The sequence below is a fragment of the Tursiops truncatus genome, chromosome 13 (genome assembly GCF_011762595.2).
Source record: "Tursiops truncatus isolate mTurTru1 chromosome 13, mTurTru1.mat.Y, whole genome shotgun sequence".
Taxonomy (NCBI): domain Eukaryota; kingdom Metazoa; phylum Chordata; class Mammalia; order Artiodactyla; family Delphinidae; genus Tursiops; species Tursiops truncatus.
Genome location: NC_047046.1, coordinates 75,437,523 through 75,581,701, shown reverse-complemented (window position 1 = coordinate 75,581,701; position 144,179 = coordinate 75,437,523). Strand labels below are relative to the sequence as shown.

Sequence of the window (144,179 nt, the reverse complement as noted above, 5' to 3'; positions counted from 1 at the left end):
TTTCTAAGAATCCAGTGTCAAATCTGAAGTCAGGAAGATTTACCCCTATATTTCCTTCTAAGAATTTTATAATTTTAGTTTCTAAATTTAGGCCTTTGATCTATTTTTATTTTTTAAAATAAATTTACTTATTTATTTTTGTCTGCGTTGGGTCTTAGTTGTTGCACGCGGGCTTTCTCTAGTTGCGGCGAGCGGGGGCTACTCTTCTTGCGGTGGGCGGGCTTCCCATTGCGGTGGCTTCTCCTGTTGCGGAGCACGGGCTCTAGGGTGCGCGGGCTTCAGTAGTTGTGGCTCACGGGCTCTAGATCACAGGCTCAGTAGTTGTGGCGTCTGGGCTTAGTCGCTCTGCAGCACGTGAGATCTTCCCAGACCAGGGCTCGAACCCGTGTCCCCTGCATTGGCAGGCGGATTCTTAACCACTGTGCCACCAGGGAATCCCTGATCTATTTTTTAGTTAATTTTTGTATATGCTATAAAATAGAGGTCCAGCTCATTCTTTTGCTTGTGGATATCCAGCTGTCCCAATACCATTTGTTGAAAGACTGTTCTTTCCCCATTTTATTGTCTTGACATCCTTGTCAATTAACTGTAGATCTATGGGTTTATTCCTGGACTCTCATTTCTATTTCATTGATCTATACGTCTTATCATTTTTAATTGGTGTGGATAAATATGCATAAGAATGCCTTGCACTGAGTCATGGTAATGTATCAATAAATTCTGGCTGAAGATCAGATACGTAGCACTTGGTAAATTTGATAAAATAGTAGAGCTGTACATGCCCACTACTGTTTGGGAATAATTCAGTTTCAATTTATAGAATTGCATCATGTATTTTAGGGCTGGAGAGAAACTTGATGGGTCCTCTATTGAACGTAAATAAGAATGCATTGCAGTAAGGTGCTCATTCAAAAATCAAATAATGATGTGAATAAGGTTGATCATCTCTATTGGAGGAAGAAAATGCTACACATTAAACACATTACTCATTACATATTTATTTAACCATCTTGGACTTTATTAATAAAATGCTTTGTAGCAAAAAAAAAAAAAAGAGTAGAGCTGTCAACATTAAGCATAAATACTGCAAACACGTATACTGAGACAGCAATTTAGGGACCTTTGCAAGAGCCTGAAATAAATGTATAAAGAGACAACCTGAGGAGCCTTACTTGGAAGGCCTGGCCTAGAAGCAATGGTGTTTATCTTGGTGGTTGAACTTGTTCTACAAATTCAAGCAAACATCTTACGGAAGGGCACATCCGTCAAGGACACTGCAAACAACTCGGAACACAGTGCTCCGTATGCTGAAACCAGGAAGGAGTTATGATGCATTTGCTGGCAGCTATTTTAAATCACCCCCTCTTTTCAGTTTGGTAACATGATTTGCTTTTCTCTCTCTTTAGATGAAGTGGTGAAGCTTTCTAGGAGTGAATTTAGTTTAAATAAATTCAATGAAATGGTCTAAATAAATTGTTTACTATTTAAATTTTAACTAAATTAACAATTAATTATTAATTATATTTTAATTTTATTACCATGTATGCATATTATTTATATAATTATAATATATTATATTTACAGGTAACATTAATATTTTTTGTTAATCACAGTTATTAGTACTATTTAATTAATTAAAATGCTTAATTCTTTAACTCAACAATTTATTAGGTGTTTACTTGGTGTAGCAGGCTAGATGAGGACATTTGTTCGTTCACTGAACAAACATTGTCTGAGCACACACACGCCCTGGGCACGGGGGTGGGACAGGAACAGACCCTGCTTTCCTGAAGCTGCTGTAGGTAGCAGAGGTCACAAAATGTTTCCAGGGCTCCACCTGCCCTGGCTACTGCCTCTGTCCTCGTCCCAGGGCGCTGACCTCACCACTTACTCAAGCCCACAAGTGCACCTCCCCCTTAGCCTCTCAGCTTAGCCAAGACATATAGGAGTTTTTCATATGAAATCTTACTTGGATGCTAAGGGAAATCCCAAAAGAACAAGAACAAAAGAAACAACCAAAGCAGAGAAAAAGACATGGATCACTTATCTTGCGGGAAAAAGAGTTCTTCATTTCAGTCTTACCGAGAGAATCTTTCCCCAAACCCCAGTTTTCCACACACCATCCCCAATACCCCTAGCAAACTCCTTCCCTGGCTACCAGACTCTTAGAAGGCTCTCCAAGGGAGGGATAGGACATTTTCTGGGACCCAACAGGCTGCTCTAGATAGGTTTCAGAACCTTCAAACTATCTCTAGGGGTAATTAACTTAGGAATAAACTCCCCTCCAGCCCTAGGTTCACCCCTAAACTTTGCAGGGGTGCAGGGGAAAGGTACAAAGGGAGGCCCGCATGCCATAGGTCTATAAATCCAGATATAAATCAAGCTAACAAACTGTTAAATGGTATTCATATGCTCCTTCCTTGACAAATATAACTTCGCAATGACATGGCAAACATGTTCCAATTTAGAATCCCCTGCCTCTGCCTGGGGCCTACCCTGTCACTCGTCTCGTCTTACACCAGGAAGGACCTTTCATGTATGTGGGTGGACACTCCAGCCAACATGTCCAAGTTCTGCATTAATTGCTTACAACTGCATTTGAATCTATGATTATCTCAATAAAACTTTTAATTAAAAGAAAGAGAGTGTGTGTGAGTGTGTGTGTGTGCGTGTATGTTTGCAGCATGGCCCATATACTCAAACTAGATGTGCCCCTGTGCTGGGCTGTCTGCTCTCAAGAGCCCCCTCTGGTCACTTTCAACCTGGCCCCTCCTCAGAGGACAAGAAGCCCACAGGCTACGGGGTCTTGCCTAGGGCTGCTGGGTGCTTCCCCTTCCAAACCAAGGCCTTGGAATTCCCTGAGGAAACAGCCTCCAGCCCACTTCCGGGGGCCTGCGTGGCCTTTCCCTTTTGCCGTCCTCCTGAGCGAATTGTCCTGCACTGCCGGTGTGTTTGCACTTCTAGGCCCAAGGGTAGCCTGAGGGGTGGCTGTTTGTGGAGCGTATGAACAAAGCTTCATTTGGAAAATGAAGGCTTAGAATGTTGGTAACCACTCATGGCCGTGACCAGTGAGGAGAAGGGGAGACAGGCACATGGTTTCTTTCCCTTTAAGATTCTGGAAAGGAAAGTGAGAAGACAAAGCCAACCTTAACACACACTCTCTGACCTCTAGTGAGTGGGACATGGTTCATAAAACACAGAGACAAAGATCAACTGTTCTGCTCCAATCAACCACAAACTATTGTGACATCCAGCAAAATGTCAGGCACCAATGCAAAGAGTAAAATACTGAAACCTGAAATTGAACAAGGGATGCTTCATTATTTCAACCTTCAAATCACAAGCTGATTGTACTCCTCTGGAAAGAAGGGCTGTTGATTTTGGCATCCAACGCCCAACAGTTCAAAGCACAGTAAACTTTTCTACGTCTTTCTGGCCCCGCCAGGACATTTGACCAGGAGGCCCACAGTGGAGAGCTGTTTCTTATGTTAAATCCTGTCAGACACGAGGATTTCCTGGAGCATACAACAACCCCATTCTCTGAGGAAAACGCAAATCTGAGACCTGACTGTCGTGGCACAGAAGGAAGTAGGACATACGGGAGAGCTGATCTCGGAGTACAGTTTAGAAGTTTCTGGAGGTTTAATATTAGTAACGGAATCATCTGTCAATCACCAAGTGCCGAATGTTTTAGAGTTTGGAGCATTCCTTTTTCTATTCCAGACTAATTATACTTCACAGTGGAGTTTTGGAATTACCATCTTAGGTATTTATACACTGCCTCATTCCCCTCCCAAAAGGATTCGAGACAGCTTATCTCCCTTTAAGATTAATGTGTTTGCATCCTAGAACTCTACAAAATGCATTTGGTTTTATATTAGTCAGCCAGAAATTCTCTTGGGAAATTGTCAGAGAAAATAAATAACGGCACGGGGAAAGGCAGAGTTAAAGCAGAGGACACTTGGGTATGAGTGTACTGGAAACATGTTTCTGCTGTGTCTGTTCTGGGGGAAAGGGCAGCACACTTCAAAAACTAATTTCTAGGGGATCGTTCTGGAGAACACAGCCTGACACACAGACAGTGCTCAATAAATATTTGTTGAATGGAGCAGAGTCTCCCAATCAGCGTGCTACAGCCTGTGGAAGGGATGGGGTGGCTGGTGCCCTCTGCCACAAAGATTACAATTTCCTATGTGAGCCATGCTGGAAATCCATCACCTGGTCCAGCCCCGTCATACTCTCCTCGCTCTGATAGTACCATGCGCTCCTCCAGGGCAGGGAAGAGAGCTCGTCTGTATTTATGTCTTAAGAACAAGGCATCATGCCTGGCATCTGGTAGGTACTAAATAAACGTTGAGCAGAATTTGCAAGCATGCTTTTTATAACTTCCTCCAAGTCATCTATTAGAATGTTGAGCAGTAAAAGATCAAGAACAGAACTATTGATCCTCCAGGTGCCAGGCTGACAATAATTTATTAATCCATACTGGAGGGAGGTGAGGTCTAAAAAGGAGGAGACTTTGTTGGGACATGACGGTTTTGTTCAAACACTAGAACAGCTGTCCCAGGGGCAAGCTGGGCACAAATGAGTGAAAACTAGAAAAAAAGTAAAGTTCTCCCAAGAAGAGTATTGGGGGTAAGTCCTGGGGAAAGGGGCATTCTCATAACTGCTGGAATTAGGGTAGATGTTCAGTTTTTCTGGGACAGAATTTGGTGATTTACATGAAAAGCCTTAAATATGTACCAAACCTTTGACCCAGGCATTTCACTTCTAAACTTTGATCGCTGAAATGAAATCAATTTCACAAAGATATATGTACAAGGATGTTTGATGGTGTATTGGTTATAATGGTGAAACATTTAGAATAATGTAAACTTTCAACAACAAGACCTTAAATAACTCATTGAATATAGTCAGTGCATGTAATATTACACAGCTATTAAAATGATGATGGAGAGGGAATTCCCTGGTGGTCCAGTGGTTAGGACTCGGCGCTCTCAACGCCAGGGGCCTGGGTTTGATCCCTGGTTGGGGGACGAAGATCCTGCAAGCTGTGGGCGTGACCAAGAAAAAAAAAATGGTGATGGAGAGTCATACTTATTTGAATGAAAATGCATTTGTACGATATGGTTAAGTAAAAAAAAAAGTGAGATACAAATGGTGCCATTTTGGTTTGATAGAAATATATATATATTATATACATTATATACATTATATATATATTATATACATTATATATATATTATATACATTATATATATATTATATACATTATATATATTATATACATTATATATTATATACATTATATATATTATATACATTATATATTATATACATTATATACATTATATATACATTATATATATAATATATATGTGGGAAAGAGAGAGTGAGAGAGAGAGAGAGAGAAATTCTTGAAGAATACATATCAAAACGCTTCTGGTGATTCTCTCTCTGGGTATCAGGAATACAACTAATTTAATATTTTCATTTTTATCTGTTGTTTCTCAACTTCTAACTACACATATGTAATACTGTAGTAATAATAATAATAATAAAAGTTAGGACTGATGAAAATGTGTCCCTGCTGTTCATTAAATTGGTGCGCTTTCTGCTATCCAAAGCACCCAGCTAGGGCTGAAATGGTTACCTGGCTGGATGTTCTGGGAGGGAAGCTGGAACAGAAGAGGCTAAAACCACTTCTAGCTGTCTATACGCTGATCCCATGAAGGAAGACGGTGACATTGGAAAATGTGCCTAAGTCCCTGGCACGCTTTGTCAGGCAAATGGGGTTTTTCAGGACTAGTATTTTAAAATTTTTGGCAAGGCTGTTTTGTTTTTGATGATGAGAATGTCCTTTAAAATCAGAAGTTATATTCTTAGTATTTGCCTCTTTCTATGCCTTCTTAATGAGCAACAACATGAGAATTGGAATCTTCTCACTTTGTTCCCTGCTTTGGTACATAATGCCCTATACAGATACTTGTGTCTGGACCTGGAAACAGAGATAACATTTGCCTCTCATCCCACAGGGTACACGGTAAGCTCCGTGAGGCCAGGGATTTTGCTCGTTTTGTTTCAGAGCCCAGAAGGGTACCTGGCACACAGAAGGCACTAGGTAAATATCTTTCGAATGAGTCAGTGAACGTCGGCAGAATGAAATAGGCAACCTGGAAGAAGCTGGTCTGCAAATACATGCTTTTGCTGTATTCACTTTACTTAAGTTTAAAAACATGAGTTTGTAAACAGAATTCCAAAAACTCATTTTTTGAATGTAATTAATTTTTCAAATTACTAACATTCTTTAAAAAGCAGGTATGATCATCATACAGCCATCTATTAAAAAATGAGAACTACAGGTTGTGTTCTAGATAACCACGTTCAATAGAACTTGCTGTTACAAAAGAAATATTCTGCATCTGCGTTCTCCAGTATGGTAGCCACTAGCCATATGAGGTCTTGAGCACTTGAAATGTGGCTGGTTGAGAATGAGGAGGTAAATTTTACATTTTATTTAAATCTAATTAATTTACTTTTAACTTTGAATAGCCACAGACGGTTGGTAGCTGCGATATTGGGCAGTACAGTTCAAGACTGAACTTCTCATCCTAGTGTACGCGACATGGTAAATACCACATGTTTGCCAAGACACTGTGTATAAACATGATTGGGTCTTGCACTGAAAGAAGAGGATGGAAATAACCCCAGGAAACCAGTATGCATGACAGTAGAGTATTTTTCATAAATTTAAAAAACATCTCGACCACACAGCCTTCCTAATCTCCAGTGGTCCTGCCACCTTCTCGACATGCCACAGATTTATTTTTTACTTTATCCAAGATAAGGTTTAGAAGAGTTACAAAATCCAGAGCAAAGATCTGTGCAGTGCACACTGTCAGCATTAGAATGAAAAGTGCAATTTGTATGAAAAGTCTTATTTTTACTCTAGATTAGTGGATGATTCCACAATACTGCTTTGGTAACGTTAGTGATAAAGGTTTTTGCGTGTTTGCTTTCACTTAAAAATCCCCACATTACCTTCAAAGCAGATAACAGCATTGAGGAATTAAATGAATGTAGAACTCAGGCAACCAATCAGAAGAACCCCCCCCCCCCCACTGCCTTCCTCAGAAACCTTCATAAAACATTCATGCAAAGTGTTCTCCTTTAAATTAACTATTTATCTTAATTCTTCACCTTCTTGATGTATGACTGTCCTATGGCCTTTCTTAGTGATTTAGATATTACTGTAGGTCAAAGAACAGAAGGCAATTTCAGAGAAAAGCAAAAATGGAGGAAGAACACAAAGTGAATATATTTTTGTGGAATTAAACTGAAAAAAATTGTCATAACTTTATGATGAATTATAACCAGTGGTTAAATGAGTGCAATCACTTCATTATCACTAAGCCGCTATAACAAAAATACCATAGACTGGGTGGCTTATGAACAGCAGAAATTTATTTCTACAGTTCTAGAAGCTGGGAAGTCCGAGTTCAAGACCCTGTCAGATTCAGTGTTTGATGAGAGCCTCGTACACAGACTTTTTACCATGTCCTCAGGTGGCAGAAGGGGTGAGGGAACTCTCTGGGGTCTCTTTTATCAGAGCACTAATCCCATTCATGAGGACAGGATCACCTATCAAATCACCTCCCAAGGTCCCCCTCCTAATACCATCACACTGGGGATTAGGCTCCAGTGTTTGAATTGCAGAGGGGGGGGGAACACATGCACTTTGAATGGATATTCTGTCCACACCCTTGCATAATTTTATAACATCATGCATTGACTATTTTGAAAATATTGGTTCCCTGAGTTGTGGACTTCTTCCAAATGTTGACCCATTTCATTACACAATATCAAAAAACCACATTCATTATTATCCACAACAAACTCATCTGAAAAGTCTTTAAGTATTGGGATGCTGTCAAGCTTATGATGCCTGATACGAGATTTTTAAAAATCGAACTTTTGCTTAAAAGCTCAAAGAAACAAATATTATCGGTTGCTTTTCCTTGGTGTGACAAGCTCACTTGGTGCATTTCCAAGAAAATGCCCACCATGCAGTCAAGTCTGAATAACCCGAGTTGCCAGCTGTTCTTTCAAGTAAAAAGGATATGCCATGAAGAAAGCAGTTGGTGCAGCTCACCACTTAAATGGTGGTACAAGTACTTTTTCTGGAGATAACCATGATGGTTGGATACACAGCAGAGTGCTTTATGCATACTTTCTATTCCATCTTCTGTGACTTTCAAAGTGGGCGCCTGTACCCTATAGATGCACAAGGAACCCTACTGGGGTCCTGGAAGGAAATAACAGAACTTCTACTTATATATATTTTTAATCTCATCCTTTTGTCATTTCTACTTTTGTGTATGGTTTATAACATACCATACAGGAGCTTATGTTTATAATTCATTTATAAATAAATAAATGCACACTGGGGTGCATGCTCCAATTTTTTATTGGTGGAGCAGGCAAGCAAGAAAGTTTGGGGACAGCATTATGAACAGCCAGGGTAAAAACACCTCACTGAAACAGGCTGGATGGAATCCTGTGGATGTCAGAACACAAGCAGCAGGTCACTTTGCCTTTCCTGGCCGGGAAGAGCATGAAGTAGGTGGTGTAGTGTGAGAACTTCGCCCATCCGCCCTTAGGGCCTGTGCTGCCTTCCCTGTGGAGTGAGTGATGGAAAGTCCCTCCTTGGGAGCTACTGTCAGGTCTCCTGGACTGTCTGTCGCATTGAAGGACTTCCTGGTGCTTCACTTGAATGTCCACCTGAAGTCACTGCCCTCCACTGTAGCTTTCAGGGCTGTACCTGCCCTGCTGTTTCCACTGCTCGGGCCCTTGAACCTTCTGCCCTCCCCACCTTCCAACACCACCCCACTGAGCCTGGCCCTGAAGCAGTGACATCTGGTTGCAGTCACAGAACAAAGGCTTCCCAGAGCCTGCGGGATCTTGTGGCTTCCGGTCCCACAGGGCCTCACCCGCTGGTACCCTTGGGGGCTTGTGGGGAGACTGTGGAGTGCCCCAGGGCTGACCACATAGCTCAGCCCCACCGGCTGTGCGGCCACTTGGCACAGGCAAAGCGTCTCGACCTTCCGCAGTCTCTAGCCAGCATCCCTAACCCCTACTTATGCCCCCAAGTGTGGGCTGTTGGCCCCAATGGACAGACTGCTTGTTGTGTTCAGGCTCACCCATTGCCTCTGACAACTGACTTTTAAAAATTACTGAAGCTTACTGACTCTTTCCCTGAGACTTGTCACCAGGTTGCCTTAAACACCAGTGCAAAGAATCCCTCTCAAGATGGACCCCCCTCAGGTACAGTGGGGCGACTAGAACTCTACATCTCACTCTGAGGGTGGATGATATAGTTGGTCAAGGCCTTAAATGCTTTCCAGGAAATTCTTTCTAGTATTCATTTCATTTCATTCCCTTTCCCTCACAATGAGCTGTTAATGATTCCAGTTGTGCAAGAATGTGATTACCTTTTCAAGATAAGAAGAGCTTTTCTGTTCTCTAATCTTTCTCAGGTAATATACGTCTGTATTTTCTTCCCTGGCTCCATCTCCTGGCCCAGACAAAGGCCTTACACAGGTGTTTACATTTCATTCTACGACACTGGTTTTAGCCTCCCCATGGGGTTAGGGACCTGATAGGAAGGAACAGTGTATTGAGTAGCTTTCGCTTGCTTTTCATCTTAGTTCTTAAAAATGCTTCACCTTGACAATGATGCAGTTAGTGAATTGTTTATATGGGAGTGTGTCCTGTTGTTCTCCTGAAAGACACATGACTGGAATCCCTCTAGCCTTCCAAGCTTTCTTTTTCTCTTCTCTCTTTATGGCTAGAGGGGAGGTTTCCCTCTCAGGCATTCTGACTCATTCTGTTGTGCCTCTCCCTAAGAGCCTGAAGCATGTTTATTGGAGGGTGTGGGACACAACTGCATATTCTGTTTCATATCTCAGCAACGCCAGCAAGACTTTCTACCCGCGTTACCACTCCTTCCAAATCTTTCTCTTTACCTGCTTTCTAGATCCCCAATAAAAATCCAATGGATGCAATAAAAGGTTATATTTATCTGTATCTACAAAAGGTAGAGTGTTATAATAAAAGGTGAAAAACAGAAGCCTTGAAGACACAGAGATTTTAAAGGTATATGAAATAATAAAATAAAAATAAATTCACCATCAAATACTAGAAACCCATACATGGTTGAAGAAAAAACAAGAGCAGGGCATGAGGCTTATATTGTAATATTCAACTTTTTTCTCATGAGGCTCTTGTTTCACTGTGTTCGATTTTGGTTACTCAGGGATAAAACCCAGGTTTTGTTTATCTCTGTGTCTCCAGTACCCAGCACTGTGCTTAGAAAACAGTGGATGCTCAATTAAGGTTTATTAATGGGAAGAAGAAAAGAAAGTGTTTCTGAGAGAAGAATGGAGAAAGCCTATTGAGAGAGAAAATCGGAGTCTAGCACATTAACGAAAAGAAACTCAGTGACTTTCTGCACCACAGAAAAGGTTATTTTATGCAGCTACAGTGCCATGCTTTCCCTCCAGCTTATTGGAAATGCACCAAGGATTACCTACCAAACTGAGAGGGGAGGGGTGACAGAGTGGGGAATGGCATCAGACTCACTGCAGTTCGTGAATTTCAGAATTAAATTAATCGCCAAGTGTAAAATGGCTTTGAATTCACCAGGAATCATTTGGGGATATTTTGAAAAGTTAGGATGAGCAGAAGAGTCAGCCCCAAATAGTAGGTAATTTAATGGTCTTTAATAGGAGCTGGAGGAAAGAGAACTTTTACCATCATCACCATCATGATTACTGTCCTCCACACCATCATTAAACAAGCAGAAAACAATGTCACTGTTAGTACACAGGCAAACATCCTCATTAGGAGATGCATTTCAGAGTTAGACGCCCTTTTCCTCACTACGTTCAAGAGGCAAATGAGGTAGAGAGGTAATGAGATGTAGCTTAGTGCTTGTTTTATACTGTGATTTTAGGAGAGTCATTACTGAGAACCTCCACTGATATAAGATTCCCCAAGGGGTTATTATGCTGTTAATATGGAAGGAGATGGAATTCAGGATTTTTATATCTTCTGAAACAGACGGTTATAATTTAAACTTCATGAAATACCGGAAAGAGGAAATGCAATCAAAACCCTTAAAGTCCTAGTTTCTTATTTTCCAGGCCAAAGCCTGCTGTATAGTTGTATAAATAGTTCTGAGACTCTCTTCTATTTTTCTTCCTTCCTGAAGATAATCCACAATGTGTCTGCCTGGACACATCTAATGGTTAGGCAGATGGCATTCCAACATCCCTTTTCTAAAAGTCTGAGCTCTTGTCAGATACATTGGGATGATCTTGAGCTGGTGAAGCAGAAGCAGCATTAAGTGTAGAAGCTTTGGAATGAAAGGAAGGGAAAAGCATAAAAGAATGCCTTGGGAGGGATATTTCCTTTAAAAGGCAGAAAGAACATTTAAGGGTGAGATGAGTAAAACCCCATACGTATTAAATCTGTCATGATCCTTATGACGCAGTGTTGCCCTGAGCCAGTCTCAACATTATCAACATATCTTAACAGCAGTGTAAATGCTATATTAGGGTTTATAAATATTTCACAATCAGGCTTGTTAACTGCATGACTTTCCTAACTGAAGTCAAACAAGTTTGAAAGCAAATTATAATGGTTTAAGCAAAGCTAATGAGCCTTCCCTTTAGGAACAGCCAGATGCTATTCCAGGAGACCCCAAACCTCACTTCAGACTCATGATTTAAGGTGGGAAATTAACCCAGAGCTTTAGTATTTTTTTTATAAAGCATTTTATTTTATTTTTTAAATTTTATTTATTTATTTTTGTTTGTGTTGGGTCTTCATTTCTGTGCGAGGGCTTTCTCTAGTTGCGGTGAGCGGGGGCCACTCTTCATCACGGTGCGTGGGCCTCTCATTATTGTGGCCTCTCTTGTTGCGGAGCACAGGCTCCAGACGCGCAGGCTCAATAGTTGTGGCTCACGGGCCTAGTTGCTCCGTGGCATGTGGGATCTTCCCAGACCAGGGTTCGAACCTGTGTCCCCTGCATTAGCAGGCAGATTCTCAACCACTGGGCCACCAGGGAAGCCCGAGCTTTAGTATTTTAATTTACGGCTCTACTGTCTGTTAAAACACACCCTTCTTATAACCACTTTTTATTCATATCCTCCCAGAGACAGTACAAAATAAGCTATAGACTGATCACTTAGAGGTTAGTGAATCACTCAGTACTTCAGGTTTGGTCCCGAGTATAAGTTTTTTAAGTGTATACTTCAATGATTTTAGTACATTCACAGATTTGTGCAACCAAACTCTTTTTTTATGTCCGAATAATATTCCATTGCGTGGCTATACCACATTTTGTTTATCCATTCACTCACTGGCAGACATTTGGGTGTTTCTGCCTATTGTAAATACTGTTGCTATGAACACTCATGTACAAATAGTTGTTTTCAGTTCTTTTGAGTATATACTTAAGAGTGGAATTGCTGGATCATATGGTAATTCTATGTTTACATTTTAGAGGAACTGTCAAACTGTTTTTCACAGTGGCTGTACCATCTTACACTTCTACCAGCAATGTACAGGGGTCTCAATTTCTTCTTATCCTAACCAACACTTGTTATTTTCTGGTTCTACTTTTGTTTTGCTTTATTTATAATGGCCATCGTAGTTTGGTATGAAGTGGTATCTCACTGTGGTTTTGATTTGCATTTCTATAATGACTAATGATGTTGAGCATATTTTAAGGTGCTTTTTGTCTGTATATCTTCTTTGGAGACATGTCTATTCAAGTCTTTGGCCATTTTTAGATTGGGTTGTTTGTCTTTTAGTTGTTAGACTTCTTTAAATATTCTATAGTTGTTAGAGTTCTTTAAATATTCTAAACACTTATGGAATACACTACAAATATTTTCTCCCATTAGCACAGATTACTATTATCTGGGATGAAAAGGAGACACTGCTAAAGATCTTACAGACTTGAAAAAGCTACTATAGGGACTTCCCTGGTGGTCCAGTGGCTAGGACTCCGCGCTCCCAATGCAGGGGGCCGGGGTTTGGTTCCTGGTCCGGGAGCTGGATCCCACATGCCGCAGCTGAAGGATCCTGCATGCTGCAGTGAGGATCCTGTGAGTCGCAACGGAGGCCCAGCACAGCCAAATAAATAAATATTAAAAAAAAGAGATATTATAATTCTAAGATAATATGTGTGCACTAAAAGACATGTTCCAGAATGGTCATAGTAGCATTTTTCATAATGGCCATAAATTGGAAACAATCCCAAATACCCATCAACAGTAAGAGGGACAGTTCTATACTCATGTAACAGAACATTGTGATGTCCGTGACAATGAGCTATTGCACCCAAAGTAACACTGACATATCTCACAAGCATAATACTGAGCCAAAGAAGCCAGATAGTAAAAAGTATTTATGGTACCATCTCAGTTAATTTACATGTAAATGTAATACCAGGTTCAAAAACAAACAGGCAAAACTAATCCATTATGTAGAAGCTAGGTTAGTAATTATTTTTTGAGGTGTCATTACTGGGTGGAGGATAGGAAACGAACTGGGAGATTTGGGGGTACTAAGAATGCCCTATTTCCTGTCCTGGGTAGCGGTTCCACTAATGTGTTTACTTTGTGAAAACTCGTCAAGTTGTGCATTTATGACCTGTTCACTTTTCCATATGTTATGCTACCATAAAAAAAATATTCAAACAAACAAATCTTCACTTTAGCCCTCTGTACATGGGCTCCCGGGACCTGAGTTCTGGGCAAATTAGCTGTTACCTAACTTGAATCTCTCTTCATCTGTTTCCACTTTATTTTCCTTTTGCCCTGAGCAGCTGACAGACAGACAGTCCAGCTCTCACTTCAGAATGCGTGGAAGCTTCTCGTTCCCACTATGTCTCCGGCTCTTTCTGTCTCTGTCTCTTCGGAAACTCCCAATCTGCTTCTGTCTCCTCCTTTGCCCTCTCTACTTCCTGCTCTTCTGCTCATGCCCTGCTCTCCCCTGCCTTTTTGTCTCCATCCTGCTCCCCTTTCTTTCTCTTCTTTCCCCATTTCTCTTCTCTTCTTCACTCTCTTCATAAATGACGTATGTGCAGGGCAGGGGAGGAAGTCTGCTGCTTTCACTGCAGAAAAATTTACTCTATACTCTTCTGTTTAAAAGCAGTTAAGTTGAGACTTCCCTGGTGGTTCAGTGATTAAGAATCCGCCTGCCAATGCAGGGGACAGGGGTTCAAATCCTGGTCCAGGAAGATCCCACATGCCACGGAGCAACTAAGTCTGTGTGCCACAACTACTGAGCCTGTGCTCTAGAGCCCACGAGCCACAATTATTGAGCCTGTGTGCCACAACTACCGAAGCCCGTATGACTAGAGCCTGTGCTCCGCAACAAGAGAAGCCACCGCAATGAGAAGCCCGCGCACCGTAATGAAGAGTAGCCCCTGCTTGCCTCAACTAGAAAAGCCCACCAGCACCAACGAAGACCCAACGAGGCCAAAAAAAAAATAAATTAAATAAATTTATTTTTTTTAAAAAGCCAAATTAAAAAAAAAAAGCAGGTAAGTTGAAAGTACTCATTCCCTAAGAAACACTCTGGCATTTAGGTTGTTCCATTTTAACTTTCCAAGTTGAATGCTGCTAAAATACAAATTGTAAGAAAATGCCCCGCATATTAACAATGATTGCCTCTGGGTGGCAAGATTATAGGTGTTTTTTATTTTCCATATATATATTTCATATAAATATATTTCTGATTTTTAAAAATTTCTACGTTCTTTCTAAATATTTTCATTAAGATGTAACAAATTGCCATGTTTGTTATTAATTCTTTTAGGCTTTACATTTTTTTAATTTTGGAAATTAAATCTTTTAGAAAAAATAAAATTCTTAGCCAGTTCTAGTGTTCCTCTTTGGTGCTATGGAACATTCTAGACAGAGAAAACAGCTTGCACCAAATCATGAAGATGGGGAAATAGGAGATATGTACAGGGAAAAGCAAATGACTTTCTTTGAAGAAAAGCAAGACTAAGGAGGTGTGTCAGATGACCTATGAGTCTGGACTTAATTTCACATCCATGGGGTGCTGGTGTCTTAGCAGCACCACGACAAGATGAGGATACTTAAAAGATTACTCTGCAGCGATGCGTCGAAAGGACTGAAAGGGAGATTTCCTGGTGGTCTGGGGTGTGGGTACTGAGTTCAGGATCCACTGGAATGAGGCTGATCTCATGATTCTCCTGCTTAAAACTCTTTTGTGGCTTCCCACTGCCCACGGGATCAAGTCCAAATGCTTCAGGTGGTGTAAAAGCCCTGCACGTTTTGGCTCCTACCTGCTCCTCTCACTGGCTGTCCGGTATCTCTGCGCTCTGGCCATGTGAGCTGTCCCACATTTCCGCTTTCACATCTGCTGCTCCCCCTTCTCTCAGCACGTGGCCCAGGCCACGCCTGCTCATCATTCAGATCGCAGCTTCATTGACCCTCCCACGGAAACTGTCTCTGAACCTCCGATGGGTTTAGGTCCTCCTGTTATACGCTCCCAGAGCACCCTACAGCTCTCCTGCGCGCACTTGTCATTATTCACATATTTGTAATGGTTTCCTGACGGCCTGTAACCCTAGGAGGGCAGGAACATGGGGGCTGGGGGGTCCTCCCTTAACGTGTTCTAGGCGCAAATGCATAGCCATAGGCCTTCAGTAAATGTTGACCAGTGAACATGGAGAACGGTGATGAGTCTTCTGTTAGGATGATGGCAATGGAAATGTCAAGGGCAGGAGGGGAAATACGAATTTATAAGTCCATGCTTGCCCCTCTCCAGACCGAACGCTCTAGAATAGGGAGTCAGCAAACTGTAGACAGGACCGAATCAGGGGTGCTGCCTGTTTCTGTAAACGCAGTTTTGTGGGAACAGAGCCACGCTCGTTCATGTAGGTGTTGTGTACATCTGCTCTCCCACTAACCAGAGGTGGGTAGTTGCCTGTACGGCTTAAAATATTGATTATCTGGCCCTATGCCAAAAAAGCTTGCCAACCCCTGCTCTAGAAGAAAGGTTGCATACAGGTTCACCATAATAATAACAGTGGTTATCTTTAATCCTGGGCCAGGATTACAGATGAGCTTTATAGTCTTCATAATTTTCTGCATTATTCATATTTTCTACAAAGAACATATATTATTTTTATAATCGGTAAAACAATAAAAGTTATTAAAAACCAGATTGAGTATCCCACTAATTATTTTTAATTTTTAATTCCTACATGTTTTATACATCTTTCAGGGAAAAACTTTGCTAATCAGAGCAATTTTCCTTGCTGGCTTTGGAGAACATAGGAAGATAGCCCTAAGAGCTAGAGGAAATCTCTGTTACCCTCATTTCCTGCAGCAGTGGGCCAATGTCTTTCTGCTATTTTGAGCCTAGCTTTTGATTCTGAGTTCAGAGAATCCAGCTGAACATTTCTGTGAAACTTGGATTCCAGTAAATGTATACCTGTCACATACTGTACATGTCCATGGTCGGTATCTTGATGAGAACACTGGTTACTCTCTGGCAATATTCTGATTGGAACTTATTTTGTATATTTTAGTAACAATTATTAAGTAAAACTGCAAAACATAGACACAACTCTTAAGAGTGATTGCAGTTTTTTAAAAGTGCTAGCAAATGACTTTAATTAAAACAGAAAACGAATAACCCAGATCTTTAAACGTCTGGTGAAAAAACAAGGTCCAATTTCCCATTTATATAGATACCGCTCTCCTTCCTTTCCTTCCAAGAAGTCTCAAAATGATTGACGTAAGTGATTATTATGGAAATTTTCTGCTTATAATTTTCCATTAGATGTAAGCTCTATGAGAACAGGAACATTATTGTCTGTATTGTTCACAACTGTGTTCTGGTGTGTAGAACCATAAGAAGCACATAGAAAGTGCTCAATAATAAACATTTCTTGAAGAAATAACTATAAAAGAAGTAGATAAGAAAAAAATGGGTTCCCAAGGAAAGTGGTCTTTTGCAAAAGTTTTGTTAATTATAAGAATGATGCACCCACAACATTGTAAAGCAACTATACTCCAATAAATAAAATAAAATAATCTCCAAAAAACAGAATGACACGCACTTTAAAAACACCTAGAAAGGGACTTCCCTGGTGGCACTGTGGTTAAGAATCCGTCTGCCAATGCAGGGGACATGGGTTCCATCCCTGGTCCGGGAAGATCCCACATGCCGTGGAGCAACTAAGCCCGTGCGCCACAACTACTGAGCCTACATTCTAGAGCCTGTGAGCCACAACTATGGAGCCCGCGTGCCACAACTACTGAAGCCCGTGTGCCTACCCCGTGCTCTGCAACAAGCCATCGCAATGAGAAGCCCGGACACCGCAATGAAAAGTAGTCCCTGCTCACCGCAACTAGAGAAAGCCCGCATGCAGCAACGAAGACCCAACACAGCCAAAAATAAATAAAAAATAAACTAAATTCATAAAAAACAAACAAAAAAGACACTTAAAAAATTAAGTAGAAAAAAGGACAAAACTCAACTCTGTTCTCTCAGATTTAAAGCTATCGTTTTGTTGCATTGCTTTTATTTCTTTTCCATATGTATAAATTTTAATGTAATGTTAACCATGTTTTTATGTATCTATATCTATATTGTCTTCCCTTTAAAGTTAATCTTACACTATAAGAATTCTCCATGTAATTTCAAGGTCTTTATAAACATTCATTTTAATGATTATATAATAAATTGAGTGGAATTGCATCCTTTACTTAATAATTTCCAGTTTCTTTTATTTTGCAACTATAAACAATGATGCAATACCTTTGTACATTTAGCCATTTTTCATAGAAAGCACACGACAGTGGTATATCAGCCCAGAGTGTCTTGGTTATGCTCAGTAACAAAAACCCCCCAGATCTCTGTGCTTACAACAACAGTGGTCTATTTCTTGCTCACGCTATATGTCCACTGCAAAAATCAGAAAAATTTTAAATTATAAAAATTCAGTTCCCTTCAATTCAATTCAACAAATATTTGTTGAGTGCCTGTTTTTATAAGGCCCACTGCTGGCTCTGAACATAGTTGAAAAGATTTTCTGATGAGTCACAGGTAAATGAAAGCTGGGAACTCTATTTTCATAACATGTTGTACAATAGCAGAAAACAAAAATCAATGAAGGCAAAAGATCATTTTGCTAGTCTAGTCATTTGTATGCCATGTCTGTATTGTTTTAGATGTGAGTCTCTTTTTCTGTCTGCCTCCTAAAAACCCTCCTTTGTGTGTAAAGGTCAGCCTGGTATGTCCTTATGCCAGTGATATAGCTTGAGCAGACTCAACGCCAGCCACTAGGATCACCAGCCTTGGGTTTTGCAACACCCTCGTGCCCCCATGACCTCAAAAGCTGTTGTGAAATTTTCCAAACGAAACACATTTTAATTTACCAAAAATAATAAAATAATATTGAAAAGACCCTTTAGACCAATAATCCTAATTGTAGAAATTTTCCTAAGGAAATATTCCACCAAAGGAAAAAATGATACACACGTTAAGATCCTGATTGCAGATATTTATAACAGCAAATAATGGCAGGTAAATTATGGCATATTTACTAGATTGAATATCATGAATCAGTAAACATTCATAAGCATGAAATTTATACAGATGCTTATGATTTAAGGTAAAAATGGGAAATTTGTGATTTATGCTTACAATTTAAGGTAAAAATGGGAGAAAGACAATAAAATTCCATCTATGTTGTACAGTTATGTATAAAATAGAAATACATTAAAAAAAGACTAGTAGGAAATATGGCAAATGAAATGGTTGGTTTGTTAGGTCATGGGAATTTTGTATTATTTTTAAAGATTAAATATTTCGGTTATGGTTATTTTTAATATTTGACACAATAAAGCATTTTTAACAAATACATAAAATCCATTCCTGGGAGGGACCCTGTATCAAATTAATGTTTTTAAAAATTGGAAATAAAGCCTTAGGGAGATAACTAATATTGTGCTGTGATGTTGGTTTGCTAGCTCTTCTGGAAGCATCTTATCAATTCCTCCTTTTTCTGATATGTTCTTATTTTTCATTACTCAGGAATTGAATGATTTAGATAAAACTTTTTGGAAATAGGGCTGTTTGGAGACAGAACACCCTTTGAGAACTAATGTCTTGCTATCACTTTCCAAAACTCAGGAAGTGAATAGAGTTGAATACTGAGGGATGCTTCTATATGAAATACATGGACCTACGTAACATAAGACATTTTCCAGAACCGAGTATACCTAAGTCTTTCCTTTTGCTTTGGACTGGACACACAGCAGACACCCAACAAATTGCTGACAGAATGCAAAGGAGAAGAAATTCTATCACGCACCCCAAACCTGAGGGATAGAGGGAGGGAGGGAGGGACTGTCTTACAGGGCAGCAGGCATCCCAAAGTGGGAGGCAGGAAGGCCGATGGGGAGGCGTAGGAGTCCCATGGAGAGCACAGCTCATCATGCCATCTCCACACAGATCTTTTGGAGAAACCAGTGAGCAAAAGCGGCCCCAGCGTTGATGGAGGTGACATGCAATGTTCTGGGGCCTGTCCACCCATTTTGACACCCCGTTGACAAAAGGTGGAAGAAGTTGGCCAATGAAAGTTAGCAAAGAGCGGCTGGATTCGTGTAACTCATGTCAGCCTATTAGATTCTTTATTGGAAGCTCTCCCGGGCCTGGACGCTGAAGGGACAGACTCCTGGAACCACTATTTATCCTTGAATCAAAAACCCTTTGGAAACACTCTTGTGCTTTGCCATTTGAATCCATAATGCACCAACAAGGCTGGAGACGTTTGCTTTCAGTAGCTTTAACGACTCCCCTTGCTGTTGGTTGGTTAGTTATGGGGGTTTTAGGTTTGCCTGGAGCAGATCCAATCTCCTCACTTGGTAAGCTGGCAACTTATCATAGCAGCAGGAGCCTTCCACGTAATACCGGTGGCATCAGTCTCTGCAGCCAGTGGCTGCTTTGCCACAATGTCATCTTGGCTGTGCTCCTGAAGACAGTGTGGTGGCTCTTGACAGTGGCATCTGTTGAGCTGCTTCCCTGTGCTGAGCCTGAGCGGTGCAAGGACCAGCATGGGTTTGTCGGGGACCAGGACAAGCCTCAAAGAGACAGCGTATTCTCAGGGTAGTGATATGTGATATACTTGCATGGAGCGACCGTGGTGTGATCGTTCAGGCCGAGCTGCCTTGGGAAGGTGCTGGAGCAGGGGCCCGGCCAATCTGGAGAGCCCAACTGGCTGACCTGGCCCTGTCTCCTATGCTTTTTGCCCTACTTTGTTGCAAATTTAGCTGAACTATGTCTATCCCTTGGGTCACTGTGAAGTTTCAATTCCCTTTGCAAAATATTCTGAGGTCCTCATTAGAGATGAGAAGAGTATTTGTTAAATATAGGTAATGAATTAGACTTGGGCCTTCTCTTCTGGGTAGCTAGCAGGTAATTTATTCTCTTTTCACACTGCAGTGAAGTCCTGAAATGCTGACAGCTGCAGAACGACCAACTCACCTGCATCCCGTTTTCAGTTTGTTTCTTTGGACCCTTGAAGAGGAAGCTTGAAAACGAAAAACAGACAAAGGAACCCCAAAACTTTGTTATTTAAATTATCTGATGTTTCCTTCGCCAAAGATTTAAAAGATGCAAAGATTTCAGAAAACTGTGGGAATGAGCCTTCCGCTGCCAAGTTTCAGGAAGGAGAGAACACTCTTTCTGAGTGGTTTTCAATTGTCTGCTGTGATAAATGATTCATTTCCCCATTACATTACATTAAAGGGATTAAAAATGACACTACCCTCCTTTGCATCCAATTTTTATGAGTCACTTGTATGATGGTGTGTCGTGAGTAATAAAGATGGACCAGACAGTTAAATAAACTATGCCCCTGCAGAAGGCTGGACGTGTGGTGTAGAACTTGCAATATACTTTTACAATGAATCCAAGTTCACTTTCAAGTAACACTATACCACTTCACAGGTATTACGAGTACCTTATAAGAACAAAATAATCCTAATTCTTTCCTCCTGTCCCTTGTATCATTGGTGTCATTCATTCCACTTATATAATATGTATATAAATATATATATATATACACATGCACACAAACATATATAATTGAATACATTGTTGCTATTATTTTTTTGAACAAAATGTTAACTGTTAGAGCAATTAAAAATAAGAAGAATAAACGTTTATGTTATCTTCACTTATTCTTCCTTCAATGTTGATGTTTGTCCTTTCTTTATGCAGATCCAAGTTTCTGACCTGGATTATTTTCCCTCTCTCTAAAGAACTTCTTTCAACATTTCTTGCACAGTAGGTTTACTAGGAACAAATTCTCAGTTTTTGTTTGCCTGAGAAGGTATTTGTTTCTCCTTCATTTTTTTTTAAAATAAATTTATTTATTTTTGGCTGTGTTGGGTCTTTCTTGCTGCACGCGGGCTTTCTCTAGTGTGGTGCGCGGGCTTCTCATTGCGGTGGCTTCTCTTGTTGCGGAGCACGGGCTCTAGGCGTGCAGGCTTCAGTAGTTGTGGCACAAAGGCTCCATAGTTGTGGCTCACAGGCTCTAGAATGTAGGCTCAGTAGTTGTGGCGCATGGGCTTGTGGGACCTCCCCGGACCAGGGCTCGAACCCGTGTCCCCCGCATTGGCAGGCGGATTCTTAACCACTGCGCCACCAGGGAAGTCCGGGAATTTTTCCTTAATTTCTGACTTTCTGTAATTTGAAAATGATATGCCTAGATGTAGTTTGGGGGTGGCATTTACCCTCCTTGGTTTTCTGACCTTCCTAAATCTATGGTTTGGTGTCTGATATTAATTTGAGGAAACAATGTCAATATATTTGGTAAAGAAAGTCGTTGTTTCAAATATTTCTCCTCTACCTTTTTTCCTCCCCTTCTGATATTCTCATTATGTTATACCTTTTGTAGTTGTCCTACAGTCTTGAATATTGTTTTTTTTTAAAAGTCTTTGTTCTCTTTGCAGTTTTAGAGGATTCTATTGACATATCCTCCAGCTCAGAGATTCTTTCCTCAGCCATATCCAGTTTACTAATAAGATCACCAAAAGCATTCATTTCTGTTAGTGATTTTTTAATCTCTAGCATTTCTTTTTGGTTCTTTCTTAGGATTTCCATCTCTCTGTGGACATTGCCCACCTGCTCTTATGTGCTGTCCACTTTATCCGCTAGAACCTTAGCACATTCATCACAGCTGTTTACAATTTCCAGTCTGATTATCCCAACATACCTATCATGTCTGGTTCTGATACTTGTTCTGTCTCTTCAAATGGTGTGGGTTTTTTTTTTTTTTTTTTTTTTTTTTTTTGCCTTTTGGCATACCTTACAATTTTTTCTTGATAGCCAGACATGATATACTGGGTCAAAGGAATTGATGTAAACAGGCCTTTGGTTTTTTTTGGGGTCGCACTGCACAGCTTGTGGGATCTTAGTCCCTCAACCCAGGATGGAACCTGGGGCCCCAGCAGTGAGAGCGATGAGTCCTAACCACTGGCCGCCATGGAAGTCCCCGAACAGGCCTTTCGTAATGTGGTGGTGAGGTGCAGGGGGAGGGGAGGCTATGGTCAATGGTCCTACAATTAGATCTCAGTCTTCAGGGGCCTGTGCCTCTGGACTGTGAACTTCACAAGGGTATCTCACTTTTTTTTCTCCCCCCTTAAGTGGGATAGGATGACTAGAGTGGCCTGGAGTTGGGTATTTCCCTTCCCCAGGTCAGTTGGTTAGACTCTGGTTAACTAGTTTCCCCTGAAGGCAGAAGCTCTGTTAAGAACAGAACGCTCTGGTGTGTTTTAGAATGGTCCCTTTTTCCCTCCCCGGGGCTGGAAGCAGGAGGAAGCTGATTAAGCTCCTGGAGGTAAAACTCACCGTATTTTGGGGACCCCCCCAGCTGCCCCAACCATGAATGGATCTCTCTGGAGTTTATACTCTCAAAGTTGTCCACACTGACTCTCCAGCATCTTTTCAAATACAGTTCAGGCTTCCCTACAAGGGCAAGGAAGGGATATTAAGGTCTCTGCTTACAGCCTGGAACAAGGAGACCCAGAAGAGAATTGTGGAAGAGCATTCTCTAACCCACCTCGTTTACCTGTTTCTCAATCCAATGTGCTTTTCTTTTAATAACTTTTCCCCTAATTTTTAAAGTAATACATAGGCATTGTATAAAACTTCGGCAAAACCATTACAGTATATTTTTAAATTTCTATGATCCCTTTCTTTACCCAGAGATCACTACGGCTAACAGTCCTATATATTTTATTTCTGATTTTCTCCTATGTATCTGCGTAGACAGATGGTAGACAAATGTATAGAATAGAGTTGATATTGTAGTTATAGTTTCATATCCTGCTTCTTCCAATTAAACTGTTGTTATATCTCCTGTCACTCTTATGCATATCATATTCAATGGCTGCTTAATTGTACATTACTTGGATTTTCTATAATTTTATTAACTGGCCCTTGTTTGGGAACTTTAGGTTTGTTTTGTAATTTGGGGGCACAAATATTTGATAACATTTGACTGTTTCCTTTGGTTAGTGTTCTAAAATTGGAATTGCTGGGTTAAAGGGCATGGGCATTTGAAAGGATTTGATAAAGAGCAATTCACTTCCAGAGAGTTTGTACTTGTGTCCTTTCCACATCCTAGTGTTGTCTTACCCTTAAGTTACAACTGCCCAACCTATGGATGGACTCGTCATGGAGAAAGAGGCCATTGTCCTGATATGGACGGGCTATGGAACTTTCCCATCTTTTTTTTTTTTTTTTTTTTGCGGTACGCGGGCCTCTCACTGCTGTGGCCTCTCCCGTTGCAGAGCACAGGCTCCGGACGCGCAGGCTCAGCGGCCATGGCTCACGGGCCCAGCCGCTCCGCAGCATGTGGGATCTTCCCGGACCGGGGCACGAACCCGTGTCCCCTGCATCGGCAGGCGGACTCCCAACCACTGCGCCACCAGGGAAGCCCCCCATCATTTTTGTTACAGGACAATGATGTCGATAAGCCCGCAACAGCAGCCTACCTCCTCTTTTATTCAAATGCTTTGTTTCTTCCACTGCTGCTGGAGAAGGCTAGTGAGCACAAGACCAAGAACTCAGAAAGAAGAAAACATTGCCAGAAATCAGTTACCTATTTTTTTTCTCCAAAACAAATCCAATCCATAACAGGAAAGAGATGGAAAGGAGAAGATGAAATGAACCAAAGTGATTGTTAGCTGCTCACATTTCCTCTCAACAAATCATGTAATTTAAGCTGCAGGAGGCAGATTTCATATCAATAGAATCATTAGTTCATGAAACAGGAAACGGGGTGATGTTGGTGGAAATGTTGGCCAAATTAATCCCGAGGCAACTTCTAGAAAAATCACTGTTTGCAAAACCTGTAGCTGCCCCTGAGTGACCTGAGAAACCCTCTCTGGCTGACCCCTTCTTCCTAATCCCTTTGTTTCATTGTTTTTACTATAAAATATTTCAGATATGTGAAAAAGGTGAACCCACAACCCAGCTTGTTCAACATAAAAGCCTTCTGCTCATTACTATACCTCCTCTTTCCACCTTCACACCCCTGTACCCAGAAATAACAATTATTCATAATTTAGTGTCCATCATGCCCATGTATCTTATACTTTACTCTGCACGTTTGTATCCCTAAACAAAATGTAGCATTTCTTCCCTTTTTTTTTTAACTTTTACAAGGATACTGAATGCTTCTTTCTGTATCTTGTTTTGTTCCACATACTGTCCGTGAAACTTATTCATGTTGAACACGTAGCTCAAGTTCATTGATTTTTGCTGCTGTTAATACTCCTTTGTATGTATATACCATTCATCCACTCTCTAAGGATGAATATTTAGGTGGTTTCTAGTTTATCATCATTAAAAACAACGATGCTACATATATTCTTGCGCAAGTTCCTTTGGGTTTCTATACAGCTGCGGTCAAAAGGTCTGCACAGCATTAACTTTTCTAATTACTGCCCATTTGCTGTTCAAGAGAGCTGTATCTTCTAGTTCCCCTTGCCCCACACCTCATCAGCTCAGTAGTACCAGACTTAGTTTTGTTAATCTGATGGGTTTTAATATGCATGTCCCTAATTACTAATTTTACTATCTTTGCATGTGTTTATTGGCCATTGGTGCTGCTTCTATGAACCCCTTCCTGTTCGTATCATTTGCTCACTTTAATTTTTAGGTTGTTTGCCCCATTCTTGAATGGCCAAATCTAGACAGAACGAACATGGTCAATCCTGAAATGGAGGAAGAGAGGCACCATTGGAAAGAGAGGCTGGTTTGTCTTGATGGTGGTAACAGGCCATTCTTCAGCCCTCAGCAGATGGAACTACAATACTACTCCACCCCTCCGGGTGGTGCGGAGCCTGGAGGAACCCCCCAAATCATTGTATTCCAGGAATAACTCCACAGAACCAAGTCAGTCTAGCTCCCCCAATGAATCAGTTCAGGGCTCTTTACTACAAACATCAGAAACCAGCTCTAGCTAATGTAATCCCAAATGGAATTTATTAAAAGGATGCCGACATCTTTCAGAAGGTTAGAGAACCAGGCCTGGACAATGGCTTCTGAAACAGGAAAGATGCCCCAAAACATTTCCCAGAACTGGCCTGGTAGAGATACCACCCTCAACTCAGACACTGGATACTGCATGGACTTTGGCGTTGGGGACCATACTATGACTTAGACAAGAGTGGTTGACTGTTGTAATGAGAACAGAAGGCTGGTTTAAGTGGGTTTAGCAGAAAATGGGAAGAAAGGAGGTGAAGGGCAAGCAGAGTAGTGAGACTGTGGCTGGAAGGGGACATGGGGTCAGGAGGGTTTTTTAAAAGAGGAAATATGAGAGCACATTTGTATACTCGTGGGAAGGACCCAGTGCTCAAAAGAGAGCAGAGACTCATGGAAGCAAAGATTTGAGTAGATAGGAGAGGATGGGATACCTTGTATGGGGAGGAAGGACAGGTCATCAGAGTAATGGAAGGAAACTGAAGCAAGAGGGGACCAATGCAGGCAGCCTAATAGATTAGGGGAGGCGGACACAGAAGGAATCAGAAACGAACTTCTGTTTTCTAGGTGGAGCAGTAAGACCAATTGCCGATAATTAAAAGGGGGAGCAGAATATTGAAGGCTTGGGAACAGGAGAGAAACAGGTAATGTTAATCAAATTTCAAAGGTTTTGGTTTTTTATTCCTGATTTTTTCATATTCTATGATAAAAATCAAATGAAATACATCCCTTTAAATGGTTCACCAATGAATAAAAATTACGTATCAGGTTTCACCTTTGGAATGAGCTGCTGGTCTACAAGAACAGTTTCTCTATCAAAGAACGTCGTCAAGTTCTGGAGAACCTCTCACAAACCACAATCTATTTACTTTTCTCCAGAAAGGAAAATGATGGGATAGTTAACCTCTGGTTGTTCTAAGCTTAAAGTCCAAATTGTAATATTTATTCTGACTAATCTTGTGAGAACGAGGAGGGTATCTTTCAGAGCAAAGGGAAAACTGACCAATTACAATGCACCGAGACAAGTGCTGCACTGAAGAGAAAAAGAAGCCAGTTTTGCTCTTCTAGAACTGGAATAGTCTTCTCCTAGTGGGAGAATCCGAACAATCTTCCATGGGTGTTAAACAGCACCGACGATTCTGTCTGCCACAGAGCCTGTGATGCTAGGCACCGTGGGCGTTTCAAAACGAATGTTTTGAAACTTGCCGCCCACACTGGCCACCTCTCTGCACCCTCTGAATTTCAACACTGGGCTAGTGGAGCAATGTCAATATTCCCCTGGCAGAAACTCCTTCCCAGAGGCTAGAGGATGAAGCAGCTCTCCTCGTAGCAGGGTCCCTGCATTGTGATTTGATGGTGTGGGGCAGACTTGCAAATTAATTTGATTTGAAATTTTATTTTCAGCACAGAATTTTGCCAAGCCATGCATTCTCTCTACTGGTCCTTTCCCCAGTGTCATGTCTCTGATGCTGCTTGCTTGCGAGCACCAACAAGAGTATGGATTTGACCGTCAATGGTCTGTTCCGTTTCGTTTAAAATGATTATCGACTCTCCCCTCCGCCCAGCCTGGTTTCTTTCAGAGCTGATCTAATTTCTTGAGCGATCTGTGCCTGTAGACTCGTGTTAATTTGTTAATTGAGTTAGATTGCTGCCAGACATCCGAGGACCTTCGCTTGGGTTTATCCTGTGTCTAACTGTGAAACGCTGACTGTAATGAAGCTGTACTGGTTGGGAGAAAATGAGGGCTGATGAATTAAAGCCAGAAATGTGACATTGATGAGCCTCGATCATTCCGGGTGGTGAGGGGGGAGGGGGGGGAGCGGGGAGGGGATGCACGTGGGTCTCAGAACTGCAGAGCTCATGGAGCAGGCCTGGGATGGGGGAGACTGGTGGCTTCTAAACAGTGTCTCCTTCTGGAAGCTTTGACAGTTTGACACAGAGCAGACAACACTGGGCTGAGAGGCGTGACTCAGCACTCTAGCTCCACTCCTGGGAGACACTCTCCTTTCCCCAGGACGGCAGTTTAAATGCTATTTTATTCTCCGTGACTCAGCTGACACAACCTCTTTGGATAAGTTCCACTGTATGTTTTGTGGGCCAGAGCTCTTAATCTAAATGCAAAGGCCCTATCGGCCGAGCAGATGGACGGAGCAGCTGCCACTTCCCAGGGAAGCCAGGAGATCCCCCTGGGCCAGGGGGTAGGGGTTTCCTGCGAGGATACCACGTGTGAAGTCTTCGGGGAGGCAAGGCATTCTGAGGATGTGAGTTACCACGGCAAAGCTCACCAAGGCTTCCCTGATTTGATATAAATAACTCTGCACTGGCAGCCAGTGGGAGGAGAGCCAAGTAGTAATGAATACTAGGACAAACAAACAGGCCTCCGGGATGCAGGCCCAGCCACTCCAAACCACGGCTGGCAGCAGGCTCGGAGGTGGCGGGTGAGACTGTACCAACCATATTGCATTAATCCTTGTGAGTGAAGGGAGGAAGCTCTTTAGAATAATTCAAGCTCAAACAATTAGGGAAGGCCATGCCACATGGAACTAGAGCACTGACATAAAGGAGCACAACTGAAGCATGCTGATTTGCCCGGTTTGATGTTTAACGTTAGCCGACACACCAGGAGTTATAAATGGGACACTTCCTATTTATGAAGCACTGTGTTGAGAGGTAACCAAGAGGCGTGAGACAGTCTCAGCACCACCCCAACTAGAGCTTAGAATTCAATGGAAGTGCCTGGGAGAAGGACAAACGAGATGTAGTCTAGCAGTATTGTATCCTATCCAACACCTAACTCCTGTACACAACAGAGTTTTTATTGCATTGTGGGGCTCATGTTAAGGGGGAATAAAAGTGAGACGAACCTGGAGTGGGAACACTGGGGAACAAGCCAATAAGGAAGGCAGAGTTGTCTTGAGCTCGGCCACCAGGGTTAGCCCCGTCATGATCAGGCTAAGCTAAGGCCGCAGTGAAAGGGGATGGGGGGGAAGGGAAACGGAGATTCGAGTTAGTTTGGGATGCTTGAGTCCCCTCTGGATAAAAGCATCCCCATCTTAGGCCCTCGGGAGTCCCCCAGATTAAGATCAACCAATGAGCTCAGAATCAACCAACATGAAAAATACAAGCAAACAGGCCACCATGCGTGAGAATCAGCAGAAACTATGAACCACAGAATCAAACTCCCTTCCTTCAGGTTAATGAATTAATCGGACACAAAAATATAAAATAACGATGTATCGACGTCTAAAGGTGGAACAAAGGAATCACAAAATAAGTAAGCAATAAGAGACTATAAAATGACCAGGAAGATTATGGGAAAAAAAGTAAATTTGAAAATTGAAAAAATATAAACGTTAACAAAACACACCTCAATTGAGTAGGTAAAAGAGAAAATGAGTATAGCTGAAGAGATTATTTTTATTTAATCCTTGAATATTTATTGAATCTTTACCACAAGTCAATTACTGTTCTAGGCCAGGGGAGTATAGCAGTGAACAAAACAGACAAAAGTCCTTGCCCACACACAGGTCACAAAATAGATAACACATAAAATACACAGCATAATACTTTGAAAACCATAAATCAGGGGAAAAGGATAGAGGACGCCAGGTGTGAGTAGAGCTGTATTTTAAATAGGAAGGACAGAAAAGTCCCCGCCAAGAAATTGACATTTGTGTAAAGATTTGAAAGAGATGAAGGAACAGCCCATGAAAATACTGGGGTGGGGGAGAGGCATTTCAGGCCAAAGAACAGTGAGTATCGTGGCCCAGAGGTAGGGGTGGGGATGCACTGGATAAATCTGACCTCCTGGAAAAGAGGTCTGTATGGGTGGAAAGACGGGGCGGGGGTCCAAGAGGTAGCAGGGGGCGGGTCCTGGGGCCTTGCAGCATAGCAAGGGATGATGCCAGGTGGCAATCACACCTTAAATGTCCATATGCAGTCAGTGCTCATGAATTTAAATTTGAATTTAACTGTAAAATGCAGCTCGCAAGTGACCCTCAAGCTCCTTCCATCCCGGCTTGTCTGGCATTCCTTCTCTTGCATCTGGAATCCTCTCCTTCCCCTAGTCCTTCGTCTTTGATGTTTTCCCCGACTTTTTCTGTCTGATTTATTTGCACCCCCGTCCCTGTTTCTATCTCAGTCTGTACTTAAAGAACGGCCATTATATCATGTTTACTGTTTTCTGCCTTCAACCAGGAGCTCCTTAAGGATGAGGATGAACCACGGCCGTCAAAGGCAATGCTCAGTATATTGAAATGTGCTCTACAAAATCCCAGATTATTGCAGGAAAGGGCTAAATGGTGACTGTTTGCAATAAGATTCTGTTACCAGATTTGGTTTGCCTCTAATTTAAGTGTACTGTTGAATGTGCAATCAAGATTTTAGTAATTATGTACAAATAGTTCTTGTTATAAATCAAGGTTGTTATTACTGTCTTAAGCTCTGGCTTTGGTAACAAGTCTTTTCTTGGAGACCGTGCTGTTCTCCCTGCGTCAGCTGCTTCCCTCGACTCCCAGGACCATTCTCCTAGAAAGCTGCACGTTGAGGTCAGCTGGTTATACAGGGCAGATACTACTTTCCCAGCACAGTCGGAGTAAATCTTAAGCAGCTCCCTCACCAAGGAGAGAATCAGGCCTCTAGTGCTGAAGGCCGGGATGTTTTGTCCAGGCCACCATGACCTCCTGCACAAAGCTCTCCAAGCAATGATTGCGATCTAAGTTCATTCAACTTGAAGAAAGCTCTGGAACACAAGCCGCAGGGCAGAGCTGTGCCATCTTGATGGAAGGGGACCGGCTTTTTGTGCCCCTGCCACTGTGCCCTGGCAGTTCATCGGGCTGCTGCTGGCAAGGGCAGCATGATCCTGGGAGTAGGGGGTAGCCTCTGAGGCAAGGCGGCTCCCGGCTGCCCTGAGCAGCTGGGGGACAGGTGCGCGGACCAGGTAAAGAACACCTGGGTGGGCATCCACAGCCACCAACGCACACTTTCAGAAGATTCAAGATTCTAGATGGCTTCATCAACAAAGGTGAAGAAAGCACAAAAACCTATATATTTTTCCTTCTTTTCCCATGAGGAACTAAGCTTAGTAGCAAACCAGGAGGAAGGGGTTCTGTAAGGAGTGTTGTCCTGACAACATATACTTTTCCATCTTCACCAAGGGACCCTGTCTCTGCATTCTCCAGCATCTCTCTGCCAGAGTCTCCGCAGCCCCCCACTGGGCTAGGACAGACAGGTCTCTATTATTTTTTAGTCCCCATTATCAGCCCCATTTCCAGCCATGGCAATTTAAATTCCCTAAACCTGTACCAGCTGGGCAAGAAGACCCAGATGTGGTCATGACCAAGAGCAACTCCAGAGTAGGAAACCTTACATCAGAGGCCAGCGCCCCCAGAGGACGATCAATTCCTTCATTTTTTAATCAGAGAGAGCTGTGGTTTAAACCAACAGCTGAATTGACATCAACCACACACACAGGCTTTGATTTGACTTATAATCGAAAGGGAACAATACTGCTCACCTCTCCACTTTCTCTTGACATTGCATCTGCTATTATTGTCCACAAAGCCTTCGTTTTCAGCCCAGCAGAGACATTATAAAAGGGCTTCAAACTACTCTTTAAATAACAAACCAGTGTGTCTGAAGCTCTATTGTCTGCCTCCCTTCTTGTTCCAGGCACATTCATGTACTTCCCTGGTTCCTTGTGAGCTGGACCCAGGGAAACCCCACTGGGTTTGCCTCTCTTCTACAAAACACACCCAGTTCTCACCTAGGTCACACAGAGAAACCTGTATGTTCCCCTCCATTGTGGCCTTTGGTTCAAAATAAATTAAAAACCCCAAACAAAAATTCTAATAAGAGATGAAAACAAAAACCTAATGTATCAAAAGGACTAGTCATTTACCCACTGGAGGTATGAATAGCTCAGGCCTTGCTCTGCATCAAGGCGCTGAATAGAAAAACGCATATGTTAAATATATATTTAAGTCTTACCTCAGACAGATGACTAATGGGTGTTATGCTGTGTTGTGTTTTTTTGTTCAACCCACAGAGATAATTATTTACTCAATAAAATTTAAACAGTTATCATAGCATAATTGGAAGCCGAGGGTAGCATTTTTCTCTTCCCTCCCCTTCCCAGCTGCAGTTGACAGAATCATGCCATAGACAACATGATTATTAGTTTGCTGCTCTAGTTTTGTGAGAGTTTATGAAGAGGAAATCCACAGGCCTCATCTTCTTTCACAGCCCTGCTGAAGCTGTCCTTGCAAATTCTTTCCTGACCTGAACTGTCACCCCTTATTTCTAACTGATTTGTTTTCTCCACTCCTCAGGAAGGTGGCTGTTCAGGCTTAATATTTAGGAGGGGGCGGCCAGCCAGCTATACAGTTCTTTTCTTTCTCATGTATGAGCTTTCCAGGGCTAGGAAGGTTTTGAACCATCCAAGAGAACCACTGGGCCTCTATCCAGTGGTCTGAGGGTAACCTGGATACTTAAAGGGTCTCAAGATCAGGAAATATTAGGAATAGCTGGCACCTGGGGACTCACAGGACGGCTTGCCCATCCAGCAGGCGAGCTAACCAGAGCCCAAGGGAGGGATGTTTCTGCAGCTGACAGCTAGTTAGTAGTTAATAGCTAGTTAGTAGGAGAGCCGGTCAAGATTCAGACTAGGTCATGGTCACTCCCCCATGGGGCTCCTGTCCCCTCCCCCCACCCTATACGATGGCAGTTTCCTGGGCAGCTCTGGGAGTCTCTCTTGACTTTTTGGGAGGTACCATCCTTCTGGAGTGACTGAATTTCCACACTGCATCCTGGGCAATATGAAACCCAGGGTGGGGCAAATTAACCTCTATTTGGAATGTAACCAATAAATCACTCCAGTTCATCAAAATATGGTTCAGAAATTATGAAAATAAAGGACTTCCCTGGTGGCACAGTGGTTAAGAATCCACCTGCCAATGCAGGGGACACGGGTTCGAGCCCTGGTCCAGGATGATCCCACATGCCACAGAGCAACTAAGCCCGTTTACCACAACTACTGAGCCTGTGCCCTAGAGCCCGTGAGCCACAACTACTGAGCCTACATGCCACAACTACTGAAGCCCGCATGCCTAGAGCCTGTGCTCCGCAACAGAGGGAAGCCACTGCGATGAGAAGCCCGCGCACCAGAACAAAGGGTAGTCCCTGCTCGCCTCAACTAGAGAAAGCCCACGTGCAGCAATGAAGACCCAAGGCAGCCAAAAATAAATTAATTCATTAATTAAAAAATAAAGAAATCATGAAAATAAAGCATATGTTTGGTGCATATCTTGAGAATACACAATGGTCCTTCCTGAACCCACTTTAGCAGGTGGCAATAATCCAGCCATTTTCTGTGCTTTCCTGGAGCTCTTCTGTTAGTGGGATGGGCAGTGGATCCTACTAGAAAGGAGGTGCAAGCAGCCCCAAGATTTCAATCTGTCTTCCGTCTGGCGTGATATCACCTGCTGCCTTTCCTGGAAAGGCCAGAGGCCTCACTGCCTTCTCTTCCCACTCAGTCAGGCCTTCCTCTACCTGCACATCACGGCTACAGAGTTCGAATGGCTGCCATGCCAGCCTGCAGAAAGTCCTCAGCTCACCAGTGCCTCTGAGTCATCCTTACAGAGGCACTAGGAGCAAATAGGCAGATGAGCAGATATAGGTGGGCTTTGTTCCAGGGAAGAAGGTGGATGAAAATGCAGCAACCCAAGGACACAGAGACTCTGCTGGCAGATGTCCTGTCCTCCTTTTCATGTGCTTCTGTTGATCCCTCCATTCCTGATGTCTTCAGACACCAGCCCCGCCTGGCTGGGAGCACAGGACACCAGGTGACTGTCCTGTCTAGAATCTACCAGTACTCTGAAAATGGCCTCTCTCCCATCCACCAGAGGGGAATAAACAGTGCCATGGAGATGTAGATCATCATTCATGGGGACACTGCTTTATTGGAAAAGGTATTTTTCTTTTCCAAAGGGGATGAAGGAGTATTGGCCAACTGGTTATTTGAGCTTATGGAAACATACAGCATAAGTCGCTAATGTTTTCCGATTATTTTCAGTGATAATTGTAAATTAAGGAAAAGGCAAGACGGCTTGAGGATTTTTCCCCCTAAAGATAAAATATTGGTTGCACCCAGGAGCTCTCAAAAAATAGTAAGAAATGTTACCTTGAAAAATATATCAAACAAGAGAAAGAAAAATACCTTTGTGTTGCCTTCTGAGCTATTAATTGTTATAGCAGTTTTCTCGGACAAAATGCTCTGATTAACTGTATCCTCACAACCAATGACCATACACGTGAAATAGAGCACCTGGTGATAAAGCCTGTTAAAGATCTGTTTAGGCAAGGTATAAGATATTAAGCCCCACTTCCCCACGGTCCTTCTCACTGCAACCACTGCTTACAAGAAGGATCCTACGTTTTTGGTTTTTTTTTTTTTGCGGTACGCGGGCCTCTCACTGTTGTGGCCTCTCCTGTTGTGGAGTACAGGCTCCCGATGCGCAGGCTCAGCGGCCATGGCTCACGGGCCCAGCCGCTCTGCGGCATGTGGGATCTTCCCAGACCGGGGCACGAACCCGCATCCCCTGCATCGGCAGATGGACTCTCAACCACTGTGCCACCAGGGAAGCCCAAGGAGCCTATGTTTTTACGTTTCTATGACACTATTTCCAGCACCCAGTAGCCCACGGTTGCCCCCATCTTTCTCAAGTCATTGGCCGAGCTCCTAAAGCTGCTGTGGGCCTTCAGCTTACATCCAGCCTCCCTGATGCTTTAGAGCAGGCCGCTTAGGGGATGGGCTATAGCTCTGGAAGGCTACAGCGAAACGGCTAGGTGCTGGCACCCACAGCTGCTTCGTGAGCAGAACTGTGCCCCAGTCTGTAATCTCAGGATATTTATACCTACTGTCTTGGTTTGGATTTCCTCTTTCCCAAGAGCAGAGCCCGAGTAAAGAATTGGGAGCAGATAGAGCATTTGGAAAACGTAATCACTTCCTAAGGCTGCTGAAACAAATTAGTACAAACTGGGTGGCTTAAAATAACACAAATGTATTTTCTCACAGTTTTAGAGGCCAGAAGTCCAAACTCAAGATGTTTGCAGGGCCACGCTCCCTCTGAAGGTTCTAAGGGAAAATACTTCCTTGCCTCTTCCAGGCTCCCAGCAGTTGCTCACAACCCTTGGCATTCCCTGGCTTGTAACCGCATCACGTGGCCTTGCGCTGTGTTTCTCTTATAAGGACACACTCGTTGGATTTAGGGCCCACCTGAACCCAATCATCTCCATCCTTACCTTAATTACATTCTGAGGTTCTGGGGGAATGTGAAATTTCAACCCAGCACAGGGCTCAAGGATCCTTAACTCTGGAATTACCTAATGTTGACAGTGAGACTAAGCTGAACGGGTAGGGAGAGAGGATGTCGTGGAAGGGGGGATACATAGCTGGTACCTCCCTCACCGCTTACTCCTATGGCTGAAATTTTCCCATGAACAATTTCTAAGCAACTTGACTCAGTATTCAAGATGCAGTCCTCTGAGAAATGGCAAATACCTCTGAGAAATAATTTCTCAAGCTACTCTTCTCAAAGGGATGGGGCAATTAGAATCATGTGACAGGGAGTCTTATCTGGCCCGGGGCCTGGGGTGGGAGGAAGGAGTACCTTGCAAATTAATCATTTCCATAGTGAAATGCTGGCACTCCTGCAAATTTTTTCCACATCTCAGGTGTGTAACTTCTGTTTCAAACCATGATTATGCCCTTCCTTGCAATCCGTTGACTCCAGCACTTGTCTGGGGCCTGGGAGGAGGTGTGAGTGGGAAAAGCGAAGGTAAGGTAGACTAGGGAGTAGCCGCCTGAAAGGGCCAACCATCCACACTTCACTCATTTCATATTTCCTAGAATAATAAACCTAAAATTTGTAGCAGGGATGGCAAATTCAGTTGAAATGTGGCGAGAAAACGTGTGACTGAGCAGAGTGCTGTGTTCGGAAAGATTCTGAGGCTGCATCTGTGTGCTAAGTGGGAAGAGAGTCACGATAAAGTCACCATCTGCCACAAACATCCCCAGGGACTCTCGGGGCACGTGCCGCAAATCTGTCATCCCGGGTGTATAGCTTTGTTTGGACCATTTCCTAAATATGTTGTTGCCATACATAGGTAACAGATTTTTATGTCCTGATATAAAAACATACAAAGTCATAGAAACAAGTTATTTCTATGCTATCACTACTTTTTCTTATTTCTAAAGACATCTTGATACTCAATGTACAAGTTGATTTTTGAATCGTAAATTCTTAGAGGCAAGGCACTGTGTCTGTTTATACTCTCCAGCTGAGTGCATGCTAGGTATCACGTGTGACCAGGATTACTGGGCTTAGGCCAGGCCTGAGCTAAGCTCGTTGAAGTGGGGGTGGATGAATGAATAAGAAATTGGGGATGGGAGGGTTTTAGTCCCAGTTCTGTCCCTAAGGGCAGCTGCATGCACCCCCATGGGTAATTTCAACCCTTGGCATCTCAGTTTCCCCATCTCTAAAATGCAAATAAACCCCTATCTTCCGACAAGGGTTGGTGTGAGGCATATATGGAGCAGTCGTGTAGCCTAGAACAGAGTGGGAGTTATCTTTTAGAAATCATTCCTGCACAACCTGAGGGCAGTGCCGTGACAAATAAGAATGTTTGCATGAGGAGGGCACTGCCCAGGAAATCCGGCTCTGATTGTTCAAGAGAGACATCTGGAAGTCTCCAGGGCCCAACCGTTCTGAGGATGCCAAACAAGGAAATGCAATAATCTGAAAAGTCAGCAGTGCCCCCGGGACGGGGAACACTCCGAGAGAGACGGTGCCGGGAGCTGACCTTTCCCCACATGGGCACCGTCTGCAGGCGCCCTGGACAGGCGGCCAAGGTCATCTGACCTCACGGCCAGCCCCAGAGGACACTATCAGGGGCTTTAGAAATTACTCAGTTAAACGTCTGCATGTGAGGAAGAAGTAGAAAAAGTCGTTTTTGCCAGGTTCCCAAATGAGTGGCTAAAAGGGGACAAGAACCTTACTTTCCAGATGCCAGGAAAAAAGAGAATGTCCAGGGAGCTGGAGGGAAAGCCCATCTTCCCTGTGAAGAGCTGGCTTTGGGAGATGAGCCTTGAGACGAGAGGGTTGCCAGCTGGACTTTGATACCCATGGGTTCCTTCCCAGGGAAAGGGTGGTAGCTTGAGCAGGAAAAAATCCACGTGTGAGGGCTTCCCTGGTGGCGCAGTGGTAGCGAGTCCGCCTGCTGATGCAGTGGACGCGGGTTCGTGCCCCGGTCCGGGAAGATCCCACATGCCGCGGAGCAGCTGGGCCCGTGAGCCATGGCCGCTGAGCCTGAGCGTCCAGAGCCTGTGCTCCGCAATGGGAGAGGCCACAACAGTGAGAGGCCCGTGTACCGCAAAAAAAAAAAAAAAAAAAAAAATCCACGTGTGGGATTTCCGTTGTTTAAATCTGTTGAATCCTGTGCAATGAAACTAGCTTGACGGTAAGAAGTCATGGGGTTGTGGGAGCAGAAGGGGTTGGTCCTGAGATCCAAACCCCAGGGGTGAGGCCACTGAATTTTCTGGTGAAAGGTAGGCAAGTGGGAAGAGCCTGCCTGGTGCAGGGGGAAGGGGACGGAGCACTGTCTGTAGAACAGGGGTTCCCAACCCCCAGGCCGTGGACCAGTATCAGCCCTTGGCCTGTTAGGAACCGGCCATGCAACAGGAGGCGAGGGTGGTTGAGCGAGCAGAGCTTCATCTGCTGTTCCCCATCGCTCCCCATCACTCCCATTCCGCCTGAACCATCCCCCAGCCCCCATGGAAAAACTGTCTTCCATGAAACCGGTCTCTCGTGCCAAAAAGGTTGGGGACCCCTGCTGTAGAGAATTTTAAAACGCTAGTAAAACCATCTAAAAGTTGGTCTGCCTTTCATTACCACCATGCACTGGCAATTCTAAATGTTAATGATACAGATTCCTCCCCAAATCATCTTTTGTTGGTCTATGTTCTAAACAACCGTGGTTACTGTGGAGTTTAATATTATATACTTAAGCCTCAATTAGCACATTTGTGTTGTTTATCCTTTAATAATTATTCCACGTGGAAGTTAATTTGGCTGTCACCTGGAGAGGACTCAGCTACATGAGTTTGTTCCCAAACAGGGCATGAGACGTTAACAGTGGGGGTGATGGTAGACAGAGGTGCGAACTTGAGTGGCTTTAATTCTGCTGTTCTATGTAAGCATACAAAAATATTTGCAAACTGTCAGAATCCACTTTGAACAAGGTACACAATGCTTCAAAATTGTTCCTGGAAGATCAGTGTGAAGAAACTGGAAAGAGGCTGCTACTTCTGCCAAAAAAAAAAAGGTGAAGAAATGGACAGTTATATAGAAAACTATATATGTAGTTTATACAGAAAAGAAAATCAAATTCAAAGAAAATCATAAAGAAGAAATGTTAGGAGAAATGACTGAAGATGTCAATCTTACATTTGCCAGATGAAAGGGCAGCATTTGAAGCCCGAGTCACTGTGGGCAGAAACTGGACAAGTACTTGGTGGTTCAAATAAGTCGTTTGCCGTCATTCTGACACTTTCCCTGATTTTTGCAGAAGAGAAACTTGAGAACCAAATACAACAGAAATTTGTGATGTTTCCTGGTGATGGGTTTTAGTGAAAAACTTTCAACTGCAGAGACCTTTGAAAGCTGCTAGAATCGATCCTGAAGAAGGAGGTTGTATCGTCAATTCTGGAATTTGCTGTGACATGAGATTGAGCTGGGTCTTTGTCAAAATTATCTTTATGCTTCAGACTTTCCCCAACTACTTATATGTCCCTTGTTACAGGTGAGAGAAAACTTCAGGAATTAAAATGAGTGAAAAATATTCCTCAATCAACTATGAACTAGATTGACAAGTCTGGCTATGTTGTGTACTGAATGTGAATATTCATGATTAATTTTGATGAAATCGTTGACAAATCTGCGGAAGTCTCAAAAACAAAAACTGTAACGTTCTGTTTGTTACCAGCATGGAGGCAAAGGGTTTTTCACCTTTTCTTTGAAAAAAAAAAAAAAGGGATTTCCCTGGTGGTCCAGTGGTTGAGACTTCGCCTTCCAATGCAGGGGGTGCGGCTTCAACCCCCTGGTTGGGGAGCTATATGCCTCGTGGCCAAAAAACCAAAACATAAAACAGAAGCAATGTTGTACAAATTCAATAAAGACTTTAAAAAATGGTCCCCATCAAAAAGAAAAAAAATCTTCAAAAAAATCTTAAAAAAAAAAGAGACTAATTTTAAAGTATTTACTTTTTCCCCTTTGGGGGTAATGTACTATTTATTTACTTATTTATTCATTTATTTATTTAACTACCATGATTATTTATGTGAAGTTTAACAAAAGAAAAATGTCATTGCCTGCATTTCTTTCCCTGCTGTTATAGATACTTTAATTTCATGATTATTACTAAAACTAACTTTGTTGTATGATAGGGGAGTTGTTAAAAAGAATCCACTCCAGGTGTGAAATACATGCGGTCCACCACTGGCGCAAGCATAACATTCTAGGAGTTTCTGCCCATTAAATGTGACATTCACTTGTACCAAGAGAATAATAATAATATACAATTTTGTAACAACAATAGCACATTTCTATGGTTACCTTTTATCACACAGCAGATATTTGCCATCTGCTTCTCTTCTGGGCTGTCTAAAGGAAAAGTCTGCTGAATCCTGTTGGATGCAGGTGCCTTGATTCTGGGGGAAATGTCAGCTTCCACTCTGAGGTTCTCTTATTTCAAACCAAGACCAGCCCAAGGTAGGACTGTGAAATCTGGGTGGTTTATCTCTGGCCCTGCAGCCTGCCTTCTGTTCTCTCCTGTCTCAGGAATTTAATTCCTCTGCCTCGCATGCTTTCTTCACCTGCCTTCTCAAATCCTCACCTACTGAAGGCCGTGTGATGGATACAGTGGAGAAAGTGAGGGTCTTAAGGGATAAAATAGACCTAGTTTGTTGTTTTTTAAAATTTTTATTGCAGTATTGTTGATTTACAATGTTGTATTAGTTTCAGGGGTACAGCAAAGTGAATCAGTTATACATATACATATATCCACTACTTTTTTAGATTCTTTTCCCATATGGGCCATTAAAGAGTATTGAATAGAGTTCCCTGTTCTAGACAGTAGGTTCTTATTAGTTATCTATTTTATATCTACTAGTGTGTCGACCTAGTTTTTGATATTTTCATAAACAAATCAATGTAAGGACTGAAGTGTAACTTAATAAAGTTAATTTGTTTATTTTTTATTAAAAAAAAAACCTAGTTTTGATATCCTGGCTCTGTCCCTTACTGGCTGTATGACCTTGGGCAATTCATTCTCTGAGCCACGATTTTTTTTAATCTGTAAAAAATTTTAGGCACCAAGGCAACATGGAGTTGGGAGGAATTTTAGGGGCAACCAGTAGCTTCTTTTGAGAGACCTGCTCTGCACTGTCTTAGAGAAGTTAACAACTGGAATACGGCTTTGGCCCTCTCACTAGGGACCACCTGAAGCTCTCATTGGAAGGCTGAGGTGGATTAGTAACCCCTGCTGTGGAAAAGGAAGCAGAGAATGCGGGCACATGGAGCTCCATGCTTGCCATTCCTGTCCTTGCTTCTCAGCTGTCAAAGCCAAGCATGTGTCCTTCATCCTAAGGCTACGCTTTCCTGACGGGCTCAACATGGCAGGGGACTAAAATCTGGAGATTTAAGCAAGCACAAGTATACATTTGGCTTGTTTGAATTCAGGTGGCGTTTTCCTTGAGCTGGTCTCATCATTGCAGAGGCGGGGCCAGGTCAAATCTTAAAGAGCCGCTTGGCAACTCTAAGGATTGGCAAAGAGGAAAGAAATTGGTAAACAGTGTTTTTAAAATATGCTAAATGCCAAGCACGTGTGTTTCATTTCTAATGTTTATTTATGGATATTTGCTGCTATTTTCCAGGAATTCTAGTAGCAATTATCCAACTAGTCCAAACCTCCACCTGTTACTGGGGAAGGGCTTCTGAAATACATTCGCGCTTCCAACAGCCTACGTAGAGTGAAGGGCAGACATGTCCTTCGGGGGTGATTTCAGGGACACCAGAAGGTCCCTGTCTTCCAGAACACTCCTACCACCTTCCTGGTGGTGAATAAATGAGGAAAACCTCATCTAGTGAGGAGCAGTGTACAAATGTCCATTGACATAAGGTTACTGACAATCAGTTTTTTTCCTGAGACCAAGTGTTAATAGAGGAGAAAAGGGAAGGGGATGGGGGCCTGCAATTTCAATGAGAGAGTAAAGAAGGGGTACATAAAAAGAAATTGAAGGTACCCAGTATCAGATTTGTCTATTTCACCATGTCCCTGGGATGGTACAGATTGAGCATTTGCCATGAGCCTCCAGTGCTCAGATGATTCTAAGGAAGTCAGCACACCTGCTTTGTCTTTTTGGCTCTGTCCCCAGAGCCATTCTGCTGGCAAATTGGAAGGCAACAGGGAGCCCCCTGTGTCCCTCTCCACTGTTCATAAACCAACAACCAACATTGAAGCTGGTGAAGGTGGGGATGACAGAATTTGCTCTAGTTGTAAGTAGGGCAAAAATTTGTACCGGAGTATTGGCGGCTTTGCTTTGGTGATTGGTGTGTACTGATTATGTCAACCTCTTGTGTTTATAAAGCCTCCAAACTTCTCAGAAGAGCAGCAGGGAGAGAAGGAGCGAGTTATTTCTTGAGGACCTGCTAGGGAGTTTCATGTTTTACTTCCTGGCCTCATCACAGCACCACAAGAAAAGAACTATTTTTGGCAACTCACAGCCTCGGAAATTGGGGATCGGAAGGATGTCAGAAAGCTGGTGTCCGACAGAACCTCTGTCGCTTAGGAAACGCAAACTCTTCTATAGTCGATACAAGGGGAAGCCTCTTTCAAGGTACACGGTGGTGTTAGCCAGAGAACTCAGAGTTTTTTGCTTTGTTTGGTTTTGTTAAACTTTTTAGTCCTTTTTATTTTTAGCCTGACCCCATCTGACTTCCATGTTTAAATACTTCGGATGCAAGAAATTGGCTCAGATCCAACCGGAAATGCACTTAATCCCGTCACATGAAAACATCCCAGCTTTCTCAGTTGGTCCCTCTCTGAACGATCCAGAGGGTGTTAATGGGCACAAAGGGTTCTCGCCGGCTCGCCAACACCAGGGGGCATCCACCCATGAGATGCTGACATTAGCCTTCTCTGCCCACCCAACCACTTCCACCGGGCACCAGGCTAAGCCGGATGGAGAATCACCTCCTATGTTAGCCCCGCAGCCCCATTCACTTGTTTCCACCTGCCCTTATGCTTTGGTTGTGTGTTGATCCGGAGCCCTTCAAGGGACGGAGGTAGAAGGAACTTGATCACAGAGGAGGCTATCAATGAGGGAAGCAGTCAGAGGTTCTGTCTAATCCGAAGATTAAGGGTAAGTAACGTCGTCTTCTACATCTGTCAGAGCAATTTAGGACTGCCTTCTGGACGTCCTCATTCATTCCGGGATTGCTTCCATTACCTGCCGACACCGAGAGGGAAGCACCAGGATCCTGGGCCCAACCTTCAATGGAGCGCCACCTAGCGGAATTGCTTTCAAATACCAGCAGTATGCTGCCAAGGGAGTCCCTTTTGTGTAAGGGGCTTGGCGTTTGCTTATTTCAGGCGCTGTGTCAGCAGGATGATTGGGCACTTCCTAAATCCAAATAAGCTGAATTAACATATTATGGATTTAAACAAGTTGGACGTTAATTGAGCGAGGCTCTTCACAGCCTAGTAGCTTGAGTTCCATTTACCCTTGACTAGGGGAGCAGAGTGGACCTGTTTACACTGGGATGGAGTCCCAGGCAGCTGGGAAAGTAGCAGGGAAGGAGAGGAGAGAACAAGGCGATGTCCTGGAAATTTTCGTAAAAGATCAGGCATGGGAAGATTAAGTGAGCATTATCCTCATGAAAACAGAAGCAGACAGGTGACCCGGCATCCCAGGCTGCAGAAGCTGGCTCTCAGCCATCAAGAGAGGAAAATCCCTGTCTCTTCCCCACACAGGTGGGCTGGCGTTGTTCAAAGATCCTAAATGTTTAGATTCTTTGCACATCACCTGTTGCTTAATGTGGTCTGAACACAAATGATTTCAATCCTCTCATCTCTCTTGTTTAGCGGCAGCTCACTATACTTTTATAAGGTTACAATTTCAGCGGGGAGGGGCTTCCCTGGTGGCGCAGTGGTTAAGAATCCACCTGCCAATGCAGGGGACACGGTTCGATCCCTGGTCTGGGAAGGTCCCACATGCCGTAGAGCAACTAGGCCCGGGTGCCACAACTACTGAACCTGGGCTCTAGAGCCCACAAGCCACAACTACTGAGCCCACGTGCCACATCTACTGAAGCCCTCATGCCTAGAGCCTGTGCTCCGCAACAAGAGAAGCCACCGCAATGAGAAGCTTGCACACTGCAACAAAGAGTAGCCCCTGATCGCCGCAACTAGAGAAAGCCCTCACGCAGCAACAAAAACCCAACACAGCCATAATTAAATAAATTAATTAATTAAAAAAAAAAGAATTTCAGGGGATTAAAAACTGTTCAGATAAACACCCACCACCCAGCTACTCTGGAACTTCTCTCTGCTAGAAGTAGTGTATTCATTTCCTAGGGCTGCCTTAATAAAGTACCATGAACTGGTGGCTTGAAACAACAGAAATGTATTCTCTCCCAATTCTGGAGACTCCAAGTCCAAGATCAAGGTGTCAGCAGGGCCGTGCTCTCTCTGAAGGTGCTAGGGGAGGATACTTGCCTTCTTCCCAGCTTCTGGTGTTGCCAACCATCCCTGTCGTTCCTTAGCTTGTAGACACATCACTCCAGTCTCTCCCTCAGCATCACACGGTGCTCACGCTGTGTCCTCATGTCGTCTTCCCTCTGTGCTCACTGGTGTCTTCACATGGCATTCTGCTCTGTGTGGTCTCTTCTGCTCTCCTGAGGACACCAGTCCTATTGGATTTGGGGCTCACCCTCCTCCAGTGTGACCTCATCTTAACTCACTCTTGATTACATCTGCAAAATCCTATTTCCAGATAAGGTTACATTCACAGGCACGGGGGTTAGGACTTCAACATATCTTTTTAGGGGTACATTTAACCCACAAGAAATAGGAAGGGACAATGGCAGGCAGAAAACCACAAGACCAACGCCAGTTACAAGGGTGAGAGAGAGGTGATGGACACAGGGACACCTCAGTGCTGCTGGTGGTTCTTTCCCTGAATTCCCACATTCTCATCCATCCAGACCTCTGTAATATGAGGCTATGTTTGCAACATCAGATAAGACCACGATATGCACTATTATTTTGATAGGATTAGAAATATATATTTTTAAAATTTTTTTGGCCGTGCTGTGCGGCATGCAGGATCTTAGTTCCCCGACCAGGGATCAAACCTATGCTCCCTGCGGTGGAAGCAGAGTCTTAACCATTGGACCACCAGGGAAGTCCCAGAAATATATTTTAAAGACATGCTGTTTCCTTAGAAAGGAAATAAGCGTCCACTATTTATTGGGAACACCCTTCCAGTTTATATCTGTCACTAGCTTACTGCCCTTCATTTTAAGTGGGTGTAAAAAAAATAAATATGACCCATTTAACACAATCTGTGCATTTCCATTGAAATGGAGAGTCAATGTGAAATATGTAGAAACTTTCCTCTCAGTCTTTTTATCTAGGATTCCTTCTTATTTAATACATTATCTATTTGACAGGTAATTCAATAGATCCTACTGCACAAAAGCATATAGCACTCATTACTTACATTTTTTACAGTCCGTATTGCCTTGTTACTGATAACACATGCAAGTATGCAACACTTAAGTGTTAGGGAAATACTTTATCTCTCCTTTCAAACAGACATAATAATGATACCTGTCACTGACTGACTGTCTTCTATGCTCCAGACGCTGTGCTGATTGGTTTATATACATTATTTTGTTTAATTCTTAAACTAATCATGCTGTCGGTGTTGTCATTCCCATTTTACAGATGAAGAAGCTGAGACTTGAGTAACTAAGATCTTGCCCCAAATCACATAGCTCTTTAGTGGTGAAGCTGGAATTCAGATTCAAATTTATGATTCCAAAGCTCATATGGACTACCTTTATATTTTTCACAGTAATCCTGGTGGATTTTCCTTGACTAATCTAGTTTTTTTTTCCCTCTCCCCAGCATTTGACTCACAAGAAAAGCAGCCCCAGTTTAGGTGCGTACACTGACACCTAATGGTCTAAACCCATCTCAACATTCCCACATTTTACTTTTGACCGCTAGGTGGAGACATGCCTATTTTCTCTCCTCCGAAAGATCTTGAACTCTTGACCCAATCCCTCAGTGAACACATCTCCCCACTTTGGGTGCTAGAAATCCAAATGGCTATAGAACCAGAACCAGACTACTAATGAGTCAAAACACACAAAACTGGGCCTATGGAGTACCTTGTTCACCACAGTGTTTCTCTAAACTTTATTAAAAGTGAAAATAAAATTCCACAGTGATGCCACGTGGAATTGACATCAGCAATCCATTTATGTACAATAGACACTATAAGCTTGGAAACTACGTGAATGTGTTTTTGATCCATAAAGAGCTACATCAATGTAAAAATTGTAATAATAAAAATTATATATCTAATGAAGCTGAAGATGTGACGGGCAACTTTAAATAGCCTTGGTAGCTTTTTATAAAATTACATCTAATCTTTATGGACCTGGAGTAGATGGTAGATGGAGTGTAGTCTCTCTGTGGGTGTGTGATTGACCTCACTGGACAATGTGCCAGGCGCTGGGCAAGGTACAGTGTATACACTGATGACCAAATGGCATAACCCCATGGCCTGTGCCATGGTAGGTGCAACATAGATGAAATCTGCCCTCGGAGTTGTGTGTGTGTGTGTATGAGTGTATATATATGTGTATGAGTGTGTATATGTGTGTATGTATATGTATGTGTGTGCATGTGTGTATGGAGTTGAACCTCATTATTCGTGGATTCTGTACAGTCATCCCTCAGTATCTGCTAAGGGATTGGTTACAGGACCCCGTGGATTTACCAAAATGTATGGATGTTCAAGTCCTTTATATGAAATGGTGGAGTACAGTTTGCCCTCCTTATCCTCACAGGTTCTGCATCTATGGATTCAACCCACTGCAGATCAGAATCAGACGATATGAAGGACTGACTGTATCTGCAAACTGGCACCCTCACTAAAATTTATTTGTAAACTCCAAATCAATAGTTGCGGTTATTTGCCCAGATGTGCAGAGTGGTCAAAAAATTGCATCACTTGATGTGACACCTTCCCAGCTGAGGGGAAACAAGACAATGGCTCTGCCTTCTTGTTTCCGCTCTCACACTGTAAACAAGTGTCCTTTTCACCATCTATTTAGTGTCACATGTTTTACACCTTTGTGCTTTTTGTGGATTTCACGGTTTAAAATGCCCCCCAGTGTAGTGCTGGAGTACGCTGTTGCGTGTTCCTCTCAGTGCAAGAAGGCTGTGATGTGCCTTAAGGAGAAAATACGTGTGCTGGGTAAGCTTCCTTCAGGCACGAGTTACAGCGCTGCTGTTGTGAGTTCAATGTAATTAATTAACAACATATATTAAGTAAGGTGTCTTTAAACAGAAACACACATAAAGCAATGTATTGACCCATTGATGAAAGAAAACGTGGCCAAAGGCTTGAAGGAAACTCAGCCCGTATTTTCCCTAGGACCAATGGTTCAGGTTTCACCAATTCACATTCATGGTGACTTTAGAGACCAAAACTACTGTGAATAAGAAGAATTGTATATATCCATCACACACACACATATAGTTATATGGAGTATTCATAGAATTCCACATGATGAGGGGTGGCGTCTACAGAAATCAGCATGGCTGCTCAGCCAGCCCTCAGATGGGAGGGGAACATATTGATTAAGGTAATTAAACTAGAAGAAAAAAAAGTTATTAGATTTGGAGAGGACTTCTGATTTGTAAACCAAATAGCCTAATATCTGTATCTTTCATTTAAGGCAGGAAGGTATAAACAAGAAGAAAGACTCACGGGGGTCCCTACAAATGAACACAGGGATAGAGGGGCTGGGGAGAGCTGACTTGCTGATCCCATGATGGGACGAAGAAAGAGCAGATCCAGATTTAATCTCGTCACAATAGGTTCCCAGGATGACTATTATAGATGTTAAAGCATTCTTATGATTTTTCTGTTATTTTTAATCCCCTCCTCTGACTGTTTTCCTGCCCTTACGGGCGCTAAATTGCATTGGATGGCTTCAAAAATATTTTCTAAGCCTATTTAGAGTTGGAGGGGAGCAAGAAAGATGTACAGCTGGGCTCCTTCTTTCAGTGCCCAAGTGGGAGAAGGAAGCCTGGGAAAAACGGGCTGGTGTCAGCTAAGAAGGAGAGCAGCCCTAGGACCCACTGAAAAGAGAAACAAGGGGGCATCCCCACCACAGAAATTATTCTAAGACAGCGCCCACAGGCAAATAGTCCTCGGGTGACTTCCCTCTGGCCAGCCACCCAAGAGGAGCCTGGACCTTTAAGAACCAAGTCAGGAAGTTCTAAAGACTCCAGCGATCACGGCTGGTGAAAAATACTGTGGCCAATCCTGAGGGCTTTGTTGACCAATCAGAGCCAAGGAACAAGGAAGACCACTCCCCCGCTTGAGGGACAGTGTAAATACCTGGCGAAGGAATACAGAACTACTCAGAACTTCAACTCAACTACTCAATAGTGCTTTTGTTTCTGTATCATGGAAAATGATCTTTCTACTGGGAAGTGCAAAATAAAAATAAGCTTCAAGATGTGAAACCCAGAGAGGGAGGGGCCCTCCAGCTTTAACATCTTGAGTTCATGAGACCGTGAGAGCAGACTGGCCACCAAGCTCAGATGAGCCATGTTCGGGGGTGCTGGAAGTGAGTGCAGGGTGGTGTCTGAAGAACCAGATGGATGAGAGAGAAAAGACAAATCCCAATGACAAGTACGATGTCATCATTTAAGAAAAAGGGGAAAGGTGGAATCTGGGAAGGATAGACAAGGAAGTGTTCATTCCAGGCTAAAGATTAGAGTCTATCATTAAGTGGTCAGTTTTCAGCTCTAGGCATGGTCAAACTAACCACAGTTTCCCGTTTCATAGGATTACTAGTAGATTAGCAAATCAGGGCAGTCACAGAGCTCAGGTGTGTGGATTTTGGCAAAGGTTCTCACGGTACCATGTAAACAGGATGGAGAACTGTGAACTGTATAATGTCACATCACAACCATGGGCTGGACGATCACCTGACCCAGAGCATACGCCTTCTGACAGCAAAGGCCCCTCCCAATTCCAAAACACAGGAAAATCAATGGGATGCCAATTTTGAGCAGAGTTGAGAACTTACTATACATTTCTACTACTGCTCTTGATACTGGGAATATGAAGAGGCACTCTTTCCCTAAGTGAGCTTGTTTCTCAAAAGGTTAAACCCAGTAATTTCACTAAGTGTCCACTCAGAAACTGGCACATGAACATTCTTAACAACTTTATATGTAGCCAAAAAGTGGAAACAACCTAAATGTTCATCAGCTGTTAAGTTAATAAACAAAATGTGGTATAGCCACATTTAAGATTTGCACATTTCATTGTATACAAATGTCACCTCAATAAAAGAACAGCAAACAACTACAAAAATATGGCATATCCATCAGTGGAATATTATTTGCCCCCCCAGAAAAGAATGAAGTACTGCTACATACTACAACACTGATGAACCTTGAAAATATGCTACGTGAAAGAAGACAGTCACAAAAGACCACATATTGTGTGACTTCATTTTCATTTCCTTGTCTGAAATATCCATAAAAGGCAAATCTGTAGGGACATAAAATTAGTGGTTGCCTAGGGCTGGGGAGTGGGTTGGAGGAAAATGAGTTTCTCCTCATTTTGTGATGATGAAAACGTTCTAAAATCAATGTGGTGATGATTGCACAACTCTGTGAATGCGCAGACACACACAAAACACCTGAACTGTACACTTCAAATGGGTGCATTATATGGTATGTGAATTTTAACTCAATAAAGCTGTGTCTAAGAAAGAGTAAACTCTATCAGCAGAAATATATGTAAACAATTACCATACATTCTGAACGGTCCCATGTCAGAGGTTCTTCTAACTTATGTGTTTACCTGTCAGTCTGTCAGACCACATGGTAAATTCCTCTAGGGAAGGAACCAGGCATTAGCCATCTTCATGTGCCCAGCTTCTAGCACAGTTCTGCGCCATAGAAGATCATCACTGAATGTTGAATGCTCGGTAAATTGGTAGCATGCTAACTGGCAACTTGGTAAAATTAAGTGCAAGAGAAACAAATCCTCAGCGAGTGCTCCTTTGTAAACATGTGATATTGACCCTTTCTGTAAAGTCAGTCCCCCACTTAAAAGATCCACGGTATAGCACTGAGTGCCAAATTGATCAAAAATAACCAAAGAGAAAGGGAAAGGCAAATCTATATTTCTGCAAGCATTTATACAGTATTGAAATCCAAACAGGTAATATAGATAATATTCTGTGAATATTCCTTCTGGGGTTCTTTTGCATACACAGGATGAGACGGAGCTTTTAAGAGTAAGAATTTCATAAAGTTTTGACTGAAAGCACCATGTTGTTTACCCGGTTAATCCTTCAGTATCAACCATTGTTTTCTTTATTGTGCCAAGAACTTCTAACTCCAGAGCAGGTTCAATCTTCTCAAAAAGTGCCCATGGATTATTTGATGGGTATAAATGCCTCCAAAGATATCCAACGGCACATGCTGCTCAAAAGAGCCCTTTGAGGCTTCTTATTCCGTGCATTTTGGCCATTCCTTTTGTATAAACTCCCCGTGGCTGAGCTACTCTGAATGAGAGCTTGGCGATTCAAGCCCAGCTATAGGAAAAACTTCTTTATTCAATACCATATAATGTAGCCAAATTTTTCTACTTTGACAACCTCAAAGGTGTTACTGTCCAAAAGGAGTCCTGCTTCTTTGGAATTAAATTCTTAGTATACAGATCACAGAAAAAGAAATACAAACTCAGCTTCACTGATAGATTATTTTGCCCCTCCCTTTGGCAAAAATCCAAAAGGGGAGAACATACTCATTGCTGGTGGAAATGCTAAGGGATGCAGTTCCTATAGATGAGGATTTGGCAATAGCTGGCAAACCTACATGCATTTACCTTTTGACTTAGCAATCCTACTTGTAGGAATCTATTCCAAAGATCTGCTCTCAAAAATAAGAAATGCATATGCACAAGACTTTTCACTATAACATGATTTGTAAAAGCAAAAGACTGGAAATAGCCCAAATGTCCATCAATAGGGAAACAGTTGAGTAAACTAAAGCACATCACATATTAGAATACTGTGTAGCTATAAAAGAATGAAGCAGTTCTCTATGTACTGAAAAGGACTGGGAGGTATTTTTCGGTGCAGCTGAGGTGCAGCAAATGTATGTAGTAGGTTACATTTTCTCTAAGAGGCCAAAGAATGAAAAAATATACACTCATATATATTCAGATACATGTTTTCTTATATAAAAAAATTGAAGGCAAATCAAAACCCCCCAAAATATATTATTATAGAGAAAGGGAAGCAAGAGTGGGAACAGGAATGATAACTAGACTTTTCTAAAGATACCTTGTTTTAGGGTTATGACCTTTAACTGTGTATATATTTAACAATTTAAAAGCAAAATTAAATCAAAATGGGGAAAAAGCTTAAAAAAACTCAAAAGCAAAGGGAAACAACTGAACCTAACTGTACATTGACCTGATAATTTAATCACACAGAAAGTCATTATTGCAAATGACTTTAAAACACTAATTATTATATTATGATATATATATATATATACACACAAACATATGTATACATATATATACACATACATATATATGATCTCTTAAATATCAACAAACAAAAACCGGAAAAAAAAACCCGCAAAGAAATTTTATTTTCAGTAACCATATTGTTGGTAATGATGTGGTATTGTTATTTTGAACTAATATTTTGAACATATTTGTAGGCTAAAACAAATAAGGAATTAAGTTAATGGTATTAGGAAGCAAGATTTTCAGTATAAAAGAATGTGAAAAATCAAAGCAAAAATTCTGTAATCCTAATTCTGAATGGCAAATACCAGTATGAACTCAGAATGTACAGTATCTTTTTAAAAGTTGTTTCCTAGGGGCTCCCCTGGTGGCGCAGTGGTTAAGAATCTGCCTGCCAATGCAGGGGACACGGGTTCAAGCCCTGATCCGGGAAGATCCCACATGCCACAGAGCAACTAAGCCCATGCACCACAACTACTGAGCCTGCGTTCTGGAGCCCACGAGCCACAACTGCTGAAGCCTGCATGCCACAAATACTGAAGCCCACGCGCCCTAGAGCCCATGCTCCACAACAAGAGAAGCCACCACAATGAGAAGCCCGCGCACCGCAACAAATAGTAGCTCCCACTCGACGCAGCTAAAGAAAGCCCACGTGCAGCAACAAAGACCTAATGCAGCCAAAAATAAATTAAAAAAAAATGTTTCCTAGATATTCCATTAAAAAGGTCTAAAAACAATGACCAACCCAGTAACTGTGAGTATTCCTAGTGCTAAATGTGGGTCTCTAAATACTATTTCCCAATTAAAAGAAGCAAGTTCCTTGGGGAATGGTGGATTCCAGTTCAGAGTCAGGGGATGCATAAGCCACGCTGGAAGATCTTCTTATACAAGAAATCAAGGAAGCTATCAAAGACTACCGAGTTTTGCCTGAAGGGCACAGAAACTAGTTTGAAGTGGTTCCCACTGGCCAAAGATAGGAAAACTTGAGCATCAAAAAGAATAATAACTAATAAAATGAAACACATACATTATGTTAAAATCCATGAGTTCATAAAAAGCTTCTATCGGTCGCTTTAGAAGATTGCTAGGGCACCACTCATTTTTCTGAAAACTGGTAAATAAGGGGAGAGAATCAAGTGTGTATCTTATCTTTTCTGTATAAGTGATACCTTAAGGTAACCAAATATTTGCTAAGGGCAAGTTACTCTTTAAAGAAGAATTCCAGCCAATATTTCAAAAATTTTATAAAGGTATTTTGTATCTTACAAAAAATACAGAGAACAGAGAAACATGTTAAATGACACCGAGGATATAGTCAGAAAAATTCAGAATGTAGGAGAATCTATAGGACAAATGACGCAGTGTATTTAAATAAATAGATGGCAAGACGATTTTCCCTCTTTTTTTTTTTTGAGAGGGAAGAGGAAGAGAGAGACTAAAATCTCCATAAAAGACATACTAACCCAATGCAACGTATGAGTCTTGTTTGGGTCTTGGATTGTACAAACTGTTAAAAGCTCATAAGAGAACTGGAGACATTTGATGATATTAAGGAATTATTATTTTTATATGGGATAATATTATGGTATGTTTAAAACAGTCTTATCTTGGACTTCCCTGGTGGTACAGTGGTTAGGAATCCGCCTGCCAATGCAGGGGACACGGGTTCGAGCCTTGGTCCAGGAAGATCCCACATGCCATGGAGCGACTAAGCCCATGCGCCACAACTGCTGAAGCCCGCGTGCCTAGAGTCCATGCTCTGCAACAAGAGAAGCCACCGCCATGAGAAGCATGCACACCGCCATGAAGAGTAGCCCCCGCTCAATGCAACTAGAGAAAGCCCGCGTGCAGCAACGAAGACCCATTGCAGCCAAAAATAAATAAATTAATTTAAAAAAATAGTCTTATCTTCAGAGATGCAAACTGGTGTATTTTTCAGATGAAATATTTGTCTGGAATTTACTTTAAAATAATGCATTGAGGATGGGGGAAAGTGGGTTGAAGTGTAAAACAAACAAGATTGGCCACATGTAGTTGGTTATTGAACTTGTTTGATAGCTACATAGACCTTCATTATATTATTCTTACTCCTTTTCTATGTTTGAAGAGGTCCTGAATAAATTCATACTTGTCACGAACACTAGCTTTCCTCTTTCATGATTCCCGGTAATTTTCCAAGTGTTGGTTACAGAACCGTCTGGCCCAAAAGATGGGGCCAGACATTTCTTTCCTTTTCCATCTGTGTCCCTTCATAGGAAGCCTTCCTCACTGGGCTCCTGAGAGGGTCCCGGCTCTCTCTGCTCCCTTTTCTCCTTCCTTTGCCGCCCCTTCCCCAGGATCCCGGCATCATCCCAGCAGCAGCCCACAGGGTCATGGGGGCCATTCATCCTGCTCTGTCCAGGAAGGCAGAGCTCCATCCCACCCTGCTGCCCTGCTCAGCATAAGTCCTAAGACTTTCTGGGTTTCTCAGAGCAAGACGTGAAGAAGACAAACCCTTCTTGTTAAGATTGACCACTAAATATATATTATCATATTTAACATGTCTGCCTAGCTCAGCTGTCTTTCCAAAACCTTCTCCTCACTGGGATAGGAGCAGAAGGAAGGCAGGCTGTAAGGGGGAGAGAAAATCCCATTCTTCCACAGATAATCAATTGAATATATAAATAATTTAATGAAGGCATGAATAAACGATTGATCCAATGTCTTTAACCTCCTACTACCTCATATGTCATAAAAGATTGGAAACTTTGGCCCAAAGAATTTGCCTTTACTACAGCAGTCAACCAGCACCACCCATGTCTGCCCGCTTCTCTCTGTCCAGTATGTACTACGTTTTTGCCTTAACTTTGGCTTCTCAATATACTGAATATACTGAAAGATAAGTCTGACTACTAGAGCAGTCTGTCTTCCCATTTGGAACCCTGGAAAATATGAAATTCCAAAACTGTCAAGTTGGAAGGTTATTTTGTAATCGATGTTCCAGCCATCTCACTATATTTTCTCAGCTGTAATTGTCAAGGGCTCCACATTGCTTCTGCCAAAATATTTTTATTACTACACCAGCCATATTTCTGAATTTCAATTTAAATTCATACAGTATGCTAGCACTTCCTGCATACGATGATAGGTACTAACTATTAGCCCGGCTAGCATGGGCTGTGATGTCAAACCCCTGCCAGGAGTATTCTCCTGTAATCTTTCAGGGAAATTCTAGGTGTCTGAGCATAACTTTTAAAGAGTTACCTCTTCAGGAAAAAGACTCCCAGAAATATCCTTAATGGGGATCCTCGGGGAATTGCCTGGGCAGTAATGATGCCGCTATTTGACTAACAAAAATACATTTCAAGGAGGATTTAATTGAATAGTTAAAAGTAGTGTTTTAGGAGAACAGGTTTTGCCCCCCTGAAAATCACTTGGAGAAGGCAATTTCTATAGTCTGAGATGCTTTCATAGGAGTCCTCCAGCATAGGTAGAAAAGGGAAAGAAATCCTCACTGTGATCCCCTTCTAGTAGGACTATGGATTTTTCACTCTAGACTGAAATCTTCAATGGGCATGGCTTCATTAACTACCAATTTATTTGAATATCCAGCTATGAAGACATTGAAATCAGTTATGTTGGCTGTAGCGATCACGGTGCGTCTAGTCAACACTGGCATATTATGATTACTTGTAACGCTTGCTGTCACAACTCCTTTATCATAAATGATACCCTCATTAATAACCAAATTCATATCCATGTCTGCCTAATGGCCAGCAGAAGTCGCCAGTACCCACACCTCGAGCTAATGCATCTCTCTAATGGCTCTCTTTAGTTTTTGTACATTTTTCTCCAAATTTTGACAATTTTTCATTCATCACTGTGACTGAGAAAGGAAATGTTATGCATAAAATATAACATCAGCAAAAATGTCAGAAATGCCAGCACTTAAGAAATGAAGCATGATGGTCTACGTCGTTATGACAAATGTTATCACAGGCTCACAAACTTCTGACAAGAGCAGATTCAGAGATGGTTTGTATGACATCAACAGGATTTCATCTCTAAAGGATCAAGAAGGAGGTCAGATCAGCTAGGGGACCTGTGGAAAATCAGAAATACTATCAAAGACGGAGGTACAAGCATCTAGATCAGAGCTGTCCTGCAGAACTTTGAGATGATGGAAATGTTCCGAACCTGTGTTGTCGAATATGGTAGCCACCAGCCACATATGGTTGTTGAGCACTTGAAATGTGGCTAGTGCCACCGAGTAAATGAATTTTAAATTTGATTTAATTTTAAATCATTTAGATGTAAATGGCCACAGCCCAGATTTAGATTATTAAGTCCTCATCAGGGAAAGGTGTGCACATTTGGTCTGAGAGAATGAGGGTCACACAACACCTCTGGAAACCTAACCATTTATATATGGTTAAAGCAGGCATGATGTAGCCTAATTTGCGTATATGCCGGAAACTATCTTACCTGATCCGTCTCAGAGTTATACAGGCTACAGTACACAGTGCACTCAGCATCCTCAGATTCAGGCTAGCACAGCCTGGTCCAGGGATGTTTCTGAACTCAGTGCTGAGGACTAGAACAAGGGTCAGCTCCAGACATCTCTAAGGAGTCGCCCTGGGGAGTAAAAGGGCTCATCCCACCCCCTGGCTATGGGAGCCAGAAATGGACACCCATGGAGGAGCTCCCAGGTTGGCATTAGAATGTGGACATCTTAGGAGACCATTACTCAGCTGACCAAGGGGTTGAGGGGGCTGAGGAAGTGAGGAACCACCAGCGTGACCCCCGAGAGAGGGGTTAGATTTTCCAAGCCCAAGTAGGGTGCACTTCTCCCCCCACCCCCTTCCTAGACAGCACCCAGTGGGATATTCCAGTGGGATAACCAGAAGGCCAGTCCCTAAACCACGAGACTAAAGACATCTGTGTGCAAGCTCCGCTCAGTAAGAACGCGGCAGCCCACGTTTGAGGGCCACAGGAGCTGGGACAGTAAGCCTGTGAGGACCCAGAGCACCGTCAAGGATGGACGAGAAACCAAAGGCCTCTCCCCACATTTTCTGGACAGACTCACAGTCCCCCAGGTAGGCAGAGAGGCAGCCCATAACCTGGCTGGTAGTGAATTTCTCACTACCCTTGTCAAGTGGAGGCTCAGGGTCACGTTTAATTTGATTTAGAAAAAAATGTAGTAATAGGACATGTTTTGCTCCTGAATGTGGAACCAATTCACACCTGCTTGGAGACGGGGCATGGTTGCTTCTAAAGCAAACGCCCTGACGGGTCAGCCTTCCTACGTTATGATTACCTGCTCCCAGAGGCCTGCATTTTACAAAATGAATTTTCTTATCTCCAAGGCTTGAGGTCCTTTTCTAGCTTACAGGGGAAAAAATCCAAAAAGCAACACGCAGAGACATGCTTTGTGGTTTGGCCACTTTAATCTCAGTACCAAGTGGGCCAGACCAGAGCTCCCAGGCTCCTGTAACAAGAACCCTCTGTCGTTCCCCCAGTTTAATTGCCCTCCTGAGAAAGAGGAGGTGTACCTTCAGGTTCAGGTTCAGGCCTGACCAGTCTTGGACTCCACAGACTGCCGCCACCCAGCGACGGAGGAACGAGAGCTGCAAATACAGTAGCAGAAGGAGCAAAGTCTCACCACCCCGCTGGGAACTGTTTAGCTGAGAGGACAGAGGAAGCAAATCCAACAGGGACCTGGACCAGCTCACTTATAAGCGAGAATGGAAATTTTGTTATTTAAGACCTGAGGTGACTCTCCATTAGAAGGGCAGTGGCATCGTTCATTTCCGTGGGAAAATAAATTCCCTCCTGCTCAGTCCACGTAGAGGGATGGGCAGTGGGGGGTGGAGAGCCAGGGAGACTGAAGCGTCTCAGCCTCACCTGTTGGTCGTCACCCGGAGAGGATGGCCTTGCGCTTAGAGGGGCACACGGGTACCTTGGGCTGTGCCGAGGCAGGCCAGGGGCTGAGGAGGGGACTGCACTGCTCTCAGAAATAACAGAACTGAGACGGAGGCTAGGGGCGAAGCAAGTCCAGAACTGGAAAAGCACAGCCTTGGGAAAGACTTGGCTGGGAGTGGGAGTGGCCACGGACATGACAAGAAAGATAACAGAGGCTGCAGAGAAGTCCGTGCCGCGAGAAATCCCCAGCATTGGAGGCCCGGATAACATTCCTTTACGTTATTTGTACTTCTGCAGGGGCTGATAATACTGAATATTTATTGGGCACATAGGCTGTGCCAGGCACCCTACGTGGTTCACCTCATTTATTTCTCACAAGAGCCAGTATGAAGTGGGTTCTGTTAATATGCTTGTTTTGGGGGTGACAGTGCAAGTGCAAAAGGGTTAAGTGACTTTCTCAGGATCACAAAGCCTTTAGGTGATGGTGCCAGGACCCCAAGTCTAAGCCCAGGGCCCCGTCCACCCTCCTGCCCACCCAATGACATGTCAGCAGGTCCGCTGTGCCGGTGCGCGCCACACACACACGTGCGCCATTGGGGAGAGGGCTGGGCAATAAAAGCCCGCTGGGCTCTTGCCTAGGGTGGTGCAGCAGAGACATGAGAAGAGCTCTGGCAGGCGGCCAGATTAGCATGAACCAGCCTGGACGCAGAGGGCCAGGAGACCTCTTGAGATCGGGGATTCACAGAAATGCTGGGAAATGTCCACGGGACACAGCTTGGAGCTTGGGTTCCACGTATTTCCCTGAGGGACTTCTAGACTCTGTTTTGCTCAACTAGATAAAATAAAGTTATCAGAATATTTTTCAGCTCTTACCAGATGTTTCAAAAGATTTATAAGTGGCATCATATTGCATTTTTGTGTGTCTTGCTTTTTTTCAATCTTTTAATGCAGTTCATCCATATTATTATTATTATTTATTTATTTATTTTTTTGCGGTACGTGGGTCTCTCACCGCTGCGGCCTCTCCTGCCGCGGAGCACAGGCTCCGGACGCGCAGGCCCAGCGGCCACGGCCCACGGGCCCAGCCGCTCCGCAGCACGCGGGATCCTCTCGGACCGGGGCATGAACCCGTGTCCCCCGCATCGGCAGGCGGACTCCCAACCACTGCGCCACCAGGGAAGCCCCATATTATTATTATTTTTAAAAAGTTTCTTTGGTGAATAGTTGATTTACAATGTTGTGTTAGTTTCAGAGGTACAGCAAAGTGAATCAGTTATACATATATGTATATCAACTCTTTTTTAGATTCTTTTCCTATATAGCCCATTATAGAATACTGAGTAGAGTTCCCTGTACTACACAGTAGGTCCCTATTATCTATTCTTTATATAGTACATCCATATTATTGTATGAATTTTATATTCATTCTCACTGTCACACAGTATCCCACTGAAGGACTATGCCAGAACTTATCTATTCTATTGTTGATGGACATTTGGGTTGTTTCCACTTTGGGGCTATTTTGAGGAATGACGCTCCGACCCTCTTTGTTCGTGTGTCCCGTTGCATGTCTGCAAAGGTTTCTCTAGGATGTACAGCTGGTAGTGAATTCTGGGTCATGGGGGATGCATACCTTGAGCTTTGTCGTAACACCAGACTGTTCCCCTTGGTGGCGGTTCCTGACTCTCATTCCCACCAGCAGTGTAAAAAGTGCCTGTGTCTTTGTTTCCTCATCAACCATTGTTATTGTTAGAAATGCTCAAAATTTGCCAATCTGTTGGGTATGTAATGATCTCTCATTGTAGCTTTACTCTGCATTTTCTTGATGAAAAATGACATTGGGTAGCTTTTCACACGTTTATCAACTATTTGGATTTTCTCTTTTGGGAAATACCTGTCTAAGTCTTACGTTTATTTTTTAAATGTTTGTTTTCTTATTGCCAGGAATCCTTTACATATTCTGAATACTAGTCCTTTGTAAGTTACACATATTTCAAATATTTTTTCCCACTCTGGTTTTCATTTGTGTTCTTTACGATGTCTTTTTTTTTTTAATTTTTTTAAAAAATTATTTATTTATTTATTTATTCTTGACTGCGTTGGGTCTTTGTTGCTGCGCACGGGCTTTCTCTAGTTGGGGCGAATGAGGGCTACTCTTCGTTGCGGTGCGTAGGCTTCTCATTGCGGTGGCTTCTCTTGTTGCAGAGCACGGGCTCTAGGCACGCGGGCTTCAGTAGCTGTGGCACGTGGGCTCTAGAGTGCAGGCTCAGCAGTTGTGGTGCACGGGCTAGTTGCTCTGCGGCATGTGGGATCTTCCTGGACCAGAGCTCAAACCCGTGTCCCCTGCACTGGCAGGCAGATTCTTAACTACTGTGCCACCAGGGAAGCCCCTATGATGTCTTTTGATGAAGAGAAATTCTTTGTGTAGTTGAATTTACCAGCTTTTTTTTTTTTTAAATGATTAGTGCCTTTTGTGTCTTCTTTTAGAAATCCTTCCTTAAAGACATGACAATACAGTCATCCCTCAGAATCCCTGGGGGACTGGTTCCAGGACCCCCAGAGATACCAAAATCCTTGGATTCTCAAGTCCTTCATATAAAATGGCATAGTATTTGCATGTAACCAACACATATTTTCCTGTATAGTTCAAATCATCTCTAGATTACTTACGATACCTAATACAATGTAAATGCTATGTAAATAGTTGCTGGTGCATAGCAAATTCTGTGGTGACTTTTTTTTTTTTTTTTAGCCACGCAAAGCAACTTATGAGATCTTAGTTCCCCGCCCAGGGATCAAATCCAGGCCCTCGGCAGTGAGAGCACGGAGTCCTAACCACTGGACTGCCAGGGAATTCCCAGCAAATTCAAGTTTTGCTTTTGGGAACTTTCTGGAATATTTTCCCCTGAATAGTTTCCATCTGAGGTTGACTGACTCCGTGGATACAGAACCCATAGATTTGGAGGGCTGTTTATTCTGCTTTATTAACATTTTAAAGTGTTATCATCTCAAACATTTTAAACCCAGCCCCACCTGCACCCTTTCTTTCAGAGGCTCCCGGTGCCTGAGCATTTCTGGGATTCTCAAACACCAACAGACCTGCTTCTTGGTTTCACCCTCTACCAGTGAAGGTTTCAACTTTTTCTGATCTGCTCTCAGTCAACTGCCATCTGCATCCAGCCATATGCTTTTCAGCTTCCAAATGTTGGCGCTTTCATCTGTTTTCCCTGTTATCTTTGTCCGTGTGTGTGTGTATGTGTGTGTACACTTTTATTGTCACATTGGTGGGTTTCAGTGGGGAGAGGCAATAAATACAAGTTCAAATATCTGTGTTTAAATGGAAGTCACAGCAGTATTGTTTATGATGGCAAGAACAATTGGAAGCAACCTAAACATCCACCCACAGGGGTAAAGCAGAGTAGGTCCACACAATGGAATACCACACAGATGTACAACATTGTGTTACACAGAGGCAGGCTAGTGTGGCGGCTAAGAACAAGATTCTGACACTCACCAGCTGTGTAACTTCAGGTGAGTTACTTTACCTCCCCACCCAGTTTCCCCATCTATAAAATGGGATGATAGTTCCTACCTTGTAGAGCTGTTGTGAGAATTAACAGTAAAGAATATGTAAAGAAAGATGAGCAATTGCAGGTACATAGTTAGGAGTACATAAGAGTGTTATTAATAAAAGAATGAAGTGCATTTATACATGAAGATATGGCTTTCTCTCCAAGGTGTATTATTAGTTTAAAAAGGTGAAAAACACCTTTTTATGCATAAGAAAGGTGAAAAACACCTTTCTTATGCATAAAAGAAAAAAAAACATATAAAAACACTATGAGGGACTATGATCATGGGAATTTCCTGGTGGTCCAGTGATTAGGACTCTGTGCTTTCACAGTCAAGGGCCAGGGTTCAATCCTTGGTCAGGAACTAAGATCCCGCAAGCCTCGAGGGCATGGCCAAAAAAGAGGAAAAAATAAAAACTCTAAAATAAACCCCACTATGATCACACTTTTAAAAAAGGACAAGTATACACACATATATACACAGAGCATTTCTGAAAGGGTACTCAAGAAACTGTAAAAATGGTTATTTTGGGGTAGAAGGTAGAAGGGACTTTGAATTTAATGTCTTTTGGCATTCTTTGATTTTTTTTATTATGTGTGCTTAGTACTGTTATAATTAAAAACAAGGAAATTAAAAAATATATATATATAATTGTTGAAGCTGGGGTTTGTTACATTTACATTTCTACTTTTGTGTATTTTGAAATCTTTCAGAATAAATTTTTTTTATAAATTAAAGCAAGCAAATCATCATCTTTGTCAGATATTCTCCAAAATCCAATGTTGAATAATTGGATGGTACGTAATAATTCCTTAAAGAAAGCTTGCATGGGGCCAGTCCCATTGAGGCAGACAGAAGCCAAACTGCAGAGGACCAGTTGTTCTACGAGAACACCACCGAGGTCTTATATTATTGTAGGAATTTTTTTTTTAATTCAGAAAAATTTCCAGGCCCTAAAATCCTTGTGTTCAATTTCAGGAGCCAATAAAAACTGCCTTTTTAGGGGACTGCTGGCTTTCTGGATAGCTAATTACAGGCAGAATGACCTTCCATCTGAGTGAAAACAGAGATTAACTTCTCAACTCCCTTAGAGGGTAATCAACCCTACCATCTACCTACTTGGTTTCCAAATTATATGCATCTACCCTCATGCAGCAATACAGGAGACAAGCACTCTAGATTCTCACCAATAGGTTCAATTTAAACTAGCATTCACTCAGCTCATATCACTGGATTGGTAATGTGATAAACAGAGCTAGAGCTGATTGTCTATACAGCTTGTACATTCCATTTATTCCTTTAAGTATTCTGAGTTTTATCCTTCGATCAGATTAGAACACCAGAAGCCTCGATATTTGAAGTATATTAGATTAGCCCATCAGAAGATTATCCTTAATTGCCTTAGCTTTTATCTGATGTTGCTATAGGAAATGGTCATATGAAATTTGCTTCTGCAGTTGCTATAAAATGTTCTTCACTACACCACCTATATAAAGCCAACTGGAAAGTCTGTTTCAGAAACTGGGGCCAAGAAAATTTTCCCAGAACACCACAGAACTGAAGGGATTTCTTTCAGTAATGAAAATCACAGAATTTAAGCATTTCCCTCATTTTCTCAAGCTATTGGGAAGCTGAGAAATGCATCCACAGCCCAGCAACTCTGTTCACCAGAATAGTTGGTGTGCTTACATCCTCTTTATTCCTTAATCTGTATTTTCTATCTCATTACATTTTGTGTATGTCTGTTACTGTCTCTTTGAATCCGTTTTTCACTTAGTTGATCCTTTTCAAAAGTCTAGTAGATTATAGCCTGAAGAGGTACACACTTCCTGGGGCGATCAGGGTCAGGATCCTTTTCTTCTGGCAGCATCACCAGGAATGGTTTCATGAACACATGGCATTTGAACCAAGTCTTTGAGCACAGGTAGGGTTGACAAACATTGGGAAGAATGTTACTGGCAGAAGAAGGTATGCATAAAAGAGTGATGGAAAGAATGCACAGGCCATTTTGGGGGGATAATACGATTCGTTTGGGCCAAGACATGAGGGGTAAGAAGAGACGAAGGGAAGCCAAGCTGGAGAGACGGGGAGGCTCAGGTCAGAAGGAAGCCTCATGCCAGGCTGATGAATTCAGCACTAGAGCACAAGAGAAGGATTTTTTTTTCCAGAATAGGGAAAACGACAGTATATTTTTAGGCAGAGGAGAGAAACTATCAAGACATAGAGTTTAAAGACAAAGATCAGACAGTACGACTGCTATAGCAAGGTCCAAAGTGATGTAGCAGGAAATGCAATTTAAAGCACTAACCAAGGACTTAACCTTGGAAAGACCAAGGAAGAAGAGAAAGGCATCAAGCACACAGTCACAGAGGCCAGGCTCTCCCCCAACTCTGCTGCTGTGTATGCTTAAATCATGCTTTTCTTTAGAGGTACCTTCGTAAACATTAATCAAGCAATATCACACACTTAAGAATAGCACTAAAATGGATTCTTGCCCAAGAGTTGATGAGGAGAGGCTTTTTGTTTTAACAAAAGACTTCTAGCCGATAACTTTAGAGGGGATAATAGAATTTAATAATCGCCATTTTGCCACTTTGAAATAATAGAACTAAGCGGCACTCACTGGTGGATGCTGCAACCAGCAGGTGAGCCTTTGAGGGCAGGAGATGACACTTCTAGGAAAGAACGTCGTAAAGATAAAGGCTTTCTAAAAAACAAAACCACTGATTCGAAAAGATACATGCACCTCAATGTTCATAGCAGCATTATTTACAATTGCCAAGATATGGAAGCAACTTAAGTGTCCATGAACAGATGTATGGATAAAGAAGATGTGGATATATAGATATATATATATATATATATATATATATATATATATATATATATATATATATACAGTGGAATACTACTCAGCCATAAAAAAGAATGAAATTTTGCCATTTGCAGCAACATGGATGGTCTTGGAGGGCATTATTCTAAGTGAAGTGAGTCAGAGAAAGACAAATACTGTATGATATCACTTATATGTGGAATCTAAAAGATACAACAAATATAACAAAAAAGAAGCAAACTCACAGATATAGAGAACAAACTAGTGGTTACCAGTGGGAAGAGGAAAGGGGGAAGAGGCAATACATGGGTGGGGAAGTAAGAGGTACAAACTATTAGGTATAAAATAAGCTACAAGGATATGTTGTACAACACGAGGAATATAGCCAATATTTTATAATAACTATAAATGGAGTATAACCTTTAAGAATTGTGAATCACTATATTGTACACCTGTAACTTATATGATATTGTACGTCAACTATACTTCAATAAAAAAATAATAAATACAAAAGAAAAAAATGACCACAGACTACTTAGAGTTGCCTTATACAGATTCCTCTTTCTCTGAGGTATTTACCTCCTTTAGAATATTTGTTGCTGACTAGAATGAAAAGACAATAAAACATTCCCATTAAAAAAAAATAAGAGTCTTTCTAATGGAGCGATCATCAGACCAGCTGAATCTACTGCTCCATCTAGAACACAGGCATCAGAAGAACGTGACTGTCAGACACAACATATCTCATGACAAGATGCAATAAGTAGGACATGCCACCACCCAGGCATTGCCTAAAATAATTAAACCTGAATCTAATCGTGACGCTAGTTGTAAATATTATTTTACAGGAGAAACAGTAGGAGGAACTAGTTAAATGACAGCCCGAGGAAGGAATCAGATAAGCCCAGGATGTACAACATTCTACAGGCTAAACGACTCATTTCCAAACAAATCAATGGCACTATTTTAAAAAAAAGTCTATAATAGGATAAATAGAATAAAAAGGACTTGAGACATAATAATCAAATGCAATATATGGAAAGAACTGGTGGCTTCTGGTCAACGACCTCCTCTGAGCTTATTAGGCCGGCTCAGGAGTTCCATGTCCTCCTAGAACTCCAGGGGTGCTGGGCCTGGCCACCCAGACTGGGGGCAGGGGGCCACTGCAGGCCTGGGAGCTGGTACCAGGAAAGGCTCAGCCACACCACTGGCTCCTGAGTTCGCCGGTGAAGGACCCTGGCTGTTCGTCCACCTCACACACCCAGTGCTCGGTCCCCCATGCACCCCGAATCCTCAGCGCTCGGCACTTGGGGCCTCTCTCCGCTCTTCTTGTGCTTTCGGCCACACTGCTGTGGGATCTTAGTTCCCCCACCAGGCATTGAAGGGAAGCGTGGAGTCTTAATCACTGGACTGCCAGGAAATTCCCTCTCTCTGCTCTTTTGAAACCACTGATTATGTCACACTTTGAATAATTAGTAAAATTAGTTTGCAGTAATTATATCATTTCTCTTCTCATCTCCTTTAACATGGTATAAACATTTATGCAAATTGAGAATATCTTTAATAATAAAATATTTATATAACATCTGCTATGAAAAAAAAAATCAACTGAATTAAGATTTTCCAAGGTCAACTATTTTAAATCCTGAGACTTCCAGAACTCTGAGGCCCCTTCTGGGAAGTGATTTATTTGGGAGGCAATGGGGGGGCGGAGAGGAAGAGGGCTGTCCACGGCTAATGACAAACATTTGGAGTAGAGGTGAATTCCCATTTGCATGGGTTACAAATCAAGGATAAGTTAAGATCAGGACAGAACCACCCAGGGGTTAATTATGTAGAGGGATCTGTTTAGTCCTGGGTGGGCTTCTACATTCTTTGGAGCCATGCAGTCCACAGTGGTAAGACAGGAGGCAGGGGGCTTCCCTGGTGGCGCAGTGGTTGGGAGTCCGCCTGCCGATGCGGGGGATGCGGGTTCGTGCCCCGGTCCGGGAAGATCCCACATGCAGCGGAGCGGCTGGGCCCGTGAGCCATGGCCGCTGGGCCTGCGCGTCCGGAGCCTGTGCTCCGCAATGGGAGAGGGCACAATGGTGAGAGGCCCGCGTACCGCAAAAAAAAAAAAAAAAAAAAAAAAAGACAGGAGGCAGGAACCTCCCACTCCTCAAATAAGGTCACATTTATAGGTGCCAGGTGGTAGGACTTCAACATATTTGGGGGGAACCCAATTCAACTTACAACACCCCCATGGGCCTCCTATATGGGAAAAGCCTTTTTCTATAGTTTCTGAGGACAGGGATCCCTGAGTGAGAGACCTGGGGCCCCATCTAAGACTGGATCCTGAAGTCCTTGATATCCTGGGGGGAAAAGTGACCCCCAAATTCCAAAGCTTCAATGGTTCTCCATTGTGCTGACTCCCTGCTAGAGGCTAGAAGTCATCTTTGGAGGCAGATGATTCTTTTGCTTCGGGAAAAATACACTGATTGTGGAAAGTAGAGCAAATATCCTGTTCTGAAATAGTAGCTCAAGATAAAAGGACCTCTAGGTAATATAAAAATCTGTCACCACTACTCTGCAGATTGTTTCTGGGGGCAGCAGTTGAGCCTGGGTTCTGGGTAGGGCAAAGATGGTTTCAAGAGCATTCCTTTGCTTGGGGTGGAGGTGGGAGAAGTGGAAGGGGTGGGTGGTGGGAATTACAGGCCATGCAAAATGGAGCCAGGCTGAAGGCTAAGGAGGACGTCACCTTGAAGAGGCAGTAGTGTGTGTGCCGGAGCCGGCTGTGTGGACTTGCAGTAGATGATTGTAAGCTTCTCAGGAATTTTGTAAGCTGATTGATAAACATGACCTTCATTAAAAATTAAATTATGTAAATGTGTAACTAAATAAATTATATTAGAAACAAAGTTAATAAATACTCGAGCTCATCACTTCATAATTATTTTACTACTTTTTCTATTATCTGTATTCTTGAAGTCTAATGTGTCAGTTGGTGGAAATAATGTATCAGGTTATATAGGGTGTGCTACCATACATCTCTTCTCAACTTCCATTCAATGACATCACAGTTGACAGCTTGAAATTGGCCATGGTGGGATGTACACCATGGGAAGTGCAAAGATGAGAAATCAGCCCCCTCCACCCAGTTGTTAACTATCTACCAGCACTCCACTGATGGGGAACACTGTGAGGCGACCGAACTACTGGCTCTGGGAGTTGTTTGGTTTCCAAGGCTGACTGTCTTTTCTGTGCTGGAAAAGGGGAATAAAGGAGCAGGCTAGTGTCTACACACAGGACAAATCAATATGGCAGAGCCCAGCTGCCTGAGCAAGCAGGTGACAAGGTGGAAAGAGGTGACGTGTAGGTGGAGACAGCCCAGCCCAGAGAGCTGACACCTCTAAGGATTTATAGACTGTGTAAGCTCGGTGTTAGCAACAGAGTACTAGTGGCTCACCTCCATTCTGAGATCCCCAAAATAAAAAGGTATACGTTCACATATTCCTTGCAGATTCTCAGAAACACTCTCAGAGGGGAACCTGAGGAAGGATTGGGTTTCCAGTCATCCCACAGGCAGGGGCTCCAACTGTTCTCTTCGGAGAGACTGAGAAGCTCTCAGCTTCAGAAAGTTAATAGCAGTCTTTCCTATAGGATTTCTCAGGACCTTCAATGATCTAATGTGCCCCAGGACTCTCCCAGGGGGTCCCGTATGCAGCATTTCCCAAAGTTATTTTTCCACAAAATCGCTCATGGGCTAGGACTCCACAAAAACAAACTTTGCAAAGCTCTAAACTAGGCACGTGGGGATCATGGAAATCCAACTCGGCGTTTTCCAGCCCAATCATAGTTCTGTGATCCTTAAAGAGGGAAATGCTTATTATTTTCACACATGTGATGGAGCTCTCCCTTGCAGCCCATCCTTCTCACTCCACCACCCAAAATACACAACGGGAAAAAATGTTTTTACAGTGAAGAGTGACCTGCAGACTACTGGCATCTCCATTATGGCCTGAAAGCATCATTGAGAGCCAGGGTTGCTATATTTAGCAAACAGAAATGGAGGATGCCTAGTTACATTTGCATTTCGGATAAACACGGAATAATTTTTAGAATCTTCACGCTTCATGCAATATTTGGGACATCCAAATACTGAAAATGTATTTGTTTATCTGAAAAGTTAACTGGGCATCCTGCATATTCCTGGGACACCAAGTGAAGGCAGGTTTTTGAAGGGATGCTGTCAGGTCTTCGGGGAGGCAGTTGTGGGGTGGTGGGAAACGAACAAGTTCTAGAGTCGGATTTGGTGGGACTGAGTTTTGTCACTTAATTAGCAACATGAGCAAGTTAACTAACCCCGCTGAGACTCAATTTCTCCAGCTATATGTAGTTATGGGAGACAACACTTCCCTCGTGAGCGGTTGATAGAATTAAATTTGAAAATTCATGAAACAGACTCTAGCACAAATTAGCACATAGTAGTTGCTTAATCAACGTTAGTGCCAACCTCTCCTCACATCTCCCTCTCTTATTTGGGATCAATCACTGAGGAAACAATTTTGCTGGAATTCTGAAGGATATGGTGAGCACTCTAGCCACTTGTGAAACTTCCATCTTCTCCCTTTCAGCTTCTGTGGGGCTTCAGTAGTTCACAGGCAGAACCTGACTGACAATTCGCGGGTCAGCCCTTCAGGCCTGAAGAGAACGGGCCCATCTGGAGGCCGTTCTGGCGAGACTAAACCAGGAGCCCCTTGCCTACCTAGTAATTCAAACACTCGACAGTTCTACCAGTGACAATTAGTTAAAATCGTCACAGAAGGCTCCATGTTTTATTTGTAAAGTGCTGATTTTACAAATAATGCTCGCTTGGCTTGTGACTTGCTGCCAAGGGGGAAGGGAGAGTCCCACCCAGGTGGCTCTCCACGTGCTTCCCTGTCACCCTGTGGCCGACGCAACGGCACATTACTCTCAATCTCCCTGGGTAACCAAAAACTGCCCAATCCATGCTCCAAAGATGGTGACTACTTCAAGCTGTGAGTCTCTGTCTTAATATTGGTTTACATAATTATTTTGATTACCAAGTGTTGATTCTCTAATTATGTTCCCTTTGCACTAATGCTGATTATTTAAAATTTGTTTGTAGTATGCCTGGATTGACTAGGAAAAAATCAGTTGGGCTATGAGGGGAATTAGAGGCAAATTGGGGACAACTCAGTATGTATTCCAAATTGGTTGTGCAGAATTCTGGAAGCAGATAATCCACATGTATCATATAGACAGCTAGCTTAAAAAAAAAAAAAAAAGCCATTTCCTACAAGAGAAATGAGAACAGTCCAAGGTTACCAATGTTCTTGTTATGGTTTCAGTTTTCCCCAGAGCACAGGAATCTTCACATTCTTTTCAAAACAGCATTAAGGAAGTTGAAAGCTTCCTTTTAATGAAAGTATAACCTCATTCTGAATGTTTAAAAATACCCCTTGGGGGCTTCCCTGGTGGCGCAGTGGTTGAGAGTCCGCCTGCCGATGCAGGGGACACGGGTTTGTGCCCCGGTCTGGGAAGATCCCACGTGCCACGGAGCGGCTAGGCCCGTGAGCCATGGCCGCTGAGCCTGCGCGTCCGGAGCCTGTGCTCTGCTACGGGAGAGGCCACAACAGTGAGAGGCCCGTGTACCGCAAAAAAAAAAATACCCCTTGAACACAGGAGCAATTGCTAGACTACTTACTGCATGGGTATCAAGGATGTTGGTTGCAAAAGTTTTAATTACATAATAAGAGGGAAAAAGCCATAATTTAAGAGTGCAATTACCCAGAATAATTTAACTCATTATTAACTTCTGCGGATAGATCTAAAGTCCTCAGAAGCCTTGCTTTTAGGAAACAAAACAATACAAAGTCCGCTCATCATTAGTAAATATTTGAAACTGTGTTTAGAGCCAGGTTGTGGACAATACCAAGTGCTGGCGAGGAGGGAGGGTGGGTAACTGACTCTCATACATTGCCATATTGCAAACACACACTTACCAGAGAGTCCAACGATCCCACTCCTAGCTATTTACTCAAGAGAAATGAAAACTATATCCACACAAAATCCTGGATGTGAAGATTCATAGCAGCTTTATTCACAATTACCCCAAACTGAAAATAACCCAAATGTCACTCAACTGGTGAATGGATAAACAAACTATATCCAGGCAAAAGAATATTACTCAGCAATAAAAAGGAACAAACTACTGATACGTGCAAAAACGAACACTGTGCTAAGAGCCCAGACTCAAATAGCTGCACACTGTATGGTTCCATCCACGGTGGAAAAGGCAAAGCTCTAGGGACACAGGACGGATCTGCAGGTGGCAGGGGCTGGTGGGAGGTGGGCAGTTTTCTACAAAGGAGCAAGGGGGGACTTTTGCAAAGATGGAAATGCTGTCTTGATTATGGTGGTGGTTACATGACGACACGCATGTGTTAGAATTCACAGAACCGCAGTCCTAGAAAAGGTGAATTTTACTGCAGGTCCTAAATGATACTGACTCAATAAAACTGATTTAAAAACCAGTCATTTTGTGACTTCCTAAGTATCATGCTGATGCTGAATAAGCTTTCATGAACACTCTTGATGCAAACAAGTGTGGGGAAGGTGGGCAGGTCCTCTGTTCTTCAAATAACTAGCCCCGATGTTCTGCTATAGCTGCTTTGTTCCATCTGACCAGGAGACAGATGCACAGGTTGACAGGGCCCTGACTGACTGAAGTGCTCTTGGAGAACAGAGGCCACCATCTGCCCCTCCTGGAAGATGTCCTCTATCCCGTGGACATCTGCTCACCATCCGCACCATCCACGGATGCTCAGATATGAAGCGTCAGATAACTGCTGAGTTTGTATTTGCTCGACTTTAAAGATCTCTCAACCATGCCATGGGGGCTGTTTCATTATTTATCATAAATGCTGTAATGAATATACAGTCACTGACACAGATGTATAGGGCCCTGCAGCATTCACCCAGTGAATACAATCACAGACAAGTGCCCATGAGCTGCCGTCAGTGGGGCTGCTCATCCTTCTGACGTTGCGCGTCTACACTCGCTCTAGGTGCGAAAAAAGGAAAACCAACATCATCTTATTCACAGAAAGGAATCCCTTTGGGGACATAGGGCCAACAGACTGTATGCTTAGAATATAAAGTGTCTAATGCAAAGTTTTAGGGCTCACTAATGAATTTGGGAAACTAAGTCTGATTATAATAAGAGGGTTTGGGGTTTTAAAAAAATATTCGCATCATTGATTTATTCCACCCGCATCAGTTCTACTCTAGTGTACATAACTTTGCTATAGCCCAAAACAGAACACTTTAGAGGAAGCAAAACAGAGTGGATATAAATATGACCACAATCCACAAAGTCATTGTAATAGTGGGCAGGAACGCAAACCTTGGGGCTTGGGTGTAAAACCCACACACTAGTTTTTTGAGCTTGCGGAAGTTCATTAATTTCACTGACCCTATTCTCTCTACTGTAAAGATAACAATAGTCACTTTGGATTTGCTGTGATGATTAAATGGGATTATATATATATATATATATATATATATATATATATATATATGTATGTATATAACTTCGCAGGTGGCTTCAACAAATGGTAGTTATTTGCCCAGATGTTACCTATAACCCACGTGAGGTGAGGCTCTCTCTTTACTGTGGGTCAAACCCACATTCTTGTCTTCCGGTAAGAGGACTGTCAGTGATCACTGCTGTTGCCCCTCCCCTGGTGGCCGCCACAAGTGGATTTATTTACAGCAGGAATTGACTCTCAAGAGCAGAGTCCGCTGTCAGTGTGAGAGGCCGGGGCTTAGTGACAAATAACAGCTCAGCATTGGGCAAGGATTCTGGTCAGAGCTTAGGGCCCCTGGCTCTGCTGTCACACTGCACCTCAGTCCTGACATGTGAACTCTCGCGGCGCCTAAGGTTTGTTTCTTTTATCACTGGGAATTATTTTTTCCCCAGATTTATTGACTGACATATAACATTGCGTTAAGTTTAACATATACAACGTCATGATTTGATACACATGTATACTGTGAAATGATTACCACAGTAAACTTAGTCAACACCTCCATCACCTCACATAATTTTCTGTGATGAGAACATTTAAGATCTACTCTCCCAGCAACTTTCAAGTATTTAATAGAGTATTGCTAACTAGAGTCAGCATGCTGCACATTAGATCTCCGGAAGTTACTCCTCTTATAACTGGGATTTTGTAACTTTGACCAGCATCTCCCCATTTCCCCACCTCCAGCCCCCCGGCAGCTACTTCTCGTCTCCGTATCTGTGAGTTTGGCTTTTTTAGATTCCACATGCAAGTGACATCACACAGGATTTGTCTTTCTCCGTCTGACTTCTTTCCCTTAGCATACTGCCCTCGAGGTCCATCCATGTTGTTGCAAATGGCAGAATTTCCTTCTTCTTTTATGGCTGAGTAATACATTGTCAGGAATTACTGCTCTATCCCCACCTTACCTTCAGAAGCATAGCCAGCTCTGGCTTAATAAAAATGCTTATTTTAAAAAGGAAGGCACTCGAAGAACTCTTTTCTAAATAGTCCCACTTTCCCACCAACGTCTTCAGAGCAGAACCTTAAATTGTGTCTTCCAACTAGAAAGGTGTATCTTTTCTTGAGTCATTATTGATAGAACAGAAATTGGAAGAGAATGAAAGTCCTATAATGATCTTGTCCTCACTGTGTTTGCTCATGTTATCAGACCTCAGCAGTCAGGGCTACACATGGCTCAGGGGTCCAGCATCCTCCATCTTCCTCTGGACACACTTCTGCCCACACGCCTGACTGTCCCGTAAAACGAGTGCCTTGTTTTATGTTAGTGGCCCTCCTTGGCCACTGATTGGACTGATCCATGTGACCTATGAATGGTATTCTGGTTGGAAAGTTGTGTTGAGATACCTAGAGTGTTATCTCATGGAATCTGGAACTGTCTTATGTATAAACTGGGTATAGTTTATATCTATAAGGTTTATCTATACTCATATACACATACACACAACTACATCTGGCCAGTGGATAGTGGACACTGGAAATGAAAGGATTTGGGCGCTGAAGATTTGGGAAGAGAGCAGCTATTACCTGCACCACGCATAGCAAAGCTACAAGGGAGACAGAGAGAAACTGAGTCTGAGGGGGAACGTGAGGGGGCAAGAACAGAGGGGCTATCTCTGGAGCTGCCTCCTTCCTGCCCTTCCAACATCTAAGGTTCGTCTTTGAAATCCCTCCCTGAATTGACCTGATTTCACCACAGTGGGTTCCTTTGTGCAAGCTTGACTTTGAGGCAGTCAGAAATAGTTGTTGGTTTCCACTACCACCGAGCAGACTTTAAGGGTTTAAACAACCATTTAAAACACAATGCTGGGCTTCCCTGGTTGCGCAGCTGTTAAGAATCCGCCTGCCAATGCAGGGTACACGGGTTCGAGCCCTGGCCCGGGAAGATCCCACATGCCGCGCAGCAACTAAACTCATGCGCCACAACTACCGAGCCTGCGCTCTAGAGCCCGTGTGCCACAACTACTGAAGCCTGTGCGCCTAGAGCCCATGCTCCGCAACAAGAGAAGCCACTGCAATGAGAAGCCCGTGCACCGCAACGAAGAGTAGCCCCTGCGCGCCCCAACTAGAGAAAGCCCGCACGCAGCAACGAAGACCCAAAACAGCCAAAAATAAACTAATTAATTAATTTAAAAAAATAAATAAAACACAACGCTATGGATCCATACACGCAGCCAGAGGTTGAAATGGCGAGATTCGAGTCCAAACCCCACCTCTGTGACTGAGGGGTCCTTTCCTAAGGAAGGTGGGATCTGGACTTTGGCTTGACATGAAAGCAATATGCTCACTGGTGCAAGAGGAATAAACGGGTAATTTCCAAGAAAAAGTCACATTCTTAGAGAGTGATGGGTAGAAGGTTTAGCTTCAGCAAGAAGACCTCAGCACAGCACCCTCTGCAGCCCGAAGTCCCGGGGTCGAGGAGGGAAATGGAGGACCTGGCAGAGGGGACCAGAGCAGGGATTGGACACAGGACATGAGGAATCTGGGCAGGGGAGGCTCTGAGGGCCCAGGAGGCAGGGAGGGACAGAAGAGGCGTTGAGGGAACAATAAGGAATGTGGGAGCCACATGGAAGGATGGAAAAGGGGAAGCGGACCAAGTGCCTGGGGGAAGAGTCAGAGAGTCAGAGAATGGCTTGAGCAACAGGAAAAGAGGGAGAAAGCGACACAGAATTAGGGGACAGAGAAGAGATCAGGGAAGTTGGAAAGGAAGAGTGCAGGAGGATGGCGGGGGGCACAGACACACAGAGAGACAAGACTCCCTGGTTCTGACACATTCTCATCGGTGACCCCCGCTCCATGGCATGGCCTCTCCCCATCTAGATTGTCCTTGTTTTCTGATTGGTTAAAAAAAGAGCTACTAATACCATCCCAGTCTATCTCAGAGGGAAGTCATCCTACCCCTTCGCACATGCTATTTTCTCTGACTGCACCATTCTGCAGCGTGTGCACTGGGAGACCAGTGCAGCTGGAATGGAGGAGGGCGGTGTGGGATGAACCTGGAGGGCCGGGGGCTGTGGAGTCCATGTGAAAGGTTCTGATCTCTTTGGGGTAGTTGTGGTCAAATTCATAAAGTCCTGATTCCTCTTTTCCATTATCTGTCCATCTCTGGCATGCCTGCTTCACCAGCTGCAAGCATAAACACAGCTGCACCTCTTTTCTCTTCCCTATTAATTGCTGGAGCCCCCATGTGTCAAACAGCTCACAGGTAGAGCCTCTCCATCCGGGCATCCAAGAACCCCAAGGTCTTACTCGGTCCAAAGGGGAACTGGTCTCCTTCCAAATACCCCAGAGAAGATGAGAAAAGCTAGTGAGCTCAGGTGTGGTCTGTCACGGCCTCTGGTCACCGTCGAGCACTGCCCCACACTTATAGATACTTGTGTGCTGTTGAGGGGAGGAGAGCCTCCAGGGATAATGTTGGACTTACCTCGCTCACGCTCAGCCACTGTCCCCAGAGCTGAGTGGGACGTGGCTGGGCCTGCAGGAGTGTCCACCTGTCAGCCCCAGCTGTTCAGCACCAGCCCAATACTCCTCAGAGCCCTTGGTGTCCTTTCTCCCAGGGGACCCCACATGGATGCTCCTAGCCCTTCCCAGAGCTCCTGAGTGTGGAACGTCTCCATGCAGCCCGGCCTTACTCCCCTCCCCTCCACTAGTTCTGCAGACCAAGGGCAACTGTGGAGCATTTCTGTCAGGGCACAACGGATCCCATCACACTCCAGCCAACAGATACCAACTGGCCTTAACTTCATAAGACCAAACAACCTTGCCCATGATAACAAAGTCTATCCCATGGCTACCAGCTCCCTCTATTTCCAGACATAGGTGACGGTGGCATTTGGAGTTTGTTTTCATGGTTTCCCTCTCCCAGCACCTCATTATTATAATATTATTAATATATAAAATGACGAAATCAGAAAATATCAGTAGAAAAACATTCCACGTTTCCAACCAAATAAAGACATTTATACCAGCATGTAAAACACAAAACTCACAGTTTCCATGGGTGAATGTGCTCCCTAGAAGCGTGACTGATGTAGTCCATAAAGCCTTATAGGACATAGCAGCCCACAGAGCAAGCGACGGCTCTGGGCCCTGCCACTGCGAGTCCCACTGTGAAGAGAGGTTTTATTGTAGAAACATTTACTCTGAAAAAATGTTACTGCTATACATATCCTGAACCTTAATTTTTTAATAAAATGAAAAATTGCGACATCTTTACTTTTTTACTAACGGTATTAAATATACTTTCAGAATGCTCTAAAAGCTTTAAATACGTATTTTTCCATGGTTTCTTTGTCATTGAAATAAAAGGCCCTAAAAACCTATATATTCTCATATTCAGAATATATAAAGAACTTTCAAAACACAATAAGAAAATAACCAAACCAATTAAAATATAGGCAAAAGATTCAAACACACACTTCACCAAATAAGAGATAAAGATGGCCAAATAAACATATGAAAAGATGCTCAGTTAAAGTCACAATGACATCTATTAGAACGGCTAAAATTAAAATAAATCAACAACTGATGCTACCGAGTGCTGCTAAGGATATGGAGCAACTGGAACTCTCCTTCACTGCTGATGAAATGAAGGGAATGTAAAATGGTACAGCCACTTTGGAAAATAATTTCAGTTTCTTATAGAGTTAAATACATATTTACCATATGATCCCACAATTCCACACCTGGGTATTTACCCAAGAGAAATGAAAACACATGTCCACACAAATTGTTATAGCAGCTTTATTTGTAATTGCCTCAAGCCGGAAAGAATCCAAGTGTGGGTGAATAAGCGGTGGTACACCCATACAACAGAATACTACTCAGCAATAAAAATGAACTAACTGCTGATGTACCCAATAGCTTGGATGGATCTCAAGGGTATTATGCTATAATATTTAAAGAGTCTAAATTATAAATACAGCTATTTCTATACTAAAAGGTTTTTAGAGAAATTTTCACTATAAACAGTGATATCAAGTCATAATGTAGGCTGAAAAGGTTAAGGAATTCTTTTAAATTAAATAAAGTTATGAAGGAAGGAATAACCCATTTCATTATATTAATTCAGCTCCATAGCAGGAGCTGCCATGGGAGCATTGGTCCAGGGTTTCCAGAACATGTGGCTCCCCTGCACTTCTGAGCTTGGCTTCAGTGATACCACCTTACATGCTTGTGCCCACTGCTGACCCCACCCCTGCTCAATTTCAGATACCCACCTATTTTTTTTTAAATAAATTTATTTATTTATTTATTTTTGGCTGCATTGGGTCTTTGTTGCTGCACGTGGGCTTTGTCTAGTTGTGGCGAGTGGGGGCTACTCTTCGTTGTGGGGCGCGGGCTTCTCACTGCAGTGGCTTCTCTTGTTGCGGAGCATGGGCTCTAGGTGCACAGGCTTCAATAGTTGTGGCACGCGGGCTCAGTAGTTGTGGCATGTAGGCTCAGTAGTTGTGGCTCGTGAGCTGTAGAGCACAGGCTCAGTAGTTGTGGCGCACAGGCTTAGCTGCACTGCGGCATGTGGGATCTTCCCAGACCAGGGCTCGGACCCGTGTCCCCTGCATTGGCAGGCAGATTCTTAACCACTGTGCTAGCAGGGAAATCCTACCCACCTATTTTTGGAAAGGCTTTAGTAGTTGCAAAGTAGTCTCTTCACCAGCATAGCCCTGGGGAGTCAGGAATTCCATAGATAACCCATCCTTATGCCCTGGAGCACAGCAATATCCACAGTCTTCCCCAGAAATCTAGGACGTCCCAGACTCCCTGGGACTCTGCAGCTATCTTCATCTCCTTTCTCAAGGATGCTCGGGGCCCAAGCATCAAAAGCACATTAAATAAAAATGATGACTCACCAACCGAATGTTTAGGACTTTGATTTACCCTTTCGCACAAAAGGTTAGGCAACTCATGCCCAGAGCACCCCAGGGCTCCCCAAAGCAGATGGCCAAGGAGAGTCATGTGCCATCAGAGACGGTCAAAGGGCAAACATGTCAAAATTATGCCTCTTCCACCAAAGACAGTACTTCTGCTCAAGCTCACCCTTTTGCCCAGTACCCAACCATAAAGAGTTTGTTTGTTGAATCAGCCTAAAGGGTGAACATGACATCGTTTATCTGTTTATGTAGCAGGTTCTTCTACCCAAAGTATCTCACCAGTTTTCTTGATTTTACAAATCGTCACTTTTCCATGATCTGTGCCAATGGAATGCAGTAGTACCATAGACCCAGTTCCCTCATCATGGATGTTTGGCTTTGGAAGGAACCTCAGTACTCATTTGTAGGAACTGACTGTACTCTGCATCAAAGGCATCTGGTCACCAGAGAAGGAAGCACTTACTGGGGGCTGGGAAACGTTCCTCTCCTGCTCCCAGCTGCACTCTCCCCAGCACCATTTGATTATGAACAATGTTCCTGTGATGGAGATGGCAAAAGGGCCCCATTCTCCCCTCCTTGTATCTACCACTCTCTCAGTGTCACCCTGCAACTCTGTGTACTCACCCCTTCAATCTGGCTACCCTGTGTCTTACTTTGGCCAACAGAATGTGGCAGAAATGACAGCACACCAGTTCAAGCCTAGGTCTCAAAAAGCCTGATATGGTTTTGTTTGCTCTCAGAACCCAGGCACCACCATGAGAAGAAGGCCAGGGCAGCCTGCTGGGAGGATGAGGGACCGCGTGGACAGGGTTCAGTCCAGCCAGCCTTCCCCGAGCCAGTCAGCTTGCAGACTGCACGCAGGTCAGCAAGCCCAGCTGGGCTCCTCCAGGCCTAATGAACCAACCAAGCTGAGCCAACCCACAGGGCTGGGAGCTAAATCAATGGTGATTGTTTTAAACCACTGAGTTTTGGGGTAGCTTGTTACACAGCAAGAGCCCTCTTTTCCTTTGCCATAGGAAGGTTCCAATACCTCACATTCAAACTACTCTTTGTGCTTGCAGGCAGAGAGAAGAAATTAATTCTTCCTACTTCTGACAGCTGAATTAGGTGTGGGTAGAAAACACTAGACTCCGTTTCGATTTCAACTCTTTCACTGCCTAGCCAACCTACATTTTAAAGAATTTTACTTATGAGATCAATGGTAGATATATTATTAAAAAAAGGCACTTTCTGTCCCAACTCTTGTTGAGGTTTCCACCAGTGACACCATATAACCAACATTTGATACCACAGTACATCATAGAGATCAGAAAGAAGTCAGATCATTATTTCACAAAAAGCTTTGTTTAAACAAGCCGTGAAAAAATTTTTTTATCATCAAATATGTTTAATAATCTCTTTATCACATTCCCCAGTTTTTCATTATTGTCTTCATTTCATTCTGTTTACATTTGTCATATACATCTCTATAATACACAGACACAGACCTATATTTGCTATATACCTCCTATCATTTAATTGTTTTTGGATCAATATAGAATTAGTAGGGATCAGCATGGGAAAGAATACTACCTTTTTCTGAAAGTAGATTCTTATGTATTTATTTAGCACTTTTTATTTAAGGATCTCAAAATACTTTAACATTCACTGTAGCATCCTTATGTTATCTCTAGTTTGGGAAAATGTCAAAAATTAGTGCCTTTTTATAGGAAAGAAAAGGAAAGTATTAGTGAGATGATGACAGTCACAGTAGAAACTTGGGTCTTTAGCTCAGCCTTCTCCTTTGTGAACTATACTTTGTTTAATATGTCAAAAGGTTTAACGGCTTCTTCCATTTTTATAACATCTCTCTTTGGATGGATGTGAACTAAAAGGGCAGCACAGACAGTAAATTCCCACCAACGGATCATCCTGGCAACACAGTTATTTCCTGCAGTTTTTCTTGTCAGCTAAGAAGCCCCATAAATTATAGAACCACCTCTGCTTCTCCATTAAAAGTCATAATTGATGGCTACTATTCTAGCATTTCCAAGAGACCTGCAACCGACAGGGAGAAACCAGTGATCAACGATCATTCATTCCCTTCAGCTGGGCATTTGTGGCCATTAAAGTCTGGACAGTGACTGCTATCACCACTCTTAAAACCAACCAGATCTGCAAAATTAATTTTAATGTGCTTAGATATTTTAACTTTAGTATTTGAGGAGAACAAATGCTCACTGGCCACAACAGATGAAACATCCTAGGTAATTCCTTTCACTCTGACTCACATTGTATGTTTCCTCACAAGAGCACTGATGCTAAGAGAAAAGCACCTCTATGATAAGTTTTCTTAAGTTCACAATATAAGGATTTGGGTTTTTAATGTAAACGCATGGAAAATAATAAGAATGTTTTCCACTTCTACAAGGCTAAATTACAGATACACGATTTTTTAGGAAGAAAATGGTGCCTACTGCCTAAACACATTTATGCTATTCTTGTTTAGAAAGAAAACAAATGCACAACTTTATTCTTCCTTTCTTGAACTTTCCTGGCACCTTCCTTTCACCGTGTGTGCAGGCCATCCCATGACCTACTCATTTTCCACACCTTTTCCAGGGACACATCAAGAATAAGAATGCCAAGTGCAGCAACTTGGATTTTTGAGATTTAGTTTCCCAAGTACCTGAGTGACTCTGCTGGGAAGGGTACTACATTCACCCGGGGGAAATGAACCATTTTGAGATGGAGTAAAGGAGGCAGACACGAATTGCAGCCTAGTGCTGCCTAGAAATTGACACAAACTTAAAAAACATTCAGGGTGAAAATGGGATTTCCCCTTTTCCTTCCTTTAGAAAACTGAGAACTCAGAAAAGTTTTCGAAAGCTAAAAGTCCCTCCTCTTGTTCTCTGAGCCTCCCCCCAGGCTTCACATTTCTAGCCTTCTTCCAAAAGTGCTTAGTACAGACTCCTCACCTCTCCCCGCCCCCGCCATCACCAAAACACAGTCATCTACTTGTGAGAAGGGACCAAAAGAAAACATATAAAGAAGACCGTCACCCTTACGAGACCTTTCAAGAAAATCGTGAAATAGTAAAAAGAAAAAAGGGCGGACAATATCAAGAGAAACGTTATGAGAGACAGTGAAATACAAATATCAAACATGGAGGACGGGGTGGGGGAAGGGATACAGATCCAAATAGAACAGGACGGCCATAAAAACAGATGTCGTAAAGAGACAAACTACTGACGAACTAATAATGGGAGGTGGAAGTGGAAGAAGAAAAACTAGAAGGAGGTAAAAAGTGGAGTAACAGAAGAGAGCAACGTGTACCTGTGCAATTAGTAGACACGTGACCGTGGATGGAAGTGAGTAGTAATAACAAATGTACTTCTGTTTGCTTGTTTGTTTTTAAAGTCGCCGATTCTAGTTAGAACAAGATGGATAAAGAACGTCCGGTCATTTGACGCAGGTGTACCAAACGGAGGGGCTCAACGGCACACCTCTGGGGCCACGGCCCCGCCCCATCCCAGGCCCCGCCCTCAGTCCCGCCCAGGCACGGGTGCGCGGCGGCGTCGTCAGCTGGGGACGCGGCTCCCGATGTGCGCGGCGCGGAGGGCGGGCTGGAAGGCCCGCAGCTCCGCGCCCGCCCGGCTGCAACCGCAGCGGGTTCTCGGCTGCTCAGCGCCGCGTCTCGGGCGCGCCGGCCTCGGCCTCCCCCTGCTCCTGCACCGGCCGCGAGGCCTTGTCGGGCCCGGGGGCGCCTCGCTCCTGCAGCCCCGGGCCCACCTCGAGGCCGGCGCACGTGTCCGGGAAGCGCGGCCCGAGGCCGGCGAACGAGTCGCAGCACGGCGGGCTCTCCTCCTGCACCGGGCGGCCCACCGGCTCCCCCGCGCAGCCGCCCGGCCCTGCCGGACCCTCCTGCGAGTTCTGACTGACGTAGACCACGATGATGTCGCCCTTGAAATTCATCACCTGCCCGCTGGAAATAAACGTGGAGTTACTGTTTCCAGTCACATTTCCTACAAGGGGAGAGGAAGAGAGAACACGCAGAGGGTGAGTCATCAGTTCTGGGCGAGAACTTGGTCTTGTGAGAGGAAAGTTTCCCAATGCATGGAGGGGCGCTGGCGCCCCGGCCCTCTCACGGGCGGCCCTTCCTCACCCACCCATCCCCTAAAATGCATGGGGCACTCCCCGTGGTTCCTTCCTTTGCCGTCTCACCGGGCCTGACTGAGGTGGAGGAAGGAAAAAGGGAGGGAGAGAGAAAGAAGACGAGGGAAGAGAAGCAAGACAGTGGGCCATCCTCAGGTTTTGTCGTTGGCCACAATGACCTCGGGGGACACTGGCAGGAGAGCCCGCCCGCATCGCAGAATCACGGCCGGGATTCAGATGTTGCAAAAGGGTGTGCGCACGTGATGGATAACGCAGCAAACACAGCCAGTGGTTCGGCAATGGTCAAATGCATCAGGAAGGGAAGCAAAGGCTGGAGCGAAGGTTGCGGCCTGTTAGGACCCTGGAGCCCACCGCAGCCCAGCCTCCTCTCTGACCAGACTCTTTCACATCTTTTCACCCTCCCTGGAGAGGTCCCTAAGCTCAGCCCTGGTGGGCCATGGGGCCACCCGGGCTCAGTATTTAGCAGAAATTAATTTCCTTAACATTTTTTCAAACTCCTAGAAAAAAGAGAGATTCACAAGACTAAAATGGAGAAAAGCCAACCAACCAAACAAAAACAATCTTACAAATCACTCTTTCCTTCAATCCTGGGAGGTGTTTTGTCCTCAGGGGGTTCTGTCATCACTTTTTGTGGGTGACTGGATTTAGCCAGTCTTTAATTAGTGGGCCTTTTGAAAAACAAACAAAGTTCAACAAATGTTAGGAAACCTACTACCTCTTATTCTCCTATGTCAAAGACTGATGCTCTACAAATGACCCAGGTGAAAATAAATGCCACAAACCAAGCAGATGCAGAAATGCCCCAACACTCAGCATCACCAGCAGAATCTTTCAGTCTGACCAGGGAAGGTGAACATAAAAACAGTGCCTCACTATTAACCTCATCTTTTTTTTTTTTTCTTCTCTGTTGTGACAAAGCTTAATAATAACTTACACAAATAAAATCGTTTCTGTCATTACTCTCCATGAAGAGATTTCTCCCAAATGTGGAAGGCATATTTTGGATGGTCTCACTGAAATACCAACAGCATACAGGAAATACCAGGAGCCTTCCCTGCACCCACAGGGTACCTTCAGAGATCCTGAGACAAGCACAGTGGCCCATTACAGGGATTTCAATGAAAATAGAGATTTCAAATATGAGCAACAAGTTGAAAGTCACAAGGGAGGATTTGTGACTCACACTCCTTCTCCCGTTGGCAGTTGTATTGGGGGTGTTCCTAGATGGGTGGTGGCAGGGATTTATTTGCCTATTAATTCCCCCAAGCGACTTGGGCAAGTACAGCTAGTATTCCATTCACTAACTAGTCAGATTGACCCATGTTCTCCATTCCCTCTAAAATACACAGACATGATCCCACAATCCCATTCCTGGGCATATATCCAGAGAAAACTATGGTTGGAAAGGATACATGCACCCCAATGTTCATTGCAGTGCTGTTTACAAGAGCCAAGACATGGAAACAACCTAAATGTCCATCAACAGATGAATGGATAAAGAAAATCCATTGTGGTACATATATACAATGGAATATTACTCAGCCATTAAAAAGAATGAAATAATGCCATTTGCAGCAACATGGATGGACCTAGAGATTATCATACTAAGTGAAGTTAAATGAACTTGTTTACAAAACAGAAATAGACTCATAGACTTAGAAAACAAACTTAAGGTTACCAAAGGGGAAAGGTGGAGAGGGGGATAAATTGGGGGTTTGGGATTGACATATACACACTACTATATTTAAAATAGATAGCCAACAGAGACCTGTATAGCATATGTAACTCTACTCAACGTTCGCAATAACCTAAATTGGGAAAGAATTTGAAAAAGAATAGATACATGTATATGTATAACTGAATCACTTTGCTGTACACCTGAAACTAACACAACATTGTGAATCAACTATCCTCCAATATAAAATAAAAATTTTTAAAAAACATAGGTGTTCATAACATCGAGCATACTCTATGCTACAGGTCTACTCTCTATTATGCCTATGTCTTTCTGCTCTCACCAGTTACCAAGTTAGTTCTTAAGTCTGTTTTTAACTAGTTGAACCTATTAGGAAATCTAATGAAATACAAGTGTACCTTGTCTTCTTGCTCTTGGGTTTATTGTGCTTTGAAAATACTGCGTTTTTTACAAGTTGAAGGTCTGTGGCAACCCTGCATTGTCAGATGATGGTTAGCATTTTTGGCAATAAAGTTGTTTGTTTTTTTTTTTGCGGTATGCGGGCCTCTCCCGTTGCGGAGCACAGGCTCCGGATGCGCAGGCTCAGCGGCCATGGCTCACGGGCCCAGCCGCTCTGCAGCACGTGGGATCTTCCCGGACCGGGGCACGAACCCGTGTCCCCTGCATCGGCAGGCGGACTCTCAACCACTGCGCCACCAGGGAAGCCCGGCAATAAAGTATTTTTAAACTGAGTATGTACATCATTTTTTTAGACATGCCATTGCACACTTAATAGACTACAGTATAGTGTAAACATAACTTTATGTGCACTGGGAAACCAAAAAAATTCGTGTGACTCACTTTATTGTGGTGTTTGCTTTATTGCGGTGGTCTGGAACTGAACCTGCAGTATCTCCAAGGTCTGTCTGTATGTAAAGTTGCGAAATGTAAGTAAGTGTGAAAAAAAGGCAAATGTTTCTAAGAAAACTGAATGCTTTGCAAGGACCCAAATAAATGTGAGCCACTAAACGCAAAACAAAAGACATCAGCAAGCTGCTGGACTGGTGTGTGGTGGCATGGACAAGGCAGCTGTTAAAAGAAAAAGTGAAAAAGACTTTAAAAATGCAGAAGGAGTTTGCATTCAGACTTGCTATGCCTGGAAGTTAAGATGGTGTGGTTAACGTGAAAAAGGCTCAGGAAACTATATGCAGCCAACACATATGTCCCTATACTAAAAAATCAATGTGTGAATGCAAGTTATATGTTTTAAGTTTCAAAAGATGTTGAAGAGGTGAACTTGTAAATGACTTTTTCAAGTAACTCAACAACTGCTAACTGAGAGCTGATATAAGGTCTCTACTGTAGCAGCAGCAGCATGAATGAGCGTAATAACTAACACAGGAGAAGTCTTCCTAGTTGAGGGATCACTAGTTAACAGAAAAAGTCAAAGTGAGAAATCAAAAATAATATGTGTGTACCATAAACCATATTCCAATTTAAAATGTACTGTTTAAAAATAAAAAATAAAAAAATACCATGGTTATTTAATAAGAGCAGCAAATTTAAGTTGCTTTAAAGTATGATTTTTTTTCTTGGTATAATTCCTTTAGCTTTTTATTATTACAACATTGAAGAACAACATGGTTCTGTTGTTTCTCAGTATCTTGTAAACCTACACACAGGGCAGTGCTAGCCACTGCGTGATTGATTTATGGTCTTGAATTTAATATCTTTTTTGTCCTCTTCATATGGATTTATCTATTTATGTCATGGTATATATAATTTCTCCATCATTTAAAATTTTATTTTCCAACAAATCATCATCATGACTCCATTGTTGTTTACCTTCCTCATCAGAATCTTCAGTTTGTCTGAACTCAGATAAAAACCCATTTTTTTTTAAACCATTATCTTACACATCAAGATTTTGTGTTAAACTTTTCTTCTTAAGAATTTCATTCCAGGGGACTTCCCTGGCAGTCCAGTGGTTAAGACTCCACGCTTCCAACATAAGGGGCATGGGTTTGATCCCTGGTCAGGGAACTAAGATCCCACATGCCATGCAGCCAAAAAACCAAAAAAAAAAAATGAAATTTCATTCCATGCCTTTACCTCATGGTCAACAATATATTTCTGATATATTCTATAGGATCGATATCCTTATTTTCTATTTTTTTTCCAAAATGGAACTCAAACCCTTTTTCCTAAGAAATATATTTAAACATTTCATAATTCTTCGATCCACAGACTGGATCAAGAGTATTATTCTTGCGGGGGGCACAGTAGGGAGGGGAGGACCAAAAAAAGGCCTTTCAACTCCTGACAAATAGGATGTAAAGAAAAGCTACCTAGAAAGAGTATGAGATTCTCAATTTTATTCTTCATGTGTTTCTTCATCGAAAGTACAATTAATGACAAAAACTACCTTCGATCAAGTCCAAGTCTGTTCCATTCACACTGACTTTTATGAGAGTAGTAAACTGGTACAGACAAAACTTTAAAAAGCTCTACTTATTTGCCAGTAACAGTAAGTGACAGCAGAGCCATCTTCAGGGGCATGTGACTTGTGCAGTCGCACAGGGCCCGTGCTTGTTTAACGTTCTGTTGTCATCATCTTGAAATTCTTACTAATTTTTGCACAAGGAGCTTCATATATTCACTTTTCACTGGGCTCTGGAAACTTTGTAGCAGATGGCAGACAGCTATAAGGAGTGCTGCTCTGTTTCCCCCTCCCCCCCTCACTGATACTCTAATTTAATGCTACTCTTTTTGGAGGTAACATCTTATAAGTTGGACATGTTTCAATATTGCAGACACACTTGCCAATCTAATTTTCTCTACTGATAAAGAACTCAATGTTCGGTAAAACTCTGAGTTGCAGAGGCTACCCACCGGTGCTCCTAAAACGTGGACTCTATGATATGTTTCCCTGGTGTTCAAGCCACTTGCCACCTGCTATAAAACTTTCAACACCCACTTTCTGATAGAGAACTGAGGCTTGTCCCTTTGAGAAAAGGTCTGCTGACTGTATCAGTTATACCTGTCAGGCTTTGCCTCCGATCTCGTTTTGGTTTCTTTAAAGTGAAATGAGAACCAAGCCAGCTGCCAAGCAGTCTAAGTGCAGAATCCTTCTAGAGTTTTATTGCCTCAACCTTTCATCACCTCACCCTCTCAACTTCAACAGCAAAAAGATTTTAGCAGCTCATTCTCTGAATCTTCCTGAAGCACTTAATAGTTTCATAGAAATAATTCTCCTGCTTATCAACTTCATTTTTTCTTTTTTAACCAGTTAATGCAACAGTTAAAGTTTTAAATTACAACAGGATCAGCTCACACTCATAAGACTGGGCAGATCTATGGATTTTAGTAAGCGCGGCCATTCTCTGGGCGGGAGCAGAAGGTCCGGGGTGTCCTAGAGTGACCCATTAGTTGTGAGTAACAGTGTGCTGTCGGCTTCCGTCAGGTCACTCTGCAGAGGTTAGGGGGATGTGGGCTAATCTAGTGAAGCTAGATTAAGATTAAGCTAGATCACTATTATAATACTAATAGTGATGGAACACCTCAAATCCAGAATTTACCGCGTGCTCCCTCTGTGCCAGGCTGGCTGCATTATAAACACCAGCTCGCAGTTCCTCCGCATGTGAGCATTCCAGGCTTACTTCTTTTTCCCCCTCTACTGACTGACATGGCTTCAGGGATGAAAACTGTCCAGGCTTCTTTCTCCAGCCTCATCACAATACAGACTCACCTGCAAGTAACCTACTAACATCCATGGCATCCTAGTCTCACCTGTCTCAACTTCAATAGCAAAGAGGTTTCAGCAGCTTAGAGTGGTGTTTCACTCTCTGAAGAGCATGACTGGTGACTAAAAGGGTGGTGGTTTCAGTGGCTGCCTGAGTACAGGAGGGACAGAAATGGGGTTGGGACAGAGGAGAGTGCAGGACCCTGAAAGCTCTGGTCCTGCCCTGGCTCGGCTTCCACTAGCTGTGGAGTTGGGACAAACTACCTAACAACTCGGTCTGCTCTTTATGAAATGAGCATCAATTTTCAAGCCCAGCTAGCCTGGCAGCGTGCAGCCGCCCAGAGCAGGCATATGATAAATGAATGCATAAATGAATGTGTGAATAGCCAGCAGGATGGCATAGGGTCAAACGAGACAGTGGATTTGAAAATGCTTGGGAAATAGCACAGAATTTCTCACAGGTGCAATGCTGGCATTATTACTCCCAGAATGTAATGTTTGTGCTCATGCAACTCCCCAGGAAACGAGATTTAGGAAACGTACTGAGCGGTCATGTTATCTTTCCATCCCTGTCTTGTTGAAGGACTTCAAAATACCTTGAAGACTGAAAGGGCACTTACCTCTAGCAATCTAACCAACTTTTATTTTCTTTGCTGAAATAATCCATCATTCTGACTGTCTCTGGTTTGCACACTCATCTATGTAATTCTACACAAATCCCCCACCATCTCATTTCTCATCGTGCAAGTCAGCAGCTAGTTGAATGTAGCACTAGAGTAGGTCAAGGTTTTGAATGAGCTGGTAATATCCTTACCCTGTATTACGCCTCAGTCCTGAACTGTCCTTGTTTACAAACAATCGTTCCTTGAAATCAGCTTTCTGCCTTTCAGAGGGTTTTACACGGTTGTGTGAACGGACCTGAGAGGGCAAGGCCCTGGGATGGCAAGTCAAAAGGACCCCATGTCAGCAAGGTGGGTGCTGCGGGCCCCCTCATCAGCATGGTTGCCGGGTTTCCGCAGTTGGTACATGCCCGGAAGGGGTAGCCCTCTCCGCTGAGAGCCAAGGAAACCTCAGGACGTTCTGATGTCAGGGGAGACCTTCTCCCTTGCTGGTGGCTGGTTATGGGGGGAATGTGGAAAGGGAGGGATGGGGTGCATGAGGCTTGTCCAAGATGCCTTAAGAAGGCTCAAGGCTTTCATAGGTCCCATTAGTCCACAGACCTCTGGGAATACGAGCAAAGCCAGGCCCGTCACTTCCCTCTTCCCTACTCTCCGGAGCTGGCTTTCCGCCAGCTTTCCCCAGCAAGCTGCCTCTGGCATTTATTTTAGTTTTATTTTACTTTCAAAAAAAGATGGGGTTGGAGGCATGTGGAAGAAAGAGCTTTCCTTCCAAAAGAACCGGTGACAGTGAAAACAGTAACTTCCTGAGACAACTGGCAGAAGAAAGGGGACTCAGAGGTCAAAGTAGCCATCACCTCCTGCACAGACACTAGCGCCCCTTCCCATGGAATCTTCTGGGCCTGGCCTGGCCACTGCCCTGCGCTCAGCCTGAGGAGCCAATGATCCCAGCCCGAGTTTGCCCTTATTCTACAGCACACTGAGGATTCTCCAGCGCATGGTAAACAAATGAAATCAGCATCATTGGCACTGATTTATGGGGAGACAGTGCCATGGTTGAAGGCATAGGCTTCAGAATCAGAGAGCTGAGTCATGGTTTCATCGCTGACTCGCTGTGTGGTCCTGGGCGAGGAACTTGCCCATAGGATTCCTGTGAGGAAGTGGGAAGGTAATACCTACACGAAGCACTTAGCCAGCACCTGGTAACTAATACCTATAATGTCATTGATAAAAATGCAACCTTCAGGATGTCAGAACAGGCTTAATGTGTCTCTGAACACAAGGGGATTGATAGACTTCTATGTGAAGGCTACCCAAAAGGATGATTTGAGAATTAGCATGACATGAGGGTTTTTATTAAATTAGAAAATCTGAAGAGTTTCTAACATTTAAAATGGGTTGGTTGGCTTAACATTAATATTTAACGTGACTTACCTGGAAGAATTTTCAGGTCACTTGAGAGAGTTAAAAATAGCATTTTAAGTCAACAGAAACAATGAATAAATGAAGTAAGTATCTCATCATGACCAGAAAGATGTTTATAGTTTGCTAAGTCCCTGCTTTGCAATAGCAGGCCCCATGGAATCCCTATTTCTCTGGCAGAGAGAACAAAATTCCCTTTAAGAACCCAATCCTTGACACAATTTACATTTTTTAAGCAAGTAATGCATACTTGTCTTCTCAAAGGCTTATTATGTTGTTTAAAATGTATAACGTATGAATATTAAATCACAAGAACTATAGCAAATAATATCACCCAATTGTCATGTAGATTTTCTTCCAAGGAAAAGAACTAAAAATATACACAAATCCACTCAAATTACCCAGGCTATATTGGGTTCTTTTGGAATTTTTTAAAAACTTATTTTATATTTAACCCATATGCTTCTCATGTGATTTTCCTTTTTATGGAAATGCAAGATCTGTTTCAGGCATTTGGAAGAAACTGGGTCTATGATGATATGGGAAGGGAAACAGTATTTAATAGTTCCATTCTGAATCATGCTTGAAAATTACTTAGAATGGCTGACAAATGAAACCCTTCCAAAATTAGAAGAGAAGGAAGGGAAGTAGGGCTAAACTAAAAGATATAGTGAACAAATTTTTCTCATATTTTGAAGTAATGCATTGACCTTTAGCATCAATGAATGCTGAATTTTATTACCAAATAACTGAATTAAAAAATATTTTTAACTTATAGAATCTGTGAGCTAATACCTGCCCTTATGATACTTAGCTAAAAGTCAAACACAAGTTAGTGGATGGCATTGCAACAGGAGAGAGAAGAAAGTTAGAAACAGAGGACTGTCCTTTGCTCAGGGGGTGGGGAGGAAGGGGAAGAAAACTGAGGTAAGAGAACGTTTATCTGTCTTTCAGGATGGAAGTGGATGGTCAAGAATAGTCATTTCAGGACGGGGTGGGGCCCAGGGATGGGAGACCAAGGGTGGGGGATGTGGGAGTCAGGCATGTACCCTAATCCTCCAGTGCCCTTGGCTCCCAGGCATTAGCCTAGGTACGTCTATGCCACTTGGATGGACCAGCGCATCCTTTTTTCTGCCATCTCTGCCTCCTCTGCCCAGGACACCTAAGTCTGCCCAGGACAGCTAGCGGCCATCCTTCCATCCCCTACCTGGCCCCCTGCTCCCCTGAACAGACCGAAGAGGTAGGAGGCTGAGAGTGAGTTAGGGAACAAACAGGAAGCTATGGGCTCTTATTCCTTTAGTTATTCATGACTGGATGGATGGAGGAATGAATGAATGAATGAATGAGCTTATGAACATTTATTCATTTATACTGTGAATAAGCTGCCATGGGAGAGACTAGAAGATCGGGAGTGGTGAAGGTCACGGCAATTCCTACCAACTGACTGTTCGTGGCTGCCTGAAGATGGCTGTTGATAAAGGTGTGAGTGTGCTGGGCTCGGTGAGAAAGATGCCAAGACGAATTACGAGGGGCTGCTGAGGAAGGGGAGAGTGGCCACCCAGGCAGCCAACGTGCATCCCTGGTTTAGGAAGCAGCATTTGAGCTGGGACTTGAAGGTCAGGAGGAGCTGGGTGCTCTGGAAAAGGGGACCGTGCGGGGACAGGGTGGCCACACCTGGGGAGGCCTGTTACAGTGCAGAAGCCGGAAAGTGAGAGATTCCCACTAAAAATGGCTGAGGCTGGCGTTGGCCAGACTTAGGTGGGTGAGCAGGTGAAGAGGCTGCAGCTTAGGCGGGCTGGCCATGGAGGGCATTGCTTTCTCAAATTATTGATTCTTTTTGTGTTGTCCATTCCCTAGCACCAATCCCTACTTGTTTTCCAAGCTTTTCCAAGTCTCCGTGTCTCAGTGGACCCTCAATAAAGATTTGATAGAGAATCATGTAGCTGGTGCTCATGAAGAATCGTTGTGGGCCCTGGGAACAAACACCTCTCTCCAGTTCAGAAGTGTCTGAACCAATTAAGTGATCTCAGGAGCCAGAAGCAAGTCACAGGCCAACTAGTGATACATTAATCATAAGAAGTTGTTTCTTCACGTGACATCATTTTCTAGATACAGAATTCTCCAAACTCCAGGTGAAAGGGCTTAAAACCAAGGTAACTACCGTCATGTCATCAGGATAATTTAAGATGTAAATCAAGACATGGTTACGCAAAACAAAACCACAAGTATGTTTTCCCCTTTCATTGGTTTTTGCTGATAACCCTCCTTGTGCTTTAAGAGCTGTGACACTGCTAACACCGACTTAGCGTCGGGTATTATTTTTGAAAGATAGGCTTGTGGAGCTGTTTGAAGAACAATCATCCTCTTCAAAAGGAAGCTGGGTGCAAAGGAGATACTTTTCCCTACTTAGGTGGCGCCCAACCCTGTCATTTCTGCAGAAACCACTTGATTTGGTTGTAAGTTTTTTTCTTCTTAAATACTCACATATAAAAATCCAAAAGCCAATAAAAAGGTCACCTCCCTCAAGTCCTGAGAGCACAGTGGCTTTCAGGAGATCATGTAGAATTAACCCCACCCAAGCTCCATCCTCTTTCACACATTTTATAGAAGATAAACTATGACCAAAAAAAAGCAATAATGAGAAAGTGCTATTTTGACCAGGAATCAGAAGGCCTGTTTATGTAGAAGTAATTATGGAGAGACCTGCACAGCCTCAAAAATCAGCCTGGCGGCTGCTACTCCTCAAGCAAACATGAATTTGGCCCCTTGCCGGCAACTCTCTACGGGTGTTTTACACGGCTGAGCACCAGATCAAGACAGGAAAAGCAGTGTCAACTTTTTGCAGATTAATACCACTTAGTTGACGACATGCTTTTTTTTTTTTTTCTTCTTCTTCTTTCCATGCCTAGATGTTTAGTGCTGGAGAAAAAAAAAGATAAAAAAAGCAGAGATGGGCACTGCTTTAACTCCTTATAGGAGAGCTCGGATCCGCCTTTTTGGTTTCCTGACACAACGAAAACATTGATCTCCTTCACTTTGGCCAGTGCTGTTCTTCCAAGAACTGCTGCTGCCTTTCACACAGCAGCAAACATCACCTTCCTGATGTTAGCAACTGAAAAACAGGTCTGTCCCCTGGCAGCGTCACAAGACGTGGCAGCTGCCAAACTGAGGTTCCGCCTCCCTCCTCCCCACACCCCCAAATACTCGTGTTCTCTCTGTGTGTGCAACCAGTGGGAAGAAAATTAACCCGTAGAAAAGAAAGAGAACAATACAAACGAGCCATAGAGCCAAACTTTTAGACACGGAAATTACTTAAAATCTTTGAAAAAATAAGTTGAGGTCTTCTGGAGGAAAAACACATCAGTTCTTTGGAAAATATCCCCAAGCCCACCTCCTCCTTTCAGTTGGACTGAGAACTGAGAGAGAATTTACACCTCAGTGAATCTGTGTAGTTGCGGCAAAACCACAGACCTTGGAGAACAGATTCAAATTCATTGTTCTACCCAATGAGGCAGGAGCCACCATTAGCATGGGGCAAAACAGTCTCCATTTAGGGCCCGACTGAGCTACCTCACGGTTATAAAACAATTCAAAGACCAGCTGCTAGACCCAGTGGCGGTCTAACTAAAGAGGCAGGAAAGAAAAAGAAAAAGCATCCCAGGATAAAGGTGGTCCATGAACGGGCTTTGTGGTTTTAGAGTTTGGAAGGATTCTGTGAAGCCCCTTAAATAGTACATATGCATATATTCATTTTTCTGGAGAGAGGGTCTATAGCTTTCAGAAAATTCTCAGAGATCCCTGACCACCCCCTTCCCATAATACAGCAAATAATCCCCGGAACCAGAGAAAGCCCTCACCATCAGCAGAAAAGTCCCCTGTAACTACATAATAAAACAGAGGATTGTTCTACCTTCGCAGAAAAGTTATAATATTACAACTGGTGGGCTATTCACACTCAAGCAGTGGTGCAGCAATAAATCTCTATAATGATTTTAAATTGTAAAGCCATCCTCCTGGTTCCATAAATATATCCTATGCAGTGTTTATAAAAGGGGCTTCTCATAAAAAGCATCAAAGGACAGCCACTGCCTCATTAATCTGGCCCAGAATCAACAAGCTACACTCAATAAATATTAATTAATCAACGATTAACTAAACAATTTTGTTTCCTGTCCTGAAATTTATAACAGCTTTTTTAGGGGGAAATTTGAGGCCTAGGTCGCTTTAAAGAAAAAACCCAAACCCGGAAATCTGAGGGAACGCCTTGCCTTCAGCCAGTCCTGTGGTCAATGTTGGCATTGTCTTCAGGGGTCAATGCGGGGATTTGAGGTCTAATCCCATTGTGAGAAGCCTGAATGCAAAAGGGCATGGGGCACGTATAAACCAAGAGAGAGAGCCCCAGGGGTACAATCCACAAACCCAACATGTGGACTGACTCAAAACCCAGCCTGTAAAGAGGCTTATCAGGAGGAAATGCTCGAGCTGAACTTTTCCCACGTTACTGTCCCTCTTTCCTGAACGGCACATGACACTTGTCTCCAGATACTGCACAGAGACCAGGCCTTTTTGCTCAGAAGGGAGAAAGCAGCAGAGTCACTTACCTGATGCAGGTGGCTGCTCACCGGAAGGGCCTCCAGAGCCAGGACCTCCCCTCGTGGAGCTGGGAAGCCGTGCTTCAGCCCCATCCGTGGGCTGGCCTCCCGCCTCTGCCCCATCAGCTGCTTCGGGAGGAAGGCCCATGCCATAGGCGCTCTGGGGCAAGGGTCCACTTTGGGGGCAACCCATCAGGGGTTCCCGGTCCTCCCCAGCAGGGCTCCTGCAGCCTGCACAGCCATCTGCAGAGTTGGCGCTGGCTGCCCAGTGGGGGCAATTGCCACCCTCCACTTCTCTTTGCAAGTACTTTTCGGAGGACATAGGAATCCAGTCAGTCCTGCACAGAGGCTCGGCGAAGTGGCAGCTTTCGGAATCCACCAAGCTCTCTGTCCCAGTGAAGCACTGGCTTAGACTGTCATTCTCTCCCACCTCCAGGGGTTCAGGGAAAGGCGGTGTGGATGTGCTTCCAGGCTGAGTGAAGAATAATATAGAGTCTGGGGTCCGGGGGGGCCTGTCCACGTATTCGTCTTCCGTGGGAATCTGCCTGAAGGGGTCCCCCTCAATCTCGCTGACCAGGGTGAGCATCCCGGCATCTTCTCCCAGCACACAGGGACCGCCACCTGCACACGCACCTCCACTGTCAGGACAGCACATATCTTCAGAAAACATCTTCTGTTCCAGAGTCAGCAGTAAGACACCCTCACAGATTTCACGCTGACTAGGGGCTTCCACACGAGTGCAGCTAAGATTGCTGCCTGAGGACTCCTGCTGATTCAAATTCAGAAGGCAGAGCATTAATCCAGCGATGTTAGCACATGGGTCTGCTAAACGTGGCTGAAAATGGTGCTTAGAGTAATTATTTCCACCATAACAAGTACAGATGGAATACTCACTATGTCGCTTTATTTGGGTTATTTAAGATTAGGGGGTGGGGAGAACCCTCAGATAGAGTACAACCAGAATCAGATGAATCTAACTGCATTTCCAATGGGATAACTTGTTTACACTGAAGCAAGGGGGAGAGCGGACCCAAATAACTTTAGAACACAGGATTTTGTCTATACCCTCAATCTAAATTTTTAAAAAACCCTGTAAACAAATATTGAACTCTGGTTAGTAGCTTTGCTTTTCGCTGTGGTACGGCTTAGGGATTCTGAAACTACTTTCTGTGTATTCTGGAACTGAGTAAATATACTGAGAATAATCGGAGCTGGGTTTCTTACTGGTGGAGAAGGGAAGATTCAAATACAGCTAAAGAAAGACTACAATAAATCCTGTAGTGTTGGGACCAGAATCGGAGAAATCAGTATGAGCTCAAGGTTTACAATTTGTATGTCTTTAGGGACTTCCCTGGTGGCACAGTGGTTAAGAATCCGCCTGCCAATGCAGTGGACACAGGTTTGAGCCCTGGTCCGGGAAGATCCCACATGCCACAGAGCAACTAAGCCCGTGCGCCACAACTACTGAGGTCGCAAGCCACAACTACTGACGGCCGCGTGCCTAGAGCCCGTGCTCCGCAACAAGAGAAGCCACCACAATGAGAAGCCCGAGCACCGCAACGAAGAGTAGCCCCCCCTCGCCGCAACTAGAGAAAGCTTGCATGCAGCAACGAAGACCCAACACAGCCAAAAATAAAAAAAAATAAATTTAAAAAATGTATATATCTTTATACCTAAGAACCTAGACCTAAAGGATATAATGGGATAATTAATGAAATTTTAAGATCAAATGTAAATTATTGATATATAATAGTATTGTACCACTACTAAATTTTTTGATTTTGATAAAGGTACTATGGTTATATAAGAGAATGTCCTGGTTCTTAAGAAATTCACATGAGTATTTAAGGGTAGAGAAACATGATGTCTGCCACACACTCTAAAATAATTCAAGAGGGCTTCCCTGGTAGCACAGTGGTTAAGAATCCACCTGCCAATGCAGGGGACACAGGTTCGAGCCCTGGTCCGGGAAGATCCCACATGCCGGGGAGCAAGTAAGTCCATGCGCCACAGCTACTGAGACTGTGCTCTAGAGCCCGTGAGCCACAGCTACTGAAGCCCGCATGCCTAGAGCCCGTGCTCCGCAACAAGAGAATCCATCGCAATGAGAAGGCCACGCACCGCAACGAAGAGTAGCCCCCAGTCGCCTCAACTAGAGAAAGCCGCGCGCAGCAACAAAGACCCAACGCAGCCAAAAAATAAATAAATTAAATAAATAAATTTTTAAAAAATGGTTCAAGAGAAAAAATATACATATGCATATACAAACGTACAGAGAGCAAATAATAAAGCAATGTGAAAATATAAACAATCGGTGGATCTGAGTATAGGGCAGGTGGAAGTTTTTTGTACTATCTCACTGCTTTCCTACAATTCTGAAGTTATACCAAAATTAAAAGCCACCAAAATAACTACAGAGTACAGGAATGTGACTGCTCTTCCCTCCTAGGAATCTGTCCTAGGCCATAGAGATTGGCACTAAAATAATAATATAAATAATACATGGGGCAGAGAGATGACAGAAATGGAATGAAATACAAAGAAAACAGCATTTAGGATGAGCACTGACTTGGGCTTTGGGTTACTCTGTGGGGATCAGTCCTGGGATTTGAGGTTCCATCCTCTCAACGAAGTACCCATTCACAATTTGACTCAATATTTGACTAATAATAGTTATATCAGCCAATTTTTTTTTTTTTGGCCTCGTGCACTCGGTTTTGTGGGATCTTAGTTCCCCGACCAGGCATGGAACCTGGGTCCTGACAGTGAAAGCGCCGAGTCCTAACCACTGGACCATCAGGGAATTCCCCCAAATTGTTAACAGTACTTAAAGGAGGCACTTAAGACTTTTAAATTTACCTTATTTCCACTTAGGCGGCCGCAAGCTTCATTGACCCAGTGCCACAAATTAGCTAGAAAAACAAAGTAAGGATAAGCGCTTCATATTATTAGTTCCTATTTCTAATTCAGTATTATTGACCACTATGTCAGATCAATATTGTCTTTAAACAAAATCGTCTGCAAATCTGAGAGTGAAACATTTAAAAGAAAATCAACCAATTTAAAGACTAAAGCCATCTTCCTCCTCCTATTAAACACAGAAATTTTTGATCTATGTAAAGCCAAACATGATGCCCTAATGTTCCATTGAATACCTTCAGGCACATCTGAGGGCTGTCAGAGCTGCTGTTTTGACTATAGACATTCTCATGCCCTTAGCAATTTTTCTTTGACTATTAGGGACCCTGTTAGGTATTGTAGGGGAACAAAGGTGACGTGGGTCTAGGGGACTTAGCACAAATATAAGTATGATAAAAGTAAAGTGCATGCCAGAATGCTGTGTCAGGCCCCACTGAATTCCAGCGGGCCCCGAATCCTTTTCCCCTACACCCTGCTGCTTCTCAGAAGAAAGAAGAATATGTTCTGTGGCATGTACAAAGTATATCTTCCTTAACTTTTTAAAATAGAACTGATGAAACTTAAAAGGTCAAATCTATGAATTAAAAAAATCTATGAATGTATATAATACAAAGATAAAATTTTTTCCCACCTCCACTGAATGTTTGATGTTGAATTCACTATAAAGACTAAAGCTAAGAGGTTGTCTGTTTTCCACTGGATGATAATGACATCATCATAATAGGTAATGATGCCTCTTATGTGACCTTGCCTGGTCTATTTAACCTCTCTGAGCCTCAGTTTCCACATCATAAAACGGGGGAAATAATAATACCTCCCTCTCAGTGCTGCTGTGGAGACTTAGGACACATAAAATATGGAGAGCAGTGTTGGCACATGATAAATATTTAATATGTCAGTGACGACTATCATCATCATTATTATTTGTGCTTATTTTCTATCACTTTAAAATTATATAAAAATAAAGATACTCCAAATAAAAGGAAAGTTGCAGCTCTTTCCTTTTAGGGATCAGGACTAGACAATTACAGATGATACTAAAAATAACATTTGTACACAGAGGTGGTAATTACTCATAACTACTATGATAATCTCTCTCCTGGTTGATTGCAAAAGCCCTCCTTACTGGTGGGTCTGCATCCACTCTTTCTGTACCCCCCAAATTTGTTTTAATTACTAAAATAGCCAAATACGAAAACCACAGGGTTGTTCTGCTCCCTCTGCTCAGGATGGGAGCACATTTCTTAGCAGTTTCAAGTCACACTGGTTCTGACTTTCTGCTCCAGCTGCGCTAACCTTCCAATCCCCCCAACTTGCTCTGCTCCCTCCAATCATGCAATTCTCTTTGCATGGAATGCTTTTGATTCTCCTTAGCTCCCCTTGGGCTAGTTCATTGCAACTTGTCTTTCAGATCTCAGGTCCCCTGCCTCCGCCCTGGGAGGCCCTGGATGAACCTGAGGCTGGACAGACAACTCTGTCACCCCTGGAGCTCTTGCACCTCCCTTTCCACACTCAGCCTCATTCTATGGGCCAATCCCTGCCTTGCTCACAGAGAAGCTTCTTCCATGAGGGCACTGGCTCTGTTTGTGTTGCTCAGTATTGAGACCCCAGTGTCTGTTCAGTCCCTGGTGGCCAAAAAACATGTGTTGAATGAAGGGATGACGAGAAAGCTGACAGTCACACATCCCGACTCAGTGACGGGCAGGCCCATTGCCTTTGCCATTGGTAAGATATGGCCAAAAGAGATTATCACAGAGAAAAAAACTAAAGAATAAAATACTGGGAGTCTGTTTATCTCATGAAAACATGGCTATATGAGTAAGCAATCCATCAGTATCTCTGAACATGCATTATTCAAATCCCCAGTTCCGATGCTGGGGAGGTGACGTTGCATTAAATAACAATATTCAATAATGATAGACTTTTTAAAAAGTTAATTCTAACTTTTCCTCTTCAAATACTCTCTGCTTAACACTGGCATCATCAGTCACCATCTTCCCTCTTTAATCTTTTGATTGCCCAGTGTTACATTAGGCAATGGAATGTTAATGGAAATACTAAGATATGCAGGATTTCATGAAGTCTATGGATGTGACTGTGAGAGAACTGATGGAATCACAGCAAAGCAGAGGTGGACAAAACAAGTGAGCAACTGAAAATGGGAAAGGATGGTGAGACCACAGGTGCTTCAAAAGACAATGATGTGCACTAGGTTTAGGAAATGTAGTGGAGCCTTGAACAGTTTCTTAAAAATTATACTTTGTAGCTTTGTAGTAAAAAGTCAAACAGGATGTGATGTTAAAAGACACTATCAAACAATTTTTTTTTTGTGGAAAAACTATTCCCAATAAACAAGACGACACTTGATTATTCATTCTAAGAATGAGCACCTGCATTTTACTGAATATAAGACCACTTATTTTCAGAATTTTAAATTCACCTATCAGGGTAACACCCCAGTCAAAACTTTCCATCTGTCATTTACCTGAACATTTTGTCTCTGTTTTAATTAAGTAATTAATTAAATTTAAGTAATTAAAAACGTTTGTGTTCTAGGATAAATGCAACCTCTGTATATCTGACACTATATAATCTATACAACAGTCATTGGTTTCCTGCACCTAGAATATTTTTGTTTGCATATACATAAACAGGCACAATGGATTTTTGTTCGTTTGTTTGTTTTGCCAGAGAACAATGAATTAGGTATAAAGCGTGTGTCACCTTAGTTTAAACAGATCACCAGAGGCAGTCGGAGGGCAATATACGCCTCTTCAAAGCATACACCTAGAAATGTATCTATTGGCTTTAAGATTCATTTTCAAAACCCACCATAGACACAATACCTGTTAGTGCTTTCCCTTTTTTCCTATAGTAAACACCAAAGATGACAGCAGCAACTAATGCCACAGATATGAAGAGAAGCAGAATAATTAAACTGGGCAAGTAAATCTGTGGTTCTGTGTTGGAAGAAAATGAGAAAAATGGCATTAAAGACTGTTTATTTTTACTTTCTCCATTTAAAAACATAACCCTGGGCTTCCCTGGTGGCACAGTGGTTGAGAGTCCGCCTGCCGATGCAGGGGATGCTGGTTCGTGCCCCGGTCCGGGAAGATCCCACATGCCGCGGAGCGGCTGGGCCCGTGAGCCATGGCCGCTGAGCCTGCGCGTCCGAAGCCTGTGCTCCGCAACGGGAGAGGCCACAACAGTGAGAGAGCCGCATAACCACCCCCCCACAAAAAAACAACCACCTTCCCAAAAAAACCCATAACCCTTTCAATCAAACCCCAGAATCAAGGGTGTTGGTGTGAAATAAGAACAATAGGAAGGTCCCCGGCCCTGACTGTCTGTTTGTCAGGAAGAGCTCCCGTTCCGAAGGGTGAAATCGACGGTGCAGCCCGGTCCTGCCGGCTGCCATAGCTCTCTCTGAGGCGCCAGCCCAGGACCATATTTAAATGCTTCTACTTGAGAACAACTCTAATAGGGATGTGCACACCATCCATCATTTTTGTTTACCTACAGAACACTTCACTCTGTCTAGGTGGATGGGCCCTGGAGGCAAAAGGACGCCCCTTATCAAATCTCTTTCCAAATAACAACATGGCACCAGGGTTTTGCTGGTCATGAGAACAGAACCACAGCCATCCTGCAAAGTGTTTCAGGTACTTCATCTACAACACAGTGTGGCCTCAACCATTTTTTTTCATCCCCCCTTGATCACTTAAATGCTAGTACCTTTATATTATAAGCTCTTGGTTTACATGACCTGGTTTCCAGACTCTTGCTTTTCCTCTCCTTCTGTCTTTTTTTTTTTTTTTGGCTGCATTGCTGCTGCACACGGGCTTTCTCTAGTTGCGGCGAGCAGGGGCTGTTCTTTGTTGCGGTGCGTGGGTTTCTCGCTGCCGTGGCTTCTCTTGTTGCAGAGCTTGGGCTCTAGGTGCACAGGCTTCAGTAGTTGTGGCACACGGGCTCAGTAGCTGTGGCTCACAGGCTCTAGAGTGCAGGCTCAGTAGTTGTGGCGCACGGGCTTAGTTGCTCCGTGGCATGTGGGATCTTCCCGGACCAGGCTTGAACCCGTGTCCCCTGCATTGGCAGGAGGATTCTCAACCATTGCGCCACCAGGGAAGTCCTCTCCTTCTGTTTTTTTTAAGACAGTTTTTTATTCCCTCAGTTATTCTGAATGTCCTCTTAATGGTCTTTTTAAAATGCTGCTCTGACTGTGCAATTCCTTATCCAGAACGCTTTGACGTTCTCCCGTTTGCCAAAATGTCAAAGCTAAGGCCTTGATTTTCTTAGTCAATGTTCATCAACCCCATCGCTCTGTGGCCTAGGTTCTCTTGCCTCATTAGAAAGGTTTTCTTGCCACTTATGCCTCCTCCTGTGCTGTGATACCTGGACCCACCTTCACAGCATCTCGCTCACCTGGGTAAGCAGCTTCCGCCATTAACTGTCAACTTTCTGTCAATCATTGAAAACTGTACTTGAGATTGACTTGATCCACAGGATGTTCCAGAAATAATGATAACTATCTTCTAACAAGTTGTTAACTCTGGCTGGTGACCAAAATCTCCCATAGGTACCCTACTGTGACCACTGTGACCCCCACCATCCTATCACATTTGGGCATTTTAATTTATGTTTGCACCTCAGTTTTCTTTCTTGTTTTGGCATATACGAATGAATTACTAGTTATCCATTCCTTTTTTTGGCACATACGAATAAATTACTAGTTATCCATTCCACAGTAGAAAATTATCAAATAAACAACATATCTGGAATTAAAATACTAATAAAAATGAAATACTGAGCTGACCATGGATAGGACGAGATGAAAAGGGAGAAATGGACGCCTCTGGATATAGCATGTAATTCCGGAGAAATCTAGAAGAGCTGACTAGACTGGGGCACATCTACCCAACCAACCTGCTCTATTCAACATACCATTTGGTGGTGTTGTAGGTGGAAGAGAACTACAAACCACATCTGATTTATCGGTCCCGTGAAGTGCTTCTGTCTCTCCAAGAATGGTACAGCTGTGAGGGGAAAGGTAGGAAAGTGCTTTGGTTTTATATTCTTATTAAAACTACAAAAGGTCCTATCCCTTTAGACTGCAAGCTCATTCAGGAGAGGAACCAGGTCTTTGTGGATGTTTGAATTGCCAGTGTCTAGCCACACATCATTAAGGTGGACAAAGCCAATAGTAACTACTGCCAGTGTTCTCTAAGAACCACTCTGAGAGCATGGTCCAAAAGAGAAAAGACTGGTGGCTTCAGTAAAGAAGATTCCAAATTCAATTACCATGGCTAAGTGATAAACTTTGGATGAATACCCTTTCGAAGCTGAAAACACAGAAAATCTTTTCAAAATAAAACTTGGATAAGTGGATCAGAAAATAAATATTTTACGAGAATTCATTTATTGGGAACTAAAAGAATCATGACATTGATTATGAGTATTCAACAACAAGCATGCCATGAAAGGACTCAGGAATTTCACTCTGGATATACTCACATAAGTGTGAGATAGTATATAGAAAAGATGATTCATCGCAAACTTAGTTACTACTCCAAAAGACTGCAAACCACTTAAATGACTATCAATAGAGAGCTTATTAAATAAATTATGGTACATCTCTATGATGACATACTATGTAGCTATAAAAAGCCACAAAGATCTAAGTGAACTAATATGGAATGAGCTTCCTTCAGGATATATTATGCGGGAAAAAAACCCCAAGTGTGTAAACATTTATGTTTAAATAAATGAAGGAGGCTTCTATTTGCACATACACCACACACACACACACACACACACACACACACATCTTTGTACAAGTAAACCAGTGATGCTGGGAAGCTGGGAAAAGTGGGACTGGTGAGTGATAATAAGCATCGTTAAGTAACTAAATAAGGTTAGAAAAAGGGAAAAAGCAGCTGCAACTATAAGTCAAAGCTTCAGTCAAACTGAATCTAACAAGCAATACACAGCTCCGGTCACACATCAGGGAGAAGATTGGCTGCACTGGTTTACGGCCCTCAGGCCCAATTGACAGACTTTTTCTGTTGTGAACCTGGCTTCCAGAGGAAGCCTCATCAAACGGAATCAGTCTGTTTTCAAAACAGACGAGACAGCAGAGGCTGAGTGGGGTTTAAAATCAACAAACCCTCTGGGTTCCTTCGTTGTCACTTACTTGGTCCAGGGTTTGCACTTTTCTGTGGAGGAAGAGGCGTCGGAGAAGTAGCCTGCGAGGCAGGGCTCGCACACCGTGTCCTTGTTGAGCTGCACTGTCAAAAAGACCAACGGACAAAAGAACACAAGACAAACGAGGACACTTAGAGATCGGCCAGGAGGATGGTCCAGAGGACCAGAGATCAGAAGCGCCCGCCTGTCTCTTGCCTCCCCATTCCTGCCCTCACCACCTGCGGCCGGTGGCTGAAGTCCTCACAGACTTCAGAGGGCCCAAGACCCCACAGCAGGTGACAGCACTGTGTCCAGAGGGGAACTGGCTCACTGTCAGGGCGCCAACGCCAGACCTGAATTAGATCTGAATTAGATCCAGCTCTCTGGTCCGGACCCTCTACCGGTCAAAGCCACCGTCCTGGTCACCGATCCTTTGTTTCCTGGCCAGGGAGCCTGCTATCTGTTTTGTTTTAATCAAGCACCTGTCTGTTCTCCCCTGTCTCCCCTTTGGGGCTCACACCAGGCTGTGGGTACAGAGAATGGCAGCCCATTGACTGCTTTTAAAGGAAACTTCTTGTCTTGACCTTTTCTGATCAATACTCTCACCAGTCTAAGTATCAGAGTGTTGACGAAACAAAACAAAGAGAAAAAAAAAAATGAACCAACCTACACTATAGGTCGCGTTCCCCTGAACCAAGGGTTGGTAGTAACAGTTTTCTATAAACAGCCATACAATAAATATCTTAGGCTTTGCAGGCCCTCCGGTCTCTGCAAATTACTTGTAGTGTGAAAGAAGTCACAGATAATGTGTTAAAAATAAATGGATGGGGCTGTGTCCCAATAACATCCTATTTACACAAACAAAAGTGGTGGGATGGATTTTGGACCCCTGCCTTAAGCCATAGCACTGAAAGCAGGAATTGATCCTGGTTGGTAAGCTGTCTTCACCTCTCTCATATTCCACATGAACTACATTATCAAAATAGGAAATGTCTCAGATTTCCTATGTCTATTACCTTTACTGCAATTGACACATGATGACCCTTTGGTAATTCCAGTAAAGAAGGACACTGGCTACCATGTGATATCATAATAAGCAACTGGCTTGTGCCAAAACCACAAATCACTCTTGAAATTAGTAGCACTTCTGTGGTTTATTTTCATGAATAAAACCCTAAAGTAAGGAATTACATTTTCTTTGTCCAAAGTCAAGTGGGAAGTACATTCTTGATTTCTGCAATTGCCTCAATTAGTAGGGTACCCACCCCTTACTCTAGCAATTTGATTTGCCTTGAAATGATATCAACAAAGGTGCATGTAACATCTAGTCACTCGTATTAATTCAAACAGCTTTTCAAAAGACACCCTCTGGAAGAGTAACCCTTAAAAACAAAGCGACTTCCTAAAGGGGCTGCAAGGCACGAAGAGCTTGAAGGGACACGACTTTCACGTCTGCTCTTTGTAACACTGACCTGCTGGGGGCATCCTGCACATTCTCCTTTCTCTTTTTTCCTTCCACAATCACACTCCCACGTTATAAAAGAAGGCACACTTCATACCTTCTCCAAATCCTACCACAGCTTCTGAGATGCCAAACAAAGCAACAAGTCATGGTGACGGAAAAAAGCTCCCGCATTCAGAGCACCTCATTACAGCTTCTGTCTTTCCCTATCTATTAAGGGCAAGGGTGTGACAACAGATATGGGGTGTTTGGGATCAGGTTCAGTTGTTCTGAGTTCAAATATACTGCAAGGCAGGGGTAAAATTTTCAGTCATCCACGTCACCCCCTCTACCCTCCACCTATTGCTGAAGAATGCACCATTTCCAAAGGAGCAAAGCAGAGAGGACATTGACCAGAAAAAAAAAAAAAAAAAGCAGAAAGGGACCAGCAGCTTTTTTCATGCAGCTAACAAACTTTTGGAAAGGCTCTGGGTCTTGCCTATATCTCAGAACCAGAATTCAGAAGGGAGCAGGCTGTCATAGGGAGATTTATTTTAGTAATTAAAAAATCGTCAGACTTCTTCCCACGAGAAAGCCTGTCTGGTTTAATTGAAGGACTGACTGTGTCAGACTCTGTGATGGACATTTTCCTCCATACGAAATGAAATGAATAATATTTTTAATTCTCCCAACCCTGTGTTTTACTTTTATAATTATAATATAGCAAAATATAATATATTCATCTTTTGGACCAACTGTGTATAATAATAACTGTAGTAACAACTCAGTCCAGAAGAAATGTTTTTACGCTTAGAACCCTGAGTCACAAGAAATTTTTCAAAATTAAAATTTCAAATAGGTGCTTTTTTTTTCATGTTAAAGAGTATGAAAAGGTGATTAGCATAAATGCCCCCTCCCAGCCTAAAAATACATTAGGATAAAACTCTGTGGGGAAGGTGAAATGGATACAAATCAAAGGAGAGAAAAGAACTATATAAAATTTCCAACAGTTAAAGACGATCAGTGCATTTTTAAATGGATGAGGATGGCTATTCAGTTGCTATCCCATGTTTTGATTCCGCTGAATATTTTAGAAAGTGTAACTTACTGCTGTTCCAATTCCCTGGAAACTAAGTCCTTAAGCGACTCTTTCAATTTGTAATAAAAACGTTTAGCTGTCTATTTAAAATTTTGGCAGGAGGTGCACGGCTTTTCAAAATTCTCCTAAGAGGGTGCACATGTTTTAAAAAAGGTTTGGGGACCCCTGCATGACCCGGTTCCCCCCTTAGTGGGCATGGGAAGGTTCGAAAGGAGGAGCCTTGAGAAGAGCGCGTGGGCCGAGCTCTCACATTCCCCCGGAAGCGCACAACCTGCAGTCCGTTCCCAGGGAACCCTCAGCCTCCTCCAGCGCTCCCTGGTCCCGAAGAGTGTCATGACTCAGGGAAGCCGTCTGAGAGGCCGCTTTGGCCGGGGGGTACTTGCACGGCTTTGGGAGCGCCGCCAGACGCGGGACCCCGGCTCGTACCCGGGAGCCGGGCGCCGAAGCCGGGCGCGCACTCGGCGTTGCGGCGGCAGCAGCGGCAGTCCTCGCTCCAGTGGTACCCGGCGGTGCAGGCGCAGCGCCGCGGAGCCGTCCGGTTGCCGGGCTCCACGGCCACCAGGGCCTTGCCTGCAGGAGAGAAAGACAGGGCGGCGAGGCAGCGGGAGCAAGGGCGGATACACACCTTCCACCTCGTGCCACTCGCTCTCCAGCACCACCAGCCCCAAACCACCCAGACCCCCCCGGACGCAGCGCACGGATGAATCACTCAGGACTCAGGGATTCAGGAACTCCCAAGTTCCCCCTCACACTTCCTGTGCTGGCAGTAAAACATCCCAGAAGGTTTTTTTGTTTTTTGTTTTTTCTCTCTCTCTCTCAATAATTAAGAGTCTTGTGGTTTTTGAAAAGTCAGTTTTCATGTTGGTAGGAAGATTAAGGCCTGGGGAGTTTCTGATCATTGACTATTTTGACGAATGCAAAATAATCGACTTCACAGCTTCTTGAGTTTTAGTAAATTCCAATGTAATAAACATTCTTAACACCAATGCTAGATCAGACCTAAGAGAATTGGGTTTCTGGAGACTGGGGATTCATCTTGGGATCCCGCAGGACTGCGGGATTATTCAGAGTCCTGAAAACAGGCGTCACTGTGGGATTAGATACGGGCAAAGTAAGGAGGTTGGGCCTGGTGACAAACTTGGAAATTAATCTCTCCCCCAAAACTTAGGATAACACGTTAGTTGTCTCTTTTCTCACAACACATAGCAAAGCGCGCTTCTCTTCTCCTTATCTCAAACCTCCTGGCTCTTTCCAGTTTTTGTGGAATAGAGGTAAATGCTTACACACAGTCGACCCTCATTATTCGCTGGTTCATGTTGGCAATTTCGCCTACTAGTTAAAACTTAATCGTAACCCCCAAATCAATAACTCCTGGTGCTTTTGCAGTTATCCTCCAACACATGCAGAACAGCAAAAATTTTGAGTCACCGGCTGGACGTGGATGTCCCCAGCCAAGGGCAAACGGGGTGACACTGCCTTCTAGTTTTAGCTGTCACACTGAAAATCAGAGTCCTTTTTGTGGTCTATTTAGTGTCCTATTTTTGGCATTTTTGTGTTTTTTATTGGTGAGTTCACTGTTTAAAATGGCCCCCAAGCATAGGGCTGAAGTGCTGTCGAGTGTTTCTAAGTCCAAGAAGGCCATGACGTGTCTTCTGGAGAAAGTCCATGCATTAGATAAACTTTGTTCAAGGCTGTTTATTGTGAGTTCATTGTTGATGAATCAAAATATTTCTTAAATAAGGTGTCTTTAAACAGAAACACATACAAAATGAGGTTATGTTCACCCACCCAGGAGTGGTGGTTCAGTATTTGCTAGCTCAGTGTTTGTGGTGACTTTATAGAACATAACTACCATGAATAACAAGAATTACCTGCACACACACATGCATACATGAAACAACACACTAACATTTATTTAAAACAGACTTCCTACTCCTCCTATACATCCCCATCTCACCTGGATTGTCCAAACAGCCCTTGTACTTTATATTTCTGAATACTTATCAGAGTTTGTTATGGACTGATGTTTGTGTCCTCTCAAAATTCATATGTTGAAATCCTAACCCCCCCCACACACCGCAGTGTGATGATATTAGGAGGTGGGGGCTTTGGGAGGTGATTAGGTCATGAGGGTGGAGCCCCCATGAATGGGATTAGTGTCCTTATAATAAGAGACGGCACAAAGCTTGCTTCCGCTCTCTCTCCGTTCACCACCACGTGAGGACACAAGAAAGTGGCTGTCTTGAAACAAGGAATAGGGAACACACCAAGAGCCCCGCCATGCTGGCACCCTTATCCCAGACTTCCAGCCTACAGAACTGTTCTGTATATATATTTGTTGTTTAAGCCACTGAGTCTGTGGTATTCTGTTATAGCAGCCTGAACTGCCTAGGACAGAGTTCCAAGAGAAAACAAAGAAACCAGAAACCTGTTCCCTCCTTCTCTGTCTCAAGTTATAACCAGCAGGGAGGGAATGCTTCCTGTTCTCATTCTTTTCAGACCAGAGCTGGGTGAACCTGAGAAGTCTCCACTCCCTTCTGTGTCCACTCTCCAAGGCCCAGGTCAGCTCTGAAGCACCAAGACCAACTTGCATAAACATGGACATACTGTCTGGAACATACGAACAAGTGTCATTTTCCTTGGAAAATTTGAATTCCAGTATCCCACTCAAAAGTAAGTGCATGTGGACTTCCCTGGTGGCGCAGTGGTTAAGAATCTGCCTGCCAATGCAGGGGACACAGGTTCGAGCCCTGGCCCAGGAAGATCCCATGTGCTGGGGAGCAACTAAGTCCGTGCGCCACAACTACTGAACCTGTCCTCTAGAGCCCGCGAGCCACAACTACTGAAGCCCATGCGCCTAGAGCCCATGCTCCGCAACAAGAGAAGCCACCACAATGAGAAGCCCGCGAACCACAACAAAGAGTAGCCCCCGCTCGCCGCAACTAGAGAAAGCTTGCATGAAGCAACAAAGACCCAACACAGCCAAAAATAAGTAAATAAAATAAATTTATATATATATATATATATATATATATATATATAAGTAAGTGCATGTAAGCCTGTGTGGTTATGAACAATTTTGACATATTTTAAAATATCTTAATGCGCTAGGTTTGGGGCTTTAATCAATTTTGGCAGTAGACAGAGTGAATCTTTCTTTCCAAGAGACAGCAATGAGTCAAGCTCATTACTAAGCAGTGGGAAAGAAAAAAGACTTGATCAGATGCTTCTGCTCAATGGAGTTTCCATGTTACCTTCTCTGGACAAAGTCTGCCAGCTGTTTCTAACACTTTAGAAAAATTACAATGTTTAGAAAAATACTTATTTCCTAGTTCTGTCTACTGAAAAAACAAACAAACAAACCTATATACAAGGATCAATCCAGTAGCAATGAGTGCTTCCCAGCACCCAGACTGAAGTTGCTAAATAAGATGTTCTGCTGAAAGCAATGAGAAATCCTTGGAGAAATGGCTGATTCCACCTTTAGGGCAGGAAACGTCCAAGGTGAGGCTGGGAGCAAGAGAGCTCAGAAGGACACCAGGGTCCACATCGAAAGACTTGGGGGCCACCTGGGAGAGGTGAGATAATCCAAGCACCAGTAAAACTAGTAACCGCAATAGATTAAAACACCTCAAAGACGTAAATGCATGAGTTCATAATATTCATACAATTCCTTTGGAGACAACTTGGTGATCAAGTCATTATTTTGAAAAGTGGTAAATAAAGTTACAAGCATTCATTCTGCCCTTCCTGTATATACTGTACTTCAGGGTAACAACCCGCTGATGAGGGAAGTTTCTCTTTAGAAAGCATTCCAGCCAATAAAGGAAGAAGGGATGATGGAATTAGAACATCACCTTTCTGCAGCCCCTAATGAAAATGGATCTAGGCCATGATCATCAACAGCTGCTAATATCACCCAAAAGAGAGAGAAGCAGCTACTCTGTGAGTACTGACATCACCACATTATGCTCATCTTTGAAGGAGTTTTGTCAAAAACAAAGCAGAAAAACCCAGATTCTGATCAGCCTTCTAGATCTAATAACCCCTTTACAGGAAATATCGGAGATATGAATATTCAGATATATATATATATATATATATATATATATATATATCTGAATCACTTTGCTGTATAGCTGTATAGCTGAAACTAACACAACACTGTAAATCAACTATACTTCAATCAAAACAAAACTATTCCAGAACAGAAGTTCTACATGAAGAATTTTAACACAATCCTTCTGGGATCCGAAGCACATCTTTCTGGGGGTCTGTGGTCAAAACTTCTTCCCATGGCCCCTAAAAGAGACAGTATTGCTGTATCTAAAAATATCATTTATCCACACGGCCCCCGACATGACTGACTCACCTGTATCACAAACTTTATGCAGCAAGCATTTATCTTCTTCATTCCAGGTGTCTAGGTATTCATCCGGGCCACAGGGCAGACAGACACTTTCAGAGGTAGCAGTGCATTTGGAAGACAAGTACTTTCCTTAAATTAGAAGGGGAAACATGCACCAATCAAAATGACTTCCTCCCAAAAAGGCCAACAAATCAACAAAAATGCACCAATCTGGGAATTCCCTGGTGGTCCAGTGGTTAGGACTCGGTGCTTTCACTGCTGTGGGCCCAGGCTCAATCCCTGGTCAGGGAACTAAGATCCTGCAAGCCACGGAGTGTGGCCAAAAAACAAACAAACAAAAAAAACAAGCACGAATATACTGGACCCCTTACATGACCATGATCCCAGGACATCCCCCAAAGGTAGACTGATACATGAGATAAGACCACATCTCACAGCGACGGCTCCTCAGGCCTCCCGGCTGGCTCAGATAACCTCTCCTGGGTTTGCCGTGCCTGTGTTCACGGCAGTCTTTTAGGTCTTCTAAGTAAAAGATCACCCCTTCCACCGCAAACCTCTGCTGACTCAGGAAAAGAACTATGGTTTTCAAACTGGTGCCTACAGAACTTGAGGGGTTCCCTGGGGGCTAAGCAAGAGGAACTTCCTCTCACCTCTCCCCTCCCATCTTCAAAACCCCTCTACTGTCAACGTGGGTATTAACTTCTTTTGTCCCAAGTATACTGTGGGCTCACGGTTAACTTAGTTTGATCAGAGAGTAATACACACACACATGCACGCATGAAAATCACTGGATCTTCATTCTACAAACCCAAAAAGTATTTGTAGCTAAAATATCTAAAGTATCTTGTTATAAGGTAAGCACGTTTTCCTCAAAGCTCTCCTCCTCTCCCCAGAACAGTGAGTGAGTGAGGACCCTCTGGACTTGGGGCTTCACTGAGGCCATAGAAACACTTGGTCACCTTCTGGCAAAACAACTTTGGGGAAGTGGTGACCAGTCCACCTTCTACCCCTCAGCAGGTATTGTGGGGAGGAGTTATAACAGGGTTTCGGCAATTTTTAGCAGTGATTCTAGGATAGATTACCACCCCCATCCTCCGCTAATTTCTGTGAAAATAATACTTTTTTTTTTTTTTTTTTTGGCCACACCGCATGGCTTGCAGGATCTTAGTTCTCCCACCAGGAATCAAACCTGGGCCCTTGGCAGTGAAAGTCCCGAGTCCTAACCACTGGACCGCCAGGGGATTTTGCAAAATAATACTTTTAAGTAAGAGTTGTATCTCATATTTTGAGAGTTTGAATCACAAACTTCTAAAACAGTTTCAGAAACCATCTTGCCTTCTCAAGAAACAGCGTTTTGGAAAGCTGGTACTTAATTCATGTTCCAGCATGTACTTAATTCCAGTACCAGTTTCTGAAACTGCTCTTGATTTTTAGGTGATTTCATCTACTGAGAGAAAAGTTTTTGTCTTCAGAGTGACAAACACCACTACCTGTCACCGCCATAAAAAGCCTACCCGATTTCTTTTTTTTGTCTGGCAGGATAGAAATGGTTCCTTAGATTAAAAAAAAAGAACCCCACCCGCTTTTGGAGTACAATGACGGGAGGTTTGGAGGTACAAACCTGGTTCACATTTGTTACAGCATCGTCCAAGGCGCTCGTAATGCCTCTCGCTAGTACACGGAGAGGTGATCTGAAAAGTCACCTAAAGAGAAAGGAAGCATCAGGTAGAGATTAGGCACAAGTTCTTTCTAGAGAAAACAGAAAGTGAATTACTGACTCACATTTCTGAAAAGTATAAGAAATCACCGTAAACAGTCCTGAAACTGCTCTGCATAATACCACCCCCCTCCCAAAGATGTCGCTTTCCTATTCTAGCCCATTTCTCCCTAACAATGTACAAAACCAATGATTCTGGCACCCAAATCCATTTAAGCATTTAAAACAATTTCGGTCATGCTCCTGGTAATAGGCCGGATGAAAGGGAAATTTACAAATGGTACACAGAAGGTTGAAAACCGCTTTACACAACCCACGTACGAAATTGGTCCCACTTCTGTGTCATCACATGGTGGACAGTTTGCTCAGTCCACTTTGGTCATAAGACTGTAGAAGGACAGAATGGGGCCCCTTAACATGTGTCTTATACCAGGGGAGGCCAACGGTGGTCTTACAAGCTAGCTCTGATTTTAAAAAGATGCTTAATACCGCTTACCTTTTAAAATTTTAAACATGCAGAGAATCTGAAAAAGTGGGACAGCAAGGGGTTACAGGAAGCCTTCTGGCTTACAGCCAGGAGCCCTGACCGACCGCCCGCTGGCTGAGGGATCCCCGACAAGCTGCTTCAGCTCTTTGAACCTTGTCTCCTTTCTGTATGATTCTAATACCAATACTAATTTCCAAGTCTGCTCATCTAAGCAGAACAAAACAAAAAGCCAAGTCCCCTACAATCACTCAGATTCTTATCAGTTTGCCAGAGAAAAGCTCTTTTCTTTACCAGCTTTCTCAGTGTCAGAAAAAAACCCACACATTCCTGTTGACAGGCAGGCAGTGGAGCGATGAACTGAACGATGAAGCACTGGGCTCAGCTGCACAGACTTCACACTGTGCGTACCAAGGGTCCGGCTCCTGCTGGGTCCCAGGGATCCAAAGTTACAACCTTGCCCTCAAGGGACTTCCGCACACCAGGGTGTGTGCTATGATGGAGCCAGGTGGGTCCCTCCCTCAGCTGAAGGCCAGGGGAGGTGTGCCAAGGAGTGTGACAAGTGAGCACAGGCTCACAGGATAAAAAAGAACTCAGCCAGATGAGGAAAAAGGAACTGGCCCGTGGAAGTGGAGGGCAGGGCAAGGAAGCCGTCTTTGGCAGAGCATGAGATGTTCAAACAGGGATACTGAGGCCTGAAGTGGCATGTCGGGTGGGGCTGGCAGTGGAGACCATCAGCAGAGTCCCGGGAGACGAGACCAAGGACGGTCAGAGCAATCAGAGGGCTTCACCTGCCTATTCAAGAGCTTGGATGGGAGGTGTAGAAATAGTGTAGCTTGGAAGAAGCCGTGCATCCTCACAGTACCTCAGTTATGAAGGAAGTTTTCTAGAGAGAGCACCACACCCAGAAAAACCCAGGCTAGCTGAGTACGGTGTGCAGGATGCCCCCAGTACGGACCTCTCCGACCTCCCCCAGGCCAGGTAAAGGGCTTCCACGAGGGCTGGGGCCAGGGACAGTTACTCTCAGGCTGATGAGAACGTCAAATGTGCTTCTGGAGCCAGGTATGCCAGGAAGGTTGTATTCGGACTTGCTTCCGAGACCTGTCTAACACTCTCTGTGGACCCCTGATAACATGGATTGATGTTCCCCGAGCATTCACCACGTGACAGGGTCTGGTGGACAGTGCAGTGAGCCCACTGAACATTAGGAAGAATGATGTAACAGAAACCACCCCACCTCTCCTTTCGGGTCTCTTTTTCTCTTTGTTTTTATAGGAATCTGTTTCTCTGCGCCTGGCACAGTAACAGAGGCAAAACGGTGCAGCTGAATTCGGTCAGCGCAACTTTTGTCTCACAAACGGGATTTGTCTGAGCCTGATGATATGTGAGCGCTCCTGCGATGCTGATGACAAAGGCAAACAAGAGAAATGTGTGGTGGGAGATAAAGGTCGATGGCTTCTGACCCATAAGAAAGCTGCAAGAGCCTCTGTAAGATGAGCACAGACTTTGTCTGTATTACACACACAGCTTCTCTTTAGGGGAATTTGGTAAAAGGACTCCCCCCAAGCAGCAGCTTAGAAGGTCTGTCAGGTGCTACAGGCTGTGCCCTGGGCTCCAAATCCTGGTACCTGGTGAGCATCATTGACCTGAATATGTGGACAATTTGTTTACACGTTTAGGAGAGTGGCAGTGATTCATTCAACCCATCTGCCGTCTAACCCAGGAGCGTAATACCTCCTAGCAAAAATGGGGAAGCTACTGATTCCAGAGGTAACCAGATGTCTCAGCTCTTAAACAGATTTTCACAGATTATTCCTTAGAATCCATATCTGTCTCCTAAGCTTACTGTGACTTTACACCTGGACATGTCTTCTTTTTTTAAAATGGAGATATAATTCACATACCATGAAACTCACCCTTTCAAAGGGTGCGATTCAGTGTTTTGTTTTGTGTTTTTTTTGTATATACACAAAGTTGTGCAACCACCACTGCTAACTCCAGAACACCTTCATCACTCCAAAACTGATATGTCTGTTTGACACAGCTCTAGGATTACAGATCTTTTAAGTTGCAGAAGCAATTCTGCTACTGGGAGAATTGGCTATGGTGAGGCAGAAAATTATGGAATTAATCTAATTTAAGGTATAGCTTAAACTGAACCCTACTTTACTCTTGAGTTACATCAGATACTTTGCAGCACACCTTCAAACCTTCAAAATGGCAATAAATATACGACTCAAAAGGCAACATACATACATAGATATGGTTACGGAAATGTGGTTTGTGGGTAAATAAAAAGAATCTGGAAAACTCTCTGTAGGAGGCCTACACCTTCAGAAGGCAAGATGTGCCTTTGTTGTGTTTTTTCCTTCTCTTGTTCTGCCTCTCTGCTTCTAAGAAGCTCTCTGCTTCTTTTCCCCCACTGGCAGAGCTGCAGCTCTAGGATGACCTTCTTATTAGAGGATCTGCAGCTCCCCAGACTTCACATAGCACGTAAAGTTTGCCCTGTGATGGTCTCACTCTGATCCTAAGCTCCACGTCCAGGAACCCTGTGGTTTGCTCTCTGCACTGCAGTCCCCGCATTTGTAACTATTAGGAAGTCCAGATCTTGGACACCCTGGCCTGTCACCTTTTGCTGATCCCCTGAGGACTTGTCCCTCCATGCTACAGGCCAGAAGGGCTCTACCTGCCTGCCTCCTGGATCCCAAGCTCCCACATCCAACCTTCTTGGGCTCGGTTTCCGGTTAGCCTGAGCTGGATCTCCTTGACACCAGCCTCCCTCTGTCTGGATAGCCTGCCAAATACATCCCCAGACTGGTGGTTTTTTGATGTGAATGAACGAATGCCCTTCAGTCCCTCCCAGTCTGACCCCTTCTTTTTCTTTTTTAACATGTTTATCGGAGTATAATTGCTTTACAATGGTGTGTTAGTTTCTGCTGTATAACAAAGTGAATCAGCTATACATATACACATATCCCCATATTCCCTCCCTCTTGCATCTCCCTCCCACCCTCCCTATCCCACCCCTCTAGGTGGTCACAAAGCACCTAGCTGAGCTGATCTCCCTGTGCTATGCGGCTGCTTCCCACTAGCTAGCTATTTTACATTTGGTAGTGTGTATATGTACGTGCCACTCTCTCACTTCGTCCCAGCTTACCCTTCCCCCTCCCCGTGTCCTCAAGTCCATTCTCTGTCTGCGTCTTTCTTCCTGTCCTGCCCCAAGGTTCTTCAGAACCATTTTTTTTAAGATTCAATATATATATGTGTTAGCATATGGTATGACCCCTTCTTTTTCCTACAGATTCTAGCTCTGACATCTCCCATCTCAACAGCAGCTGGGAGAGCCTCCAGGCTGCTCAAGCCCCTCCTGGTCCTCTGGCCCTTCCCTCCCAGCAGCTCAGAATTTGGGCCTGACTCTAGCCCCCAAGACCAAGCTCCCAACGGTTATGAGGTAGTAGCTCTTATTATTGGTAGCAATCCTAGTAAGGCAGTAATTTGATAAAAACATGTTCCTGCTTCAGTGTTCTGGAAGCAACCTCCCAGGGAATGGGGGGATTCAGCAGAAGGCTGCAGATTTTCAGTTCATCGGGTGATTTTGTCAACCACCTCCAGTCTCCTCTCTTTGCCCAAGATGTAGCAACAGAAGGCTTTTGGTAACCGAGTTGAGACGTACAAACTTTGAGTTACCTACGTTTTTGTCTAGTTTGCCTTCAGGATTGACCTGTTTCCCTCTAAAACAACAGAGCTTTGGAACCATCGTTGTTTTCATTAAGCAAGTAAAGCAGAACCACTTCTAAAATGTCTATCTATTGAATAAAGAATACAGTCACATACATTCAAAATCAGGTCTGTTGCAGCGCTTGTGTTTTGGGGAATACGATTTGATTCATGCATGGTACTTAGAAGTCTCGTAAAAAACCAGCCATGTCCTACCGACCACAGTTCTTAATCAATGAAATACAGAAGTAATGTTTGGCCCCCAGAGTTTACATCGACTAACTTCTGCTTTCTCACAGACTTCCCCTGAGGGTATAAGAAACACTATAGAGTCTGTTTATGGCAAATAGCCTTTACATCCCCTGCCTCTCCTTCCCCCATCTAAACTCCTTGGAAAGTCTAAATAAAGGAGTTAAAATGGCAAGACAATACACCTGCTTTATTGGCCATCTGTTGCCTCACTTTCTTGTGTGTTTTGTGTCATGTGTGTATTTTTCAGGGCATACGGGCTGGTATTTAATTTTAACGGTTGACAAACTCTTCTGGAATAAGCATGTCCACAGTCCGTGCGAGGCTTTGGGAGGCCGGAGGGAGATAATAAATTGTACATCAAAATCGTCTTTATAAAGCTCCGTGGATTTATTTCCCAGTGTAATGCCATGTTGGGTCTAACCCTGAGAAACCCCAAGCTGAAGAAACATTTCTGTGAGCTGAGCTGCAGAGACCGGAGGGTCTGGATTCAGAATCCTGCAGGGAAGGTTGACTTAAATATTTATTTTTCGTGCTGTTAATCAACCTAATTGTAGTGAAAGCCGTTATGAACACTAAAATTACTTTTCTGCTCTACTAAAAATTCATGCTGACACATAACAAAACAGAAAGAAGCTTGGCTCCTTCTGTCAAACCAAGGGGAAAAGAACCCAACCCAGACGAACAAATGAGGGATTTTCCATAGATTTCATTTTATAAAATGTCACCCATGACTATACTTGAGAATTTGGCTGTAAATTAAGTAAAGGTGGTATCAAATCTCTGAATGTTACAGTCAACTGAAAGATGTGGTTTTTCTTAAGAGAGAAACTACTGGATGTGAAAATAACACCTAATAGTTCTGCTGCCCTTGAAAAAAATATCCTTAAAGAAAGTCACGGGGCTTCCCTGGTGGCGCAGTGGTTGAGAGTCCGCCTGCCGATGCAGGGGACACGGGTTCGTGCCCCGGTCTGGGAAGATCCCACATGCCGCGGAGCGGCTGGGCCCGTGAGCCATGGCCGCTGAGCCTGCGCGTCCGGAGCCTGTGCTCTGCAACGGGAGAGGCCACAGCAGTGAGAGGCCCGCGTACCGCAAAAAAAAAAAAAAAGAAAGTCACGAATGAAAAGTGCTCTAATCCAGAATAGAATAGAAATCAATTACTAGTGACCTGTGTTCCCGAGAACACCAAGAAAGCGGCTTTACTATGAGGGTCTCACACCAGGAAATTGTTTCTATCTGAAGGCTTTTGTTTTTAGAAATAAATGAACAGCGAACAAACAAAAGGTCTCAGTCATAGGCCAGAGGAACCGACAAACAAATGCTGTTCCTTCTTGTCCATTTCTTTGAATGTCTCTGTTTTTCGCTGGCTGAGCAGTCAGGCCAGAGACGAGGTCTAAGTTTCTCCCCTCAAAACATTTCAGTTAGTGAATCCAAACACAGACCCTTTCAACCGAGATGTTCTACAGGACCTGCTCAGTTTGGTCCCTTTCTTAGCTCCTTTTCTCCAGAAGCTTCCAGTGACCCTGCTCTATTTTATCTGGCTTTCTACTCTTGAACATGGCACAGTTATATGTCTGTTACTGCAAAGAAAGCATCCACTGTCATGCCTCTCGGTTAAAAGTTCAGAATTGGAAGTGGATATCGTAGAGGAATCATTTTGAGCTTGCACAGCAGATAAGGCAGGTTTCCAGAGAAAACAGAAAAATGAAACACTCACTGAAGTAAAGTCTGACATGCCAGAATGGAGGGATTTAGCAGAGCAGAGGCCAGGGCCAGAAAGACACAGGGAGAAGGGAGCATGGTACCAGCGTGCTGGTGAAGACGGAAGAAGCTGCCTGGCCAGGTAGCTCCCCTGGTCGGTTAGGGCAGGGCAGACTTCAGGACAGGATTCTTCCAACCAGGGCAGCTCTTAGAGTTGAGCTTCCAGATTGGCCTGGATAGAAGAATGCCTGACATTTCTTTAATAAAACTGTCTACATTTCTACAATTTGAGGACAAGGGGGAAGAAAGTCAGTTCTAAGCCTCAGTCTATTCACCTGTAAAATGGGGCAAATAATTGCATCCATCCCACCACAGTGAGGATGAGACGGTATAATTCATGGAAAATGATGTATCAATGGCAAGTGGCAATACTCAGGAAAAATGAAGGCTCTGTTTTTTCACTTTGAAGCGAAGGACCTTTCTAGCAGGTAGCTGGGGGAATGAGGCGGGACGGGAATTGCGTCACTCACTCACTCAACAGAGGGGCGCACACCTGGCTGGCGGTCGGTAGGGAGGATGCTACTGTAGGCACCTGGGCAGAATCGGTGAACACTAATTACTTTTATCAGATCGTTCCCTGGTGGGGGGCTGGAGGGAAAGGAGTGGGACAGAAAAAGGAAAGAGGGTGGAAAAGAGACCAGGGACTCGTAGAAAAATTCTGAAGGCCTGGCAATTTTCCTGAGCGTACCATCCCTGTTTAGTTTTAACATGGCTCTGATGACAAAAGCTGACGGCAGAGTGTTTCAGCTGGGCAATTGGAAAAACATGATTTGGGGTTTTTTTTTTTTGCTGCACCTCCAGGCTTGCGGGATCTTAATTCCCTGACTGGGAACAGAACTCGTGCCCCCTGCAGTGTAAGTGTGGAGTCCTAACCACTGCACCGCCAGGGAATTCCCAGAGAAACATGTTTTTAATCCAAAAGGCTTATTTTTTTTTAAAGCATGTTTGACTTCACATAAAGAAGTGCTTTCTCATGAGACTGAAATGGTGGCAGGTGGCCCGAGTCATGGTAGTGGCTTTCTGTCTGGAGCTTCAGTCGGTGATGGGGACGGAAGCCGGGCTGGGGAGGGAGCGAGCTTACTCAAAGCTTCTGCTGATAAAGTGTTTGCTAGACTCTGTCAGTGATTTCTGTCAACTGGGACAGAATCGAGCTATGACCAAATGCCCTTCTAGACATTTTCATTTTAGAAAAACTCAGAATTTCAAGAGAAAGAATTTCAAGCTTACAGGTTTACAGAGAAAACATCAGACTTGTTTTTCCTTTGCACAAACCAAAGCTTCACATTTCATACTTCAGAACATTACACAGGCACCTATAAGATAGTATGTTATCAATTAAAGAGATAAAATTAAGGAGCAGCTTTTGGGGATCTCCTGTGAACCCCAGTAGATCACCCCATGCATTCCCTGGAGAACACTGAACTGTGGAACATGTTAAGAGTGTGAAGACCCCACGTCTTGCAAGCCAGGTATGTGGTCTAAGTCATGATGGAAGTGGATACAGAGAATCAGAGGGTTTAAATAGAAAACTCCCTGAGTGTCCAAAATACTACAATTCACTTTACAGAAATATATTTTACACACAGCTTTTCTTTTTTACATCTTTATTGGGGTATAATTTCTTTACAATTGTGTGTTACTTTCTGCTTTATAACAAAGTGAATCAGTTATACATATACATATGTTCCCATATCTCTTCCCTCTTGCACCTCCCTCCCTCCCACCCTCCCTGTCCCACACCTCTAGGTGGTCACAAAGCACAGAGCTGATCTCCCTGTGCTATGCGGCTGTTTCCCACTAGCTATCTATTTTACGTTTAGTAGTGTATATATGTCCATGCCACTCTCTCACTTTGTCACAGCTTACCCTTCCCCTTCCCCATATCCTCAAGTCCATTCCCTAGTGGGTCTGTGTCTTTATTCCCGTCTTACCCCTAGGTTCTTCATGACATTTTTTTTCTTAAATTCCATATATATGTGTTAGCATACGGTATTTGTCTTTCTCTTTCTGACTTACTTCACTCTGTATGACAGACTCTAGGTCCATCCACCTCATTACAAATAGCTCAATTTCGTTTCTTTTATGGCTGAGTAATATTCCATTGTATATATGTGCCACATCTTCTTTATCCATTCATCCAATGATGGACACTTAGGTTGTTTCCATCACCGGGCTATTGTAAATAGAGCTGCAATGAACATTTTGGTACATGACTTTTTTTGAATTATGGTTTTCTCAGGGTACATGCCCAGTAATGTAATGGGATTGCTGGGTCATATGGTAGTTCTATTTGTAGTTTTTTAAGGAACCTCCATATGTTCTCCATAGTGGCTGTACCAATTCACATTCCCACCAGCAATGCAAGAGTGTTCCCTTTTCTCCACACCCTCTCCAGCATTTATTGTTTCTAGATTTTTTGATGATGGCCATTCTGACTGGTGTGAGATGATATCTCATTGTAGTTTTGATTTGCATTTGTCTAATTATTGACGATGTTCAGCATTCTTTCATGTGTTTGTTGGCAGTCTGTATATCTTCTTTGGAGAAATGTCTGTTTAGATCTTCTGCCCATTTTTGGATTGGGTTGTTTGTTTTTTTGTTATTGAGCTGCATGAGCTGCTTATAAATTTTGGAGATTAATCCTTTGTCAGTTGCTTCATTTGCAAATATTTTCTCCTGTTCTGAGGGTTGTCTTTATATCTTGTTTATGGTTTCCTTTGCTGTGCAAAAGCTTTTAAGTTTCATTAGGTCCCATTTGTTTATTTTTGTTTTTATTTCCATTTCTCTAGGAGGTGGGTCAAAAAGGATCTTGCTGTGATTTATCTCATAGAGTGTTCTGCCTATGTTTTCCTCTAAGAGTTTGATAGTTTCGGGCCTTACATTTAGGTCTTTAATCCATTTTGAGCTTATTTTTGTGTATGGTGTTAGGGAGTGATCTAATCTCATACTTTCACATGTAACTGTCCAGTTTTCCCAGCATCACTTATTGAAGAGGCTGTCCTTTCTCCACTGTACATTCCTGCCTCCTTTATCGAAGATAAGGTGACCATATGTGCGTGGGTTTATCTCTGGGCTTTCTATCCTGTTCCATTGATCTTTCTGTTTTTGTGCCAGAACCATACTGTCTTGATTACTGTAGCTTTGTAGTATAGTCTGAAGTCAGGGAGCCTGATTCCTCCAGCTCTGTTTTTCGTTCTCAAGATTGCTTTGGCTATTCGGAGTCTTTTGTGTTTCCATACAGATTGTGAAATTTTTTGTTCTAGTTCTGTGAAAAATGCCATTGGTAGTTTCATAGGGATTGCATTGAATCTGCAGATTGCTTTGGGTAGTGGAGTCATTTTCACAATGTTGATTCTTCCAATCCAAGAACATAGTGTATCTCTCCATCTATTTGTATCATCTTTAATTTCTTTCATCAGTGTCTTATAATTTTCTGCATACAGGTCTTTTGTCTCCTTAGGTAGGTTTATTCCTAGATATTTTATTCTTTTTGTTGCAATGGTAAATAGGAGTGTTTTCTTGATTTCACTTTCAGATTTTTCATCATTAGTGTATAGGAATGCCAGAGATTTCTGTGCATTAATTTTGTTTCCTGATACTTTACCAAATTCATTGATTAGCTATAGTAGTTTTCTGGTAGCATCTTTAGGATTCTCTATGTATAGTATCATGTCATCTGCAAACAGTGACAGCTTTACTTCTTCTTTTCCAATTTGGATTCCTTTTATTTCCTTTTCTTCTCTGATTGCTGTGGCTAAAACTTCCAAAACTATGTTGAATAAGAGTGGTGAGAGTGGGCAACCTTGTCTTGTTCCTGATCTTAGTGGAAATGCTTTCAGTTTTTCACCATTGAGATGACAAAATTCAACACCCATTTATGATAAAAACCCTGCAGAAAGTAGGCATAGAGGGAACTTTCCTCAACATAATAAAGGCCATATATGACAAATACACACAGCTCTTGAAAAAAAAATTCTGCTGCTGAAAGTGAGGCTCAGGACTTCCCTGGTGGTGCAGTGGTTAAGAATCCGCCTGCCAATGCAGGAGACACGGGTTTGCGCCCTGTCCAGGAAGATCCCACAGGCCGTGAAGCAACTAAGCCCGTGTGGCACAACTACTGAGCCTGCACTCTAGAGCCCGTGAGCCACAACTGCTGAGCCTGCATGCTGCAACTACTGAAGCCCGCACACATAGAGCCTGTGCTCTGCAACAAGAGAAGCCACCACAAGGAGAAGCCCACGCACCGCAATGAAGAGTAGCCCCTGCTCACCGCAACTAGAGAAACCCCGTGCTCAGCAACGAAGACCCAACGCAGCCAAAAATAAATAATTTACATATAAAAAAAAGTGAGGCTCAACTCTTCTCTGATTGGTACAATATGAAAAGATGTGTCTGTTGGAGAAGAATGTGAAGAAAATCATGACCATCATGAATACTATTATAATAATTCACCTGCTACTAAGGGATTTGGGGCATTCTAAAATGCATTTTACGAATGTGTTTCCAGTGATAAAGAGTATTCAGAACTCCAACTCGAAGGTGTTCATCACAGCTGGTCAACTCCTGCTGGTCTCATTGAAAACCCACTAATATGAATCAACCCCCTCCCCACATACAGACCACTCCCCATGAAGGGGTTGTGAGTTGATTTCCTCACTATGCAGACACTAGAGTAAGGCCAGTCATTCCTTTGACTGAGTCATTTGCCTTATCTTGTAAGATGACTTTTCATTTGATTATGACCAGAAGACAAATTTTGGCCTGGTCTAGGGTTTAATAATACAAAGTACCAGTCTCTTAAAAAGCTCTGCTATCATCACATCTTCAAAGCTGTCTTTACTGAGCTCTCATATATCAATACTTGTGCAAGGGATTGGCTTGTGTAGGAAAGGGAATGAGTCCATCCCTAGCCTCTCAAAGTGTGTCGCAGCACAGGACACAGGCAGATAGAGGAGAGAAAACTAACAGATAGAGACCCACAGGACAATACAAGACCTGGTGCACTGGAACGATCAAGTTCCACCAAGTCCCTGGATGCAACCCTCACTGGTCACGGACTGGGAAGGGGAGGGAACCCGGCCTGGATTACACGGGAAGGAATCACAGAGGGAGATGCACAAAGTGCAGAGGGCAGGGGCAAGGGCAGAGGAGTGAAGAATGGGGCTTGGGTTGGTGGAGGGGGAGAGGAGGGGCAGTGGGAGACCTGGGGCAGATGCAGAGGCAGGGGAGTGGGGTCCTGGGAAGAGGCAGCTGTAGAAGGGCGGTCATTTTTAGCAGCACCATGGAGTGTACTGCAAACAATGGTGGAATGAGAAGGGCCAATAAGAAGGTGTGAACTCCTTTTGGCAATGAACAGTGTCTGATGGAGGGAATGACTGGTGTCTTATGGAAGGAATAGCCATGTAAAGAGCTGGCATGAACAAACAAGGTAGGGAGTCTAGATCTTGCAGGAGGAGCAAAGAAAGTGGCTTATCTCAGGGAGATGAGAAAGGGCTGTCTCCATCGTGAAACACTGAATTTAGGTCTTTTTATGCCAGTCCTTTGAAAACCCATTTTCAAAAAAACTTTGGGGGCACTTTAATTAAAAACTGTTTTTATTGGGGTAAAAATTATATATATATATATATATATATATAACTAAATTTGTCATTTAAACCATTTTTTTAGTGTACAATTCAGTGGCATTAATTATTCATGATGTTGTATAACCGTCACCATGGTCTCTTTCCAGAACATTCTCATCATCCCAAACAGAAACTCTTTTAACCATTACACAGTAACTCCCCACTTTCCCCTCCACCTGGGAACCCTGGAGTTAAACAATAATGCCCCATTTTCTCCAGCCCCTGGTAACCTCTATTCTGCTTTCTGTCTCTGTGAATTTGACGATTCTAGGTACCCCATATAAGCGGAATCATACAGTATTTGTCTCTTTATGTCTGGCTTATTTCACTTAGCATGGTCTTCAAGGTTCATCCATATTGTAGCATGTATCAGAACTTCATTCCTTTTCATGGCAGAATGATATTCCGTTGTATGAATACATCACAGTTTGTTTATCCGTTCATCTGTTGATGGATACGTGGGTTGTTTCCACCTTTTCTGTGTTGTGAGTAGTGCTGCAGTGAACACTGGCACACAAATATGGTCATTCTATGTTCAGCTTTTTGAGGAACTACCAAACTTTCTTCCATAGTTGCTGTACTATTTTAATACATTCCCACCAAAAATGCGGGAGGGTTCCAATTTCTCCACATCCTTACCAACACATTATTTTCCATTTTTTTGGTAATAGCGATCCTAATGGGTATGAAGCGGTCTCTCAGTGTGGTTTTGATTTGCATTTCCCTAATGACTAACGATGCTGAACATCTTTTTTATGTGCCTTTTGGCCAGTTTTGGAGAAATGTCCACTCAAGTCCTTTGCCCATTTTTATGGGGTAATTTCATTTTGCATGGACCTGTTCACAGGACTCAATTTAGCTGTCAACAGCATTGACTTATTATATAGGACTGGAATGGTTATTAGAGGGCTGTAGGACTCTTGGGTTCATTTTAACCAACTTGAAAGAAATCTTTGATTTTCCTGTTTAAGAAAAACCTTCCCAGTCTAAACGGCATGACTGCATGGCTCTCTAGAAAACAATCAAGGAGGTTTAGCATTTAAGTAAGACGTGCTCAGTGAGTTGACAACCTAAAAGTGGAACAAATTAAATATGCATTCACTTACTCCTCAAAGGTTAACTGAACACATCCTATGTGCCAGACACAATTTTAAGTTTTTTGGATACAGCAGATACTAGACAGAGTCCTTGCTTACATTGTACTTCTTGGGAGAAGAGTGACAGTAAACAAACATGTAACGGAATCTGGTTGGAATGACTGTGATGAAAAAAATAAAACAGGATAAGTAAGGTAATGGGATTATGAGGGGGAGCCTCAGCAGATGAGATGATCTTTTGAGTGGAGACCTGCATGAAGTGAGGGAACAAGCCAAATTAATAGCAAGTGTCAGGTAGAGCAGTAGTTCAGGTGGACAAAAAAGCATTTGCAAATGCCCCGGGAGGGTGTGTGCCTGGCTGGACCAGGAACAGCAGGAAGGCCTGTGTGACGAGCACAGCGAGGAGAGGCTGGAGTATAAACTCACACAACTGATGACATAATTTACCCAGATTGTGAGTTAACATGCAGCTGCAGCTCCAGGACCGTGTGATACTGACTTTAGGTTCGTAGTGGACATAACATTTTAAATAATAAGCACTTCATACTATTTTTATCACCAGGCAGGAAATATAATATTTGCCATAAGAGTTTTTAATTTTTACATTTTTTTTTTTTGCCATTCTTGAATTTTTTTTTTTTTTAACTTTTATTCATTTGAGATGAGAACTGCTTTCTCTTCTTTCCTGTAGTAAGCGCTAATGGCCCCTGTGCTTCCAAGCGTGTGCTGGTCTGCTGGATGCCAAGGACCCTCCTAGGCTCTGCCTCCATACTGGGGGTGGACCAAGCTAATAAGGTGGTTAGCCCCCAAAGTGGCCGGGGCAGGGACTAGACTTCCCCCCGCCCGCCTCTTAAAAGTGCACAGAATCACCTGGAAATCTCATTAAAAGGTGATTCTCATTGGGTAGGTGTGGGGTGGGGCCTCACCCTGCATTTCTAACAAGCTCTCAGGTGATGCTCATACTGCTGGTTGTTGAGTGGCAAGGTCAGAGATCGTTCAAGACCAAGATGAAGTCCAGCGCCTCAGCAAGGCTCCCCGGGCCCGCACGTGGGCTCAGTCTCACCCCAACCCCTCCTCCTACTGTCTCCTCAGCAGCCCTGCCCTGGATCCTAGGCCTAAAACACACTGCGGCCCCCGGCCTCCACGTGCTCCATTTCGTCCAGCCAACCCATGTCATCCTACTCAACCCTGGAGCCTAAGTCAACCAGTCTGACACATGACCTTGCCCACACTGGCCACTTTGGTTTAACCTCAGATCTCACACCTGGACTGGTTAGCCCCTTGCGCTAGATGATCTCACATCCACCAGGACTGTCTCCTGTCCCAATCCCTTTGATTCTCTACGGTTGTCTTTCGTGTGTCTGCTCCTCCTGGTAGACTGAAAGCTTGCAACTAGGCCCTCAGCACACCGCCCCTCCCCCCAGTCGCCTGTCCCCAGCATTTTTCAACAGATGGTCCTACACCACTTTCAGGGTCACCCCCCACTCAGGATCCTTGATTAACTCGCCGGCATTCCAAGCCCCCTAACCTGGTTTTGCGTCCCCCGTGCCTGCTGACCACCCACACGCCACTCTACTAAGCACGCCTGCTCCTGTGCCAACCCTGTCCCCATGCTTTGCTCGGCTCTCCCCGCCTCTATCACCAATCCAAACGCCAGCCCTCCCTCCTGACTCGGCCCGTCCCACCTCTCCTGGGGAGCCCCGCCCGGGGACTCTGACCCACGAGACCCTCCACCCTTCCTGTATCCCACCATGTATCTCATGTATCCCACATCTCACACGCTCTGATGGCCTCACAGGGCCACATGCAAGGACATCAACTAGATTCGAAGTTTCCGGAAGGATAAGCCAGTGCTGGCGACTGAGCAGGTGCCCACAGGATTCTGGACCTGGGGGGAGATGCAGCAGGGGGACCCTCCCCGTCGAGGTGGCTGGGGCACCAGGCACCACTGCCCTGGCCTCCAGAATAATCACTGTCATGCTCGGCACCCTTCATCTATCTTGCTTTTCAAGACTTTACACCCCACACCTAGTGCTATCCCTGGACTTGTTTGAACTCATCTCTTCTTCCCTTTTTTTTTTCTTTTTAACACAGTTGAGCTTCATCTTCTCTTGTCTCAGCCACAACTAACCTACACTTTTTTAAAAAACAAACCATAATTTAAAAAGAGTCATGTACCACAATGTTCACTGCAGCTCTACTTACAATAGCCAGGACGTGGAAACCACCTAAGTGTCCATTGACAGACGAATGGATAAAGAAGATGTGGCACATATATACAATGGAATATTACTCAGCCATAAAAAGAAATGAAATTGAGCTATTTGTAGTGAGGTGGATGGACCTAGAGTCTGTCATACAGAGTGAAGTAAGTCAGAAAGAGAAAAACAAATACTGTACGCTAACACATAGATATGGAATCTAAAAAAAAAAAGGTTCTGATGAACCTAGGGTCAGGACAGGAATAAAGACGCAGACGTAGAGAATGGACTTGAGGACATGGGGAGGGGAAGGGTAAGCTGGGACGAAGTGAGAGAGTGGCATGGACATATATACACTACCAAATGTAAAATAGATAGCTAGTGGGAAGCAGCCGCATAGCACAGGGAGATCAGCTCGGTGCTTTGTGACCACCTAGAGGGGTGGGATAGGGAGGGTGGGAGGGAGGGGGACGCAAGAGGGAAGAGATATGGGAACACATGTATATGTATAACTGATTCATTTTGTTATAAAGCAGAAACTAACACAAGGTTGTAAAGCAATTATACTCCAATAAAGAATTTTAAAAATATATAAAACGAACTCAACCACTCAAAATTATTCGGTACCTTTAAGCGCTGCACTGTGCCAGGTACGGGAATCTGACTCTCCTCCACTGCCATGTTCACAGAGCAGTGCCTCTCGATCCTTACCGTGAAAAAGAATCAACGGGAAATCTTTCTAAAATGCAGATTTTCTAACAAGCTCCCAGGTGATGCTGACACTGCTGGTCTTTGAGTAGCAAGGTCAGAGATTACATTAGAGACCGAGAGCCAGAACTTTCTCATGTTCCCAAACGCTGTACAGTTGTCTCCATTTACGTAATGGACATTGAGAACAACCTCGCCCATCACTGGAGACAGACACCATTTATCTTGAGTGGGCCTCCTGCAACACCTACTGCGTGCCAGGCACCATGCTTGAGGCTTTCCCTTCCTCATATTTCTGCTTCCTCACAAGGAGACAAGGCAGCCCATTCAGACAGTTACTGATAAGCCGACTGGCACAGTGCCAGACACAGAGCAAATGCTCGAATTCTAGGTAAATTAATGAATAACTTTTCCTGAAGGACTTGTGACCTTATAACTTCCCTTTACAGAAAACTGTGATGGTTTCCTACTAGCTCTGAATCAAATTCACACTCCCAAGCGTAGACTTGGAAAGGTTGCACCAATTGGGGGCAAAATTAGAGACACCCTGGGGGAAAGGGGTTGCAAAATCAGGATCAGAAATCTCTTCCTGGGCTCAAATTGTCTTTTCTAATAGGGATAGAACACAGGTCCGCCTAATCAACACACAACACAGCTGCTCCAGCCTCTTATGCTGTCCCTCGTGCTGGGAACAGAATGCCTCTCACACTGGATGAGGCCCCTTTCACCAGGCCACCCTGGACTCGCTGTTCAGGCAGAGAGCAGCCAGGTGCCGGTCACACCTGCATTCCCTTGCCCGTGAGGACTGCTCCATGCAGTTAAGATGACTGGTTGTGGGCTTCCCTGGTGGCGCAGTGGTTAAGAATCCGCCTGCCAATGCAGGGGACACGGGTTTGAGCCGTAGTCCAGGAAGATCCCGCATGCCCGTGGAGCAACTAAGCCCGCGCACCACAACTACTCAGCCTGCGCTCTAGAGCCCGTGAGCCACAACTACTGAAGCCTGTGTGCCTAGGGCCCGTGCTCTGCAACAAGAGAAGCCACCGCAATGAGAAGACCACGCACCACAACGAAAAGTAGCCCCTGCTCGCCACAACTAAAGAAAGCCCACGTGGCAACGAAGACCCAATGCAGCACGCCCCCCAAAAAAAGTCCTCCTTCTAGAACTTGCAATCTCCTAAAAAAAAAAAAAAAAAGACTGGTTGTGCATTCTAGTGCTTTGGTTATTTGTAATTTTACAACTAAGTAGGACCTCAATGGCCTGGTCACAGGGATCCCAACTGGGACACAGAAAACCTAAGCCCATCAGAAGGGGCACTTTCCCCCCACCCCACCCTGTCCAGGACAGAGCCTGACAGGTGGCAGAAGTGGGATAAACATGGCCTGTGAACTGTCTTGACAAACGCAGGAGCAGGGCTATAGTCAGTGGTAGAGTACAGTTTATTTCTGATGGGTGTGTGTGTGGCATAGAGGAGTCAGAGATGCCTTTGCTTCAGGAAGTGGCAAAGATGATTCAAAATGTCACATTTCTTTTCCTCCTGAGTCAGGGACCAACTGGCACATGGACCCTATGCTGAGACTGCTCAGGGTGCCTGTTTAAACTCAGCCTTAAAGTCATAGTGTTCTTCCTTCTGCTCAATGACAGTTAACAACAGAAAGGCCTCAATGAATGTACCTCCTTGAGCCGAGCCCCGCGAATGCAAACTGGTTATGCTATTTCCCAAAACGCTAAAAGAGCTTGCTTCTGCCCCCCCCCCCCCACCATGTCCTGGAAGTTTGTTTCTCTGCTGCTTACCTGTCGTACAGGTGGCTGCATAAGCAGTTTCCCTGAGGGGTTAATGCCATGCCACTGGGGCGGACACGTGGGAGCGGTTCCAGCTCTGCCACTTATGAGCTGTGCAAACTGGACCTCTCTGTGCCTCACTTTTCTCATCTTCCTGGCAAGGTGGAGTGAGGATTAGAGAAAATCTATGTAAAGCACCTAGCACATGCCTGGCACACAGGACGGAGTCAGCAAGAGGCAGGTGCTTTCAGTACATTAACCACATATATTAACTTACAGCTGAGCTCAAAATCTTTTTATGGAATCCCACGTCTACAGCAACGGTTCTCAAACTCGAGTGTGCGTCGGAATCCCCTGCAGAGGTGGTTAAACGGTGTCTGATATAGTGGGCCTGGGGTGGGGCCCGAGAACATGCATTTCTAACAAGTTCCCAGCTGCGGATGCTGGGTCCAGGGCCCCCCCCTCCACAGGGCAGAGTCCCAACACCCTCCTGAGGTTTGTCCGTGACTAACCAGCACCCCTCCCATCCCCAGCTGGCCTTGGCCTCTCCTGGTCTCTGGCCAGCTCTGGGCCCCGGACAAACGGACAGGACTTGAGTTTCTCCTGTTTGGCTCTGCTTGTCCCACCTCTGCCCCTTCCCCTGCTCACTCTGCCCTCAGACTCATGACTGTCCCTCCAGGCCCAGACAGGCGCCACCTGCCCAGCTCTCCACGGCAACCCTGCGCGCTCTGCGCTCCCGCGGCGTCTTGCTCTCGGAAGCTTTAGACTTAACTGCAAGGACTGAAGACGGGGCTGTCTTATTTTCCCTACTAGGTGGGGAACTCTCCAGGGCACAGGCTGTGGGGTAAGTCTGACGTTTTCCAGAGTGTCTTATGGAAGTGCAAAACCAGGGTCCAGAGAATTGAAAGGAAAAAAGGCTGACAGAGAGGTTAAAGGAAGTAGCATGAATAACCCGAGCAAGGGGAAGTAGTGGGCTGACAATCTTCAACGAGAGAAACACAAAAATAAAGAAGACGTTGGCCAACTGATCTTTACCCCCATGAAAGAATAAATTTGAGGAAACGGAGTCAAATTGTGACACAGTATTAGATTCTGCTATAGGGAAGTTCCTGCCACTGGGAATTGTTAAATAAAAATAAAGACGACGTTGGCCAACTGATCTTTACCCCCATGAAAGAATAAATTTGAGGAAATGGAGTCAAATTGTGACACAGTATTAGATTCTGCTATAGGGAAGTTCCTGCCACTGGGAATTGTTAAATAATGTAGTGGAGTAGCAAGGGTGGGTGTGAATAATCTCTACAAGGCTTGAAAAATGGAACAGATTCTCAATTCCCATGAACGTTTCAGACATGATCCTGTTCTTCTACCTTGGGTACAAAATTGAGAACCCTCGACAGATATTTTTTCAACTGGATGTGAATTTGGTGGCTGTTTGTGCTACTTAAGGATACACTTCTAAGTTAGTTGCTAAGGATGTTCCAAGAAGGAACAAATATTTTTTAAAACTCAGAACCTTAGAAAAGTGGCTCATTTCCCATTCTGGGGGTGGGTAACGAGAACCCAGGCCAGCAAATGCTGCAGCGCTAATAGGATTTGTGAGATAGCACATGTCCACTCTCCCTGCTTGCCAGGTTTAACCATCACATTCACAAAAAGTTAGAGTTTTTCTTCCTCATTTTTAATGGAAAGTCTTCAAATTTCTGGTAGCTGGAGGAAGTGGCTCTTGTACTCTCAACACTGCACAGGAAATGTAATGAGTTATTATTACTCTGATGAACAGAAAGGGTAGTTTTTGCAGTCGGTTCTTCCTACCACTTGGAAACCTGGCAGCTCTCTGACTTTGCTTGTGCCAGACGGGCCTCTGTGTCACCTGCTAGCCTAGGACTTTTTGCAGTGGGGAGCAGAAGCGGGGGTGGGCAGAGAGGAAGGGAAACACTCAGCTGAGGCACTAATAGCCACCAGGAAAAGGTGTCTCATGCAAGCAAAAAGTTTTTGCTGAGCTGTGGGTCCAAGGTAAACACTGCTTCTGCTGGGGGCAGGTGACCTATCTCAGGCCAGCGTGGGAAGACCACGGCGCAGGCCACACCAGCTCTGATGCTGGACTCTTTGGGGGGGTCACTGACTGCTTATCTCTTTAGTCCTGAGTTTTAAAACTCTGCCTACATCCTGAACCTCTGATTCAAAGACACCTTTAGGTCAGGAAATGGCTCTGAATTGCAGAGCACACAAATTTCCTGCAGAGCCAATGCCTTGGGGCTCTTAGCTTGTTTTTTAACCCCAGTGGGGTCTAAGGACCTTTGCCTCCCAGTAAGATAATCCAAAGCAGATGCGATTCCATATCCTAAACTGCGACCTTCTTTATTGTTTGTTTGGGGAAAAAACAATCCTTCTTTACTTGAACCTGAACCTGCTTTGATTCTGATTTGGACTAAGACAGAAGTTTCCTTAATAAACTGTGAAAAAATACAATCAAATGGTCAGCTGTCCTGTTTTGACATCTACCACATTTTTTTTTTTTTTTAATAATAGGTCCAACCACATCCTTTGCCCTGTATCTTCGGCGCCCAGCACAGCCTGCTGGCTCTGAAATCGCTCCTGCACTTCTTTCTCTTGCCACCCTCCTGACCCGATTCAAGCCGGTACCAGCTCTTCCCCAAAGCAGGGGCTGTGGCCTCCTTACCACGCCCTGGACCCCCTCCTCCCCCCAGCGCCATGGCACCCTTCCCCATGACCTCCACATCTGACCACGTCCCTCCCCAGCTCACAATACACGGAGATAAAATCTAAACTGTTTTCCTTGCACAGAAGGCCCTTGAGTGCTGGCCCCGCCCCCCACCTGCCCTTGGAGCCCAGGAACACTGTCCTCTTCCGAGTCGCCTGAAAACGCCGCACTCGGTCTGGTCTCCCCACCGTTCCCCCCACCAGGCAGAGCACAAACCAGTCTTGATCCCCTAGCCCACATGCTGCCCCCTTGCCCCTCTTTCTGTGCTTTGGACACACACAACCGCACGGTAAGGAAAAGGGGGTATTTTCCGCCGGCACTTCCAGGCCGGTTAAAGCGCTCTTGTCCTGGGCGCCCACCACACTCTGAAAGCACTCTTGATGGCAGGAGTGTCCCACCGCATTCTGTCTGCACGCATCTAGGCCGAGCGCTTCCGGGAGACGGGGGCTACGCCCCTGCTCTCCGTCTCCTTAGCCTGCTGCAGGGCGGCCCACCTGGAGGAGGCGCTCGCTTCGTTGAGCTAAACGAGCACATCTAACACAAACGCAGTCCTCTTTCTCACTGTTGACCGCCGTGCCCTGGACGTGGCAGCCCACAGAAATCCCAGGCTGGGGGGCGCCGGTGGCGCACAGGACAAAGACAGAGAGCAGGTTAGCACACATGCACGCAGACGCGCTGAGACGGCTGCCGGGCGATGAGCGGGGCCAGCAGCCGCTGCCCACGAGAGGGAGGGCAGGGCGCCGGGGAGCCGCGCCCGCCGGGCTCGCGGGCAGGACGCAGCCTGACGGCGCCTCTCGGAACCAGGGCAGAGGAACCGCTGGGCTGCGCGTAACCAAGCCCGCCGCCCACTCAGTGTTAAACCTCAAATGCGCACTGAGAACTTCAGACCCACCCGCTCTCCTGTTTTGCTGAAGTCCACTGTCTCTCTCGTGGTTTCTTCAGGCTCGGGGCTTGGGTTTGGGGGGTAGAAAGGAGGAGTTGAGCTTAATCTGTGTTCCTAGCGGTGGGTCCTACAGAAAGCTCCCACGCGGCAGCCAGAGGGAAACACGAAGATTAGGTGCCCAACTTCCTACAAACCAGGTGGAGAATTTACAGGCGCTTGCAGGGAGAATCACCTGGCGCGCGAATCCCACCCACGCCGGCTCTGGGGGCCGGGAGGTGGGGTCAGGTATGCTTCCCTTGGGGGCTGGGGGGCGGCCGCTGCAGGGAGACAGCAGCCAGGCCACAGCTGTCCTGGCGGCCACCTGGCCCGAGGGTAGATGCCCTGGGGGGTGACTCACTCGTAGAGAGGGCAACTGTCAGGGCGGGATGCAGATCCAATCCACAGGAGTCCGCCCAGACAGCATCCTCTGGACACACCATGTGGAAAAACACACCACTATCATTTTCCATGCGCTTCAAAGATAGGAAAATAGCATGGGGGGAATTTTAATACTGATCTGGCAGAGAAAGTTCACGTGGTACCTTCTTCAAACAATACTCTGAAAAGGAGGCCCTGGTTTGGAACTCCCCTTTTCATGGCCTCATAAAACACTGATTTATTGACCTTCAAAGACATGCCTTTATTGTTTCAGTTTTCCTGGCATATGAATTTCTGGTAGATAACTGAAAAAGCAAGCTCATATTTCCTTATCAACACGGAGAATATGTTCATATTACAGATGTGCCATTTTCGGGGGAAGTGGTGGGAAGGAAATAACAGGGAAGGCATTTGAAACATTTATCAACAAAGTGAACGAAAAGGACACTGATCCCCAAGTCTGTGATTCTCCAAACGAAGTAGTAACTTATGGCCAAGTCTTCCCACTAGGATGGCCTGGCAGGGCAGGAAGACAGCCGGGGCAGGGGCGGTCACCTACCTACCCTACAGTCCCAGTCCCACCCAGGGGATTTCCTCTGCGGGGTGTCCCCACAGGCCTTCCAGGGCCCCACGGCTTATCTGTTTCTGATTAGTCTACATTACCACCTCAACAAGGGCCATACAAGTGTTATCTCAAAAACTATAAATGTTTAGTGTCCTGTCTGTCATGGGGTTTCTTGAATTAAGCTAGCTTTCCAGATAGCTTTGTGCTCTCTATAAAGTCATAAACATATGTGGGTTTTCTCTTTTTGGCAAGATTCCTTTAGGCCTAAACCACTGACGCCACCCTCTCAGATAGAAAGCTTTCTTCCCCACAACAGCCTCTTGGGATCATTCCCTCTCTGACCCTTGATTTCCTACCCATCCTCCGAAGACCGCTTCAGAAGCCCCCTCCTCCAAAAGTCCTCCCTGATTCCTCCAACTATATTCCCTCCTTCCTCCACCACCCTCTGCGCTTCTCGTATCATAGGCTGCGTCATTATTATCACAGCTTCACCTGTCTCATCCTCTTGACTGGGCCGTGACCTGTGAAGACCCAGCTATGTCTTCGCCTTGTTTCTCACCAGCACAAGGTTTTACATCCCAAATATGTTTGCTGGCCTGGGTACGAGTGAATCTGCCCTTAGGTCTTGGATATCTAGGGATAAACATGGCTGGGTGATCAATTACCTCAATGAAAACAGCCTGCTCCTAGAGTTTCTTACTTGGAATAAACAGCAGAACTATCAACATAAAAATTTTAAATGTTTTTTTCTGTAGGCAAATACTCTTCTTATGTCTGAACTCAGATTCCCTCACACAGGCGCAGAGAGATATAAGCACAGAGATGTTTTAAAAGGCAAAACTTACAGCCCCCCAGGTAAGTTTAAATCGATTTAATACAATGTAATCGATTTAATACAATACTTGCAGATAAAGCACTTTCCAGAAGCTGTTTTTGCCAACTATTTTACAAAACCAATACCTCCTCCATCCTCCACACTCAACAGTTCTTTAAGCCTTGCCCAGTGTGTGGTAACTAATCGGCAGTGCAATTCCTTTCTTTGAACTAATAGATCAGGTTGGCCGAAGAAGCAGTAATTGAACAGAGTGCTTGTAACCACAGTATCTTTGGGGGGTAATACTACAACATTACATCTAGCTCCACCTTTCAGAATTAATAGATTTCCACTGGGGAGACTAGGCACAAACTTACATCATTTGATTAGAGCCATCCCAATATCATTTGATTGTTTCCTGTTTAGGTATGATTTAAAAACGCACATAATATAATTAGCCAAAAGGGAAAGGCGGGGCGGGGGGGAGATAGCACTTGCTGAAAGATAGCTCTGAGAAATAAATGTTTTGATAGCAAATGAGTTCATGTTAGAACGTACTGCATTTTACACATATATGTACATATGTAGTTTTTGCAATAACACTGTGAGATGCTTTTTTTTTTTTTTTTTTTTTTTTTGCGGTTCGCGGGCCTCTCACTGCTGTGGCCTTTCCCGTTGCGGAGCACAGGCTCCGGGCGCACAGGCTCTGCGGCCATGGCTCACGGGCCCAGCCGCTTCGCGGTACGTGGGATCTTCCCGGACCAGGGCACGAACTCGTGTCCCCTGCATCGGCAGGCGGACTCTCAACCACTGCACCACCAGGGAAGCCCCGAGATGCTTTTTTTAAAACTGTGTAGTGAGCAGGTCTTTCTCAGGTGGCTAGCTGTTCACTGGAGCCCTAGTCCTGTAGTTCAAATAAGGCAGCAGCACCCTGTCCAACCTGTTGAACACTTAATTAAGCAACACCTGAAGTGTTTAAAATGAAAAATTCCAGCAGGCTTTTCCGCCTTCTTTGCCCTCAACCATTCCTTGAGACTCATACAAGTAGAAACGAAATAGACAATCTTCCTGAGAATTGTCTGCTCCAGCCTTATAGCACGTTCCTGTTATTTCTGTCAAGGCTCTAATCCCAGGCTGGCTTCCCCCTCTCTCCTCACTCCAAACACAGTTCTCCAAGTGCTGTTCCCCTTGTCTTCTTGGGGTCTCGAGCTGTTCCCCCAAAAGCTGTTAACAAGAGCCTAAGCCAGTCTTACAGAGAAGGGAAATCTGAAACTACTGAAACCCAGAAAACCACCAATATCTACCCTTCCCTACAAGGCTTTCATAGTATTTGTGGTGCTGGGCTTCCTACACTACAGCTCTCCTCCGGGGAGGGCAGAAAACCAGTAACTGGTTTTATCTATTTGGCAGCTGTACCGAGTGATCTTGTAAAGAAATCTCTTCTGAGAGGACTTGGGGTGGGGAGGACAACAGGACATAGGAAGATGCTCTTGTTCTGGCACCCCCCCAGACCTCTTCATGCCCTTTATCAGCCCTGTGGGCCGCCAGGGGAGCCCCGGGTGCCTCCTGGGTTGGGAGCCCCAGCAGGGCCTGGCCCCAGTGAGACTAACCACTGCCCGTTGTGCCCGCCGGCCCGTCCCAGTCCCATTCCGGCTGAGCGCACGGAGGACAGGGCTGTTTCTGGCTCCCCTACTGGCTTGAAGCACCCCAGGTCCCTTGGTGTCTCCAACTGTGAACACTATTTTGTCCTAACATCATCAGAGGGTTCTGAGAACAAGTGATTCTATGTCATTCTGGGCCAGAACCTGAGCCGGTGGACCTTAAACTGTAGGGAGGAGTTGGAGGGGAGAAGGGAGACATAAAAAAGAGGGGAGCATAAGAAAGAAATCTAATGTCAGCCTTTCTGAAGAAACTACCAAATCCTGTTTCACCACACGCCCGGGAGGCGAGCATCGCTCTAGTCTTCAGACTACCAGCGAAGCTGAGGTGGGGAGAGCGTGTAAAGCCCAGTTAGAGGGAAGGACCGAGAGCTCCGGCGGGTCCAAAATGGCCCGAAAGGAGAAATCGTATGTTGGGATGGTTACTTAACATGGGCACTGTCCGCGGCTCCGAATTTTTCCCTCGCTTCTTCTCCTGTTCGCGGGGGAAGGGTCTGTGTCCACGCCGCTGCCTCCGCAGCAGCTACACTGCGGGGGCACCTCGCAGACGCTCCAGAAATGTTTAGAGAATAAACGGCACCACCAAAGCCTGCCACTAAGTGGGACTTTTGGAAGCGCCCGTGTCCGGGTGCCGGGGTCCCGCAACTCCCCGTTCTGCACCCCAGTTCCCCTCCACTCGCCCGTTCCCTCCTTCCACCGTCCAACGCGCACCCCCCCAGCTCTCCGCCCTCCAAATCCTCAGCTCCTGCGGCTCCGTCCAGGTCTCGGGACGTCTGGCAGCCGCCGCGCCGCGTCCTTCCCCAGTTCCCGCGAAGGCGTCGGGCGCGGGACCCGGCGCGCGGGGAGCGGGAGCTGGGGCGGCCCCCCTTACCTGCAGCCGGCCGAACAGCGCGCAGAGCGCAAGCAGCGCGGGCAGCGGGCGGCGCCGCCGGGCGCGCGGGGCCATGGCGCGGAGGGGCGGGCTGGGCGGCCCGCTCTGCGGCCTCTGCTGCCCAGGCGACGCGGCAGCTCGTGGCCTCGGGGTCGGTCCTCCCCGCCGCCTCCGGGCCCCGCCCCGCCCCGCCCCGCCCCGCCCCGCCAGCCGCCCGGCGCCGCCCCGCCCCGCCCCGCCCCGCGCCGGGCACCTGTTCCCGCCCGCCCGCCCGCCAGGTGGTGCCCGAACGAGGCGGGCGGTGTCCGCTTCCCGCGCCTTGTTGGGGGGTGGGGGGACGGAAAGGATGCCGGGAGGTGAGGGTCGCGCGGGGCGACCTGGGGTGTTCTCCGCGCCCGCCGCCCGCGTCTTCTGCCGCACTGTGCACCCCTGTACGCAGGTTTGCCTGCGACCTGCCTTCGGGTGTCTTTCACGGTCACAGACGCGGCCGGCCTGCATCCCAGGACTGTTGGGGCCGGGCTCCCGGGGAAGGAAGACAGCCCGGCGGCCTGGCCCCCGCCTCGCGCCCGCGCTCAGGCTTCCCGGCGGGGCCTCCCAAAGTAGGTGCACCTCGACCAAGAGTTAACGAGGAGAGGGTCTCCATCGGAGATTCCATAGAGCTCAGTAAAAGGATCAACCCAATATAACGTCGAGCACGCTTCATCATATCCCTCGTTCAGTCTTCCGGCCAGAAGCCACTTCCTCTTGCCTCCTCCAAGCTGTCAGCCGCCACGCTGTCTCCGCCCCCTGCCTCATGTGCTTAGGAGTACGTCAGCTCTCACGTGCCAGGTGGATGCTGGATGCACACGTACACCCAAGCCTTTGCACAGATAACTTTTCTGTGTGAAAACACTGGTCCTCAGGTCAATAGAATGTATTGTTTTGAGTTCCAGAAGCATCAACCTGTCTTAGCTTTTAGCCCAGCAAGTGGTGTATCTTAGTGAATATTCCATGTGCACTTGGAAAAACTGTATTTCACTGTGGCTGGTGAAGTGTTTTATAAATGTCAATTAGGTTAAATTGGTTGAAATACCCATATTGATTTTCTGTCTACTTGTGAGAAAACTGGAAATTTCCAACAAAAACTGTGGATTTGTCTATTTTTCTTGATCTGTCAGTTTTCTTATTTCATGTTTTTGAAGCTCTGATTAGAGGCATAAACATTCGGGATTACTATGTCTTTTTGATGAATTGATCCTCTTATCATTATTACATGTTCTCCTTGATCGGTGGTTAAATTTTGGTTTCTGAAACCTTTGATACTGTATAGCCCTTCACCTTTCTTATGAATAGCATTTACATGGTATATCTAATTCTGTCATTTTACTTATCTATGTCTATTTAAAGTGACAGCATGTAATTGGGTCTTGCTTTTTCAATTTATCCAGTTTGACAATCTCTGTCTCTTGATTGGAGTGTTTAATGTGATTATAGATATGGTGAAGTTTAAGTCTTGCTATTTGTTTTGTTTGTTCCATCTTTGCTCCTTTTTTTCCTCTTTTCTTACCTTCTTTTGGATGATTTGAGTATTTTTAGGATTCTTTTTTCTCCATTGTTAGCTTATTTTATATACCTCTTGTTTTGTTCTTTTTAGTTCTGGGTTTACAATATGTATCTATGACATCACAGTCTACCTTCAGATAAAATTCTGCCACTTCAGGTATATTGTAAAAACCTTGTAATGACATACTTCCATTTCCCCCTCCCACCTTTGTGCTATTGTAATCATGCTAGTTACTTTACTTTGTAACTCCCTGCTGTGCAGCTTGATTGGTACACTGCCCAGTTACTTTTGTGCTTTTTGGAAAGCAGTCTGGTAGTGTTGATTAAAAAATAAAATAAAAGTGCAAATATCCTTTGACAAAGCAATTCCATACAATAGTAAAGGAAACAAGTTACAGAGTAATACCATCCCATGTTGTAAACAATAATCAGAAACATTTATTTACCTAAGCAGAGGAAGTTTCTGGAGAGACAATAATAGTAGCAAACACTAACAGCATCCTTACACTTACAAATTCATTGAATCCTCACAACAGCTTTGTAAAAAATACTGTCATTAGTCCCATTCTACAGATGAGGAAACTGAGGCATAGAGGTTAATAACTTGCCCTAGGGTCACTTGCCGAAAAGTGAGAGAGCTGGGATTCAAGCCCCTGGCTATCTGGCTCTGGAGTGTGAGTTCTGCCTTACTAAGCACCAATTTATTTTTCAGGTTTTTAAAAATTGAACTGTAGTTGATTTACAATATTTTGTTAGTTTCAGGTGTACAACAAAGAGATTCAGTTATATATATATTCTTTTTCAGATTCTTTTCCATTATAGGTTATTATAAGATGTTGAATATAGTTCTCTGTGCTATACAGTAAATCCTTGTGGTTTATTTTATATACAGTGGTGTGTATCTGTCAATCTCATCCTCAAAATTTATCCCTCCTCCCCCTTTCCCCTTTGGTAACCATAAGTTTGTTTTCTATGTAAGTCTGTTTCTGTTTTGTAAATAAGTTCATTTGTATCATTTTTTTAGATTCCACATATAAGCAATATCATATTTGTCTTTGTCTGATTAACTTCAATTAGTATGATAATCTCTAGTTCCATCCATGTTGCTGCAAATGGCATTATTTCATTCTTTTTTATGGCTGGGTACTATTCCATTGTGTGTGTGTGTGTGTATATGTATCTATATACATACAATATATATATCACATCTTCTTTATCCATTCATCTGTTGATGGACACTTAGGTTAAAGCACCTAATTTTTAACATTAGGTGAGTTCCAAAAGGAAAAGGAGAAACTGATAATTTTAACTTTTGATGTTCCTAAGCTATTTACACTGAGGAAAAAGTACTTTTACATTTTAACTGACAGGTCTGTAAATTTGGTAAACAGATGTTAAAACTCCAGATGAAGTAAGTACAGGAATGGTAAAAAATACAGATTAAAAAATATTTATCTGGCCTACTGTTGTCTTGAATGTGGAGACAGGCTTTCTGGAAACAGTAGTGTGTGAGATTATGATTTTGATAAAAGGAACTGACTTGTGGGAGAGGGTACTTTCACTGTGGCACTTTATGAGAAATACCAAGGGTTACTCCTGGCACATTTCCAACATCAACCCCTTTTTTTTTCAGAGAAGTTTAGGGGACTTAAAACTTCTGCTTGGAAAGCCCCAGAGGTGAGTGTGCTGGTTTTGGAAGCACTCTGAACAACAGAATGCCCATGTTAACATATTAAATCTACTAAAACAAGTTTAATTGAAAAAAAATGAAAGTACTTTTAAACACTCTCTATGTTTACAGAGCTATCACTCAGATAATTCAAATATTTTATAAAGATTAATGTAGAATACATTTGTCATCAACAAGATCCATTAAAATGAGCTTGAGGACATTATCTTTCCTATATGAATAGCATTATTATGAGAAACATGGAAGTAAGTTAAATCAAATACTATCTTCCTCTATTAAGTGAAGGATACATACACTATAGCTAAAGAGATTGCTCATCATTTACAGAAACTAAGTGTTATTTATGATTTTTATAAGCAGGCACATTTTTATAGGCACACGTACAATTAAATTTTGGTTATATGTAATAAATGTAAAATTCATTTTCAATAATAGATGTTTTAACATTTATTAAAGGTAAACATTTCCAATTTTTAAAAAGTAATCAGGTGACAGTGAATTGTTTTATTTGTACTGGGGAAAAATAAAACATTATACAAATACAGGCATCGTAGGTTTATTTGAAAATTATTTTACATGGATAATGCACACCTCACCCTGGAAATCCCCACTACTCCCCACTTCTGTAGGAACTGTTTAGTTTTCAGAATCAAAAAGGTAAAATAAAAATATGGCTATCATTTTTGCTTCTAGTGGATGGTTTGTAAGTATTATAGCATTACATTTTAATGGTCCTTATTTAGGCACACGAAAATAGACACTATCTTGTTAATGAAATGCTTATGAATGTCCGCAAGAATGAGAATTAATCAGCTTATGTAATTTTTTTCACGTGGTGATACAAAATAGTTACTGGGCAGAGCTAAAGCAAACACTTAAAAAGCAAAGTTATTAAGTAAACATAAGACTTCATGAATCTTTCAGTAAAAGCTTACTAGTAAATACAAATGTTTTTATTACCTACCCTGTTATGGTTTGCTCTTCCACTCATCTTGCCTATAAAACTTTTTAAACAAAAGTAAACCATTGATAAATCAGTGTTCACTCACAGATAAATCAAGGTGCAATACTGTCCCATAATGACACCCAAATATAATAGGAAATTTCATATCTATGTTCGTGAGAGAGATTGGCCTGTCATTCCCTTTCTGAATTGGATCTTGTCAAGTTTTGGTGTCAGGGTTTTGCTGGATAAGATTGAGGTATATGGAAGAACTTTGAAAGGGTGTATAAATGTTGTTATTTTTTTCCTTAAGTATTTGGTAGAATTCACCGATGAAGCCATTTGGGCATTGGGGTTTCTTTGTGGCATGGTTTTAAATTACAATTTCACTGTATTTAGTACATATAGAACACAGAGATTTTCTACTTCTTTTTGTGTTGATTTTGGTAAGTAGTTCGTGTGTGTGTTTGTCTTTAAATAGGAATATGTTCATTCCATCTAATCTTTTAACTTTGCTGGTATACAGTCATTCATAAAATCTCCTATTTTAGATGTAGTGTTTGTAGGGGTTTCTTCTTTTTAGTTTCTAATACTGGTAATTTATGCCTTCTCTTTTTCTTGGTTAGTCTTGCTGGGGTTTAATCAGAGTTCAATTAATTAGAATCAAATTTTTAGCTTTGTTCATCCTCCGTATTGTATTTTGAGTTTTCTATTGCAATAATTTCTTGTCTTTATTGATTCTTCCACTTTGCAGTTCTTTTCAAACTTCTTGAAATTGAGATAATTGACCTTAAGGCTTTCTTCTTTTCTAATCTATGTATCTAAAGCTTATGTACAGCTCCCTCTAAGCATGGCTTTAGTTTTGTCTCACAAGCTTGATATTTTTGAATTTTCATCATTTAATAAAAATGTTTTCTAACTTTCTTCCTTAACCTATGGTTTCTTTTGAAAGCACATTGCTTACATTTTCAACATTTGGCATTTTCTAGTTACCTTTTTGTTATTAATTTGTAACTTAATTCCGCTGTGGTCAGAGAACATATTCTGTAGGATTTCAGTCCTTTGAAACTTGTTGAGAAGATTTGCTCTGTGACACAGCGTATCGTCATTTGTTAAATGCTCCATGTACACTTGAAAATAAATGTGTATTTTGCAACTACAAGTCTTTTGCAACAGACTTCTTCATAAGATGATCAGGTCAAACTTATAATTGTGTTGTTCAAATCTTTCATGTCCTTCCTGATTTTTAAACTGCTTGTTCTCTGTCAGCTTCTGAGAGGAGTGGGTTAAGAACATACAAAACTTCCACTATGATTATATGATGATTTTTCCTTTAGTTCTGTAATTGTTTACTTAATATATTTTGAAACCATTACATGCAAAAAAAAAAAGATTTAAAAAAATCATTCTATTCTTCCTGTCTACAGCTTGACATTCTTTTAATGGTTACTTAAACTAGAGATTATAACATGCATCCTTAACTTGTTAAAGTCTAATGCAAAATAGTACTTTTATTATTTCCTGGGCGATGCAGGAAACTTAGACTGCTTTAACATCAATCCCATCCCATCCCCACCTTGTGCTCTTTTTGTTGGGTGTGTATATTTTAAATCCTATAAGACATTTTAAAATTTGCCCACATATTTATCTTTTTTATTGCTCCATATTCCTTTTTGCATCTCTAAGATGCCACCTAGGACCACTTTCCTTTGGCCTGAATAACGTTTTCTGGTTTTTCTTTGGTGTGAGTCTGCTGGTAAGAAATTTTGTTTTGGGGGTGTTTTTCTAGGGGGACAGTGTCTAAAAATATCTTAAATTGCCTTCATTTGAAGTTCTAGGGTGGCAGTTATTTTCTTTCAGCATTTGAAACATATAATTGCTTTGTTTTCTGTCGATAAGCCAACTATCAGTCTTGGAGTTGCTGCTTTTAAGATTTTCTCCTTGTATTTGCTTTCCAGCACGTTTACTATAACATATGTAGGCTTAGTTTTCTTTGAATCTATCCTGTTTGTAGTTCCTTGTCCTTCTTGATGTTTTTTGTTAGTTTGAGAAAATTTTTGGCCACTCCCTCTTCAAATAACATTTCTGCCCAATCTCTCTCATCTCCCCTTCTGCCCCATATGACTTTTACCCTCTTTTCTGTGTTTTGCATTAAAAAAAAAAATCTGGGCTGCTTCCTGTTTCCGGTTCCACATGTAGAGAGCTTGGAAGTTGCCACTCTGTCCCAATGAGTAAAAAGCTGAACAAACTGAAAAATCAATGAATCTTCCTAAATCCATTTAAGAGAAGGGAGGTCACAGGGCACACCACTGCCCCCCACATTGGAGAGACTGACAGGCAAATACAGAGAATCACAAGTTACCAGAGCAGAAACTCACAAGCTGTAACCTCTGTGGGAACCAGGGTAGGGGTAGAAAAACCACAACTGTAATTGATCAATTGCTGGAGGCCCAGAGTGGACAAGCCTGAGAGTTAAAAACTCCAGGGGGACCCAGTCATAGAGGGGTCCCTACTCGTTTTTGAGTTTTACCTCCAGGAGCTTGACCAGGTTCTCACAGCAGATGTCAGAGAAAAATCTCCTGGGCTTCTGGCAGGGGGAGGGGAGAGGAAACAATTTTGAAATACACCAGAGTGCTCTGTTCTTCCTAACAAGGCCTGCCCTTAGAAAAACTAGTTAACCTCAGAGCCTAGGCTGCTGGGTATTATCAGAGCCTAACCCGGGGAAGGGAAATACCCAACTCCAGCCCACTATTGCCATTCTGTCCCATGTAAGAGGGGAGGAAAAAGCTGAGAAACACTTGCGAAGTTCGAAGTCCAGAGGCACAGGCTCACAAAGACCAAGACCTAATCACAGGACTCATTAGAATGTTTCTCTTCCCCTGTCACCTACCACTCCATTACTAAAGGCCTATTTACAACAGTTGCTCTTACCTAGTACCTCACGTCTGGTTATCAGGAAAAAAACACAAGGCATACTAAAGACAAAAAACACAGTTTGAAGAGTCAGAGCAAGCATCAGAACCAGACATGGCAGGTATGCTGCGATAATCAGACTAGGAATTAAAAAACAACTATGATAAATATGCTAAGGGCTCTAATGGATAAAGTAGACAGCATGCAAGAACAGATGGGCAATGTAAGCAGAGAGACAGAAATCCCAGGAAAGAATGAAAAAGATATGCTAGAGATAAAAACCACTGTACAGAAATTAAGAATGCCTTTGATGAGCTTATTAATAGGCTGAACATGGCTGAGGAAAGAATCTCTGAACTTGAGGATATAGCAGTAGAAACCTCAAAATTGAAGAGCAAACAGAAAAAGACTGAAAAAAAAAACCCAACTACAAAAGTTATAACATATGTATAATGGAAATATCAGGAGAGAAGAAAGAGAGAAAGAAACAGAAGAAAAAATTGAACCAATAATGATGGAGGATTTTACCAAATTAATGTCAGATGCCCAACCACAGATCCAAGAAGCTCAGAGAACACCCATCAGGATAAATGCCAGAAAAACTACATACAGGCTTATCATTTTCAAACTATAGAAAATCAAAGATAAAGAAAAATATCCTGAAAGAAGCCAGAGGAAAAAAAAATCTTTGCTCTTTAGAGAAGCAGAGATAAGAACTATATCTGACTTCTCCTAAGAAATGGAGAGACATTTTTAAAATGTTGAGAAATAACTCACTAACCTAGGATTGTGTAACCAGTGAAATTATCCTTCAAAAGTGAAGGAGAATTAAAGACTTTCTCAGGCAAACAAAAAGTAACGGTATTGTTGCCCGTAGGCCTGCCTTGCAAGAAGTGTTAAAAGAAGTTATTTAGAGAGAAGGAAAGTAACATAGGTCAGAAACTCAGATTGATATAAAGTAAGGCATTGAAGAAATAATAAGTGAAGGTAAAATAAAAACTTTTTTCTTATAATCTAACAGATAAAGATTTTTCAAAATAATATCGACGATGTTTGCTTATGTATACATCATATACATATGTGTGCTTATGTATATATTATAATATATTGCTTATGTATGCTTATATATAAGTGAAATGAATGACAGCAATGATGCAAGGGATGGGAGGAATTAGGATTATTTTGTTAATATAAGGGACCCACACTACCCGTGAAGCATTCTAGTGTTATGTGAAAGTGGACTTGGATTAGCTGTAAACATATACTGGAAACTCTCAGAAAACCACTAAAATAAGTTA

General features: G+C 43.6%; 1 protein-coding gene across 5 annotated transcripts; it reads right to left on the bottom strand.

The window, feature by feature from the left end:
- Positions 1–37,424: 37,424 nt before the first annotated feature.
- TNFRSF11A (TNF receptor superfamily member 11a) lies at positions 37,425–135,951 on the bottom strand. 5 transcript variants are annotated; one of them, XR_012325464.1, is made up of 11 exons: positions 135,794–135,951; positions 110,144–110,225; positions 108,526–108,651; positions 104,580–104,723; positions 101,624–101,717; positions 100,375–100,466; positions 98,280–98,393; positions 95,374–95,426; positions 92,524–93,283; positions 74,431–74,548; positions 37,425–37,978 (listed from the first exon to the last, which is right to left on the bottom strand). XR_012325464.1 is itself a non-coding variant. In XM_019937184.3 (10 exons), the coding sequence occupies exons 1-10, from the start codon at positions 135,866–135,868 to the stop codon at positions 79,975–79,977; spliced, it is 1,881 nt and encodes a 626-aa protein (XP_019792743.1). In that variant the 5' UTR covers positions 135,869–135,951; the 3' UTR covers positions 77,608–79,974. The 5 variants fall into 5 exon arrangements, 4 of the variants coding, with proteins under 4 accessions (XP_019792743.1, XP_019792744.1, XP_073646897.1 ...); XM_019937184.3 differs by lacking the exons at positions 37,425–37,978; positions 74,431–74,548 and adding an exon at positions 77,608–80,315; XM_019937185.3 differs by lacking the exons at positions 37,425–37,978; positions 74,431–74,548 and adding an exon at positions 77,608–80,315 and having other exon boundaries at positions 92,524–93,280.
- Positions 135,952–144,179: the final 8,228 nt, after the last annotated feature.

Excerpts from the sequence above, each read along its gene's own strand:
- TNFRSF11A (XM_019937184.3), bottom strand. The coding sequence starts at position 135,868 with ATGGCCCCGCGCGCCCGGCGGCGCCGCCCGCTGCCCGCGCTGCTTGCG. Across the intron at positions 101,718-104,579 it reads CTTCGGCGCCCGGCTCCCGG|TGCAGCTCAACAAGGACACG; the intron begins GTACGAGCCGGG and ends TCTTTTTGACAG. Across the intron at positions 93,284-95,373 it reads GCCGCCTAAGTGGAAATAAG|CAGGAGTCCTCAGGCAGCAA; the intron begins GTAAATTTAAAA and ends AATTTGAATCAG.